The sequence below is a fragment of the Hypanus sabinus genome, chromosome 18, assembly GCF_030144855.1.
Source record: "Hypanus sabinus isolate sHypSab1 chromosome 18, sHypSab1.hap1, whole genome shotgun sequence".
NCBI classification, from domain to species: Eukaryota; Metazoa; Chordata; class Chondrichthyes; order Myliobatiformes; family Dasyatidae; genus Hypanus; species Hypanus sabinus.
Genome location: NC_082723.1, coordinates 353,520 through 497,698, shown reverse-complemented (window position 1 = coordinate 497,698; position 144,179 = coordinate 353,520). Strand labels below are relative to the sequence as shown.

The following is a 144,179-nucleotide window of genomic DNA, read 5'->3' as shown; positions in this document are numbered from 1 at the left end:
GCATCTCACTACAAACATTGAGTGATGCCAGCCTTCTGAGGAAGTACAGTCGACTCTGTGCTTTCCTGCACAGGGCATCTGGGTTGGCAGTCCAGTCTAGCTTCTCGTCTAACTGCACTCCCAGATGCTTGTAGGTCTTAACCTGCTCCACACATTCTCCATTAATGATCACTGGCTCCATATGAGGCCTAGGTCTCCTAAAGTCCACCACCATCTCATTGGTCTTCTATAACGTATAACCATATACCAATCACAGCACGGAAACAGGCCATCTCGGCCCTCCTAGTCCGTGCCGTACTCTTAATCTCACCTAGTCCCACCTACCCGCACTCAGCCCATAACCCTCCACTCCTTTCCTGTCCATATACCTATCCAATTTTACCTTAAATGACACAACTGAACTGGCCTCTACTACTTCTACAGGAAGCTCATTCCACACAGCTTTCACTCTCTGAGTAAAGAAATACCCCCTCGTGTTTCCCTTAAACTTCTGCCCCCTAACTCTCAAATTATGTCCTCTCGTTTGAATCGCCCCTACTCTCAATGGAAACAGCCTATTCACGTCAACTCTATCTATTCCTCTCAAAATTTTAAATACCTCGATCAAATCCCCCCTCAACCTTCTACGCTCCAATGAATAGAAACCTAACTTGTTCAACCTTTCTCTGTAACTTAAGTGCTGAAACCCAGGTAACATCCTTGCAAATCGTCTCTGCACTCTCTCTAATTTATTGATATCTTTCCTATAATTCGGTGACCAGAACTGTACACAATATTCCAAATTTGGCCTTACCAATGCCTTGTACAATTTTAACATTACATCCCAACTTCTGTACTCAATGCTTTGATTTATAAAGGCCAGCGTTCCAAAAGCCTTCTTCACCACCCTATCTACATGAGACTCCAACTCCAGGAAACTATGCACTGTTATTCCTAGATCTCTCTGTTCCTCTGCATTCCTCAATGCCCTACCATTTACCCTGTATGTTCTATTTGGATTATTCCTGCCAAAATGTAGAACCTCACACTTCTCAGCATTAAACTCCATCTGCCAACGTTCAGTCCATTCTTCTAACCGGCATAAGTCTCCCTGCAAGCTTTGAAAACCCACCTCATTATCCACAACACCTCCTAACTTAGTATCATTGGCATACTTGCTAATCCAATTTACCACCCCATCATCCAGATAATTTATGTATATTACAAACAACATTGTGCCCAAAACAGATCCCTGAGGCACCCCGCTAGTCACCGGCCTCCATCCCGATAAAAAATTATCCACCACAACTCTCTGGCATCTCCCATCTAGCCACTGTTGAATCCATTTTATTACTCCAGCATTAATACATAACGACTGAACCTTCTTAACTAACCTTCCATGTGGAACTTTGTCAAAGGCTTTGCTGAAGTCCATATAGACTACATCCACTGCCTTACCCTCGTCAGCATTCCTTGATGGCTGATTATTCGTGGATACTGATGCGGGAATCCTCAAACACTGAGGACTAACGAAAATCATCAACAAAATCTTTTAGCTCATTTGAACTTTTGCAAAGCGTCAGCACCATTGTGCAAGTATACACATAATATTCAATGAAAGTTAATTTCTTATTTCCCCAAATTCCTACGTGATACATGTACTCTGAAATCATGTTTGTGTTCAGCGTCCAGCGGTCAAACATAACCAAAGACAAAATTCTAAGGAAGCACTTCCAAAAACATTTGTTGTTATGTGTAATTAATCTATGTATATATGTTATGTCATAGCTTGTGCTTCTTTTTAGCCTTGTGTTCTTTATCTTATGGGTTTTTTTTCTGCATCCAGGTTAACAATAATTTCATTCTTCTTTGAACTTGTCTATTCGAAATTACATTGAATAATCTTGCATCTCCAATCTTGACGCTGCCAGAATATATAATGGAAACAAGTACTGTTACCACGATTTAAAGAATGGGAAATGATCTGAGAACTTTAGAGTTATGGTCAAAAGCACGCAAATGACCGCAGTCGAGGACGATGCCTGAAATGGTGTTGACATGCTGAGCCGTAAGGATGTTTTATCTCGTGTGCCACTCTTGAGGCAGTGGTGAAATCAATACAATGAGACTGATCCGAGTTCAAATAGCCCAACATGTAGTTAATTGTTCTTAACATGCTTTATTTCATTTTGACTGCTATGCTGAGGTATTTTTAATTTAATAGTTTTATTTTTCCTGTAAACATAGCATGCCCTGTTGTTAAGCTTCATAGACTTGTGATGTGGGGCCATTTGCCAAACTTAGGAATGATGTGTCAGCCAATCGAGTTCGTTTTGGAGTGTGTTGTAACATTGCGCTCAGTGGATGCTATGGAAATTTCGAGAGAGCTGGGCGTGATCAGATTTCCGAAAGACGGTAGTCCCGTTTGGGGTGTGGAGAAAGGAAGACGCTTGGTGGAGCACACCCACCAAGTGTGGCCCTATTGCCAGGAATGATTTGTGCTGTCGAATGGTTTCAAGGAGGATTGGCACAAATTATTAGGCAGCCAGTTTGTTCGAGAGAAGTTCGACCTGTGGCTGGTGACTGGAATTTAGTACCGTGAGTAAAGCAAAACAGCCAACTAGTACAGAAAGGAGATCCAATGTTTATAAGCACATTTCGACTGGATTATCTGCAATGGGCCCCTTTATTTTTATTTCATTTTTCTGCTATCTGCTAAAGTTGAAACATTGGTAAATATATTTCCTTTTTTAATTATAAGCCAGTGTACAATCTGTTATTTCCTGGCGTACGCCAAATGTGCATGGGGCAGCATTTACCCAACATTCACCGCAGTTAATGTTCACTCATTGGTCATTCAAACTTCCCTATTTGTTTGAACCAAAATCATACGGCCTTAGTCGTGTGTTACTCAAGGAAGGAGGCTTCGTCATCGCTGTGTCACGTGGCTGGTAGCAGAGTTAGCTAATGACCCAAGTTTGTTACGAGCCAGGTGAGTGGGCTACACTAGAATGAAATTCATTTTGCGACACTAGAGAACTGGTGAACAAGTGTAACAATCCATAAATTCAGGACCCTGTGTTTGAAAAGTGGAGACAAGTAAATGGGACCTTGGATGTCAGTGATCCTGTGGATTGTATTACGGCAAGAGAATATAGCCTCTACGAGAGAGTACTGAGCACTAGAAATGAAACTCTGCCGGGAATGCAGGAAGTTGACCATTGTTACTATTATCTGCCTTGAGGTATGACGTGGGCGATCACGGTCTATTCATGACCATGATTGACTCTGGCAGTGTTTTCTTTTCAATAGCTTGCCATTTCCTTTTTCTAGGCAGTGTCTTTACAAGAGTGGTGACCTCAGCCATTTTAAGTACTATTTCAGAGTATGTCTAGCGGTAATGGTAGCAGAAACAGGTGCACCACTTGTTTCGATGGCATCGTGTGACCCTGATAGAGTGTTTGGGAAGGTTACGCATCTGCTATTCATTGTCCAAGGGTGATCTACAGGCTAGCAGAGGGTAGAAACTTATGTACTTCATCTGTGCATTCTGTGCGGGTTTCGGGCTCAGAGGTTGAGGGTGTGGCTCTTTGTTCATTCAGCCACTCTGTCACCACTCACAGCCCTGGCAGTGAAGCTGGGGGACGCCTGTAGTTTGCTAACTCGGAGGGTACCGAGTGACAGTCTGTAAACCTTGAGCTCCCAAATAATCCGGAATTAAAAGAGCATTGCAAGACAGGAACAGTAGTGCGCAGTGACCTGTCGGCTTGCCGTACCTTCCGAGATGGGTTTGTTGTTGACGCCTCAACCGAAAGACAGTGACAATCTTGTTTGGCAAACCATTCACAAAGATCATATCATTACACAGTTCACTGGGGCAGAATGAGGTAAAATTACAGAATCCAGAATAGAATATAACAGTTGCAGATAAAGTTATTTTCCATGCCATATGGTGCATCAGAAGACAAACTTACCAATTATCTTGCAGTTTTTTTTACGAGAGTGGGTCAGAGGGAGAGATGGAGAATGAGCGTGTGTCAGGCAGATGTGCAGAATTATGAATTATGAATTGCAGATTTTGAACAACTTCTTTTCTTCAGTATTCACTAAGCAGAAGGATTTGCATTGTGTAAGGTAAGGGCAACAAGTAGGGAAGTTATAGAAACTATGACGATTAAAGAGGAGGAAGTACTGGCCCTTTTAAGGAATATAAAAGTGGATAAATCTCTAGATCCTGACAGGATTTTCCCTAGGACCTTGAGGGAAGATAGTTTAGAAATAGCAGGGGCTTTGACAGAAATATTTTAAATGTCATTAGAGACAGGTATGGTGCCGGAGGATTGGCGTATTGCCCATGTCTTTCTGTTGTTTAAAAAGGGTTCTAAGAGAAAAACTAGCAATTATAGGCCTGTCAATTTGACGTCAAATTAATGGAAAGTATTCTTAAAGATGGTATATATCATTATCTGGATAGACAGAGTCTCAATAGGAACAGTCAACATGGATTTGTGAGTGGAAGTTCATGTTTGATAAATCTTATTAAATTTTTGAAGAGGTTACGAGGAAAGTTGACGAGGGTAAAGCAGTGGATGTTGTCTATATGGACTTCGGTAAGGACTTTGACAAGGTTCCGCACGGAAGGTTGGTTAGGAAGGTTCAATCATTAGGTATTAGTATTGAAGTAGTAAAATGGATTCAACAGTGATTGGATGGGAGATGCCAGAGAGTAGTGGTGGATAACTGTTTGACAGGTTAGAGGCCGGTGACTAGTGGTATGCCTCAGAGATGTACTGGGACCAGTGTTGTTTGTCATATATGTTAATGATCTGGATGATTAGGTGGTAAATTGGTTTAGTAAGTATGCAGATAATACTAAGGTAGGTGGTGCTGTGGATAATGAATGTTTTCAAAGCTTACAGAGAGATTTAGGCCTGCTAGAAGAGTCAGCAGAACGACGGCAGATGGAGTTTAATGCTGATAACTGTGAGGTGCTTCATTTTGATAGGAATAATCCAAGTAGGACGTACATGGTAAATGATACGGCATTGAAGAATGCAGTAGAACAGAGTGATCTAGGAATAATGGTACACAGTTCCCTGAAGGTGGAATCTCATGTGGATAGGGTGGTGAAGAAAGCTTTTGGTATGTTGGCCTTTATAATAAGAGCATTGAGTATAGGATTTGGGATGGAATGTTAAAATTGTACAAGGCATTATTAAGGCCGAAGTTGGAGTATTGTGTACAGTTCTGGTCACCAAATTATAGGAAAGATGTCAACAAAATAGAAACAGTACAGAGAAGATTTACTAGAATATTACCTGGGTTTCAGCACCTAAGATACAGGGAAAGGTTGAACAAGCTAGGTCTTTATTCTTTGGAGCATAGTGCGTTGAGGGGGGACTTGATAGTGGTATTTAAAATTATGAGGGGGATAGATAGAGTTGATGTGGATAGGCTTTTTTCCATTGAGAGTAGGGGAGATTCAAACAAGAGGACACAAGTTGAGAATTAGGAGGCTAAAGCTTAAGGGTAACACGAGGGGGAATTTCTTTACTCAGAGAGTGGTAGCTGTGTGGAACGAGCTTCCAGTAGAAGTGGTAGAGGCAGGTTCAGTATTGTCATTTAAAGTAAAATTGGATAGGTATACGAACAGGATAGGAATGGAGGGTGATGTGATGAGTGCGGGTCAGTGGGACTAGGTGAGTGTAAGCGTTCGGCAAGTACTAGAAGGGCCGAGATGGCCTGTTTCCGTGCTCTAATTTTAATATGGTTATATAGTTAAGTGTCATGGTGATTGGGTGGATATGTGCAGGAGTGTCCTGTGGTGTGTGAGTGTGTATAGATGTCTGTGCAAGGGTGGGCAATACTTTCTTCAGGAGACCAGGAGACCTTCCCCACTACAATCACAGACCAAGACAACTTTATGTTTCTGTGCTTTATCAAAATGTTATTCATTATTTTACATATAATTTCAGTTCAGGTGTTAACAACAAATCATTGGTGATGAATTAAAGCCATGAAGCACAGTATCAGCTAATTTTCAAATTTTATAGTAAGCCCATATATGAGTCGCACACTGACCTAGTTCTGAAGTGAGGGATGTCGGGGTTTACGGGGACCGTACACAGTTGAAGGTGTGTGACGTTTCGCACTGACCCAGTTCTGTAGTGAGGGGTGTTGGTGTTTACGGGGACCGTACACAGTGGAAGGTGTGTGACGTTTCGTACTGACCCAGTTCTGTAGTGAGGGGTGTCGGGGTTTACGGGGACCATACACAGTGGAAGGTGTGTGACGTTTCACACTGACCCAGTTCTGTAGTGAGGGGTGTCGGGGTTTACGGGGACCGTACACAGTGGAAGGTGTGTGACGTCTCATGCTGACCCAGTTCTGTAGTGAGGGGTGTTGGTGTTTACGGGGACCGTACACAGTGGAAGGTGTGTGACGTCTCATACTGACCCAGTTCTGTAGTGAGGGGTGTCGGGGTTTACGGGGACCATACACAGTGTAAGGTGTGTGATTTCTCACACTGACCCAGTCCTGTAGTGAGGGGTGTCGGGGTTTACATAACCAGGATGCTCTGTGATCAATCACATCATTCGGGTGATGTACTCTTCCTGGAACAGGCCAGGTCAGTGTACTCAATCTCAGTTCTAGGTTTCTGCCATCACTACTCAATGGAGCAAACTTGACAATGTGAATAACTAAAAGCTCACACACAACAGAACACTGGGGTATCAGTAGTGTAGCAACGTCTCAGGATTCACCTAGGATTAACCCTCTGCAGGCAGTATCCTTGGTTTAAGGCACGTTAGAGTAAGGGAGAGGGTGTAAAACATTGGGGAGATGAAATTGCAGACTTCTTCACTTAGTGCTGGGTCGCTCCCTCATCCTGCGGAGGCTCCACCCTGAACCGCACAAGCTTGATCTGAAGAACTGGATCACCAAACATCTCCTGGAGCTGCAGCCCAGAGAGGAGGAAAGTTTAATGATTGCCAACATGGGGTGAGTCATAGGAGTAGGGATGTGAAGGGGCAAGGGATATGTATGGCAGAGAGCGAGAGAGCTAAGAAGAAAGAGAAAGATGAAGGGAGAGAAAATTGGGACAGGGAGAGATATATGAGAGAAGGAGAGTGAAAGGGAGGAGAGGAGAAGGCAGCAAATGGAATGAAAAGGGATGATATTGCTTCACCCCTCCACCCCATCCCATTCAGTTCACTCTCTCACCTTACGTCGAGTGGCATCCCTCAGTTCTTCCTCACTCGTGTCTCCACTCGATGTCAACTGCACTTTAATCCACACGCGTTCTCCTGAACAAAACAGCCCAGTGTCAACATGGTATCACGGTCAGGTCAGGTGCAACTGACAGTATGTGTTCACTCGTCTAGTTCTTTTGATTGTCTAATCTACACCTCCACCTTTCTCTAACACCTTGATTCCTCCCCCTCTCCAAGCCACATCAAATATCCATGTCTATCTTCCTTAAAATAGGGGCAGGGGAAGTGAGAGAAAAAGGAGGGGGTCAGGTAGAGAGAGAACAAGAGAGAGGCAGAATGTGAGTGGGGTACAGAGTGTTAGCATCACTCACGCACCACTCCCTGTTACTCTGACCCTGGCCAGCAGACTTTCCATCTCTCCGGATGCTTATGGGCTCCTCCTCTCACCATCTCTCCTAATACCAGTATTCATTTTGCACTGCGCTGTCGGTTGAGCAGAGGAATGGATCGACAAGAGATTCTATGAGAGCGAGAGAGGGTGATGGGGAGAGATGGACAGACAGACATTGAATGACCTCAACAATCACAAGACGTCAAACCTGAGGTACCCATTGGCGGAGAGAATGGTTCCTTTGCAGTCGATGATCCTTTGGGCTGCTCCCCTGTGGAAGTCTCCGGGTCTGTAATGAAGGAACAGAGACACAAGAGATTCTATGTGAAGAGAAAGTGGGACAGTAAGAGTGAGAGAGAGAGAGAGAACATGAGAGAGCAAGAGAGAACAGGACAGAGTAAGACAGATAGAGGGACAGAAACAGAGACAGGGAGGGAGACAGAGATGAAACCCAGCAGACACAAGACCTGTACCTAAGAAAGTCACTGCGATAGAGGAAATTTGCTGTGTTGACCCTCCAGTCGATGATCCTTTGAGCTGTTCCCTTGTGGAAGTCTCTGGGTCTGTAACGATGGAACAGCGACACGGGAAGAGTGGAAACACTGAAACAGTTATCAGAATGGGACAGCAGTTCAGGGAATGGAAGATTAGGTATGTGGTGAAACCAACACCATCCCTCTGCTTCGCAATCATCCTGCACTCTCCACATTCTGTCATTGGATGAATTTTAGGAACTGAAACATGGGGAAGAGCGTCCCATGCAGTGATCCCCATCTGAGACTGCTGACCTCTCTGAATAAGTTGGGTACAAAGAGAAGCCTGAAGCACTGAGGAAGTAGTTACGTGTTCATTGTACATTCAGAAATCTGATGGCAGAAGGGATGAATCTGTTCCTGAAACATTAAGTGTTTGTCTTACACTCCTATACTTCCTCCTTGATAATAGAAAAGAGAAGAACTCATGTCCTGGTAGATGAGTGTCCTTAATGATAGAATGATAGATCCTATTCAGTCTCCAATTCTTTCTTGAGTCTTTAATCCACAACTCCCCAATGCTCTAAACCTCTTCTTGGCCTCCATGCAGTCGTGCTCTCTGACCACCTATGGGCCCCTTCTCCCCAAAATCATGCCTGACACCATTGCTTACATTGAACTGCACTGCAGGATCAGCAGGCAAACGGGTCCGCAAGAGGTTCTTCCTGATAGAGAAAGTTAGAGAAAATGATGGAGTGAGTGAAAGTGAGAGAGATAATGAAAGAAAGATAGTGAGTTATTGAGAGAATGAGTGAGTGAGAAAGTGAGAGAAGGAAAGAGTGTGAGAGAGGGCGTGAGAGAATGAGAAGGAGTGAGAAGGAGTAAAAGGGAGTGATGGAGTGAGAGGCAGCTAGATGGAGAAAGAGCCGGACAGAGACAGAATGAGGCACAGAGTCAGAGGGAGGGACCGAATGCGAGAGGAAGAGGGAGTGAGAGACAGACAGAGAGCAAGTGAACCCAACAGACTTGTGACTTGTACCTAAGAAAGCCCCTGGAACAGAGGACATTTCTTGCATGGACCCTCCAGCCGATGATCCTTTGATCTGTTCCCTCGTGGAAGACTCCAGGTCTGTAATTAAGGAAGATTGGAAACAGTGAGACAGTTCATCAGAATAGTACACTAGTTTAGGGAATGGGAGACTATGTCTGTTGTGAAACAAACACCGTCCTTCCCATTCCCAGATCTCAGTCATTCTCCATAGTCTCACACAGGATGAATTTTAGGAACTGACCATGGGAAAGAGCGTCCCAATCAGTGATTCCTTATACAGATAGCTGAGACTGCTAACACTTCGGAATATGTAATTTAAAAAGAGAGGACAATAACACAGGAAGTGTTCTTGTTCATTGTACATTCAGAAATGTGATTGCGGAAAGGAGAATGTGTATGTCTTCGGGTTCCCGTACTTCCTCAATGATGATAGAAATAAGAACTCGTGCTGTGACATAGGAGTCCTTACTGATGGGTTTTATTCGGTCTTCCCATTGCTTTTCAGTCTATGTTCCCCAAATCCCCATTGCTCTGACCCTGTCCGGGCTTTCCCTCTCTCTGAACTCCTATGGGCCTTTCTGCTCACAATCACGCCTGACACCATCGTTTACGTTGAACTGCACTGCAGGACCAGCAGGTGAATGGGTCCACCAGCAGTTCCACGTGATAGAGAAAGTGAGTGAGAGTGACAGATTGTGAGCGAGAGTGCGAGAGAGACAACAATAAAGAGCAAATGAGTCAAGAGAGGGCGAGAGAAGGCGAGGGTGAGAGAGAGAGCACGTGAATGCGAGAAAGGACGAGAGAGCGGGTATGAGAGAGAGAGAATGGGAGAGAATGTGTGATTGAGAGTGAGAGTAAGAGAGTGAGAAAGAATGGAAATATTGTGAGATACTGTGTGATGTAGTGTGTGTGAGAGAGAGAGAGAGCGCAAATGAAATCATAGGAAGTGTATGCCCATGCACTTTGAAAAAATAAATGAAAAGGTTGACCATTTGCTAAGTGGTGAGAAAATACAAAAAAAAAATAGGTGTAGAGTCCCTGGGCAGGAATTTATTCAAGGTTAAGTTGCAGGTTGAGTCTGTATGAGGAAGGCAACTGCAATATTAGCATTCATTTGGTGTGGACAGGGATCTAAAAGCTGTGATAATGTAATGTTAATGATGTAATTTTGCTGATGTAACGTTGTGACTTTATAAAACACTGGTGAGGTCTCACTTTGTGAGCAGAATTGAGCGCTGTAGAGAAGATGTATTGAAACTGGAGAGGGTTCAAAGGAGGTTCATGAAAATGATTCCAGGACTGAATGGCTTGTTGTTTGAAGAGAGTTTGATGGCTCTGTCCACTATTCACTAGAATTTAGAAGAACGATGGGTGATCTTACTAAAACTAAGAGATTGGTGGGAGCCCTCGATGGATTGGATATGAAGAGGGTGTTTCTTAAGGTGGGAGAGTCTAAGACCAGAGGACACAGCCTCAAAATATAGGTGAATCATTTTAGAATGAAGATAAGGAGGACTTTCCTTAGCCAGAGAGTGGTGAAACTGTGGAATTCACAGACAGAGGCAGTTATGGGGGCTAAGCCTTTATGTAGATTTAAGGCAGGGCTTGATTGATTCTTGACTGGTCAGGGCATGAAGGTATATGGAGATGAGGCCGGGGATGGGGGCTGAAATGAAAATTGTAGCAGACATGATGAAATGGTGGTGCAGACTTGGCTACAACTTAGAAATAAGAAGGGGTGATCAGTTTGGTTAGTTAGTTAGTTATTTATCCACCTATTTGTCGATTGATTGATTGAGGTACAGCACAGAATAGACCCCTCTCATTCCCCAAGCAGTGCAGTTTATCCTAGGCGGTTGGTCATACCTGAAACAGATTCTCCCATTGCTGATCCCTGGACTTCTCGAGTTGTGTTTGTCTGGGAAGCGGTCTCTGTGCTCGCTGATTCTGCTGGGGTGGTGGACAAACCCAGAACAGGTTTCCCTGTCGCTGAGCCCTGGCCTTCCTGAGTTGTGTCTGACTGGGAACCTGTACCAGAGCTCACAGACCCTGCTGAGGTGGTGGTCAAACCCAGACGAGGTTCTCCAGTCACTGATAGCTGGGGTTCCTGAGTTGTATCTGACTGGAAATCTGTAATAGGAAGTAAAATAGTAAACACGTCTGAATTTCAGATCAGGGAGGCACTCTATAGCAGGGAACAGGAGGCTTAATTCCTGATCAGATCTGCTCTTTGAAATATACACATCCCCTTCTCCTTTCTGCTTTAATAGCTCAAATCCTTGCCTATCAAATCCGCCTTGTTATATGCCCCTCTCTCAGAATTAACTGTCTGGATCTTTCACTTCACAGTCGCTCTAGTTCTGACAGTTGGCATCCATTTGACTGATCACTCTGACCTCACACTGTCATCACTCCTTCTTCCACTTGTCCCATTCCTACCAATTACCATCTCTCTTCACACAGTCATCGCTCACTATTTCCCTTGCTCCATTCCTCCCACTGACCAAATTTCCTCACAATGTTATCACTCTCACTTGCCACATTCCTCCCACAGTTATCACTCTCTCACTTGCCCTGTTCCTCCCATTGACCATCTCTCCTCACACAGTCATCACTCTCTCACTTGCCCAATTCCTCCCACTCCAGCACCTCAGCTTCTCTCTCCTCAGGTCTCTGAATTTCATGTTTCCGTCTATCGACCTGTTAATTACATGGCTAGAATCAACTTCAGCCTAAGCAAGGACCTCTACCTGCTACAGCATGCTTATTGCCACAGGAGATCTGCAGCAAAGACAAACTTACTGGCTCTCCACTCAGCCTTTGATCACCTGAACAATAGCAATCTCTAACTCAGGCTACAGTTTATTGACTTTAGCTCAGCATTCAACACAATAATACCCTCAGTTCAAATAAACAAGCTCCAAGATCTGGGCCTCTGTACCTCCCTCTGCAATGGGATCCTTGATTTCCTCACCAGGAGAACACAGTCCGTACGGATTGGAAATTACATATCCTCGCTGACAACCAACATTAGCACATCACAATACTGCATGCTTAGCATACTGCTATTATCTCTGCCGTAATGGCTTTGTGGCTAGGTGGAGCTCAAATACCTTCTGTAGATTTACTGATGACAAAACTATTATTGGTAGCATTTCAGATGGTAATTAGGAGGGGTACTGGGGTAAGATATATCAGCTGGTTGAGTGGTGTTGCAGCAACAATCATGCACTCACATCGGAAATAAGTGTTTGTGGACTTCAAATGGGATACGTCAAGGGGACACACAACAGTCCTGATTGAAGGATCAGAAGTGGGAAAGATGTAGGAAAGGCAGCATCCGTCAGAAAGGACCCTCATCACCCAGAGCATGCTCTCTTCTCAATGCTGCCATCAGGGAGGAAGATCAGGAGATTGAAAGCACAAATCCAAAGTTTCAGGATCAGATTCCAGAATGTAAACTGACCCCGTGAACAGCGCCTCAATATTCTTCTCTCTCATTTTGCACAAACAATTTAATTTAATTTTATATATATTTGTTACTATAATTAATATTTTATTAACCTGCCACAAAACAACAAGTTCTATGACGTATACCGGTGATGTTAAAATTGATTCTGATTCTGAGTCCTCTACTCTCCTTAGCTTATGTCCCATCTCCTTTCCTTGTCACGCACTCCAGAGCCGTCTCCCATCCCCACCTTCAGTGAACCCCAGGTCCTCCGCACCACCAACCCAAGTCCCTCCTCTTCTCCTCATGCACTTACCCCTCCATTTCTGTACGCCACCACCATTCACACAGTCAATGAGATTTACAGGGAGAAGATATTTCCTGCTTGGCGTGGCTACCTGCCACAGCTCCATAATGCCCCTAGCTCAGCTGCAGAGAGTCATTAGCCGAAGGCCACTGCTGATTGATGTTTTGCTTCTTTAGCCCTGGGACATTTCCTGATAGTGGGACAGTGGTAGGATCTTCTCCCTGCCACGTCTTGCAGCTTCAAATGGGATTAGTCGGTCTTCCAGATTCCGTCCTTCCTCCTCAGTCACAGCCAAAAAAAACTGCCTGTTTTTGCCTCTTTACCCAACCCTCTAATACCCAAACAGGCCTCTAATACAGTCAGGAATGTAAAATAACTCCATCACAACGTTAATAAGCTGGTGAGGCACAGATCCACAGATGATCACAAGATTCAGCCACACGACGTGTAAATCACCTTTCTCAAGCTTGGCTCAATGGATCTGTTCCAATATCAAGACTACATGTTCCACACATCCCGGGAAGCCTGGATGTCAGCTGGTGTCAATATATCCATTGCTTAAGAGGTAGCTGGAAATCCTGTTTGCCTCAGCAGGGGAAAAGATTCTCCCCTCGTCCTTCAGCACAGCAATGCTCCTGAACTGGATGATGGAACTAGAGTTCTGCCCATTGGGGATGAAAACCACATGCCCCTTTGCCACTCTGATGGGACACACTGTATTTTCCAGGTTCTCATTAGGTTCCAGAAGATCTTCAGCATGAGGGTAGGTTTTGTAGAGCTTGTAAGACATTACTTTTGGCCCTGACACTGATCCCTCCCTCCCTCATTCCTTCTCTCCCCTCCCCTCTCTCTCCCCGCCCCCCCCCCCCCATTCTCTCTCTCTCATCACAGAGGACCACATCCAGCCTCTGTCACTTGGTCACTCTGTTCCCATTTGACCCAGTTGATTTCTGTGCCTCCTTTTTCCTCTTAGCCTTGCGGCATGACTCCACAACCTGGAAGGGAAGGTGTATTTGTGTGCTCACACATGGGGGCGGGGTTGCTGTTGATTTACACTCATTGTTGGGCCTTATTCCCCTACACAAAAATCCAATCCAACAACGTTGAGTCCTTCAGCTCTAAGGTTTGCGACCTGGCTTCCGGTCCCTTGTGTCTAATCTGCCGCAACGGTATGAGGTTGCTGTTGGCTTTTCTCTCTGAACCTCACTCTTCCTGATGGTTTCACAGCCACCCATGTGTCATCACATTCTCCCATCCTCACCTGCACTGCCGAAGGATCTTTATCTCAATGTCGATATTTGTTCCGGGTGTTGCAGTGTAAAATCCATTCTTTTGGCCCATCTGTTATCCTGCCTCACAGAGGGTCTTTGGGTAGTCTTCCTTATTCATCTTCGCAGAACACACCCAGAACATAGCCCTCCATACCCCTCCTATACATGCATTTATACACAATTCTCTTCTATGTTGAAAACAAACCGACGTCCACCACATCTGTTGGCAGCTTGTTCCACACTTGGTGCACTCTCAGAGTGAAAACATTCTCTCATATGTCCCACTTCAGTGAATCATTTTACTATTCTCTCTTAACATCTGACATCTAGTTCTAGCCATACAACCTATCTATAACCCTCATAATTTCATAAGCCTTCTCTCCTCATTCTCCTACACTTCAGAGCTATCTCATATTCTCTGAACTTTGCTCCACGAACCTCATCGGCTCCCCTGCTGACAGCCTTCGGTCAGTAAACACACCCCTGTAATTCATCATAGGATCTCCATCATAGGATGACAAACACTTTCCCGGTGAATTTCTCACCAATTAAATCTCCAGGTTTCTGTCCTTGTCTTCCCCCTCACAACCCATCTTACCTAGTCCCAAGTACAACCCCAGATAAAGAGGCCTATTCTGTACTGGGAAAGTATATAAAGGAAGGGTAAAGTGGCAAGAAGGTTTGCAATTACGTTACGAGTTAACTCAATGACAGGTAATAGGAGACTCAAGACCAGGTCAAATCTATCCTCTGAAGTACACACACACACACACACACACACACACACACACACCATACTGTCCTCTTTAATACCTCTATCCTTGCCTCTCAAATCCCTGTCCTCACATCTCTCTCTTCCTCAGCATCCAGTCTGTCTGCATCACTCTTGTCACTCTCTTCTTCCCTCCCTCCATTAGGAGCATCACTCTCACTGATCTCTCTGCCCAACTTCCCTCAGAGTCATAACTCTCTCTGCAGTGGCCTCACTCATCCCACGCCAGCATCGTACCTCTCTCTCCATCTCTCTCTCCTTTGTGTTTTCACCATTTCTTCCTTTACAAATAGTGAAATCCCACTCTGGATACCTCTATTTCTCATCAGTCACCAAGTAACTCTTCAGAGTCATTCCTCCCTTCCACTCTGTGACCATTCACTCACCTCACCTTCAGCAATCCTCCCCTCTCGCCAGTGACACTTCCAGTCACTCCACCATTCTCTGCTCATTCGTCCCACCCCACATTCTCCAACCACAAACATTATTCACACCCCTCTCCATACCCTTGTTCATTCTCCACTCTCCACATACTCTCCACATTATTCCACCCTTATCCAGTAGGTAAACTGGTCCATGCTTCATTGATTGATTTTTTTAATACAGCATGGAGTATTCTGACCCAGCTACTCCCAATACAATGTCAGCCTAATCACGGGATAATTTACAATGACCAATTAACCTATCAACTAGTATGTTTTTGAATAGTGGGAAGAAACTGAATCACCCGGAGGAAACCCACCTGGTCAAGGGTGGATCGCATGAACTCCTGTAACTGTAACAGGCAGTTACAGGAGTTGAACCCGGGTCAACTGAACTGTAATGCGATATGCTAAGGACTATGCCACAAGTTGGAATCTACCCTGACGGACTTTGTGGTGTTGCTCCTCCAACCCAAGGGATATTTCAAGCTGACAGTAGAGGAGGCCGTGGACAGTCAGGTTGGGATGGGAGGTAGAATTATAATGTGTAGTCACTGGAATAGCAATTTGGCAAAGAGTCGTTGTTTCAGAAAAGAAAACAAAACCATCCATTCTCTGTTTATGAACTCTCCCTCTCAAAACTTTTGGAACTAGGCACCTCTCTCAGACAAAGCACAGATGTGTATCTAAGATGAAAGGATGGAAATATTGTTCATCATTGTTCCCCATCACAAATACTTGAGCTCACCGACACCGCTTCGGCAGATGTCATACCTGAACCACGCTCTCCCGTTGCTGCTCCCTTCAGATCCGCAGTTGTGTCTGACTGGGAATATGTACCTGGGCTCGCAGACCATGATGGGGTGGTGGTCAAACCCGGAACAGGGTTTTCTGTCACTGAGCCACGGGCTTCCCGAGCAGTCTCCAACAAGGAATCTATACCTTGGCTCATGGATCCTGCTGGGGTGCTGGACAAACCCAGACCAGATTCTTCAGTTGCTGATCGTTGGGGTTCCCGAGTTGTGACCAATGAAGAATCTGTAATAGGAAGATATACATAGGAAGGGTAAAGTTGTAAGCAAATTTTCCATTAGATCAGGCAGTAAGTCAATGGCAGGGAACAGGAGGCTGAGATCCAGGACAACTCTATCCTCTTAAATGCACACACACACTCACTCTATTCTGCTATTTAATATCTCTACCCTTGCTTCTCTAATCCCTCTGCTCTCATCTCCCTCCCTCAGCATTCAGTCCGCCTGAAACACTCTCTCCTCAGTCATTTCTTCCTTCCCTCTGGAAGAACCATCACTCTCAGGGATCTCTCTGTCCAACTCTCCTTACACAGTCATCACTCTCTCTCCACACTCGTCTCACTCCCCCCAATCCAACATACCCCTACTCCAACATCCCACCACTCTCTCCATCACTCCCCTGTGTGCCTTCACCCATTTCTTCCTTTACAAATAGTGAATTACTCAAATCCCACTCAGTCATCTCTATTTCTGATCAGTCACCGTGCAACTCCTCCCAGTCATTCCTCCCTTCTTCTCTATGAACATTCAACCCCTCACCTCCATCACACTTCTCATCCGTCAGTGACATACTCTGTAACTCCACCCCTGTCTGTTCATTTCTTCCACCCCACTCTCTCCAATCCTTACCATCATTCACACCCCTACACACACTAAACCTCCAGTATGCGGACTGGTGCCCGGGAGGTTAGGCCTCACAGTGCGAAAGAGACTGAATGGGACCTTATACCTGAGGAGGCATCTCCTGCTGGGACAGAGGAGAGATTCCAGGTGTGTTCTCCAGAAGAATATCCTTCAGACTGTTCCAATGTGGACGTCTCCAGGCCTGGAACAATGTAACAGAGATTAAGGAGAGTGACAGACCTTAAGCAGTACGACAGGGAAAATTATGCATAAAGGCAGGGAATCAGAAGGTGCTGGACATCCAGCGCAACACACAAAATGCTGGAGGAACTCAACAAGTCAGGGAGCATTTGTGGCAGAGAAAAAAAAAGTTGACGATTGGACCCAAGACTCCTCACCAGGACTGGATATGAAGGGACAAGTACCTGAATGAGAAAACAGGAGTGTATAAGCTGGCAGGTGGTAGGTGAAGCTAGATGTCTGAGTAAGTGAATGCAATGAACAGTGAAGCTTGGAGGTAATATGTGGAAGAGATAAAAGTCTGAAGAAGGAGTAATCCAATGAGAATGCGCAGTGGACCATGGATTAAAGCGATGGATGAGTGGGAGGAGTTGGAAGAGATGGACTGTTGAGAAAGGGAGATGGGCTAAGAGCAGATCTGGAATGGGAAAGGGATAAGAGAGAATTGGAGTGAGCAGAAACTGCTGGAAGGTAGAAGTATTAATCTGCACAACATCAGGTTTATTGATGTTTTTTTAATTCTGCATGGAATAGGGCTTTCTTGCCCAGCAGCTCCCTACTAATGCTTGCCGAATCATGGGATAAATTACAATGACCAATTAAGCACTATTTATTTATGCTGTCACAAATAAGAGTTGGAGTCGACAATTATGGACGATCCACTGTTTTTCCACCAACCCAAGAGGGCTCTCATGCGGTCTATCAGGCGGTCGAGTCCGTCGCTGCGATCTACGTAGCTCCGGTGGTGATTGCACCAGTGACAGTGGTTGTGCTGGCTCCAGCCTGACTTGAGGTGCCAACACGTTAGGCATCGGTAATCCCTCGTACGTGTCCGTCGTGCCCGGTATGGGAGTGTCATGAGATGTCTGTGTAGGGCTTGGAGTGCGCGGTGTCTCATGGATGTATACATTGGTGGGGACGGGGTTAATAGTCACCATGGAGTGTTCAGGGTAGGCAGCAGGTGCTCCTGCGGGTGTCAGTCATGTCAGAATGGTGATTGGAAGCAGTATCATAATGGGTTGAAAAAGTTGATAAAGATATTTTTTCTTTAAAAATAAAAGCAAAACCATCCAGTCCCTGTTCATGAACTCTCCATCCAAAAGATTTTGGAACTAGACACTTCTCCCAAAGCCTGGATGAATATCATTCTCCCCTCCCATCACAAACACCTGAGCTCATAGATCCTGCTGTGCTGGTGGTCAATCCCGGTCCAGGCTTTCCTGTCACCGCTCCGAGGGAATGTCGATTTCTGTCTGTCTGCAAATCTGTAACTGGGCTCTCAGACCATCCTGTGGTGGTGAAACCAATCCCAGGCTGACACCTGGTGGTGACACCAGGCTCTCCTGTCACTGCACCCAGGGGTCGCTTGGTGGTGACTGTCCGGGAGTCTGTACCTGGGCTCACAGACAAGCCTGCAGTAGTGGTGAAGCCAGGACCGGGCTCTCCTGTCACTTCACCCATGGGTTCCTTGGTGGCGTCAGACTGGGAATCTGTACCTGGGCTCGCAGACAATGCTAAGGTGGTGGACAAACCCGGAACAGGCTCTCCAGCCGCTGATCCGTGGGCTTCCAGAGTTGTGTCCGAGTGGGAATCTGTACCTTCGCTCGTAGACCCTGCTGGACCTGGTCCCCTGGCTGATGATTTCTGGGGTTCCCGAGTTGCGTCCAATGAAGTATCTGTAGTGAGATGATATACAGAGGAAGGGTAAAGTAGTAAACACGTTTTCCATTGGATCAGGAAGTAATTCTATGGCAGGAATCAGTAGGCTAAAGTCCAATTCAAGTTCATCCTCAAAAGTACACACACACACACACACACACACACACACACACACACACACACCTCTACCCTTGCTTCTCGAATCCCACTCCACACATTTCTCTCTCTTGGATTTCAGTCTGTCCACCGTCTTGTCAGTCCCTTCTTCCATCACTCCAGTAGGAGCATCACTCTCACTGATCTCTCTGCCAAACGTCATCACTCTTTCTACACTGGCCTCACTCATCCCACGCCAGCATCACACCTCTCTCTCCTGTGTGTCCTAACCCATTTCTTCCTTTACAAATAGTGAATAACTCAAATCCCACCCTGTTTATCTCTATTTCTCATCAGTCACCATGTAACTCTTCAGAGTCATTCCTCCCTTCCACACTGTGACCATTCTCTCGCCTCACCTTCACCACTCCTGTCCTCTCACCTGTGACACTCTCAGTCACTCCACCATTCTCTGCTCATTCGTCCCACCTCACATTCTCCAACCACAAACATTATTCACACCACTCTCCATCCGGTAGGTAAACTGGTCCATGCTTCATTGATTTTTTTTAATACATCATGGAGGAGGCCCTTCTGACCCAGCTACTCCCAATCCAATGGCAGCCTAATCACGGGATAATTTACAGTGACCAATTAACCTACCAACTAGTATGTTTTTTAATAGTGGGAAGAAACTGAATCACCCAGAGGAAACCAACATGGTCAAGGGTGGATCACATGAATTCCCTACAGGCAGTTACAGGCGTTGAACCCGGGTCAACTGAACTGTAACGCATTATGCTAAGGACTATGCCAGAAGACGAGTCTACCCTGACAGACTTTATAATGTTGCTGCTCCAACCCAAGGGATACCTGAACCTGTGAGTAGAGAAGGCCTTGGACAGTCATGTCGGGATGGGATTGGGAGGTAGAATTATAATGTGTAGTCACTGGAACAGCAATTTGGCAAAGAGTCGTTCTATTTGAAAACTAAACAAAACCATCCAATCTCTGTTTATGAACTTTCCCTCTCAAAACTTTTGGAACTAGACACCTCTCAAAGACAAAGCACAGATGTCTATCTAAGATGAAAGGAGGGAAACATTTCTGAGATACGTCCGCCAGATTCTCTGGTTGATGATTCCTGGGGTTCCGGAATTGCGTCCAATGAAGAATCTGTAGTGAGATGATAGACAGAGGAAGGGTAAAGTAGTAAACACGTTTTTCATTGGATCAGGAAGTAATTCAATGGCAGGAAACAGGAGACTAAAATCCAATTCAAATCTATCCTCAAAAATACACACACACACACACACACCTCTACCCTTGCTTCTCAAATCCTTTTCCACACATCTCTCTCCCTTTGGCTTTCAGTCTGTCCTCACTCTTGTCAGACCCTTCTTCCATCACTCCAGTAGGAGCATCACTCTCACTGACCTCGCTGCCCAACGTCCCTTAGTCATCACTCTCTCTACACTTGGCTCACTCATCCCAGCATCCCACCTCTCTCTCCATCTCTCTCTCCTGTGTCATGACCCTTTTCTTCCTTTACAAATAGTGAATAACTCAAATCCCACTTTGTTTATCTCTATTTCTCATCAGTCACCATGTAACTCTTCAGAGTTACTCCTCCCTTCCACTCTGTGACCATTTTCTCACCTCACCTTCAGCACTCCTCCCCTCTCACCTGTGACACTCTCAGTCACTCCACACTTCTCTGCTCAATCGTCCCACCCCACATTCTCCAACCACAAACATTATTCGCACCCTTATCCATACTATACATCCGGTAGGTAAAATGGTCCATGCTTCATTGATTGATATCTTCAATACAGCATGGAGTAGGCACTTCTGACCCAACTACTCCCAATCTAATGCCAGCCTAATCACGGGATAACTTAGAATGACCAATGAACCTAGGAAATAGTATGTTTTCTAATAGTGGGAAGAAACTGAATCACCCGGAGGAAACCCACATGGTCAAGGGTGGATCGCATGAACTCCTTACAGGCAGTTACAGGAGTTGAACCCGGGTCACCTGAAATGCAATGCGATACACTAAGGACTATGCCACAAGTTGGAGTCTACCCTGACGGACTTTGCGTTGTTGCTCCTATAACACAAGGGATACTTCAACCTGTCAGTAGAGGAGGCCGTGGACAGTCATGTCAGGATGGGATTGGGAGGTAGAATTATAATGTGTATTCACTGGAACAGCAATTTGGCAAGGATTCGTTGTTTTTGAAAGAAAACAAAACCATCAAATCTCTGTTTATGTAATCTCCATCCAAAAACTTTTGGAACTAGACACTTCTCAAAGACAAAGCACAGATGTGTATCTAAGACGAAAGAGGGAAACATTGTTCATCATTGTTCTCCATCACACATACTTGATCTCACAGACCCTGCTTTGGTAAATGTCATCCCTGAACCATGCTCTCCCATTGCTGCTCCCTTTAGATCCTGAGTGGTGTCCCAGTGGGAATCTGTACCTGGGCTCGCAAACTCTGCTGGACCATATTCTCTGGTTGATGATTCCTGGGGTTCCCGAATTCCGTCCAATGAAGAATCTGTAGTGAGATGATATACAGAGGAAGGATAAAGTAGGAAACAATTCAAATCTATCCTCAAAAATACACACACACACACACACACACACACACACACACCTCTACCCTTGCTTCTTGAATCCCTCTCCACACATCGCTCTCTCTTGGCTTTCAGTCTGTCCACCGTCTTGTCAGTCCCTTCTTCCATCACTCCAGTAGGAGCATCACTCTCACTGATCTCTCTGCCAAACGTCATCACTCTTTCTACACTGGCCTCACTCATCCCACGCCAGCATCCCACCTCTCCCTCCTCTGTGTCTTAACCCATTTCTTCCTTTACAAATAGTGAATAACTCAAATCCCCCTTTGTTTATCTCTATTTCTCATCAGTCACCATGCAACTCTTCAAAGTTATTCTTCCCTTCCACTCTGTGACCATTTTCTCACCTCACCTTCAGCACTCCTCCCCTCTCACCTGTGACACTCTCAGTCACTTCACACTTCTCTGCTCAATCGTCCCACCCCACACTCTCCAACCACAAACATTATTCACACCCCTAACCATACTATTCATCCGGTAGGTAAAATGGTCCATGCTTCATTGATTGATATTTTTAATACAGCATGGAGGAGGCCCTTCTGACCCAGCTGCTCCCAATCCAATGACGGCCTAATCACGGGATAACGTACAATGACCAATGAACCTATCAAACAGTATGTTTTTTTAAAAGTGGGAAGAAACTGAATCACCCGGAGGAAACCCACATGGTCAAGGGTGGATCGCATGAACTACTTACAGGCAGTTATAGGAGTTGAACCCGGGTTAACTGAACTGTAACGCATTATGCTAAGGACTATGCCACAAGTGGAGTCTACCCTGACAGACTTTATGATGTTGCTCCTGCAACCCAAGAGATACATCAACCTGTGAGTAGAGGAGACCTTGGACAGTCATGTCAGGATGGGATTGGGAGGTAGAATTATAATGTGTAGTCACTGGAACAGAAATTTGGCAAAGAGTCGTTGTATTTGAAAAGAAAACAAAGCCATCCAATCTCGGTTTATGAACTCTCCCTCCCAAAACTTGTGAAACTAGCCACCTCTCTCAGACAAAGCACAGATGTGTATCTAAGACGAAAGAGGGAAACATTGTTCATCATTGTTCCACATCACACATACTTGATCTCACAGACCCTGCTTTGGTAAATGTCATACCTGAACCAGGGTCTCCCATTGCTGCTCCATTTAGATCCTGAGTTGTGACTGACTGGGAATCGTTAGCTGTGCTCACTGAAAGTACTGTGGTGGTGCTCAAACCTGCAGCAGGCTCTCCACCCGCTGATCCATGGGCTTCCCGAGTTGTGTCCGACTGGGAATATGCAGCTGGGTTCGCAGACCATGATGGGGTGGAGGTCAAACCCGGAACAGGGTCTTCTGTCGCTGAGCCACGGGCTTCCCGAGCAGTCTCCAACATGGAATCTGTACCCTGGCTCATGGATCCTGCTGGGGTGCTGGACAGACCTGGACCAAATTCTTCAGTTGCTGATTGATGGGGTTCCCGAGTTGTGACCAAGGAAGAATCTGTAATAGGAAGATATACATAGGAAGTGTAATGTTGTAAGCAAATTTTCCATTAGATCAGGCAGTATGTCAACGGCAGGGAACAGGAGGCTGAGATTCAGGACAAATCTATCCCCTGAAATGCACACACACACTCTATTCTGCTATTTAATATCTCTACCATTGCTTCTCAAAACCTCTGCTCTTATCTCCCTCCCTCAGCATTCAGTCTGTCTGCAACACTCTCTCCTCAGTCTTTTCTTCCTTCCTACGGTAGGATCATCGCTCTCAGGGATCTCTCTGCCCACCTCTCCTGACACAGTGATCACTCTCTTTCTACACTCGCCTCACTCCTCCCACTGCAGCATCCCACCTTTCCCGCCATCACTCTCCTGTGTGTCTTCACCCATTTCTTCCTTTACAAGTAGTGAATTACTCAAATCCCACTCTGGTCATCTGTATTTCTGATCAGTCACCATGCAACTCCTCCCAGACATTCCTCCCTTCCTCTCTTTTAACATTCATCCCGTCATGTCCATCGCTCTTCTCATCCCTCAGTGACATACTCCACAGTTCTCTGTTCATTTCTCCCACCCAACTCTCTCCAACCCTTAACATCTTTCACACCCCTACACACACTAAACACCCAGTCTGTGGTCTGGTCCCTGGGAGGTTAGGCCTCACAGAGCGAGAGAGACTGAATGAGACCTTATACCTGAGGAGGCATCTCCTGCTGGGACAGGGGACATTTTCCAGGTGTTTTCTCCAGAATAATATCCTTCAGACTGTTTCAATGTAGACGTCTCCAGGCCTGGAAGAATATAACAGAGATTAAGGAGAGTGACAGACCTTAAGCAGTACGACAGGGAAAATTATGCATAAAGGCGGGGAATCAGAAGGTGCTGGACATCCAGCGCAACACACGAAAGGAACTCAGCAAGTCAGGGAGCATTTGTGGCAGAGACAAAAAAGTTGACGATTTGACCCAAGACTCCTCACCAGGACTGGGAATGAAGGGACAAATACCTGAATGAGAATACAGGAGTGTATAAGCTGACAGGTAGTAGTTGAAGCCAGTTGTCTGAGTAAGTGAATGCAATGATCAGTGAAGCTAGGAGGTAATATGTAGAAGAGATAAAGGTCTGAAGAAGGAGTAATCTTATGAGAATGCACAGTGGACCATGGATTAAAGTGATGGAGGAGCGGGACGAGTTGGAGGGGATGGACAGTTCAGAAAAGGAGATGGGCTAAGAGCAGATCTGGAATGGGAAAGGAATAAGAGAGAAGTGGAGTGAGCAGAAACTACTGGAAGGTAGAAATATTAATCTGCATAACATCAGGTTTATTGATGTTTTTTAATACAGCATGGAATAGGGCCTTCTTGCCCAGCAACTCCCTACTAATGCTAGCCGAATCATGGGATAATTTACAATGACCAATTAAGCACTATTTATTTGTGCTGTCACAAATAAGTGTTGGAGTCAACCCTTTTGGACTATGCTTTGTTTCTCCACCAACCCAAGAGGACTCTCACGCTGTCGGTATAGGAGACCGTGGACAGTCATGTCAGAATGGTGATGGGAGGCAGTATCAGAATGGGATGCCTTCAGAAAAACAAGTTGATAAAGAGATCTTTTCTTTAAAAATAAAAGCAACACCATCCAACCCATGTTCATGAAATCTTCCTCCAAAAGCATTTGGAACTAGAGACTCCCAAAGCCTGGATGAATAACCAGGACTAACAGATTTGTTCATCATTCCACCCTCCCATCACAAATACCTGAGCTCATAGATCCTGCTGTCCCGGTGGTCAATCCCGGTCCAGGCTCTCCTGTCACTGATCCGCGGGAATGCCGATTTCTGTCTGTCTGCAAATCTGTTACTGGGCTCTCAGACCATCCTGCAGTAGTGGTGAAATGAGGACCGGGTTCTCTTGTCAGTGCACCCAGGGGTCCCTTGGTGGTGTCTGTCTGGGAATCTGTACCTGGGCTCACAGACCGTCCTGCAGTTGTGTTGGAACCAGGACCAGGCTCTCCTGTCACTGCACCCATGGGTTCCTTGGTGGCGTCTGACTGTGAATCCCTACCTGGGATTACAGACAATGCTGGGGTGGTGGACAAACCCATAACAGGCTCTCCAGCCACTGATCCATGGGTTTCCTGAGTTGTGTCCGAGTGGGAATCTGGACCTGGTCTCGCAGACCCTGCTGGACCAGGTTCTCTGGTTGATGATTCTTGGGGTTCCCGAATTGCGTCCAATGAAGAATCTGTAGTGAGATGATATACAGAGGAAGGGTAAAGTAGTAAACACGTTTTCCATTAGATCAGAAGTAACTCAATAGCAGGAAACAGGAGGCTAAAAACTAATTCAAATCTATCCTCAGAAACAGACACACACACACACACACACACACACACACACACACACACACACACACAAACCTCTACCCTTGCTTCTCAAATCCTTCTCCACACATCTCTTTCCCTTTGGCTTTCAGTCTGTCCGCACTCTTGTCAGACCCTTCTTCCATCACTCCAGAAGGAGCATCGCTCTCACTGATCTCTCTGCCCAACGTCCCTTAGAGTCATCACTCTCTCTACACTGGGTTCACTCATCCCACGCCGGCATTCCACCTCTCTCTCCATCTCTCTCTCTTGTGTCTTAACCCACTTCTTTCTTTACAAATAGTGAATAACTCAAATCCCACTTTGTTTATCTCTATTTCTCATCAGTCACCATGTAACTCTTCAGAGATATTCCTCCCTTCCACACTGAGACCATTCTCTCGCCTCAACTTTACGATTCCTACCGTCTCACCTGTGACACTCTCAGTCAGTACACCCTTCTCTGCTCAATCGTCCCACCCCACATTTTCCAACCACAAACATTATTCGCACCCTTATCCATACTATACATCCGGTAGGTAAAATGGTCCATGCTTCATTGATTGATATCTTCAATACAGCATGGAGTAGGCACTTCTGACCCAACTACTCCCAATCTAATGCCAGCCTAATCACGGGATAACTTAGAATGACCAATGAACCTAGGAAATAGTATGTTTTCTAATAGTGGGAAGAAACTGAATCACCCGGAGGAAACCCACATGGTCAAGGGTGGATCGCATGAACTCCTTACAGGCAGTTACAGGAGTTGAACCCGGGTCACCTGAAATGCAATGCGATACACTAAGGACTATGCCACAAGTTGGAGTCTACCCTGACGGACTTTGTGTTGTTGCTCCTATAACACAAGGGATACTTCAACCTGTCAGTAGAGGAGGCCGTGGACAGTCATGTCAGGATGGGATTGGGAGGTAGAATTATAATGTGTATTCACTGGAACAGCAAGTTGGCAATGAGTCGTTGTTTTTAGAAAGAAAACAAAACCATCAAAACTCTGGTTATGAACTCTCCCTCCAAAAACTTTTGGAACTAGCCACCTCTCTCAGACAAAGCACAGATTTGTATCTAAAACGAAAGGAGGGAAACATTATTCATCATTGTTCTCCATCACACATACTTGATCTCACAGACCGTGCTTTGGTAGATGTCATACCTGAACCAGCCTCTGCCGTTGCTGCTCCCTTTAGATCCGCAGTTGTGTCTGACTGGGAATCAGTAGCTGTGCTCACTGAAACTATTGTAGTGGTGCTCAAACCTGGAGCAGGCTCTCCGCCCGCTGATCCATGGGCTTCCCGAGTTGTGTCTGACTGGGAATGTGTAATTTGGCTCGTGGACCGTGGTGGCATGGCGGTCAAACCTAGAACAGGCTCTCCAGTCGACGATCCATGGGCTTTCTGAGATACGTCCGTCAGGGAATCTGTACCTGGGTTCGCAGACCATGATGTGGTGGTGGTCAAACCCGGAACAGGGTCTTCTGTCGCTGAGCCATGGGCTTCCCAAACAGTCTGCAACATGGAATCTGTACCCTGGCTCATGGATCCTGCTGGGGTGCTGGACAAACCTGGACCAAATTCTTCAGTTGCTGATTGATGTGGTTCCCGAGTTGTGACCAATGAAGAATCTGTAATAGGAAGATATACAGAGGAAGTGTAATGTTGTAAGCAAATTTTCCATTAGATCAGGCAGTATGTCAATGGCAGGGAACAGGAGGCTGAGATTCAGGACAAATCTATCCCCAGAAATGCACACACACACTCTATTCTGCTATTTAATTTCTCTACCATTGCTTCCCAAATCCCTTAACTCTTATCTCCCTCCCTCAGCATTCAGTCGGTCTGCAACACTCTCTCCTCAGTCTTTTCTTCTTTCCTCCGGTAGGACCATCACTCTCAGGTGATGCTCAACTCTCTGCTCAACTCTCCTTACACAGTCATCACTCTCTCTCCACACTCGCCTTACCCATCTCACTCCGGCATCCCACCTCTCCCGCCATCACTCTCCTGTGTGTCTTCACCCATTTCTTCCTTTACAAATCCCACTCCGGACATCTCAATTTCTGATCAGTCACCGTGCAACTCCTCCCAGTCATTCCGCCCTTCCTCTCTATGAACATTCAACCCCTCACATCCATCGTTCTTCTCCTCCCTCAGTGACACACTCCACTCCTCTCTTCTCATTTTTGCCACCCCACTCTATCAAAACCTTAACATCATTCACACCCCTACGCACACTATACTTCCAGTATGTGGACTGGTCACTGGGAGATTAGGCCTCGCAGAACGAGAGAGACTACATAGGACCTAATACCTGAGGAGGCATCTCCTGCTTGGACAGAGGACAGTTTCCAGGTGTGTTCTCCAGAAGAATATTCTTCAAACTGTTCCAATTTGGACGTCTCCAGGCCTGGAACAATGTAACAGAGATTAGGGAGAGTGAGTGACAGACCTTAAGCAACACAACAGGGATAAATATTCATAAAGGCAGGGGAATCAGAAGGTGCTGGATATCCAGCGCAACACACAAAACGCTGGAGGAACTCAGCAGGTCAAGCAGCATTTGTGGCGGAGAAAAACAGAGTTGATGTTATAGCACAAGACTCTTCAACAGGACTGAAAATGAAGGGCACAAGTACCTGACTGAGAATACAGGAGTGCATAAGCTGACAGGTGACAGATGAAGCCAGGCATCTGAATAAGTGAATGCAATGATCAGTGAAGCTAGGAGATAATATGTGGAAGAGATAACAGTAAGACGAAGGAGTAATCGTATGCGAACGGACAGTGGACCATGGATTAAAGCGAAGGAGGAGCGGGAGTAGTTGGAGGAGATGGACAATTGAGAAAAGGAGATGGGCTAGGAGCAGATCTGGAATGGGAAAGGAATAAGAGAGAAGTGGAGTGAGCAGAAACTACTGGAAGGTAGAAATATTAATCTGCATAACATCAGGTTTATTGATGTTTTTAATACAGCATGGAATAGGGCCTTCTTGCCCAGCAACTCCCTAGGAATGCTAGCCGAATCATGGGATAATTTACAATGACCAATGAACCTACGAACTAGTATGTTTTCGAATAGTTGGAACAAAATGAATCACCCAGAGGAAACCCATGTCGTCAAGGGTGGATCGCATGAACTACTTACAGGCAGTTATAGGAGTTGAACCCGGGTCAATTGAACTGTAACACACTATGCTAAGGACTATGCCACAAGTGGAGTCTACCCTGACAGACTTTATGATGTTGCTCCTGCAACCCAAGGGATACATCAACCTGTGAGTAGAGGAGACCTTGGACAGTCATGTCAGGATGGGATTGGGAGGTAGAATTATAATGTGTAGTCACTGGAACAGCAATTTGGCAAAGAGTCGTTGTATTTGAAAACTAAAGAAAACCATCCAATCTCGGTTTATGAACTCTCCCTCCCAAAACTTGCGGAAATAACCACCTCTCTCAGACAAAGCACAGATGTGTATCTAAGACGAAAGGAGGGAAACATTATTCATCACTGTTCTCCATCACACATACTTGATCTCACAGACCGTGCTTTGGTAGATGTCATACCTGAACCAGGCTCTCCCATTGCTGCTCCCTTTAGATTCTGAGTTGTGTCTGACTGGGAATCAGTAGCTGTGCTCACTGAAACTATTCTAGTTGTGCTCAAACCTGGAGCAGGCTCTCCACTCGTTGATCCATGGGCTTCCCGAGTTGTGTCCGACTGGAAATGTGTAACTGGGCTCGTGGACCCTGCTGGCATGGTGGTCAAACCTAGAACAGGCTCTCCAGTCGACGATCCATGGGCTTTCTGAGATACGTCTGTCAGGGAATCTGTACTCGGGATCGCAGACCATGATGGGGTGCTGGACAAACCTGGACCAAATTGTTCAGTTGCTGATTGATGGGGTTCCCGAGTTGTGACCAATGAAGAATCTGTAATAGGAAGATATACATAGGAAATGTAATGTTGTAAGCAAATTTTCCATTAGATCAGGCAGTATGTCAATGGCAGGGAACAGGAGGCTGAGATTCAGGACAAATCTATCCCCTGAAATGCACACACACACTCTATTGTGCTATTTAATATCTCTACCATTGCTTCTCAAAACCTCTGCTCTTATCTCCCTCCCTCAGCATTCAGTCTGTCTGCAACACTCTCTCCTCAGTCTTTTCTTCCTTCCTACGGTAGGATCATCACTCTCAGGGATCTCTCTGCCCACCTCTCCTTACACAGTGATAGCTCTCTCTCTACACTCGCCTCACTCCTCCCACTGCAGCATCCCACCTTTCCCGCCATCACTCTCCTGTGTGTCTTCACCCATTTCTTCCTTTACAAATAGTGAATTACTCAAATCCCACTCTGGTCATCTGTATTTCTGATCAGTCACCATGCAACTCTTCCCAGACATTCCTCCCTTCCTCTCTATGAACATTCATCCCGTCATGTCCATCGCTCTTCTCATCCCTCAGTGACATACTCCACAGTTCTCTGTTCATTCTCCCACCCAACTCTCTCAAACCCTTACCATCTTTCACACCCCTACACACACTACGGTTAGGCCTCACAGAGCGAGAGAGACTGAATGGGACCTTATAGCTGAGGAGGCGTCTCCTGCTGGGACAGAGGACTGTTTCCAGGTGTGTTCTCCAGAATAATATCCTTCAGACTGTTCCAATGTGGACGTCTCCAGGCCTTGAACAATGTAACAGAGATTGGGGAGAGTGAGTGACAGACCTTAAGCAACACAACAGGGATGAATGTTCATAAAGGTGGGGAATCAGAAGGTGCTGGACATCCAGCGCAACACACAAAACTCTGGAGGAACTCAGCAAGTCAGGCCGCATTTATGGTGGAGAAAAAAAGAGTTTATGCTTTGGCCCTAGACGCTTCACCAGGACTGGAAACGAAGGTCATAAGTACCTGAATGAGAATACGGAAGTGTATAAGCTGGCAGGTGATAGGTGAAGCCAGGCATCTGAGTGAGGGAATACAATGATCAGTGAAGCTAGGACATAATATGAGGAAGAGATTAAGGTCTGAAGAAGTAGTAATCCAGTGAGTACAGACAGTGGACCATGGATTAAAACGGTTGAGGAGTGGGACAAGATGGATGAGATGGACAGTTGAGAAACGGAGATGGGCTAAGAGCAGATCCAGAATTGGAAAGGAATAAGAGAGAAGTGGGAGCGAGCAGTAACTCCTGGAAGGTAGAAATATTAATCTGCATAATTTCAGGTGTATTGATTTTCTAATACAGCATGGAGGAGGGCCTTCTTGCCGAGCACTCCTAAACTAACGCTAGCCTAATCATGGGATAATTTACAATGACCAATTAAACACTATTTATTTGTGCTGTCACAAGTTGGAGTCTGCACTTATGGACTATGCTCTGTTACTCCACCAACCCAAGAGGGCTCTCATTCTGTCGGTAGAGGAGGCCGTGGACAGTCATGTCAGAACGTGAATGGGAAGCAGTATCATAATGGTTGACATCGGAAAACAAGTAAATAAAGAGACTTTTTCTTTAAAAATAAAAGCAAATCCTTCCATCCAGTCCGTGTTCATGAACTCTGCCTCCAAAAGCTTTTGGAACTAGACACTTCTCCCAAAGCCTGGATGAATATTCATGACTAAAGGAGGGAAATATTTTTCATCATTCCCTCCTCCCATCACAAATAACTGAGCTCATAGATCCTGCTGTGGGTGCTCAAAACCGGGCCAGGCTCTCCTGTCACTGCTCCGAGGGAATCCCCAGTGGTGTGTGTCTGGAAATCTGTATCTGGCCTAGTAGACCAACCTGCAGTAGTGGCGAAACCAGGACCAGGCTCTTCTGTCACTACACCCAGGGGTTCCTTGGTGGCATCTGACTGGGAATCTTTACCTGGGCTTGCAGACCATGCTGGGGTGGTGGGCGAACCCGGAACAGGCTCTTCCGCCGCTGGTCTTTGTGCTTCCTGAGTTGTGTCCAAGTGGGTGTCTGTACCTGGGTTCGCAGACCCTGCTGGGGTGTTGGAGAACACTGGACTAGGTTCTCTAGTTGATGATTCCTGGGGTTCCCGAGTTGCGTCCAATGAAGAATCTGTAGTGAGATGATATACAGAGAAAGGGTAAAGTAGTAATGTTACGTACTTGTCACGTGACAGTAGTGTTGAAGCTATACTGGACTTAAGGTAGTGGTCTTGTGATGGTGGAATGACATCATTTTCCCACCAGCAGAGTTCATGTGACACTTTTTTTTACAGGGTATAAAAGGAGGACCCCACCCTGTGAGGATGGGCAGTTCGTGGCTGCATTTGCCATTTTGACTTTATGCCACTGCATGGTTCAATATTATGATGCAGTTTGGTTGAAAGATGGAGTTTTATTTAATGCCTAAAGTTTAAAAGGTCATTGCCGGCAGTTTCTTTATAATTCTGCCAGTTAAAAATCAGTGGAGAGTGAAGATCGGAGTTTGGGAGCTAAACGATCGGGGAAAGTCGATTTCGACGGTGAAACAGGTTCAACCTTGTTTGATCCTCATTCGGAAGGATTTCGTTGGCTGTCCCCATGTTAATCCCTGCAAATTGTAGCAGGAAGGATTGGGAACGGTTTTGTTAAGGAAAGGTCAGTGCCTTTAAGCCATTTCCTTTCCATCTTCGTAAATTCTCCTGGAAAAGTAGTTCAACTGGGAACCGCAGCGACACGACGTGAAAGAGAATTTAAATCGTCTAAAAAGTCTCCCCTTTAATAGACTGTAAGCATTTTGAACTTTTGCAGTACTACTTTGAAGAACTGTTCAAGCTTCATCGCTTTAAGAACTGTTTAAGCTGCCACACAGCAGTTGACTTCTGGTTACATTAGTTATTTGTTTACTTTTGGGGCTTTGTTTTTCAGTGTTAAATAAATGTTATATTTGTTATAAAAACCCCTGCCTCACTTATATGTTTATTGTTGCTGAATCCGCAACAGTAAACACATTTTCTATTAGATCAGGAAGTAATTCAATGGCAGGAAACAGGAGGCTGAAGTCCAAGGTAAATCTATCCTCGGAAATACACGCACACACAATCTTTAATACCTCTACTCTTGCTAATTGAATCTTTCTCCACACATCTCTCTCTCTCGACTTTCAATCTGTCTCCTCTTCCTTCACTCCAGTAGGAGCATCACTCTTACTGATCGCTCTGCCCAACTTTCCTTAGAGGCATCACCCTCTCTACATTCGCCTCACTCCACCACTCCAGCACTCACCCTCTCTCTCCATCTTTCTCCTGCTTTCTCCTATGTGCTTTCACCCATTTCTTCCTGTTCATATAGTGAATTACTCAAATGCCACTCCAGTCATTTTAATTTCTCATCAACCGCCATTCATCTCCTCTGAGTAATCCCTCCTTTGCTCTCTGAGACCACTCTCTGCCCTCAACTCCACCACTCCTCCCCTCCCACCTGTGACATACTCAGTCACTCGATCCCTCTCTGTTCATTCCTCCCACTGCGCTTTCTCTAACCCACAATGCCATTCACAGCCCTACACACACTATAGATCCACCCCTATCCACACTATACATCCAGTAGGTGAACTGGTCCATGGGAGATTAAGCCTCAGAGTGGGGGAGACTGAATGAACACAGATGGACATGAGACTTGGTACCTGTAGAATATCCCTCAGACTGCTCCAGGCAGTTACAAAGTAACCACCTGGACAAAGTAAAGGCCTGGAGTGACCTTAAACAACACAACAGGGGCAATTATTCATAAAGGCGGAGAATCAGTAAATGCTGGAAATCCAGAGCATTTGTGGAGGGGAATAAAGAGTTGACGCTTAAGGCCAAGACTCTTCACCAGCTCTGGGAAGGGAGTGTGGGCACAAGAGCTGGAATAAGATTGTGCAGAGTGTACAAGCTGGGAAAACGATAGGTGAAGCCAGGCAAGTGAATAGATGTCTGAGTGAGTGTTTGAGTTCATCCGTGAAGCTGGGAGTTGATAGGTGGAAGAGCTAACGGACTGAAGAACGGGTAAACCAATGAGACAGGATAGTAAACCATTGATTAAAGAGATGAAGGAGGGGGACGAGATAGAGGTCATGGGCAGCTGAGAAGTCGGGAAAGGGTAAGAGGGGATCCAGAATGGGAATGGAAAATGAGAGGTGGGAGGGAGCAGAATCTACATTTAATTAGAAATATTAATGTATATGACATCAGGTTTATTGATTCTTTTTAGATGCGGTATGGATAGGCACTTCTGGCTCAGCAACTCCCAATCTGTTGCTAGCCTAATCACGAAATAATTGACAATGACATATTAACATACCAACCAGTATGTCTTTGGATTGTGGCAGGAAACTGGATCACTCAGAGGAAACCCACACATTCACGGGGAGAACGTATGAACTCTTTACCAGCAGTGACAGGAGTTGAACGTGTTTCACCTGAATGTGTTGCGCTAACTATTATGTTGGAGTCTACCCTGAGGGTACTCTTCCAACCTCAGGTAGGTCTCATCCTGTCAGCAGACTGTCCGTGGACAGTCACATGATAATGGGAATGGGAAGTAGAATGATAATGGGCTGCCCCCAGACAACCAGTTTTACAAAGAGATCTTTTATTTGAAAAGAAAGCAAAACCATCCAATCCCTGTTCATGAACTTCCCCTCCCAAAAATTTTGGAACTCGTCACTTATCTCAGACAAAGCCCAGAAGAATATCCAGGACTAAAGGGTGGAAACATCTTTCATCATTGCTCCCCAACACAAATACCTGAGCTCACAGATTCTGCTGTTGTTGTGGTCAAAGATGGACCAGGCTCTGCTGTTGCTCCTCCCTGGAGTTCCTGAGTTATGTTTGATTGGGAATCTGCAGTTGAGCTCACAGACCCTCCCGTGGTGGTGGACAAACCTGGACCAGGCTCTCCTGTCTCTGCTCCCAGGGGCTCCCAAGTGGCATCTGACTGGGAATCTGTAGCTGAGTTTGCAGACCTTCCTGGGGTGGTGAACAAAACTGTAACAGGTCCTCCGGTTGCTGATTCTTGGGGTTGCTGAGCGGTGTCCGACTGGGAATCAGTAGCTCTGTTTACTTGCACTGCTGGGGTGTTGCTCAAAAACAGATTTGGCTCCCCAGTCGCTGATCCATGGGATTCCTGACTTGTGTCCAATTGGGAATCTGTAACTGGGCTCGCAGTTCCTGCTGAGGTTGTGGACAAACCAGGACCAGGTTCTCTGGTCGATGAATCTTGGGCTGTTCGATTTGTGTCCAACCAGAAATCTGCAACAAAAAGGTATATAAAGGAAGCCTTCCATTGTAAAACTTTGAGGAAGTATCCCAATGGTGGGGAACAGGAGGCTCAAATCCAGGTCAAATCTATCCTCTGGAACACATACACTCCCCTCTACTGCTCCTGGGAGGTAAATTATGAAAGGTAGCCAAGGGAACAACTATTTTACAAAGATATCTTGTATGTGAAAAGAAACCGTTCAATCCTTCTTCATGAGCTCTCCCTCCCAAAATGTTTGTGACCAGACACTTCTCTCAGATAAAGCCCAGAGGATTAAAAGAGGGAATGATCTTTCAGGTATTACTCCCTCATCACAAATACCTGAGCTGACAGATCCTGCTGGGGTGGTGGTCAAACCAGGAGCAGGCTCTCTCATCACTGTTTCATGGGTTTCCCAAGAAGTTTCCATCTGGGAATCTGTACTTGAGCTCATTAACCCTCCCTGTGTGGTGAACAGTTCCAGACCTGGTTCTCCGGTTGCTGATCCCTGGGATTCCCAAGTTGTGTCCAGCTCAGAAACTGTGTCCGTTCTCGCAGACCCTGCAGGGGTGCTGGACAGAACAGGCCCTCCGGTTACTGATCCATGGGCTTCCCGAGGTATGTCCGACTGGGGATCTGTGCCCGGGCTCACAGACCCTGCAGGGGTGCTGGACAAACCCAGACCAGGTTCTCCGGTTGATAACTTCTGGAGTTCCAGAGTTGTGTCCAACCAGGAATCTGTAATAGGAAGACATATAAACAAGTTTTCCATTGTATCAGAAAGTAACTCAATAGCAGGGAACAGGAGTCTCAAGACCAGGTCAAATCTCTCTTCTGAAATACACACACACACCCTCTGCTCTTTAATAACTCTACCCCTGCCCATCAAATCCTTCTCCCCACGTCTCCTTGTCGTGGCATTCACTCTGTCTGCATCACTCTCTTGTCAGTCTCTTCTTCATGCCCTCTTGTGGGATTGTCATTCTAACTGATCTCTCTGCCCAACTCTCCTTACACATTCATCACTCCCTCTTCACTCGCCACATTCCTTCCACTCCAGAAACCCATCACTCTCTCTCCATCATGCTCCTGTGAGTTTTTGCCTATTTCCTCTGACCACATACTAGATTACTGAAATATCACTCCAGTCATTTCTATATCATCAGTCACTGTGCAAATCCTCCTCCTTTCCACTCTGTGAGCACCCTCTCTCTCACCCCTATTCTTCCATTCCCCCATGTGGTTCGCCACAGCAAAGATCAGACGAAGGGCCTGTTTCTGTGCTGTAATGTTCTATGGTTCTATCTCCCCTATGCCACAAGATGTATCTTTGTAGGGGGTTACCTCATTCAAACAGGGACAAGTGTGTCAAGCATCCCTCACTGATTCCAGTCTACACTTGGCCCCAGCGATGGCTTTCTGGAGATCATAGCTGCACCTCTTGAAGCATTCTTGGTCTGCACACTTCAATGCCTCTGATCTGGCTCTCAGCAGTTCTGGATTTCATTCTCCAGGGCTTCTGACTGACAAAAACACTGAACTAAATCATGCACACCTGTTTTAATGAAGCCTAAAGACCGAGATGCAGGCAAGAGCCCAGCAGCAGATGTACTTCCTGCGGCTCTTGAGGAAATATGGTCTGCCTCAGGATTTGCTGCTGCAGTTCTATATGCAGTCATTGAGTCTGTCCTGTGCACCTCCTTCACTGTGTGGTTTGGAGCTGCCACCAAGCAGGATAGAACCAGACTACAGCGCACAGTGAGGACTGCCGAGCGCATCATTGGAGCCTCCCTGCCCTCTGTTGTGGACCTGTACTCTTCCAGGTTGAAGAAGAGGGCGGGGAACATCATAAAGGACTCCTTCCATCCTGCGCACGGACTGTTTGAACTGCTTCCGTCTGGTAGGCGCTTCAGATCCCTCCAGACTAAGAATAATAGGCACTGGAGAAGTTTTTTTCCCTACTGCGGTCACTTTGCTGAACAGTTAACTGCCGCTTAACTGTCGGCTAACTATTACTTGGATTGCACTACTTGTATGTATAATCTATACTTTCATTTATATTTATCATGATTATTGTTATGAGCAGAGAGACAACATCTGCCGGAATTAAATTCCTTGTATGTGTACAGGTAATTGGCGATTAAAGTCTGATTCTGATTCTGATTCAGGTCCTCAGATGAGTTCTCGAACATGGCCCAGTCCCCGGACTCTCAGCAATCCTGAAATCGTTCCTCAGCTGATGCAATGTCCTCTTGGTTGTTTTGGTCTCAGTAGCCTTGCTCTTTAGGGGTCTGTCTGTATGCAGGTAGCAGGTGTACAGACAAATGATCTGACTTGCCAAAATACAAACTCAGGAAGGAACGATAGGCGTTCCTTATCATCGTGCAGCGAATGTCTAGTTTGTTCAGAACTGTAGTCCTAACTGCAGGCTACGTACTGGTGATAATTATGCAGGGCTTTATTCAAACAGGCTTTATTAAAGTCACCAACTACAATTTGAATCACATCGGGACAAGCTGTTTCTTCCCTACAGACAACATTGTGCAGATTCATGAGTGATTCTTTGTAATCAGCCACTGAGGATATGTAAACTGCGGTCCTGATTACGGACGAGGACCACAGAGGCAAATTGGATAATCTACATTGTTCCAGGTCAGTGGAACAAGAATCTGACATAACCCCAATTCGGTGCACCAACGAGAATTGACTGAAAACATTCATGGACTCCTCTCAGCTTTCCAGTATTTATGGTTGGATCCACTCTGAAAATCTGAAAGCTGTATCATTGCATCCGGTGAATTCACAATTAAACAACTTTCATTGCAACCAACAACTGTGATCTGTCCCACCGGCCTCTCATACAGCAGTCTTGCCCTGAGGTAGTCAATCTTATTTTCCAGTGACTGTACGCTTGTGACCAAGAAACTAGGTAGAGGAGGGCTGTGAGCTTCAGCCTCCCTTGCTGCATGTTAGGCTGTGGCATTGACCCTCGAATCCACTGTTAAGCGTGCGATCTGAAGGTCATTGATGTAGTTTTGTAGCCCATTGTCATGAAGAAATTCACATGCTATAGACTGCAGTGAAAGCAACTCAAGAGGAGTATATTTAAGATGGAAACTGGTAAAATTTCTTGCAGCCTTCAGAGAGCATTACTCATGAGGATAGGTTGCGTGAGATAGGGCATTTTTCTTTGGAGTGAAGGAGGATGAGGGGTGCTTTGGAAGAGGAAGTGTACAAGATGGTAAGAGGCATAGATCGTGTGAAAAGTCAGAGGCGTTTTCCATGGGAGGAAGTGACTAATGTAAGCGGTCGTAATGTTAGGGTTTATGGGGGTGGGTGTCAGATGTTAATTTATTTACATACAATATGCTGGTTTCGTGGAACACCTGCAAGGGATGGTGGTAGAGACAGATTGAAGAAATTCATAGGGACGTGTATGATAGAAAATTAGAGGATTATGTAGTAGGGAAGGGTTAGATTGATTTTAACAGTAAGTCTTCACAACTTTGTAAGGCACTGGTCCTGTGCTGTGCTGTACTGTTCTGCGGCATGAGAAAGGAGATCACTGACCACGGGATGGGCAGCTGACTGGAAAACTCTGCCTCTGTGTTTGTGTGTGTTGGTACTTTCATTACACCTTTAAACTCAGCACGCATCTTTAAAACCTGGGGGGGCGAAATATTCTACAAAGCGAATGACTGTATTTTGAAAAGCAAAAGTACCTCTGCGACGTGCCTCCATAATCAGATGGTGTTTTACCTGGTATTGATGAAAGCATAAAATTACTGGTGTGTATGTGTGTTGGTAACTCGGGGATTCCCAGAACTTCCCCACAACTACCGCACTGCTGTGCCACGGAGGAAAAGGGACCTACCTGTGCAGTACCCAGCGTTATCCGAGAGTGTCCGGTTCAGCCAATACACAAAGTAATCAGAGCAGTTTGTCACCTTGATCTCCAAGCTCCAGTAACAGGTGGCCTCAGCCCAAGTAAAACAGACGGTCCTGGTCACCTGGCCCTCTCCCACGTTGGGATGGGAACCTGGAATGAGGTTTATAAACATTGTAAAATGTACTCAGTCCCAACGTGCACCAGAGAATGTCATATTGGACCTCTGTGCGCAGTAGTGCAGAACTCACAGTCCAGTTCGGCCTCTGTCAGTGGTGAGCTGCTGCCATCACCCTCAACAATCCCACACTCCCCGCAACAGCATCTTCATCCTGGGGCATTTCAATGAAACCTATACATTATTGTAAGGCCTAGATAGAGTAGGCAGGGAGAGGATGCTGCCTATCGTGGGGACACAGCCTCCGAACACAAGAACCTCACTATATCTGCGATGAGGAGGAAATTATTTAGCCAGAGGGTGTGAATCTGTTGAATTCATTACCACAGGAAGCGGTGAAGGCCATACCATTACGTATATTTAAAGCTGAGGTTGATAGGTTTTTGATTCATGAGGGCATCGAAGGTTACAGGGAGAAGGAATTCGAATGGGAAGGAGGAGGAATAATAATAAATCAGCCATGATGGAATGAGGAAGCAGACTCAGAGGGCCAAATGGCCTCATACTGCTCTCCGTCTGATGAACTTTTCGTGTAAAATCCATGAAGATAACTTCCACAGCTCTCCCTCCATCAATCCTATCAACTCCATGAAAAACTCAAGCAAGTCAGAAAGTCATGACTTGCCCCGCACAAAGCGAAGTTAATTGTCCCTTTTTCACCCGTGTCTTCCAGATGGTCATGTCCTATTTTAAGAATACCCACCACTAGCTTCTCGCCCACCGACCTCAGACTTACTGGTTTATAGTTTGCAGGACTACTCCGATGTCCCAACCTTTTCTCCATATTGGAACTGAATCTTCAGTCTATTTAATTAATTTCTCTGTTTATTTAGTGATAGATGACCAGTATGTGAAGGGATCTCGGTCATCAGTCTGACCTTCTCCAAAAATAACCCAGCCCATTGATGCAAACTCTAAACTTACCGTTTAAAAAACCTGAGGTCTCCCCAGAACAGCAACCGTGTGGAACCACCGTCTCGGGAATCTTCCATTCTCCTGAACTGAAACAACAATCAGAGTCAGTCCCTGATCTGAGGGAGTTTATTCACTCAGAGAGAGATGGGAAATTGGAGACACTCTGCCTCTGTTCATTATCCCCTCAATCTTGAGAACTCCCTCTCTTGTTGTACCGCCCCCTTGTCTCTACCTAAGAATGTGGGATCTCTCCTCTCCCGGTATTTACTCCTCATCTCAGTGAAGTCATTGATGATCCCAGCTCCAATACATTTACCATTCACGCACCCCTTGTTCCTGGTTTATATTCCCCTTCTGTCTCCAGAGAACACAACGGTGGGGTGGGTGTTTAGGGCGGGGCAGGAGACTGGGGCTGAGAGGGAGATGGATCTGTGATGATGAAATAGGAGATCAGACTCAATGGGCCAAATGGCCAAACTCTGCTCCTATATATTATTGTCCAGTTTCTCAGTGATTACCTGCTTGCTTTACCTGTTAAATCTGTACCAGCCATCAAGATTTCCATCATCCAAGCATTGTTCATCGGTGCAGTTGGTCTGAAAACAAGTCGAGCTTCTCCAGGGTTGATCAAGGTCAGTGTTGGTTACATACAGATCACCGAGTGTGGTGTTTGTGGCTGAGAGACAGAACAATGTTCAGTGTCAATGGACAACTTGTGTTTGCATCGTCTTTTTCTGCCAGCCACAATCCCCATCTGCAATTCCACCCCCAGCAAACAGCAAATCATTTATATTTATTCACCAAACAGACGTGAGTTTCAGAAGCTGAACCGGTGTTTAACTGCCACATCAAAGTTGACCTTGAAGAGATGGTGAGCTGGCTTTTTGAACTGCTACAGTTAATACTACAGTTACTGCTACTGCTACATCACTGCTACCTGTGATGACACCCAAACTGAAGTTCGCGAGTTCCAGGATTTTGATCCAGTGACTCTGAAGGGACAACACTGTATTTCCTAGACACGGCAGTGTGTGGCTTAGAAGAAAGCTTCCAGAAAATGCTACCCGATACTATGGCTTCCTCTTAGCATCCGTCCTCCCCTCCATTCCACTCCCATCATCCTACACCACAGACCTTTCTCCCAACCACACCTCTGTTATTTCTCCCTTCCCTCATCACTGCTCCGCTGCCCTTCCTCTCCCTCAATAACAGTTTTACCAGCCCCCCCAACTCCGTTCTCCTTCACGCTTCCTCAATCCCCCCTCCCCTTTACAATATTCACATGCCCCCATGTGTGACAGGGCAGACCGTCGGAGTAGTTTCGGTCAACTCTTTAGGGGAAGGATGTGGAAGCTTTAGAGAGTGTGTGGAGGAGATCTGTCAGAATGCAGTCTGGGTTAATGTCATATGACATTTGACTGAGTGAATTAGGGTTTTATCTTTGGAGTGAACAGCGTGAGAGGTGACTTGACAGAGGTGTCTAAGATAGTTTGAGGTGCAGATCACTTTTTTTTTCACAGGAGGAAGTGGCTATCCCTAGGGGTCATAATTTTAACACGACCAGAGGAAAGTATTGGTCGGATCTCAGAGATCAGTGTTTTTGTTTTGTTTTTTTACACAGAGTGCAGCGTCTGTGTATTGCCCTTCAGGGGTTTTGTTATAGTCTGATACGTTACGGCCATTTAAGAAATGCTTCGATAGGAAGTGTAGTTAAACACATTGGTTCTGGAGCCTAATACTTTTGAGCAGGACCTGAAAGGTAGTAATCTTGGGGTTGCTGCCTGTGCCAAGTGATATTGAGTTTAGAAATAGAATGAGGTGAAGATAAATGTATTGCTGAGGGATTGGAGCAGGGGGCAGGGATTCAGATTTCGGAAGCATTGAGACCTCTTTTGGGGCAGGTTTGCCCTGTACAAAAATAATGTGAATCACTTGAATCCAAGGGTGACCAATATCCTGGTGGGGAAGATCAGTGAATGGCCAGGGTGTGGTCTTTGAATATGCTGGTTGCTTTACTGAGGCAGCAAGAAATGTAAACAGAGTCTGTCAAAAATTTTCCTTATTAGAATAATCTGTGTTATAATAATAAGTTTATAGTAATAAATTGCAACTGAAGACACAGCAGCAATTTTCTATAGATCTACTGTGGAGAGCATTGTAACTAGTTGCATCATTGTCTGATATAGATGTGACAAAGCACAACATTGAAAAGAGGTGTTGAGGGTTGTCATCTGAACTAACTCTGCATTGGTCACTGGCCTCCCCACCAGTGAAGGCCCACCTGGGCCTTCAAAAGGCCTCATCTCTCAATGTCCTTCATCACTCGTCACGTCACTGGCTTTCGAACGCGGAGCAAAAGTCTGACCTCTAAATCCTCTAGATCACTGTTGTTAAACCCTAAGCTGACCCCTAAGTTCCCACTCAGTCCTCAAAACCATCCCTACAAATTTATAAAAACACAACTAAATCTGAAGCAGTCTTGATGGAGAGTGCAGCTGTGCACTATCTTAACCATCTGTTGTACAACACTCCCTGGGTCCTATCTCAATCATCTTTTCAAAAACTCTCTCCGTCTATTGTACAACACTCCCTCAGCACCATCTTGGAAAAGGATGGACATGGGTATCTTTGTCAACTTGCACTTGGGGCTGGCTAAAACTGTCCTGGAAGCTGGTGGTGGAAGGATCTGCCTGGGCAAATCAGAAATTCCCTACAAGCTGTCCATCTGTTGCACAACACTCAGCAGTACCATCTCGACCACCTCTGGTACAAACTTCCTCAACACTACCTTGGCTACCAGTTGTATAAATCTACCCAGGTGCCATCTTGACAAGCTATTGTACAACACTCACCAGACACAACCAATCACTGTCATAGGGCTGCTGGTCTGATTTACGCATTCCTTTACAGTTTCTTCTGAAATATTCTCTTTTGCTGTTGTAACAATTACAATTATAACAGAAACATCACACAGGTGAAAACCTTGTGAGAGCACAAGGGACATCTCATTATCATAGACACAAAGTTACATTTTGCAACTGCAGATTGGTTGGCGGATGTAAATAACAGGGAATGTGTTTGGAGGAGGCGTGTGGAGAGAAGCGTCAGCATCTCTGACAATCTGATCTGCGCCCCAGACATTGAAGCAATCAGATGAAGGCTTCATCATGGGCACTATCCTCCCCATCCTTGAGGATATTTTCAACAGGACATGCATCAAAGTTTAAAGTTCAATTTAAATGTATTAACAAAGTACTTATATATGACTAAAACACAGGAAAATCTGCAGATGCAAGTATCCAAAGGAACACACACAAAAACTCAGCAGCTCAAGCAGCATCTGCGGAAAAGGGCAGTCTACAATTTGTTCCAAGACCCTTCTTCATCATTGAGAGAGAAGTGGAGCAGATTCCTGTATTAAATGATGGAGGTATGGGAGAAGCTAGCTGGAATGTGATGGGTGAAGCCAGGTGAATGGTAAAGGTCAAAGGCTGCAGAAGAAATAATCTGATAGGGGAGGAGTTCGGAAAATACAAGGAAGTGGAGGAGCAGAGGACCTGGGGAAAGAAATAGACGGGTAAGAAGTAAAAGGTCAGAGTGGCGCGGGGTAATTATGTTCACCAGAGTGAGATATTGATATTCCTACCATCAGGTCGGAGGGTACCCAGAAAGAATATAAGATGTTGCTCTTCCACATTGAATGTGCATCGTCTTGGCACACAAGTAAGCCCTGGATCAAAATGTCAGAACAGGAACTGAAATGAACACTGGGAAATCCCATTTGTTGAGCATGATGCCGTAGTGGTAGAGAAGCAATTCCGACTATTACCGACAGGTCTCACCAATGTAGAGGAGACCACATTGGGAGCACGGACATAAATGATGGCCCCAGCAGATTTACAGGTGAAATATTGCCTCACCCGAATGCGGCCCTCAATGGAGGTGAGGAGGGGATTGTATGGGCAGGTTTAGCACTTAGGATGCTTTCAGGGTTAGGTGTGTGGAGCGGGTTTAATCAGGAGGGATGAATGGATACAGGAATCATGAATGCTGCCATCGCTATGGAAAGACAGGGGGTGGTGGTGGTTGAGATGTTATGCGGGAAGGTCCCTTTGGACATGGCAAAAGTTGCAGAGGATAAAGAGTTGGATCCAGAGGTTCTACATGAAGAGAAGCGGGACTCTATTATTTTTAGAGCAGGAAGACAAGATGATTGCAGATGTGTGGGAAATAGAGGAGATGTGGGACAGGCAGTGACAATGGTAGAAGGAGGGAAAACTCATTCATTAAAGGAGGAGGACAACTCTGATTTCTTAGAATGGAAAGTCGCATCCTGAGAACAGATGTCTCAGAGGCATATCTTATGCCAAGATGAGACCACCCTCCAGGTGGAGCAGCACCTTATATTCCATTTGGAACCCTCCACCCTGATGGTATGAATATCGATTTATCCATCCAATGAACAATGTTCACTTCCCACCCTTTGCTGTATTCCTAACTCTGACCTATTACTTCTTCTCACCTGCTTATTACTTCACTCTAGTTTCCTTCCTCTTTCCGCTTCTCCTTTTGCCACTCTCCTCTCAATCAGGTTCTTTGTTCTCCAGCGCTTGACCTTTTCCTGCCATCTAGCTTACCGTATCAACTTCCAGCTAACCTCACTACCCTCCCACCGCCTTTTCATTCAAGCATCACATCCCCCCATCCTGAAGAAAGGTCTTAGTTCAAATCGTCAACTAATTACTCTTTTCCATAGACACTGCCTGCTATGCTGAGCTCCTCCAGCATTGTGTGTGTGTACTATATACTACCCTGAAATTATTTTTCTTCCAAGCATTCACAGCAATATAAAGAAATGTAATAGAAGGAATTAGAAACTGTACACAAACACGGACAAGAAACCACAGTGCAATAGAAATCAAGAAGGTCGCATCCATCAGTAAAGACCCCAGCCACGCAGGACATGTCCTTTTCTCATTTCCACCATCAGACAGGAGGTACCGGAGCCTGAAGAGACACACTGTACAGTTTAGGAACAGCATCATCCCATCTGCCATCAGATTTCCACAATGACAGTGAACCCAAGAACATTACCTGACTATTTCTGCTCTCTTTTTTGACTTTGTTTTTATTTTCTATAATTTGTTAATGTAATTTGAGTTTTGCTCTGTACTGCTACCTTAAAACAAAAAAAAGTCATGATATTTATTAGTGATAATAACCCTGATTCTGAGTTCTAGAACATAGAACAGTACAGTACATGAGCTGGCCTTTCAGCCCACGATAGTGTGCTGAACAAGTTAAAAAACAAATCAAAAACACTCTAATACTAATCCCTTGTGATGTTCCACAATTAATTATCTCACCTTAGGGACTCTATCCTGTTATTTCATGTTGTCATTATTTATTGTTATTTATTTATATTTGTTTGTTACCTTCAGGTTGATCTTTCATTGATCATGTTATAGTTACTGTTCAATAGATTAGCTGAGTTTGCCCGCAGGAAAATGAATCCCAGGGTTGTATGTAGTGACATATACATTCACTGTTAACGGAGTTTTACTTTTACTTTACTTTGAACTTTTTTTACCTTGTACTTATATAATGCCCATACCCTTCCATCTTCCTAACATTCCTGTACTTATCTAAACTCCTCTTAAAAGTCTCTAATGTTTATGACAAACACCACACCAGGTAGCACATTTCAGTCATCGACCACTCTGAGTAAAAAAAAGCTTTTACCTCACATCCTCTTTGAACCTACTGCTTCTCACATTCAATGCATGCCCTCTGGTATTAAACAATTCAACCCTGGAAACAACTATAAATTCCACTCATAATCTTATAAAACTCTATCAGATCTCCTCTCAGCCTCCAGCACACACAGAGAAAACAACCCAAGTTCACCTTGCCTTTCATGATAGCATAGAAAATCCTGGTAAACCTGTTCTGCACCTTCTATAAAGCCTTAACATCCTTCCTATGATGGGGCGACCAGAACAATATGCAATATTCCAGAAGTGGCCTAACTCGAGTTTTATAAAGTTGCAAAATAACCTCTTTTGTACTCAATGTGTCGACTATTATAAACAAGAATTCCATAACCCTCCTTACCCATCTTATTGACCTGTGTAGCCACGTTCAAGTGGCTATGAGCTTCAATAGCAAATCTCCCTGCTCAGCAACACTGTTAAGGATCTTTTCCTTTTCAAACCTGGGGCTCAGGTTTGCAGCCCTCTAAATACTAGTTGAAACTGTCCCAAGTAGCATCAGCAAACCTCCTGGGCAGGTTACTGGTTCCTCTACGGTTCAGTTGCAACCCGTCCTTCTTGTTCCAGTAGCCTCTTCCACAGAAAAGGTTCCAGTGATCCAAGTGTTTGAAACCCTCACTCCTTCACAGCCACTCTTTCATCCATGCTGTCACAGGGAGGTCCCTTGGAGGTCCTTCTCTTCAGCCTTTGTCCTAACTCGATATACACACTGCATAGGACCTCTTCCCTTTTCCATGCCTATGTCATTCATGCCAATATGCACGACAACTCCCAGCAGTATCCAAAGAGGTATAATTGTTGCTGAGCGGTATAGCCAGAGGGGATCCCTACACTGACTTCCTAATCCCCTTACTTCTCTAGGTACTGGCACATTCTGACAAATGCCACTCCGCTTGACCCTACCTTCCCTTCATTTGAAGTTGAGTTTAGGCTCTGATACCGAATCTCACACCCACCACACTTTAGCTGCTGAATAAAAGACTGGATTTAACGAATCTGTTCTTTTTGTATTGTCACTCCAACATTGGTAGACCTCTGCGACCGACATTTACCACATCTGAACTGCTGCAAATAGCCAGCCTCACCCATACCTGCTCATTTTAAACTCACTCTGTCCTGAACGGGCTCTAACACATGTAACATCAAACTCTCCAGCACAGTATAGGTCTTTCATCCCAAGCTGTTCTGCCAACTTTTAACCTATGCCGCTCTGCCAGGGCTTGCAGATCATCACCGCATACCTCATCACCGCATCACCGTAAATCTAATACAGCACATCAGCCGGGTAACATCATCCCTGCTGTAAAGTATTGTGGAGGTAGCATCATGCTGGGGGATGCTTTTCAACAGCAGGGACTGGAAATCCGATGTGGACTGATGGGAAGATCAATGTAGCTAAACACAGAATGGATAAATAGCCTACTAGCCTCTGCCACAAGGCTTAAATTGGGAAAGAAATTAATCTTTTAGCAGATCAACAACACAAACAGAGCAATCAAATGAAGAAAATTGATATTCTGCTGTGGCCCAGTTAGAGTCCTGACCTTAAACCGAATCAAAATCTCCAGGTCCCTGACCAGCACTGCTCCCCAAGTAACCTGGCCCAGCTTGAGCAGATTTGCAAGGAGGAATGGGCAAACCTCAGTCCATCACGTTGTGCAGATGACAGAGACGGATGCAAAAAGATAGTGGCTGTACAGGTGTGGTTCAGCTAAGTACTCAGTAGCGGGGTGAATTATTTTGAAATTCTGACATTTCAGTTTTAGAATGTTTTGTATTTTTCATGTTTACAACTTTCCTTGTTGATTCAGTTATACTGTGTAAAACGGAGCATGTGATTCACAAGTAAAAAAAAAATCTAAATTAAATTGATCAAAATCCTTGATTGTAATACTCACTTATAGGAATAAAATGTTGGAGCTGCTTAATTTTACGAGGAACTGTATGTACCGTGATAATAAACTTGCTTTAAAACTTTGAACAATTACCATCCAGATGCACTCTCATCTACTGCAATGAAATATGTTGAGAGGTGATGCACCATCAATAACTCAATCTGAGACGTAAGGCGAGATATCGGCTTTTATTGACTGGAAGAAGGAACCAGCAGTGAGTGACCACCATACTACATCTTGGAGACTGAGAGGCCGGGTTCAGGCCTTGATCGCCTTTATACAGGGGTCTGTGGGAGGAGCCACAGGAGCAGTCAGCAGGGGGCGTGTATGTAGTTCACCACAAGAGGTTAATTATAGCCAGAATCATCTCCAACCTAAGCAGGGATCCGGATCCGTTGCAGTTTGCTTATCACCACAATAGGTTCACATTTCTGATGAAATCTTGACCCAAAATGTCAGCTCTTTATTCCTCTCCACAGACTTTGCCTCACCTGCTGAGTATTTTCAGCATTCTGTGTGTGATACTCTGAAGCAAACCAGAGCAACTCTGGCATGAGAGAGAAACCAGAGAAACTGAGGGAGCCCACATGGACACAGGAAGAACATACAAACTCCATAGTGGTCAGGTTTGTACTCGGTCACTGGAATTGCCTCTGGTCCTTCCGCAAACCACGCCCAGGAGCACTGAAACCTCACTTCCCTCAGCCCGACCACGCGCTCGGCAGGTCTGGGTCAGGCACTGATGTGGTTCCAGCCCCAATGTGATGCTCTCCTGTGTGACATCACCCAGTCCTACCTCTACCTCAGTCTATGCCTCATTCACACCTTCAGACACCTCCCACTTCTCTCCACAAACTCTGCTGGCTGCACCTGAAATTGTCCCGAGGCTCTTTCAACCACCATTGCTGTGTTCAATAATCTAGCAAGGTAACAATACAACTGAACTTTGCTTTCAAATCCCAACATAACCTCAGTAGTTTCTCCCTATGTAATCTCCTCCAGCCTCTTAACACACCACCAGTCCCAGCCTCCCAAAGTGTATTTGATGCATTTCCAGCTGTGCCTTCCACTCAGTCTTCAAGCCTAAAATTCTCTGCTGGAAGGTCTCTGCCTCCCCATCTCCCTCCACTCCCTACTGTTGTTTTAGGGATCTGGAAGTTTCTGCTCCCCAGCTCTATTGCCATGTGTTCCAGTGTTTAATTGGAATCATAATATTCCCCAGGTCCCGTCAATACTCTTCCCCTTAATTAAAGGCTATTTCTGCTCATATGCAGAAATAATAAATAACAGCCATTTCCTCTTACTGTACACAGCACGCAGTCTGTCCCTACAACACATTACTCACCCAGAGAACCCAGGATCAGCAGCAAAGTGATCAGCTCAGCCGGTAACATTCTGGAAATGAAAGACTGGGAATTAACTCAGTAGAAAAGTCACACTGGGGCTAACGACAAGGTGTAAATGGAGATGGAAAGCTAGCACCAAAGGAATATTGATCTATATCGGGATAAATACATCCCACCCTCATTGAATTCCCACTGATAGAGGTGGGATCTTGTTTTATCTTTCACTGAGACCCAGAGACAGAGGTGAGAGCTCCTTCACTGAGACACCTCAGAAAATGGTGAGATCCCCTCACTTGGTCCCATGGACAGAGGTTAGAGCTCCATCACTGAGACCACATGGACAGAGGGGAAATCTCTTTCACTGAGAATCTGCCAAGAGATGTGAGATCTCCCTCTATGAGACTCCACACAGGTGACATTCCCCTTCTCCTTCATTAAGGCGCCACAGACAGAGGCGAGATTGCCATCACCAACACTGTACAGACAGAAGTGAGATCTCTCTCACTCCCTCACAGAGATGTCACAGAGGTGTGATCTGCTTTTACAAACAAGACAAAATCTGCAGATGCTTCAATTCCAGGCAACATACACAAAATAAAGGAGGAGCACTGCAGGCCAGGCAGCTTCTATGGAGAAGAGTATTGTTGGTGGCTCGGACCTAACCCTAACACAAAACGTCGACAATACTTTTTTTCATAGTTGTTGTGTGTTGCTGTCATCTCCCTCGTTGAGGCTCCTCAGAGTTCAGATCTCCTGCTCTCCCTTACTGAGACCTAACAGACATAGATGAGATCAGTGAGACCCCACAGAGGTACAAAATCACTCTCTGCATTACAGAGACCCCAAAGAGTTGAAATCACCCTCAATGACATCCCGGAGTATGATCTCCCTCACTAGATCCCACAGATGGATTGAGATCTCCCACACAGAAACCCCAAGGACATAGGTGAGATCACCCTCTCTCCCTCAGTGTGACCCTATATACACTGAGATCTCTGTGAATGAGATTCTATACAGAGGTGAGAAATCCCTTCTTGAAACCTTACAGATGGATGAGACAGGGGAGTTCCATCAACCTTCAATTATTTATAATGTCCCTCTCTCTCCTCATCTTCCAAACCCTCTCTGCAACACCTACCCCCACTTTGACAGACAGACACAGACACACACACACACACGCGCACACACACACACACACATTCACACACACACACACACACACACACACGTGCGCACACACACAAGTGCACACACACGCACATACACACACACACACACACACATTCACACACACACACGCGCACACACACACACATTCACACACACACACACACACACATTCACACACACACACACACACACACACACATTCACACACACACACACACACACACACGTGCGCACACACACAAGTGCACACACACGCACATACACACACACACACACACATTCACACACACACACGCGCACACACACACACATTCACACACACACACACACACATTCACACACACACACACACACACACACACACACACACGTGCGCACACACACACGCACATACACACACACACACACACACACACACACACACACACACACACACGCGCGCACAGGTCACAAGTCAGAGTTACAAGTTTGATCAGGTTCAGGGATGTCTACTCACGTGTGACTCGTGACTCCCGATGAGGTGTAGATGTGTGACTGGAGGGAGATGGGACCACCTACAACCTCCTCACTCTCTGCTACGAGTGGTATCAGGCTTATCGACAGGTCGACTACTTTCCACATCGGCTTCTCGAAACAATGAAGTCTGAGCGGGGCGGTGCAACAGTTGATGTATGTTTGGGAAAAGTATGCAAAACAAATGAACAACATCTATCCTGAGCCTTTGCAATGAAGAGCATATTGTTCCCAGTCAGTGAGTTTCCTCTAACAAACATGGGGTCAGTGATGGGTCAGCATTGAGCAGAGGAACAGGAATGGACACAGGTGCTGGAGAGGAAATAGTCACAGGATAACAGTTGTCAGGTTTATAATCGGTATTGTGGAGTGGAGGGTGTGATGGCCAGCATGAATTAGGGGGAGTAGAATCAGGATAAATCCCAGGTCAGTAAAATGGGGTGGACCGTGTACAGGGCCTGTAAGGGAGAAGAAATTTAGAGAGAATTTTATGAAAGATGCAAAAACGTTTACACACAAATGTAAGTGTATAGGCACACTGGTCCGCCACAGGATGTTTAGCTCAATGTGCAGGAAGGGGCAGCAGTAGTTAGGAAGGGAAATGGCACATTGATATTTATTGCATCGAGGGGAGGTATTGGTCAGAGTCATGGAGCACTACAGCACAGAAACAGGAACTTCAGCCCATCAAGTCCATGCCAGACTAGTCTCATCTACATGCACAAGGCCATAACCCACCATACCTCACTCGTAAATGATCTCTCATCTCATCCATCTGTCCCCAAATATTACAATTGAATCTGTATCTACCACTTCTGTTGGAAGTTTGTTCCACTACTTCACTCAGATTCCTCTTAAATATTTCATCATTCCCACTAAACACACCAGTGAATAAATTCTTAATGTATTCAAACTTCCCCTATAACTCATGTCCTCAAGACCCAGCAACATCCTTGTAAATTTTCTCTGCATTCTTTAAAGTTAATTGATATCTTTCCAGTTGGTAGGTGACCAGAATTGCATCAATTAGTTTGAGATCAGCTTCACTAACACCATTTACAACTTCAACATCACAATTCCTGTACTCACTGCCCTATTAAGGTCTCTGTACTGAAGCTCTCTTTACAATTGTATCTACCTATGATGCCTTTCAGGGAAATATGGATCTCATTTCCAGGGTCCTTTGTTCTACCATACACCTCAGAGACCTGACATTCATTATGTAAGTCTTATCCTTGTTTGTCCTCCCAAATTGTAACAACTCACCCTTATCTGCAGTAAATTCGATCTGCCCCATTTTAGCCCATTTTCTCACATGTCCCAGATCTTGTTGCAAGCATCGATAGCCTTTCTTGTTGTCCATTATACCCAGAATCTTGACATCAGCAGCGACATTGCTGATCAGTTTACCACATTATCATGCAGATTGCTGTTATAGATGACAAACAGTAGACGCAGCACTGATCCCTGTCAACACCACTAGACACAGTTAGAGAGACAACAACCTACTACCACTCTCTGGCCTCTCCCACTAAGTCGCTGTCAAATCTAATGTACTACTTCAACCTCAATGCCAAGCAAATTAAAGTTCTGACCAGCTGCTTATGTGGGAATCAATCAAAAGACTTGTAAATATCCAACACCTTAGTTTATCAACCTCTTGGAAACCTACTTGAAAAACTTGACCTGCCCTGCACAAAGTCTTATTGACTTTCTCTAATTAACCCCCCATATCCAAATATCTACACATCGTGTCCTCTGCTATACCTTCTAATAATTCACCCACTACTGATGTCATGTTCATGGGCCAATAATTTCCAGGCTTATTCTTAGAGTCTTTCTTGAACAGCAAAACAACTTTAGTTATCCTCCAACCCTTTGGCACTATGTGTTTGACTAAGGATATTTGAAATCTCTCCAACAGGATGCCTGCAATTTCTACACTAACCTCCCACAAGGACTGAGAGGACATCATGTCAAGCCCTGGGGATTTATCCATCTGAATTTGCCTCAGAACAGCAAACACTTCCTCCTCTGTAATCTGGATATGGTCCATGACCTCACTGCTCTTAGTCCTCAATTCTGTAGAGTCTGCGTCTGTGTCCGGCTCCATTCAAAGACGACTGCAGTGATCTTCAAGAAGACCCATTTTATCCTTGGCTCTCCTTTTGCTCTTAATATATCTGCAGAAACCTTTGGGATTCTCTTTCACAATGTTTGACAGAGAAACCTCATGTCCTCCTGATTTCCCTGTTTCAACATTTGTTCTATGATATGAAAACTCCTTTGTTTGTAGTCTGTTCATATCCAGTGACAAACAGGAGAACCCAACAGAATTAACCCGAGGGATGTTCCTATTAGATCTGTAATGGACAGAGAAGCAAGCACGAATAATTTGGAATGTTTTGCAGAGAAACAAAATATTCAGCCCCACAAACGACATGGCATCTCTCTGACTCTCTCCTTCATATCCAATCCCTCCCACCTGTCTCTTTATATTTTTCTCGCCTTGTACCAGCTCCCCACCCTATCTCAGAAACTCCACTCACTTCTCCCTGTGGGTGAATTTGCATTTGTGGCTTTCAACACATGAAACCTACGTGCATGAAATGAACAGTCAATTGTTCATAATCTGTGTTTTTGATGTTGCCTATAACTTCCTGCCTTTTGCCTCCTTCTCTTTTTAAAGAGTGTAGTGGCATTTGTAATTTTCCATTCCTCTGAAACCATTCCAGAACCTAGTGATTGCTGAAAATTATCTACTAATTCTTCTACAACTACTTCAGCAACCCAAGCAGCAACTTCTTCGTAATAGCAACTGCACTCACTTCTGCCCCAATGCTCAAAATTCTGGCATACGGATGGTGCCTTTCACAGTGAACATCAACACAAAGTACTACGAAGTCTGTCCGCCTTTCTTTATTTCCCATTATGACTTCTCCAGCATCCTTTTCCACTCCTGCCTCTATTTACCCTTTGTATATCTGAAAAAATTTTTGGTATATTTTATATTATAGGCTAATTAACTTCCTGGTTTCATCTTTTCTGATTTTTTTATTACTTCCACTTGGTTTTTAAAGCCCTCTCGTTTGCATTAATTATTGCTTTTTTGAATGTACTCCTTTGATGCCGTCTTTGACTTCCCCTTTTCAGCCATTCCTGCCTCATATTCCCTTCACAATATTTCTTTTATCTTGTGCCTTCTGAACTGCTCCCCGATATTACAGCCATTGCTTCTCTGACCTCATCACTGCTATTTTCCACTTCCAATCAACTTTGACCAGGTTCACTCTCATGCCTCTGTAATTACCTGTACTCCACTGTCATACTGATGCACCTGATTTTAGCTTCTTCTTCGCAAACTATAGGGTGAATTCGATCATATTATGATTGGTCTGACTACACAGCATCAAATCCAGGCTTGTCCTTTCCCTGGTCAGCTCAACCACAAGCTATTTTTAAAAGTCATCTTGCAGGCATCCTACAAATTCCTCCTTTTGAGTTCAAACACCAACCTGATTTTCCCAGTCTTCCTGCAAATTGAAACCCCTATGGCTATCATTACATTGCCTTTTTACATTACCTTGTTGTAATTTGTAGCCCACATCCGAGTTACTATTCAGAGGTCTGTATGTAACACCCAGCAGCCTCTTTTTAGTTTTGCAGTTTCTTAACTTCACCCACAAGGATTCTACATCTTCCCAATCTCATAAGACCATAAGACATAGGAGCACAATTTGGCCATTCAGTCATCAAGGCTGCTCCACAATTCCATCATAACAGATCCCCGATCCCACTCAATCTCATACATGTGCCTTCTTGCAATATATCTTATGTCCAGACTGATCATGAAACAATTAACTTCCACCTAAAATATACACATGGACTTGGCCTCCACCACTGCATGCGGCAAAGTATTCCACAGATTCATCAGTCTCTAGCTTAAAAATCCCTCCTTACCTCTAGGTCTTCATACACCCTCATAAGAAACATCCTCTCCACAACCACTACCTCAAAGAAATCTGACAGATTTGTCAGGCAAGATTTCCCTTCACAGAAACCATGCTAACTTTGACCTATTTTATCATTCTTCTCCAAGTGCCACGACCTCGCCCTTAATGATGGACTCCAACACTTTCCCAAACACGGTGGTTAGGCTAGCTGGCCTATAATTTCCTTTTTTATGCTATCCTCCCTTCTTAAAGAGTGAAAAGATATTTGTAATCTTCCAGTCCTCTGGGACCATGCCAGAATCAAGTGATTCTTGAAAGATCATGATCAATACATCCATTATCTGTTCAGCAACCTCTGTCATGACTCTGTGATGTAATCCATATTGTCCAGGTGACTTAACCACCTGAAGACCTTTAATTTTGCCTAGCACTTTTTTCCTTTGTAATCACAATGCCACACACTCCTGCTCTCTGACACTCACAGAACTCTGGCACATGGCCAGTTTCTTCCACAGTGAAGAATGATGCAAAGTACCCATTAAGTTCATCTGCCATTTCTTTATTCCCGATTAGTCCCTCATCAGCATCCTTTTGCAGTGGTTCACTGTGAAGTCCTATGCTAACTCTCTCTCAGTATTCTATGAGAGAGCTCCAACACCATATGCAAGTTTGCTGATGGCACCACTGTTGTGAACTATATCAAAGTTGGTCAAGAATCAGCATTCAAGAGGGAGACTGAATATCGGCTGTGTGGTGTAATGACAACAACCCTTCACTTTGTGTCAATAAACCAAGGAACAGATAGTAGACCAGTGGAGGGAAAGCAGAGGTCCATGAGCCAGTAATCATCAGAAGATCAGAGGTGGAGATATGAATATAATTGTGAAGAAAACACAACAACGCCGCTATTTCCTCAGGTGTCTGCTGAGATTCAGCATGTCATCAAGAACCTTGGCAAACCTCCATAACACAAGGAAATCTCAGATGCTGGAAATTCAAGCAACACACACAAAATGCTGTTGGAATGCAGCAGGTCAGGCAGCATCTTTACGGAGAAGCACTGTCGATGTTTCGGGCTGACACCCTTCGTCAGGACTAACTGAAAGAAAATATAGTAAGAGATTTGAAAGTAGGAGGGGGAGGGGGAAATCCAAAATGATAAAAGACAGGAGAGGGTGAGGTGAAGCTAAGAGCTGGAAAGGTGATTGGCAAAAGGAATGCACAGCTGGAGAAAGGAGAGGATCATGGGACAGGAGGCTTAGGGAGAAAGCAAGGGGGAGGGGAGCACCTGAGGGAGATGGAGAACAGGCAAAGAATGATTGTGAGAGGGGCAGAGAGAGAAATAAAGGGGGGAAATAAATAAATAAATAAGGGATGGGTTGAGAACAGGAGAAGGGGAATTAATGGAAGTTAGAGAAATCAAGGTTCATGCCATCAGGTTGGAGATGTCCCAGACGGAATATAAAGTGTTTTCCCTCTAATCTGAGATTGGCTTCATCTTGATAGTAGAGGAGGCCATGGATAGACATATCAGAATGGGAATGGGACATGGAAATAAAATGTGTGGCCACTGGGAGATCCTGCTTTCTCTGGCGGACCCAGCGTAGTTGTTCAGCGAAACGATCACCCAGTCTGCGCAAACATGAGGAAATCAGTGGATGCTGGAAATTCAAGAAACACACACAAAAAGCTGGTGGAATGCAGCAGGCCAGGCAGCATCTATAGGAAGAAGTACAGTCGACGTTTCCAGCCTAGACCCTTCGTCAGGACTAACAGAAAGAAAAGATAGTAAAAGATATGAAAGTAGGAGGGGGAGGGGTCAATCCAAAATGATTGGAGAAGACAGGAGGGGGTGGGGTGAAGCTAAGAGCTAGAAAGGTGATTAGCAAAAGGGATACACAGCAGGAGAAGGAAAAGGATCATGGGACGTGAGTCCTAGGGAGGAAAAAAACGGGGCGGGGAGCGCCAGAGGGATATGGAGAACAGGCAAGGAGTGATTGTGAGAGGGGCAGAGAGAGAGAAAAAAGAGGGGGGTGAAAAAAGGGCGGAGAAATAAGTAAGTAAGTAAGTAAATAACTAAATAAATAAATAGATAGATAAATAGATAAATAAATAAGGGACGGGGTGAGAAGGGGAGGAGGGGCATTAACAGAAGTTAGAGAAATCAATGTTCATACCATCAGGCTGGAGGCTACCCAGCCGGTATATAAGGTGTTGTTCCTCCTACATGAGTGTGGCTTCATCTTGAGAGCAGAGGAGGCCATGGATAGACATATCAGAATGGGAATGGGACATGGAATTAAAATGTGTGGCCACTGGGGATCCTGCTCTATAGATGTGTTATACAAAGTGTGCTGACTGGCTGCATTACGGCCTGGTATGGGAACGCCAATGCCTTTGAGCGAAAAATCCTACAAAAGGTAGTGTATTCGGCCCAGTACGTCATGTAAAAAAACCCTCCCAGTCATTGAGGACATCTACATGAAACGTTGCTGGAGAGAAGCAGCATGCATCATCAAAGATCCTCACTATCCAGACCATGCTCTTTTCTTGCCGCTGCAATCAGGTAGATACAGGAGCACCAGGACTCCCTCCACCAGGTTCAAGAGCAGTTACCACCCCACAATCATCAAGCTCTTGAAAAAAAGAGGATAGCTATACTTTAAGGACTCTGTTATATTATTATTTCATGCTCGTTATTTATTGCTATTTATTTATTATCGTATGCATTTGCACAGTTTCGTTGTTCACAGTTTACAGTTCCTGATGCTTACACTTTATAGTTACTGTTCCATAGATTTTATAAGTATGCCTGCAGAGAAAGAATCTCAGGGTTTTATGTGCTGACACATACGTACTCTGATAATAATTTATTTTACTTTAAACTTACCTTGACTTCCACTCCAAATAAGAGAGAAACTGTAGATGCTGGAAATTTAAGCAACAGTCCTGATGAAGGGTCTCGGCATGAAATGTCAGCTGTACTCTTTTGAATTGATGATTCTGGTGGAGGAACACAGCAGGCAAGGCAGGATCTATGGGAAAAAATATGTCCAATAAACATTTTGAGCTGAGACCCTTTGGCAGCGTAAAATATCACCTGCACTTTTTTCCACAGATGTTGCCTGGCCTGCTTATCTCCTCCAGCAGTTTGTGTGTTTTCCATGATGTCAAACCTGTCAATGTCTAACTCTGCTAATGTCTAACTTTGTAACTCTGCTACAAGATTGTTGACATTATTCATTTAGTGTGAGCATTCAAAGATAAACACATTCAGTTCTGTATTCATTCCCCTTTTCAGTTTTAATCCCACATTACCATCCATCCCGCCGACGACCACAGCTGCAGCATGCTACGACCCCGGACCCCCCTACAATAGCCACAGCTCTGCACATCGGCATTAGACAGCTGAAGAAGAGGGATGCTTATGTGAGAATTCTGTTCTTGGACTACAGGTCAGCAATCAACACCATAATTCTCTCAGGGTCGACAAGAAGCTCAGAGACCTCAGCTTTCACCTTGTTTTGTGTAGCTGGATCCTGGATTTCCTGTCAGATTGCCAGCTCTCTCTTCTGCCCCTCTGACCCTCAACACAGATGCCCCTCCTTTACACACTGAGTACCCACGACTGTGGCACCACCCACAGCTCCAATCGGCTAAATAAATTTGTCAATGTCACTACAATGATTGGCCAAATCTGAAATAATGAGGCAGCCTACAGAGAAGTTATCACCCTGATGCAGTGGTGTCAAGAAAGCAATCTCTTCCTCAATGTCGTAAAAACAAAGGAGCTGGTTGTGGATTACATGAGGAATGGAGACAGGCTACCCCTATTGACACCAATGGATCTGGGGTTGAGTGGGTGAATAGCTTTAAGTTCCTTAGCATAAACATCGCTGAGGATCTCATGTACAGACTGGCTGACTGTGTGGTGAAAAAGACACAACAACATCTCTTTCACCTCAGACAGTTGAAGAAGGTTGGTATGGACCCCCAAAATTCTAAGAATTTTCTATAGGGACACACTTGAGAGCATCCTTACTGGCTGCATCACTGCCTGGCATGGGAACTGTACTTTCCTCAAGCGCAGGACTCTGCAGAGAGTGGTGCGGACAGTCCAGTGCATCTGTAGATGTGAACTTACAACCATTCAGGACATTTACAAACAGATGTGTAAAAAACATCTGAAGGATCATTGGGGACCCAAGGCAACCCAGGCACAACCTGTTCCAGCTGCTAACATCTGGGTATCTGTACTGCAGCATAAAAGTTATGACCAACAGGTTCCAGGACAGCTTCTTCCAGCAGGCCAACAAACTGCTTAATTCATGCTGACTCATCTGTATTTCTATGTTATATTGACTATACTGCTGTACATAATATTTAATTTAAATTACTATAAATAGCACATTGCACATTTAGATATAGATATAACGTAAAGATTTCTTCTCCTTAGGTACATGAAGGATGTAAGTAATAAAGTCAATTCAATTCCGTTAATGTTCAGAATCAGAATTGGAATCAGATTTATTATCATTGGCCTATGATGTCATATTTGTTAACTTAGCAGCAGGAGTTCAATACAGCAGAAAAATGAAATAATAATAATAAAAAATCAATTACAGTATACATATATTGAATAGATTAAAAATAGGGCAAAAACAGAAATACACTATACAAAAAGAAGTGAGGTAGTCTCCAAGGGTTCAATGTCCATTTAGGAATCATATGGCAGATGGGAAGAAGCTGTTCCTGAATTGCTGAGTGTGTGCCAGCAGGCTTCTATACCTCCCACCTGATGATTCAGTGAGAAAAGGACATGCAGTGGGTGCTGAAGATTCTTAATAATGGACGCTGCCTTTCTGAGAAACCACTCCCTGACGATGTGCTGGGTACTTTGTAGGCTAGTGCCCAAGATAGAGCTGACTATGTTTACAACCCTCTGCTGCTTCTTTCGGTCCTGTGCAGTAGCCCCCATCCCCCCCCCCAATCAGACAGTGATGCAGCCCAACAGAATGCTCTCCATGGTACATGTATAGAAAATTTTGTGTGTTTTTGTTGATACACCAAATCTCTTCAAACTCTTAATGAAGTATAGCCACTGTCTTGCCAACTTTATAACTGCATCCGTATGTTGGAACCAGGTTAGATTCTCAGAGATCTTGACACCTTGGATCTTGCAACTGTTCACTCTCTCCACTTCCGATCCCCCTATGAGGATTGGTATGTGTTCCTTCAGCTTACCCTTCCTGAAGACTTACTGACGTTGAGTGCCAGGTTGTTGCTGCCACACAACTCCTCTAGTTGGCATATCTCACTCCTGCATGCCTTCTCATCACCACCTCAGATTCTACCAATAATGGTGGTATCATCAGCAAATTTATAGATGATATTTGAGTTATGCCTAGCTATACAATCATGTGTATACGGAGAGTAGAACAGTGGGCTAAACACACACCCAGTTTGTGCCAGTGATGATCATCAGCAAGGAGGATACATTATCACCAATTGGCACAGATTGTGGTCTTCTGGTTAATAAGTCAAGGCTCCAATTGCAGAGGGAGGTACAGAGGCCCAGGTTCTGCAATTTCTCAGTCAAGATTGTGGGAAAGATGATGTTAAATGCTAAGCTATAGTCAATGAACAGCATCCTGATGTACTGCATGTGCTTGGGTTGGAAAAAAATGAATTATATCCCTTTCTAAGCTTTTTGTCTTGTATTCATTCTGGAAAGTTTTGTAACCTCTCATGCACTCTCCTTCCCTTTTACTTTAGCCTCACTCTTCTAAGCTGTTGAAATGTTGAACTTAATATTTAGTTTAAAGACAAACTTCATCCTATCCCAGTGACTGCAATTTTAACCTACCAGTTGCCTAAATTCCAGCACTCTGTTGGTTTTGCTACTAGTGGTGAAAATACACTAAACATGGTTTATACTAACATACCAGGAGCATATAAAGCAGTTCCCTGGCCCCACCTTGGGCTCACAGATCACTTTTCTGTTATGTTAATGAAGCATGCCAAACACTAATCAAACTGGCCAAAACAGTTCTGAGGGAGCAAACTCGGCCTTGCACACTGGTTTTGAAAACAAAAACAGGAGAATGTTCAGAAAGGCTGCTACCTATGGCAACCACATTTACGTCCAGGAATATGTGCACTCTGTGACTAGCGACACAGAAAATTGTACTGAGGATATCACCATCAAAAGACACATCTGTATGAAAGCAAATCAGAAGCCATGGCTTACCGCAGAGATCTGTACATGGCTGAGGGGTTGTTGTGTTGTCTTTATGACAGTTATTTAGTTTATAATATTTTCGCTTAGTAATTCATTTGTTAGTAGTAATTCATTTGTTAGTATTTTCTAGTTAGAATTAGAAGTGTTTAAAGTATATTCATTGCCTGTAAAATATATCGGCATGTGATGACGTCACACCCGGTTTCGCCGCGTCTTGTGGGAAAATACCGGTTTGAGATCAACGCGAGGGTGGGGGGCTCACCACGAGGCACACCTGAGCAGAAGTTGTTTTGCAAGCATCAGAAATCACAGTGAGAGCAACGCTGTAAGTTAATAGATAATCGATATATTGAACTAAGATGTTAACGCCGATCCTGTTAAAAGTAACGACGGTCGATAATGTTTATGTTTTCGTTAGTTAAAAAGTTGCGGATAGTTTGCATTGAAGTGTATTTAAAGTAGTCAATGGCGTAGGTAAACTCTGCCTGTATACTGCACCTTAATGTAATGTAGTTATAGTCACTTTTACAAGTATTTACAATGGAAATGTGATATTAAGAAAGGAACAAATACTGTATCAATCTTGTATTGTTTTATCAACAGTTTTCACCATATGTTAATGTGAAGAGTGAACAGTAAATGGTTAATCTTACTGCAAACTGGTCTTCATTGACTGTGGTTTATCTCGACGTTTAATTCGGCGTTATCAGTTACACCCGAACGAGAACGTTACAGTTGTGATGATACCTTCAGATCAGGGGACATGACAACTCTTAAGGAAACGAGAACTTGCGTTTTTCACTCCATCAGCAAGGTGAAACAGAAGAATATAGAACCAATTCTGTGATACCAGTGAACCGAGGTGTATATGGCAGGGAATTCAGAGGATTCTGTGGATGATCTCCCTCACCATTCACACTGCCCAGCAGCTGCCCTCAAGATATCACCAGTGTCCATTCTCAGACCAGATTGTTACCAGAGGGTGCAGTTTTACAGTCAGTAGTCAGAGGTTCACAGCAGATTTCAAGACTTTATTTTCACCCAGATGTTCCTCAGTGTTTGGAATGCAGTTCCTGAGAGCATAATATCCAGATGAGCACTTGAATCAACAAGGCGTAGAGGCGATGAATGAAGTGTGTTCAATTGGGATTAGTATAGACAGGTAGTTGATGGTCAGCGTGGTCTGGAAGGGCCAAAAGGCCTGTACGTGCTGCCAGTTTTATGACTAGAGTGGTTAAAAAGTTGAACGTAATTTAATTATCAATGTGCATACAGTATACTGTATGTCATCATACTAACCTGAGATTCATTTCCATGTAGACACTTGTAGTGTTACAAAGAATTACAACAGAAGCAATGAAAAACTACAGACCGACACACAACCACTGTGCAAAACACAGACTGGTGGAGGTTGCATCATGCTGTGGGATGCTTTTCACGAGCAGGGACTGGAAATATGGTCAGTATTGTTGGGAAGTTGAATGCTGCTAAACACGGAGAGACTCTGGATAAAAACCTGCTAGCTCTGCCAGGAAGCTTAAGCTGTTGAGGAAGATCATCTTTTATTCAGACAACAACCTAAAGCACACTGCCAGAGCAACCACAAAGTGGCTTCAAATGAAGAAAATTAAAACCTTTGAATTGCCCAATCAGACTTTTGCCCTCAACGGGTCGAACATCTTTGGCAAAACCTCACAAATGCTGTCCTCCACTGCTCCCCACTAACATGGCACAGCATGAGCAGTTTTGCAAGGAGGAATGGGCAATGTTGCTCCATCAAATCTAATAGAGACATCCAAAAAGACTGCTCTGAGAGATGGTTCACCTAAATAATGAGCAAAGGTGAATGAATATTTCTGAACTTTAGAATTTTTGTTTTTTCATGTTTTCCAATTCTCTCTAGTTTTGAGCTCTATTGTGGGAAAAAAAGGAGCATTGATTCCCAAACAAAAATTCTGAGTTAAATTGATCACAATCCCTGTTTGTAATATTCACTTATGTGGAAAATGGTTTGGACCTTGAATACTTTTAGAAGGCACAGTACTTAGATCAATATATAATACTAAGAACATGAGCTGTAGAGTCATTGAAAGTGAGTCCATAGGTTGTGGAATCAGTTTAGTATTGAAGTGAGTGAATTTATCAATGCTGGTCCAGCAGCCTGATGGTAGAAGGATAATAACTGTCTTTGATCTGGTGGTGTAAGCCCTCAGGCTCTTATACCTCCTGCATAATGTTCTTTCATGTTCTCAGGGATGTCCCCAAGCTGTTGAACTTCTTTTGAAGTGCAGACACAGAGTTGGGAATAATTTACAGAGAGAAGGGCATATTTAAAGGGCAGAATGTACAGGCTGGCAGGCTTCCTATTGTATTGGGTTTCCTAGTGGGATCAACAATAATCTCTCTGCTGTTCAGAATTTAGATGTTATGCAAAGATTTGTATCCTGTGAGTTCAAAAGGATGACGAGTAACCTTAGAGAGACATGGATTCCCTGGAGGGCAACACGGGATAGATGCCAAGCAGTTACCATTAATGGGGGCACAGTTACAGGAATGGTCACCTTGAGCCAGAAATTCAGGCCATTCCTCCTTTTCTCAAGCACTGTGACCTTTTTGTTGACGAAAGCTGCGTGCCATGTTTCTTTCTTTCTCTAACTTTTTATTATTACGTTTCGAATTGATAAACGTAACAATGATAATAATACAAAAAGATTAGGATTGCATTAATAATCCAAGTAACATATGTACTCTAAGCCCCCAGATCTCTTCATAACTCAACATGAAAAAGATTCAAAACATTTTATACAACAAAAGTCCTCCTAAACTTTAAAAAAAAAACTAAACAAAGAAAAACAAACACAACAAAAGCTGGGCTGCCATGTTTCATTGGTTAAAATCACGATTTGTCATTAACTCCGCTCCCCTATACACAAACAAAAATTATTGAGAAGAATTCAGAAAAAGTCAGCTTACATCATATGAAAATTTGAATAAATGTATTTGGAGTATTGTGTACAGTTCTGATCACCGAATTATAGAAAAGATGTCAACAAAATAGAGAGAATACAGAGGAGAATTACTAGAATGTTACCTGGGTTTCAGCACCTAAGTTACAGAGAAAGGTTGAACAAGTTAGGTATTTATTCTTTGGAGCGTAGAAGGTTGAGGGGGGACTTGATTGAGGTATTTAAAATTATGAGGGGAATAAATAGAGTTGACGTGGATAGGCTTTTTACATTGAGAGTAGGGGAGATTCAAACAAGGACATGAGTTGAGAGTTAGGGTGCAAAAGTTTAGGGGTAACTTCTTTACTCAGAGTGGTAGCTGTGTGAAACGAGCTTCCAGTAGAAGTGGTAGGGGCAGAATTGGTATTGTCATTTAAAGTAAAATTGGACAGGTATATGGACAGGAAAGGAATGGAGGGTTATGGAGTGCAGGTTGGTGGAATTAGGTGAGACACGACTAGAAGGGCTAAGATGGCCTTTTTCCATGCTGTAATTGTTATATGGTTATAATGGTAGCAGTGTGAAGACAGCATGGTCTGGATGGTGGGGGTCCTTGATGATGGATGCTGCTTTCCTGTGTCTGCACTCCTTGTAAATATGCGCATTGCTGGGGAGAGTGGCTCTTGAGATCGAGTGTGCGATATTCACTGCTTTTTATAGACTTGCCAATGGTGTTTGATGGTCGGCATGTTCTGAGTGTGTCAAAGAGCCTATTTCTGTGTTGTATGACTCTACAACACTCTTTCCCTCCTCTCTCTTTCACTTTCCCACTCTCCCCATCACCCCCTCACACTATACTAATGCCTCATGTCTCACCCTGTGATATTTCATCACATGTTACCTGTGTCTGTGATGTGAAACCCACCTGTTCTCACTCTGTTTGCATCTGTTGGCAAAACAGGAGAACAGAGCAGGACAGAATTAACCAGAGGGACTTCCCCATTCCAGTAATACTGGCCAGAGAAGAAAGGGTGAGACTTATAACGCTTTGCAGGAAAATAGAATTTTCATCCCCAGAAACTGTATGGCATCTCACCCTCCCTCACTCTCTACCACATCACCACCCTATTCCAGGAACTTCTGTCGCTTCTCTCGGTGGGTGAATTTGCATCTGTCACTTTCAACACATGATATCTGCATGAGTGAAATTAACAGCCCTTTGTTCTCAGTCTGTGTGTTTCCTGTTGTGAATGTGGTTTCAGAAAGAGACAGGATTAAAACATGCAGTATTATTATTTGAAATTCAGCAGCTGCAGCGTCACATTAAATTATTCAGGAGGAATCGGTAAAAACAGGTCACCTGGGGAAAAAAAAACTCCTCTTTAAATATACCCAATGACTTTGCTTCTACAACAACCTGTGGGAATGAATTTCAATGACTGTTCTCTGCCTAAAGAAATTCCTCTTCATCTCTATTCTAAATGGATGTCCATGAGGCTATGACCATCAGTCCTAGACTTCACCACTACAGAAAATATTCTGTCAGCGTCCACTGTATCCAAGGTTTTCAGTATCTAATAGGTTTCAATTATATCATCCTTATTATTGTAAACTCCATCAAAGTGTCTACACAGAACCATCAAATGTTCTACATACATTAACCCTTTCATTTACAGGATCATTACAGTGAACGTCCTCTGGACATTCTCCAATTCCAACACACCCTTTCTTCGAAAAGGGACCCAAAAGTACTCAATACTCCAAAGGCAGTCTAACACCTGCCTTACAAAGCCGCAACATTCCGTCCTTGCTGTTATATTCTAGTCCTCACAAAATGAATTCTAACATCGCATTTGCCTTCCTGACCACCAACTCAGCCTGCAGGTTAATCCTTGGGAATCCTGCAGGAGGACTCCTAAATTCCTTTGAACCTCTGATTTCTGAATTTTCTCCCCATTTAGAAAATATTGTACACCTTTATTACTTCTACCAAAGTACATGATCATACACTTCCCTACACTGGATTCTATCTGCTACACTTTGCACTGTCTCCTGACCTATATAAGTCCTTCCGCAGGCATGCTGCTTCCTCAACACTACCTCTCCTCTACCTATCTTTGTATCATCCACAAAACCATCAATTCTGTCATCCATCAATATTGTCATACAATATTATGTCAACATTATGTGAAGTGATCCCAACACCAGCCACTGTGAAACACAACTAGTCACTGGCAGTCATTCAGAAAAGGGCCCCTTTATTCGTACTCTCAGCTTTCTGTCGGTCATGCATTCTTCTATTCATGCTGGTATCTTTCCTGTAATACCCTGGGCTGTTAACTTGCTAAGCAGCCTCTTGTGCAGCACCTTGTCAAGTGCCTTCTGAAAATCCAAGTAAACATCATCTGCTGACTATCCTTTGTCTACCCTGCCTGCCATTTCCTCAGAGATTTTCAACACTTGTCAGGCAAGAAAGACCTTGTTGACTATGGCCTAATTTATCAAGTGCCTCCTAGTACACCAAACTTTATTTTTAATACTGGATTATTTTTAATAATATCTTAGCCACTGCTGAAGTCAGACTAACTAGCTTTTAATTTAGTCTTTTGCCTCCCTCCCTTCTTAAAGAGTGGAGTGACATTTGCAATTTTCCTTTCCTATGAAACCATTCCAGATTCTAGTGATTGTTGAAAGATCACTACCAATGCCTCTACAAACTTTTCAGCTACCTCTTTCAGAAACCTAGGGTGAAGCCCACTGGTCCATGTCAAATTAACTTTTATATTTCATCTTTTCTGCTTATTGACAGCATGGGAGGATTTCAATTCAGCATTGAGCGGGTGGGGGAGTTGGAATGAGACAACAAAAATATCTCTGTAAGATCAGAAGAAATTAATCCTTCTCCCATTCCCAAGACCACTACCTCATTATTTGTCTCTGGTATTATTTATTTATTTTGTTAATTATAGTAATGTTAATGCCTTGCACTTTACTGCCAGGTCAAAACAATTTTCACAACATAGGTCAGCGATAATAAACCTGATTCTGTTTCCCAGCTCCATCTCTCAGCTCGGTCTTGTTTCCAACTGTTCTCGGTGTCGTCCTTTTGTTTTTCACAGATGTTGTCTTTGCGTGTGACATGGAGAGTCCATTGTTCACTCTCTGCTCGTTTCCTTTCACAAACACATTGTATGTGGCACCAGAGATGGCTGGAATCTGGAGCAGCATACAGGTGTTCAGCAGGTCAGGCAGCTTTTGGGTCGAGACCTTTAAATAATCTATGCTCAATTACATCCTCAGAATAAATCCAGCCCTGCAATGTATCTGTGTCCATGTTGTCACACTGTACATAGGATTGTAATGGACAGAGAGTGAGAGGCAGAGTGCAGGATTGATCCTTCCACACCAGCACACTGTCAGATATGCACTTTGTGCAGGAACGTGGAATTAGATCAGACTGGCAATGTGGTAATTACAGATATCGTGGGCCAAACGGATTGTTCCTGTGCTGTACTGTTTTGTGCTTGAGTGGCATATGCTTTGTACATAGAATGCATTATACTGACACCACAAACAAGAGAAAACCTGCCGAGGCTTGAAATTTGAGCAACACACATAGAATGCTGGAGGAACTCAGCAGGCCAGTCGGCATCAAGGGAAAAAAGAATCAACATTTCGGCCCATAACTGGGCTGGCAGGACTGGAGAAAAAAAGCTGAGAAGTAGATTTGAAAGGTTGGGGAAGGGGGAGAGAAACACAAAGCAATAGGTAAAACGGAGGGGGAGGAGAGCTGGAAACTTGATTAGTGAAAGAGACAGAAGGCCACGGAAGAAAAAAAAAGAAGATTGTGGAGAGGAGCATCAGAGGAAGGTGATGAGATAACATGAGAGAATGAAAAGGGGATGGGAAATGGAGATTTACTGGAAGTTTGAGAAATTGATGTTCATGTCGTCAGTTTAGAGGCTACCGAAACAGAATATAAGCCATTGTTCCTCCAACTGAAGTGTGGCCTTATCACAACAGTGGAAAATGCCATGGATGGACTTAACAGAATGGGAATAGGAAGTGAAATTAAATTGGGTGGCTACTCGGAGATCCATCTTGTTCTGGTGTACTGAGAGGAGATGTTCGGTGAAGTGGTCTCCCAAACTACGTCCTGTCTCATCGATATACAGGAGGCAACACCAGGAGCCCTGAACACAGCATATGACCCCAACAGACTCACAGTTGAAGTGTCGCTTCACCTGCAAGGACTGTTTGGGTCCCCGAATGGCAGTGAGGGAGGAAATGTAGGGGCAGGTGTAATATTTGTTTTGCTTGCAAGGATAAGTGCTCAGAGGGAAATCAGTGAGGAGGGATGAATGGATAAAGGAGTTGAGATCCCTGTGGAAAGCAGAAAGTAAGGGTAGAAAGTAAGATGTGCTTGGTGGTGGGATCCATTTGGAGGTGGCAAAGGTTTTGGAGAATTTTGTGCTGGACATCGAAGCTGGTGGGGTGGAAATGTGAAGACATGTGGAAACCTATCCCTCGTAGCGTAGCAGGAGAATGAGGTAAGTTCAGACAAACGTGAAATGGAAGAGACAGTTGAAAGCAGAGTTGATAGTGGACGAAGGGAATCCTCTTTCTTTGAGAAAGCGAATCTCCTTCATTACAGAATGAAAAGCCTCATCCTGAGAGCTAACTGGTAGAGACAAAGCAATTGAGAGTGAAGGAGACCCAAGATTCAAATGAATCAAGCAACGGGTTGAATTGGAAAGGTCGGGTACAGGTCAATTTGAAGGTGTTTTCTTCCAGACCTCAGAGCAGATTAAGGTGATAGGGCACAACATTTAGACGACAATTTAGGTCCTGTGCTAGTTAAAAATGTCATGTCCAGGCCCCATAATGGGCTGAGGTGATTGAACCTGATGACTGGGTGGCAATTTAAGTGCCGTGCTGAATTGGAAAGGTTGGGTACAGGCTGTATAGAGGTGGCAGAGGTTTGGATGATGATTTCAGTGTCAGGTGAGATGGAAAAGGTCAAGGGCCTGAGGCAAGGAACAGAACTGCTCAGCTTGCTGCTCCATGACACTGACTCAGCTCTGTGCTGAACTGAAGGTCTGGCAATGGACTCTTCGTGGACGTCAGGTCAGAATGATATTTGCTTGTGTTTATTGTTTATATGATTTGTGAGTTTCTTTGAACATTGGTTGTTCAATGATTTTTTCTTAGGATTTATTAGTGCTCTTAGTTTCAGGGCTGTCTCTTTGGAGACAAATCTCAAGGATGTACAACACATTTTGAAATTAAATGTTCTATGAAATTTATTTTCAGACCATTCTCTCTAAACTCATATGACTGTTGTACACGAAAATACCAGCACCTGAGCGGTTTCCGATATACTCAAACAACCCCATCTGGCACCATCAATCATTGCATGTTCAAAGTCACTTCAATCACTTTTTTCCCCATTCTGATCTTTAGTCTGAACAAGCGAACCTATGAACCGTGTTTGCACGTACTTATGCAGCGAGCTGCCGCCGAATTATTTGCTGATTAGATATTTGCTTTAATGAACAGATGCAAAGGTGTACCTAATAAAGTGGCCACTAAGTATGTGGAAAACAAGACACTACAAGCGTATTGCTTGGACATTATAAATGTGAAGAATGCAGTGTACTGTAGTATATTTCCTGGATATGTTTTGCAAATAAGGTTTACATGTCAGATTTTAGAGAAATCTACTGAGGTTGAATTTGAGATGAATAGAGGGACTGAGGAGTTCTTTCGAATGAAACTCTATAACGTGAGTGTGAAGCTGCAGCAAGCAATCAGGAAGGCAAAGGGAATTTTGTCATTATTGTGAAGGGTAAAAGTTTAGAGGACTAATGTCACACAAAGGAGGGTGTGTGAACACAACTGGAATACTATGTCCACCTTTGGTGCCCTTATTTAAACAAAAGCAAAGACCAGCATTGAAGGTAGATGAGAAGAGATTATACTGATGAGTACTAGTATGAGAAAGCTGTCCTTCGCTGAGGAGCTAAAAGCTTCAGACCTATACAGTTTGGAATTTGGAGTAATGAGGCATGAACTCATTGAGATTTGAAAGGTCCAGTTGGATAGCGTAGATGTTGAGAAGTTCCTAGCAGTGGGTATGACTCAAATAAGGGGGATGTGATAACAAGTTCTGTGGTCATTTAAAAGTGATGTACATTGTTATTCTGAGTGTTAAAGCCAGAAACTTAAACACTGAAGTCATTGAATTAAATGGATCAATTGTGAAGGAATGGAGATTTGAGAGCTTTGTGGACCTGGCTCAGGAGGGCAGTTGAGGCCAGTCACCCAGATCGATTTCAGAAATGGGTCAGGGTTGAGGAGCCATTGACTCAGTTAAGTTCCTGATCTGTTGTGTGTTCATGTGGAGGTGCAGGTATCCTGTGATGTAATTCCAGAGCAGAGGGACACGATGTTGTCGAATTGAAGTCACAAAAAATAGTACAGGGATGGGACTGCAGTGATATCTCAATGGAGAGTAAGGCCAGAGGAACTGTTCAGCCTCCCAGTCCCAGTTCCATCTCTCACTTCAGCGTGGTTGTTGTTCAGTGTTCCCCTGTTGGCTCTTCACCAGACGTTGCCTCTGTGTCTGACAAGAGTCCATCGCTCTCGGTCTGATACCTTCCTGTAACAGACACATTATCAGTGGATTCTGACCATTGGAGCTCTGCCCAACTCAGATCCAGAAATGCACCCTTCAGCCTTAGAATGCTCACTCAGTCTGTCCCTCATCATAAGAGGATCCCTCAAAAACCTTCCCTTAATCTCAGGACCTCCCTCATTATCAGACCATCCCTCTACCTGAGGGCCTCCTTCGATTACCATGGGCTCCCTCATTAATCTAGAATTAGACTCTCACCCTCAAACCCTCGCTCAGCCAATGTCCTTCACTGCATCACAGGAGCTCTGATATCCTAGACGATGAGCTTGGTGTAGGTGTGGATATGAGGGAGAGCATGAGGTTAGTGAGCTTTGGCCACAATGAAAATCCAGGTGTTCCTGCAAATTCTCAGCTCCTATAGGAGTTGTGGTGTTTGGCTCCGTCAGTCTATCACATCTTAAGGAATTCCCTCACTGGGCAGGTTAGCTAACCAATTACTAAGGGACTCCTTCTCCCTCCAATCATCATTTTCCCCTCGCTTGCAATATTTTATCCCAATGACTAACTCCTCCCTGTGTCCTTCCTTTTCATTTTCCTCCTGCGTCTCTCTCTCCAGACAATCCCTCTCTCCTTTCGTCTCTCTCCCCACACACTCACCCTCCCAACATCTCTCCCTACGCTATCACTCCAGCTTTCCCTCCTCCTCGTTCCTTTCTCTTTCTTTCCTACTTTGTTCACATGCTTCCTCTCTCCTAACTTCTCCCCTCCTCCGTTCCCAGCTACCACCCTCCCTCCCACTTCATTTCCTCCCTTTTCACTATCTCCTACTCCATTTATCTCACCACGATGTCTCCCAGCTCTATTTGATGTCTCACTCTCACTGAGTTCCGCTCACTCTCTTCCCATAGACACGCATTTCAGACCATCCCTTTACCTCAGGGCTGGCCCTCAGTCAGTGTCCACTCTCGGGAGCCACCTGACCTTGATGTTTCATCACCACAGACCTTCACTAAACACCGGACGTTCCCTCGCTTAAGTCTCTCTCACTCCTTCCACCCTCCAACCCCCTCTCACTCCCTCCCCCGAGACCCTTACGCAGCTCCGGAAGCTCCCTCACCTCAGATGCTCCTCGGACACGGTCAAACTGAGAAACGTGGAGCGGAGCTCGGGCAACCGACGGGAATTCCTGACCAATGGTGGAGAGATATTTGAGTTCGCGCCGTGGGTGGGGCCTCTGGCCAACACTGGAGAGCCATTGGAGCTCACGCTGTGGGCGGGGCTCAGTCGGCGGGAATCCCTAACTCGTGGCAGAGGGCGGAGCGCGATGATCGCGCGGTAGGCGGAGCTTCCCGATCAATGCTGGAGAGATCTCGGAGATCACCAAAGGTGAGATGTTTCTAGAAGATAGATTAAATTTGATGCCCAGCCTCCGTGTCTCCGTGTCCCTTTTTTGGGTGAGTCGGTGTCCGGGTCTTCGCACTCACTGCTGGGATCCACATTCGTGACAATAAAGTTGCCTCTAATCACATTCCTACACTCGGACTCCCTTTAGCAGGGAATCCCAGTTTTTCTCCCATAAACTGAGGGGTTCCTGGACCCAGGTTTGGAGCTCCTGCTTCGACACTTTCCCGTCACACACGCCCGAAGTCAGATACACAGTGAAGATCTCTCCGCAATGTCCAATCACACACTCTCAGGGGTTCGACATGGACTAAGGACCCCTGCACAATATGCAATCACACACTCCTGGGATCAGACAGAATAAAGCTATTTCTACAGGTCCCATCACACAATGCCGGTGTCAGGCACAGTGAAGCTGCTCTACTCAATACCATCACACACTCCCACAATTAGATACATAGTGAAGTTCCCTCCACACTCTCCCATCTCACATCCCCGTGGTCAGGCAGAGGAAAGCTCCCTCTACCTTGACTCATCACGTACTCCCGGGGTTCAGCCACATCCACCCCTTGTCAATCAGCTTGCTGATGTCACTAGAGTGAAGGGTTCAATGTTCAGCTACTTTCCCATTACCATGATAGGAGGATTGGGGTCAGTGGTTATCGATATAAGATAGGAGTCACAGGGCAGAGGTTTCAAATGGCAGCTGGAGGTCGTGGCAGTTCGTGTAAAGGGCGATCTCCTCATTGTGGAGATCATTGGTCCCCTTTAGGGGATCAAAGTTCACTGTATATTAGGCTCCAGGGGCACCACAGAAGTCAAGGTGCACATGCTGACAACAGAATCAGAATCAGGTTTATTATCACCGGCCTGTGACATGAATTTTGTTAACTTAGCAGCAGCAGTTCAATGCAATGCACAATATAGAAGAGAAAAATAAATTAAGTAATAATAAAAATAAATAAGTACATCATTACAGTATACGTATATTGATTATATTAAAAAGCGTGCAAAAACAGAAATACTGTATATTTAGGAATATGTCCATTTAGGAATCGGATGGCAGAGGGGAAGGAACTGTTCCTGAATCTCTGAGTGTGTGCCTTCAGTCTTCTGTACCTCCTCCCTGATGGTAACAATTAGAAAAGAACATGCCCTGTGTCCTGTGAGTCCTCCATAATGGACGCTACCTTTCTGAGACTCCGCTCTCTGAAGATGTCTGGGTACATTGTAGGTTAGTTTCCAAGATGAAGCTGTCTAGCTTTACAAACCACTGCAGAATCTTTCGGTCCTGTGCAGTAGCCTCCATAGCTGAGAGTGATGCAGCCTGTCAGAATGCTCTCCACGGTACGTCTGGAGAAGACTTTGAGTGTATTTGTTGACAACACGAAGATCTTTGTCTTCACCAATTTGACCTCTGACCTGTTGTGAATGAGAGTTGTCACCGGGTGAGCAACGCCATTCTGGAAACACTCCAGGAAGGAGCGGGGAGAAGGGTGAGGGGAACATTGCAGAATGGAAGGACTCAGTGGTCAGTAGAACAGAGAGCTGGGGCAGTAGGTGTATTTGGTATGGGAAGTGGCCATTGGGTGTGAGGATGTCCGTTCTGAATAAGAGGACCATAACTGGGAATGAAACCGTCATTCGTGAATAGGAAAGGGTCGGTTTTCATCGGAAATTCCCATTGAAAATAGGAGTATCTTCTTTGGGAATTGGAGGATCATTGGAGATGTGACAACCACCGTCAAGAATCAATCTTTGGTTTGGGACTGAGGGTACGGGAAATGTGACAGAGTTGATTGGGAATGGGAAGTGACCTTTGGGAATGTCAAAAGTCCTTAGTGAATGGGCATGGAAAATCAGCAACGGGGTCAGAGGTCATTTGGTAACTGGATGAGGCTTTTGAGATATGGCAGACAAGAAATGATTGGTCCAGATAACATTGGGAATGGGAAGTGGTCATCAGCAATGGAGCTGTTTTTGGGAAGGGTAATGGAGGCAACTCGATATGGGGCAGAGCTCATACGAAAAGGGAATAATCTATCAGGAATGGGGCAGTTGCCAATGGATTTGCGACGGAGGCAATGGGAATGTTATAGAGGTCATCGTATATCTGGCACAGTCCACTGGGAAAGGGCAAACCCCAACCAATTCTAATTTCAAATACCGAATGCCAACACCCCCACCCCATATTTCCCCGTCCAGATGCTGACGATTGAAGACGATTAGTTCACCGTCCTCCCCCCTCGGCTCCAGTTGTTTTCTGGATTCGTTTGGTTAACTTTGGTTATGTTTGGTTAACATAATCCAATATGGTTAACTTCTGCAATTTCGTCTCCGGTTATCCATACTTCATCACAATTGGGATTTTTACTTGAATATTATGAGGTTTATTTTTACCGGAGTTACTGGGGGATACGTCAGCCTTGTGTAGTATTGAATATTCAGTGCGCTGGAGCGAGTATAAATGAATGATCGCCGAGTTTCATCAGCATTGGGCGCTGCGTTTCCCGAAATTGCTGGAAGTGTGAAGGCGAAACCTCCGTGACATTCAGGGGAGATTTGTAAACGTCATTTACGTGTTGAACTCCGACATTCGCAATTTAAAACAAGGGTCCGTGCGCTTTGTCAGAGTTTTGTTTCCACGCCCGACTATCCGCGAAGTGTCGAGGGAAATAAGAGCCAACCCTACGGTGTCCGATAGAGATCAGTCGGGATAAAGCTTATGCGATATCCAGCGCTGCAACAATGAGTATCGAAGCACTTAGAATAATGCTGCAGCATATTGGAGAAACCACAAAAGAGGTAGATGCTTTGAGGAGTTACAAACTGTAACGTTTTAGAAACAAACCAGCAGCAAGAGATTTCACAACGAGTCCCGTTTAAATGTTCAAAACCTCTATCTTTATTAGAATCTACTTATAATATAGCAACTTAACGAGATAAACGAAAGTTAACAGGGTTATGTGTCTATATGTGTAACTGTCAAGCTTACGAATAGTAATTAAAGTTTTAAGATGGCAAATTAGTAAGGTTCAGTTATCCACGGAATGAATGTTAGGGAAGAGATATATAATCCGGAGTGGAATGTGGAGTGAGGGCGATTCACGTCAAAATCCACACGTTCAACGATGGTAAAACGAAATGTAGTGAACTACGTGTGCATGTCTGGACATGCCATTGCTGACTGCTCCTGTGGCTCCTCCCACAGACCCCTGTATAAAGGCGATCTGAAGCCGATGCTCTCTCTCTCTCTCTGTCTCCAGGACGTAGTATGATGGTCACTCACTCCTGGTTCCTTCTTCCAGTCAATAAAAGCCGATATCTCGCCTTTCGTCTCAGTGTGAGTTATTGATGGTGCATCAATTTTATTGACTGGAAGTTTTAAAACATGGAAACCATTTTACGTCCGGAAAGGTTGGATTTGGACCCTCAAGACCCTGAGGCAGCTCTCGCTTTTGAACACTGGCTTGCATGCTTCCAATCGTACTTGGAGGAGGTTCGTGCAACAGAACCCGCCGTTATGCACAGAATTCTACTCTCGAGGGTCACCCCAAAACTTTATTCCATTATCCGGGACCTGCCGACCTACGATAGGGCACTGGACGCCCTCAAAAGACAGTACCTGCGGCCGGTGAACACCATCTACGCAAGACATCGCTTAGCTACCCGGCGACAGCGGCCTGGAGAATCGAGCGCCGAGTTTCTCCGAGCACTAGAGACACTCGTCCGACCTTGTGACTGCAAGACGCTCACGGCAGAACAACATGCGGAGCTGCTGGTGCGAGACGCTTTTGTGACGGGACTGAGGTCAGTGTACATGCGCCAGCGACTGCTGGAAAATGCCGACCTTACCTTACACTCGGCGATCGAGACGGCCAACGCTTTGGAAGCTGCTTTGCACTACGCTGACGCTGTCCAGTCGCGCGATTCCCCGCAGGTTCCGTGAACGCCTCAGACCCCGCCACCGGCTCCCGGGAGCGAATTCGCCAACGCCGCTGCCAGTCGCGATTCCACGAGCTCCCCGAACCTGACCACGGCTGCGGCCCGTCAGAAGCCCGTGCTTTGTTATTTTTGTGGCCACAAAAAGCACTCTCGACAACGTTGTCCAGCGCGAGAAGCGACCTGCTCCAGCTGCGAAAAGCGGGGCCATTTCGCCAAGGTCTGTAAGTCTCAACTACGAGCGGAGTGCAGCGCTGCGGGTGAAACGTGGGGGCCGCCATCTTGCATGCCCGGATGTGGGCGGCCATCTTTGTCGGCGTCAGCACGCCCCGCCCCCGACCCTCCGATGCTTACCGGGTACCTCGGATATGGGCGGCCATCTTTGTCGACGTCAGCATGCCCCGCCCCCGACCCGCCGATGCTTACCGGGGACCCCGACGGCGATTCAACTCTGGCCACTGTAACTCTCGACCAAAGCGCCCCACACTCGCTCGCAAGGTCCATGATGGACATCCTGGTGGAGGGGCACAGGACTGGATGCCTGTTTGACACGGGCAGCACTGAGAGTTTTATTCACCCGGACACAGTGCAACGCTGCGGACTCGCAACGCGGCCGGTAAGTCGGAGGATCCATTTGGCTTCTGGGTAGCATTCCGCAGACATCCGGGTGGGTTGTGTAGCGACTTTGGTGGTGCAAGGCAGAGAATATCGGAACTTTGCGCTACTGGTCATGCCTAATCTGTGCGCACCTGTGCTATTGGGGCGGGACTTCCATAGCCATCTCGAAAGTGTGACTATGGTATATGATGGGCCCCTCCCACCACTCACTGTCCGGAATCTTCAGTTTTGTGGGACTTCTTCACATATCCCGCTACTGACCACACGCACACCCGAGCCCACACATCCCATCCAGAACCAGGCCGACAGCTGTGCTACTGACACCACTTGCTGCCTCTCCACCCTCAAGGTCCCTCCCCCACCGCTGTTCGCCAACCTGACCCCTGACTGTAACGCAACTAAAAGCAGGAGGTACAGCGCGGGGGACAGGGCCTTCATTCAGTCAGAAGTGCTGCGGCTGCTCAGGGAAGGGATCATTGAGCCAAGCTCAAGCCCTTGGAGGGCCCAGGTGGTTATTGTTCGGACTGGGCAGAAAAATAGGATGGTGGTGGACTATAGTCAAACCATCAGTAGGTTCACGCAGCTTGATGCGTACCCCCTACCCCGCATCGCGGATATGGTCAACCAGATTGCTCAGTACAAGGTGTACTCGACATTAGATCTGAAATGCGCTTAACACCAGCTCCCCATCCGCCCAGAGGACCGCCCCTACACCGCCTTCGAGGCAGGCGGCAGGCTCTATCACTTCCTGCGCGTCCCTTTCGGTGTCACGAATGGTGTCTCTGTCTTCCAGAGGGAAATGGACCGGATAGTGGACCAGTACCAACTGCAGGCCACATTTCCCTATCTGGATAACATCACCATCTGTGGTCACGACTGGCCAGATCACGACGCCAACCTCCAACGATTTCTCCAAGTGGCCGCAGCTCTGAACCTTACTTATGACAGGGACAAGTGTGTGTTTGGAACCACCCGCCTTGCTATCCTTGGGTATGTCGTGGAAAACGGGGTTATTGGCCCTGATCCCGACCGTATGCGCCCCCTGTTAGAACTCCCTCCCCACCACTCTCAAAGCCCTCAGACGGTGCCTGGGTTTTTTTTTCCTATTACGCCCAATGGGTCCCCCATTACGCAGACAAGGCTCGCCCCTGGTCAAGTCTACCACGTTTCCCCTCTCTGCTGAGGCCCGCGCGGCGTTCAGCTGCATTAAAGAGGACATTGCCAAAGCTACGATGCATGCCGTGGACGAGACCGCTCCCTTCCAAGTGGAGTGTGACGCCTCCGATTTTGCTCTGGCTGCTACCCTCAATCAGGAAGGCAGACCAGTAGCATTCTTCTCTCGCACCCTCCAAGGCTCTGAAATTTGGCTCTCCGAGGTGGAGAAAGAAGCTCAGGCCATAGTGGAGGCTGTTAGGCACTGGAGGCACTATCTTGCTGGCAAAAGGTTCACCTCGCTAACCGACCAGCGCTCGGTTGGGTTCCTGTTCAGCAACCAACAGCGGGGCAAAAGCAAAAATGATAAGATTTTGCGGTGGAGAATAGAACTCTCCACCTACAACTATGATATCCTGTACCGGCCTGGCAGACTCAATGAGCCCCCTGATGCCCTATCCCGGGGAACATGTGCTAGCACACAGCTCGACCAGCTGTACACCCTTCATGCACAACTTTGCCATCCGGGGGTCACCCGATTTTACCATTTTGTGAAAGCTCGGAACCTGCCGTACTCCCTGGAGGACATCAGGACGATGACCAGGGACTGCCAAATTTGCGCTGAGTGCAAACCGCACTTCTACCGTCCTGACACGGCACAACTTGTCAAGGCCACCCGCCCTTTTGAACAACTGAGTGTTGACTTTAAGGGCCTCCTTCCCTCCACTGACCGCAATGTCTATTTTCTCAGTGTTATCGACGAGTACTCACGGTTCCCCTTTGCCATCCCCTGCCCCGACACCACTGCCACGTCCGTCATAAAAGCCCTGCGCCAGCTCTTCACTCTGTTCGGGTATCCCTACTATATCCACAGCGATAGAGGGTCCTCCTTTATGAGTGAGGAGCTGCGCCAGTACTTGCTAGCTAGGGGCATTGCTACCAGTCGGACCACGAGTTATAATCCCCGGGGTAATGGCGAGGTGGAGCGGGAGAATGCCACAGTGTGGAAGGCCACACTTTTAGCCCTTAAGTCAAAAGGGTTGCCGGTCTCTCGATGGCAGGAGGTCCTCCCTGAGGCACTGCACTCTATCAGCTCTCTGTTATGTACGTCCACCAATGCCACCCCTCACGAACGCCTATTCTCTTTTCCCAGGAAGTCTGTCACTGGGACCACCCTACCAGTTTGGCTGACGTCCCCGGGGCCAGTGCTGCTCCGGAAACATGTGAGGAGCAATAAATACTCCCCGCTGGTAGAGAGGGTTCACCTTCTACATGCGAACCCCCAGTATGCTTACGTGGTCTTACCTGATGGGCGGGAGGACACGGTCTCCATCCGCGACCTGGCACCCGCAGGTGCAGCAGACCACTACCCTGAAGGCTCTCCGGTAACTATGAACCCTGCACCAGAGGTGACACCGTACTCACCAGGCCCTACACAGACTCCTCACGACACTTGTATACCGGGCGTTTCGTACGCATTAATACCAGGCGCCTCGCACATGCGTGAGGGATCACCGGCGCCTAGTGGGCAGGAACAAGCGCAACCTTCGTCCCCTGTGCAATCACCAATGTCGCCGGCATCCATGCGAACACAACCGGTGCTACGTAGATCGCAGCGACAGATTCGACCACCTGATAGACTTGACTTGTAAGAAACTTCGCCACATGGGGACTCTTTCAAACAAAGGGGGGGTGAATGTGGTGAACTATGTGCCTGTCTGGACACGCCCCCTGCTGACTGCTCCTGTGGCTCCTCCCACTGGCCCCTGTATAAAGGCGAGCTGAGGCCTGACGCTCGGCCTCAGTCTCCAGGACATAGTATGATGGACACTCACTCCTGGTTTCTTCTTCCAGTCAATAAAAGCCGATATCTCGCCTTACGTCTCAGTGTGAGTTATTGATGGTGCATCACTGACATCATAGTCCCGCCTCTCACAGTGAACGAACCTCAAACAACACACACAAAATGTTGGTGGAACACAGCAGGCCAAGCAGCATCTATAGGGAGAAGCACTGTCGACGTTTCGGGCCGAGACCTTTCGTTAGGACTCTGATCAGCCTCTGTCTTCAAACGAGCCTGCGGTCTTGTAACTCAATGCACCTCTAAAGTCTGACAGGAGACCAGCTTCGATGGAGCAGAGTCAGAAACCAAAGAGTTGCCAGACTGAGTCAGGGCTTTGGGGCTGCAGAGAGAGATGGGGTCTAGAGTTTACGAGCAGGAGGAGGAATCACACCAGCAGGATGTGGCTAAAAATGAAAGATTAGAAACATTTGGAAACCGGTTGACCGAAAAACCGTGGTTAATTTCTGCAAAATACTGGTGGAAATCAATAGATCAGGCAGCAAATGTGGAGAGGAATAAATAGACAACGTTTCGGCCGACTCACTTCAGCTGTGACTGTGTACTCCTCTGCTTAGTTGCTGCCTGAACTGCAGAGTTCCTCCAGCATTGTGTGTGTGTGTTTGCGTCTCTGTATTTCCGGCAACTGCAGAATCTCTTGTCCGCATTTCTGCATTTGTAAGAGTATTGTACTTTGCCATTAGATACACGTTGATATTGATTATATTCTTAATGGCAGCCGCTTTCTGCTTTAAAACAACTGCTGAATTTTCTGTACACAGAGAAAAAAAAACTGAGGTATGGACATTGAACCAGTACATGCAGAAACTTTTAACTGCAGCGTGATTACCCGTGAAGCACCGATCAAATGCGCAGGCGTCAGGGCTATTGCGGTCCCCGAATATCACGCATGCGCGCAGTACACAAAAAGCCTCGGAAAATGTCGGAAGCAAGTAAGAGCATTTCTCCGTGATAATATCTTAAGATATTATCTTAAGCATGGCCAAGAATCTGAAGGTCACTAGTTCGAGCCTCAGCTGAGGCAACGCGTTGTGTCCCTGAGCAACGCACTTAACAACACATTGCTCTGCGACGACACCAGTGCCAAGCCGTATGGGTCCTAATGCCCGTCTCTTGGACAACATCGGGGGCGTGGAGAGGGGAGACTTGCAGCTTTGGGCAACTGCCGGTCTCCCATACAACCCTGCCCAGCCCTGCGCCCTGGAAGGCCCAATCCATGATCTCACGAGACTAGCGGATGTCTATATAATAACAAACAAGAGAAAATCTGCAGATGCTGGAAATCCAAGCAACGTACACAAAATGGGGGCGGAACTCAGAATTAGTACTCTTTTCCATAGATGCTGCCTGGACTGCTGAGTTCCTCCAGCATTTTGTGTGTGTTGCTTGTTTGCTTGTTCTACCTCCTCTTGCTCTGGACCTTTCTACCCGTGAGTACATGTTTTGTCCCATTTTCTTTTGGTACAGAATGATATCAAACACCTTTGCCCTGGGCACCAAGTAGCTTTCACATCACAAATGTGCCAGACTCCAGTGAGACAGACTACTGCCCTTCCCTTCATATTCATTGGCATTGCCATCAATGAATTCAGCACCGTCTGTCACCTGGGGGAGGGTTCAGAGGGAATACTTATGTACAGTGCAAAAACTGGTGTTACCTGCGTGTATTGTAGTGATGTATAAGTTGCTGGAGAATTTGCATGTGGGAAGAAGTGGAGTGATATTTGGAAATTTGACTTTTTAAAGTGTTGATTAGCAAGCAAATCACATATGGATGGTGTCCAACTGCTCTGACGAGAAAATCCTTAATTATCCACTACAGGCCTGCTACATAGGTTGTGTGAGAGTGCAGATGAACTCGATCAAACCCAGAGGAGATAGAAGTTCTTATTGACATTGATTTGCTTGCTGTTAAAATGAATATCTCTCTATATAAAATTCAGTGTACATATGTTGCTGTCACTGGGTCAAAATTGCACAGCATAAGATTTTTGCACACACTGGTCATCACAAATGAGAAGGGACTGGTGGGAAGGTGAAGAGACCTCCAGTGTCCCTGACACCCTCACCTACAAGATGTGCATCCAGCTGCAGCTTGTAACCCTGCACTTTAAGGAGTTGGAACTGGAAATGGATGAATTCCAGATCATCCGGGAGTCAGAGGGGGTGATAGATATGACATGAAGAGAGGTGTTACACCCAAGGTGCAGGACACTGGAAACTGTGTGAAAGTCAGGAAGGGGAACCATGTTAAATAGCCATCGTAGAGTACTTTTCTGGCCATCCCCCACAACAATAGTTGGTCCACTTTAGAAAATGTTGCAGGGAATTAGCTGGCGGTGGAATGTCAAAGTGATTTGTTAGTTAGGGGAATAGAACTAGAAGGGGACTAATATTGTAGGGGTGAGGCTTGCTACTGCTAGTGGAGGGGGGGGGGGGCGGTTTGAAGGTTAAACTAAAGTTTCAAGGTGTATGGGCCAGAACGCCAGAACAGATACTGGAGAGGGTGAATTGAATTGATTTTATTACTTATATCCTTCATATACATGAGGAGTAAAAATCTTTATGTTACATTTCCATTAAAATGTGCAATGCGCAATTTATAGTAATTTATTGTAAATTGTATGTACAACAGCACAGTCAATATTACACAGAAATACAATTATTTCAGCATTGAATTAATCAGTCTGATGGAGTGGTGGAAGAAGGTGTCCCAGAGAGTTTGTTTTGACACCGGACAGATGTTCAGACCTCAGACAAAGTCATCATTCAAAAGGTTGAGCATGGTGTGAAGGCTGTCCTGAGCTGTGTACATCACAATGCAACAATTATCATAGGAAAGCCTGATGAGCTCAGGACAGGGAATTATGATACTGTAGCTATTACTGGGACTTGGTTGCACCCTACAGTCTGAGGGATTGAGAGGAACAAATTTGTAGAGAGATCACGGACTATGCCAAGAAACAAAGGTTGACATAGTAGGTGATTTTAACTTTCCAAATATTGACTGGGACTCCCATAATACAAAATGACTGGATGGGGTAGAGTCTATCAAATATGCCCTTAATCAGCACATAGAATTCCAGACATAGAACTATGCAAAAAGATATTAGGAAATGATCCAGGGCTAGAGACAGAAATTAATGTATGAGAACTCTTTGTATCTAGTGATCATAATGCCATGAGGTTCCAAGTAAAGATGGAAAAAGAGAGGTCTGGACCACGGGTTGAGATTCTATGTTGGAGGAAGGTCAATATTGATGGTATCAGAAAGGATCTGACAAGTGTGGCTTGGGACAGGCTGTTTTCTGGCAAAGGAGTAATTGGTAAGTGGCAGTTGTTCAGGTGAAGTTTTGAGAATGTAGAATGTGTATGTGCTTGTCGAAATAAATGTTGAAGTGTAACTGTTGCAGGCAACATTGGTTTTCATGAGATATTGTGTTCCTCTAAATACCACAGACTGTTGGGTGCTACCAAGACTCATTGATGACTACAATATCATAATTTCATGCCCTGAGCTCATTTGGCTTATTTTTTAGTCGTCTTCTGTTGGTTTCTAAATACTTTGCAATAGCTTCTGCTCTTTTGTTTGCCTTCTCGTTGGCTTTTATATTGGCTTTGGCTTCTCATTTTAGTCACGGTTGTGTCCTCATGCATTTCCAATGCTTCCACTTCCTTGGGATGTATCGATCACTCAGTTCCTGCATTGCTCCCAGAAACTCCAGCCATTGCTGCTCCATTGTCAGTCCTAACTTTTCACTTCCAAAAAAGTTTGACCAGCTTCTCTGTCATAGAATCATGGAGAAGTTCAGTTTGAAAACAGGCTATTTGGCCCATCGTGCCAATGCTGAAAAAAGATTTAAGCTGCCTTATGCAACTACCTGCACCGGGACCATCACCCTCCATACCCTTATCATCCAGGCTTCCATCCAAACTTCTGTTAAATTGTGAAATTAAGCTCATTTTCACCACTTGTGCTGGCATCTCATTCCACTCTCTCATGACCATTTCAGTAAAGAGCTTTTCCAAATGTTTCCATTAAACTTTCACCTTCCCTCTTACCCATGATCCTTTGGTTCTCATACCACCCATCTTCAGTGGAAAACCTGCTTGCATTTACCCTCATACCATGATTTGTATACTTCCAACAAATCCTCAAAACAATGTATAATTTCCTTGTTTATGTTTAGAGCTTTTTTAGGTGTATAACGTGATGAGGGGCATTGATCGTGTGGATAGCCAGAGTATTATTCCCAGAGTGTTTCAGTTACTGTGGGGCCAGGCACCCATGCAGCTCAGTGGGAACAGGGAATACCAATGGACAGAGACAGACTGAGCCAGGTCACATATTGGAGATGGCAGAAATGCCCCATTCTTACAGAGACAGAAAGAGCATCAGAGAATTTGATGATCATTCCAGATACCAGCACTGTGCCAACTTAGAAGTTGACTTCTCGCTCCAACTTGGGTTCAAACACTCTGTAACAGTGTGATGCCAGATCACACCTTAGCAAATCAAGTCATCTTATATGAAATGTTCTACACCCATTGATAGATTTTATAAATCGTTTTACAGGTTAAAAATGATAAGGAATTTGTCTGCAGGAAACTTGAACACAACACACCAGTTTTGCTGTCTCTGTCCAGATATTGAAGAAGTGGAGCAAGGGATTTACTCGATCATCCTTCCTACTCAGACTATGTGAAGCAATTTACTCCATCATCTGACCAACTGACATACCAGTCATTTTACACAGGTGGAACCCATTCATCTGCTCAGACAGTGTGGAGGGATTCACTCGATCATCTCAACTGTAGGTACATCAGCGAGTTCACACTGGGCAAGGCCATTCATCTATTCTCTGTGTGAGAAGGGATTCAGTCGGTCATCCCACTTGTGGACACACAGTCATTTCCAATTGCGCAGAGGCTGGTCATCTGCTGAATTTGTGGGGAAGGATTCACTCGGTCATCGGACTAATGGCTCACCAGCAAGCTCACACTGGGGAGTGGCCTTACACCTGCTCAGACTGTGGGAAGGGATTCAATGAATCATTTCAACTGAAGGTACATCAGAGAGTTCACACAAGGGAGAGGCCATTCACCTGCTCCGTTTGTGGGAAAGGATTCACTCAATCATCCGACCTACTGGTACACCAGCGAGTACACATCGGGGAGCAGCCGGTCAACTGCTCAGCCTGTGTGAAAGGATTCTCTTGTTCATTTAAACTGATGGTACACCAGCGAGTTCACACTGGGGAGAGGCCGTTCACCTGCTCAGTGTGTGGGAAGGGATTCACTTGCTCATCCCAACTGAAGGTACATCAGAGAGTTCACACTGGCGAGAGGCCGTTCACCTGCTCAGACTGTGGGAAGAGATTCACTCAGTCATCTGAACTGAAGGTACATCAGCGAGTTCATACTGGGGAGAGGCCATTCACCTGCTCAGACTGTGGGAAGGGATTCACTTGTTCATCTAAGCTGAAAGCGAGTTCACACTGGGAAGAGGCCATTCACATGCTGAGACTGTGGGAAGGGATTCACTCAGTCATCTTAAGTACGGAGACACCAGCAATTTCACACTGGGTAGAGGCCGATCACCTGCTCAGACTTTCAGAAGAGATTCTTTCAGTCAAATCAACCAAATGTGCATCATTGGGTTCACATTGGGAGAGGCATTTCACCTGCTGTGCATGTGAGAAGCAATTTACTCATTAAACCTCATGTAACTCTCGCTTTGGCTAGCAAAATATAGGGGGTGATAGCCCCCTGGCCCAGCCAATTGTAAGGAATCTCGTTTCGGTGGTTGCTACATGATGACCCCTGTTACAAATCAGTACAATAGACAATAGACAATAGGTTCAGAAGTAGACCATTCGGCCCCTCGAGTCTGCACCGCCATTCTGAGATCATGGCTGATCATTCACTATCAATACCCAGTCCCTGCCTTGTCCCCATATCCCTTGATTCCCCTATCCATCAGATATCTATCTAGCTCCTTCTTGAAAGCATCCAGAGAATTGGCCTCCACCATCTTCTGAGGCAGTGCATTCCACACCTCCACAACTCTCTGGGAGAAGAAGCTCTTCCTCAACTCTGTTTTAAATAACTGACCTCTTATTCTCAATCCATGCCCTCTGGTACTGGATTCTCCCAACATCTGGAACATATTTCCTGCCTGAATCCTATCAAATCCTTTAATTATCTTGAACGTTTCAATCAGATCCCCTCTCAATCTCCTCAATTCCAGCGTGTACAAGCCCAATCTCTCCAATCTTACGTTAGCAGTGAAACCTTACAGCATGTTACACTTGTGACACACTACCGGGATTTCAATAAGCTGCAAGCTGGATATTTGTCCACACTGTTGCTGAATGCAATTTCGAGAGTGACTGTCGGTGCTGAACTCTGCAATTATTGCTGCTGCTCACCACACCCAGTTCTGCACCCTGGTCACTGGGCATGGGAGGAGTTTCTTCTGCTGCACATTCACCTTAAATGGGACTGGATTTTAATGTTCTGGATCTGAGACAAATAAATCAGTTTATTTTAAACTCTGTCTCCAGTACTTAGTGAATTTATAATACACCTAGTGTGAGTCAACTCAGGTCAGCCTGACACTGCCAGGAATTCTGTTCCACAACAGTCCTTTTAAATCCTCCCCTGTTGTTCCTCTCTCGCTCTCCCTGTGGTGATGGGTTCCAAACAGTCACCACTCCATGGGTGAAGAGATTTCCCTTGAATTTTCTGCAGACTGAAGAACTCGAGCTGACTGCAGTTCTGTCTGAGATGTCCTTCGGCCCTCTAATTTCTGGGCTGAGGAAGAATGCCATTCGTAGTGAATCTCCTTATTCAGGGCTCATTTCCACATTATGGGTAATTTTCCCTGCTTCTTAGATAACACCACTGTCCTCTAAAGACTGAAAGCGAAATGGGAAATGAAGCAGGGTCAGAAGCCAGAGGCGGGTCTGCACAGGGCAGAGTTTGGGGCTCTGGACGATGGTTGGTGTAAGAACGTATGATCAGGAGAAGGGAATCAGCAGGGCGTAGCAATGAATGAGAGAATAGCAACATTTGGAAGCTGATTGACAGAGAAAATCTTTTGATTGTCTGATAATACAAACAATAGCTGCGGTGTTGTGCTTCGCTGGTCAAGGGACATTTCTGTGTTGGGAATGGTTTTATCTATTGAGGGAGTTGTTCCTGCTTATTTATCCTGTAATATTATATCCAGATAATTATTATAGATTGTCCAATATGGCATAATGTATTGATTATCATATAATTTGTTAGATTTTAACTCTAAAACTGGATCAGGCTTGAATTTATGGTGCCTTGATGAAGTGATGGAGGTCATTCATGTGTTTGTATTTTAAAGCAAGAACTTAGTGAATGATATTTAACAGTTGATTGTACCTGCACAAGTGATCAGATTGAGTTCAACTACTGCAGAATCCTGGAATGTGTTGGATTGTGTCTGGTTTCTCTTGGTCATTTTCTGCACTTACTGCTTTGTTTTTTTTTTGTATTTCATGTATTTTTGTTTTTTTTCATGTTGTTAACCACCTTGTCCTGTATTTCTGCAAGGAACCACTCTGTTTCTGGGAAGAGGTCTCCAACTCTCAGTGGAGTGCTCGATGCTTCCTTGTCAACATCTCATCTGCTCAGATTGTTCGGATGCCTCCCATGGAGGGTCATACTCATTCCACTGGTTAATGCTTTCTTCCATAGTGGTGATTCATTTTTCTGAGTTGGCCTTTCATTTAAGTTTTCTGGTCTGTATTTCTTATCACGATTGCATATACACACATGGAGTGCAGAATATTGTTCATTTTTGATGGAAATATATTCTTAATTTTATCTGACTGTTGTGTGATTTCTTTTCATGTGTGTTATTTCTCTTCCTCCTTCTGTCCAAGCTAGTGTTAATCTAAGTTGGTATGGGTGTAGTCTTTTCTAAAGTTTTCTAAAATTCTTATTTATCTTTGTAAATTCTACATTGAAATGGGACCAAGATATTTTTATAACAAATAATTCAATGTCAGTGTTTATTGCCTTTGTTGTGTTTGTTAACTATTGAGCTCTGTTTGACAGGTTTTTTAAAGCCTTGAACTAAATTCTGTGAAAGGTTTTCCCTATTTTGCACTACTTCCTATTTTCTTTGCTTCTTGATATTCCAGATACGTGGGTATGAAGAGTCCTGATGAAGGGTCTTGGCCCAAAATGTTGATTCCCATCCATAGATGCTGCCTGACATGCTGAGCCCCTCCAGCACTTTGCGTGTATTTATCTAGATTTCTAGCATCTTCAGGTCCTTTTGTTTCCCAGATGCTTACATGTTTCTTGAAAGAACAAGCCAATAACAATCTGGTCATGGGGTTGTGTGGCCCTGTTGTTAAAATATTCAATAAGATCATTAGAAACAGATGGCATAGTGTTGGGAGTTGTAGAAACTGTGGGTAGAATTAAGAAACAACAAATGTAAAAAAAAAATCCCTAATGGGAATTGTATAGAGACCTCCAAACAGTAGTACGTATGTGGTCCACAAATTAGAATGGGAGATAGAAAATGCGTGTCAAAAGGGCAGTGTTATGGGGGATTGTCATGTAAGTGATTAGGATGGTGTTGGTCTCCAGAGGAGGAACTCCTAGAATGCCTATGAGATGTTTTTTTGGAGGAGCTCATGGTTGAGCCCACTTGGGGATCAGCTATTCTGGATTGGGTGTTGTAATGAACTGGAATTAATTAGGTCACTTAGGTTCAAAGAACCCTCAGGGGCAAGGGATCTTAATGTGATCAAATTCACCTTGGGATTAGAGAAGGAGAAGCTAAAGTCAGATGTGCAATACAGAGAATTAGAGAGACATGAGAGAAAAATTGGTCAAAATTGATTTAAAAAGTACACAGGCAGGGTTGAAATCAAAGCAGCAATGGCTGGAATTTCTGGAAGTAATTCGGAAGGCACAGGATATACACATCACAAAGAGGAAGTAGTATTGTAATGGTAAGGTGACAAAACTGTGGCTGATAAGAGAAACCAAAGACAACATAAAAACCAAAGAGATGGCTTAGAGCAAACATTACTAGGAAGCTAGATGATTGGGAAGCTGTTAGAAACAAACAGACTGCAATTAAAATAATTAAGAAGGAAACGATGTAAAACATAGATGAGCTGGCCAGCATTATTAAAGAGGATACCATTTTTTTCTTCAAGTACATATAGTGTAAATGAGAGGCTGAAGTGGATATCAGACCTCTGAAAAATGATGCTGGAGAAGTAGTAGTGGGGTCGGAGTGGAAGGAGATGACAGATGAACTGAATAAGTTTTGTACATCAGTCTTATATGTCGAAGACACTTGCAGGAATATGGAAGTCCCAAATGTTGGTGGTCAGAATGTTTAAAGTTACGTTACCCAGGAGAAGTTTCTTGGGAAACAGATGGTCTGAAGGTAAATAGGTCACCTGGACCAGGTGGTACACCAACCGGAGATCTGAAAGAGATGGCTGAAGAGATATGGAGGCATTAGCAATGATCTTTCAAGAATCGTTAAGGAAATTTTCAGAAGTTTTCTGATGACTCTGCCATAATTGGATGCATCAGCAAGGGAGATGAGGCTGAGTGCAGGGCTACGGTGGGAAACTTTGTCACGTGGTGTGAGCAGAATCATCTGCAGCTTAATGTGAAAAAGACTAAGGAGCTGGTGGTGGACCTGAGGAGGGCTAAGGCACTGGTGACCCCTGTTTCCATCAAAGGGGTCAGTGTGGACATGGTGGAGGATTACAAATACCTGGGGATATGAATTGACAATAAACTGGACTGGTCAAAGAACACTGAGGCTGTCTGCAAGAAGGGTCAGAGCCGTCTCTATTTCCTGAGGAGACTGAGGTCTTTTAACATCTTCCGGACGATGCTGAGGACGTTCTGAGTGTCTGTGGTGGCCAGTGCTATCATGTTTGCTGTTGTGTGCTGGGATAGCAGACACTAACAGAATCAACAAACTCATTTGTAAGGCCAGTGATGCTGTGGGGGTGGAACAAGACTCTCTGACGGTAGTGTCTGAAAAGAGGATGCTGTCCAAGTTGCATGCCAACTTGGACAATGTTTCCCATCCACTCCATAATGTACTATTTAGACACAGGAGTACATTCAGCCAGAAACTCATTCCACCGAGATGCAAAACTGAGCATCATAGGAAGTCATTCCTGCCTGTGGCCATCAAACTTTACAACTCCTCCCTTGGAGTGTCAGACACCCTGAGCCAATAGGCTGGTCCTGGACTAATTTCCACTTGGCATTATTTACTTATTATTATTTAATTATTTATGTTTTTTTATATTGCTATATTTCTACACTATTCCTGGTTGGTGTGACTGTAACAAAACCCAATTTCCCTTGGGATCAATAAAGTATGTCTGTCTGTCATTGTATACCAAGGATTTTCTTCCTTCACTACTCCCCCCTCTCAGTTTCACCTAACACCTATCACTTCTTCCATCCCTTTCACCCCCACACTTCTTCTTCTGACGTCTCATCTTTTTCTCCCCCAGTCCTGACGAAGGGTCTCGCCCGAAAGGTGGACTGTTTACTATTTCCCATATCTGCTGCCTGGCCTCCTAGGTTCCCCCAGCATTTTGTGTATGCGTTGTTTGGATTTCCAGCATCCACAGATTTTGTCCTGTTTTTGATAAAAACAAAAGCGGGGTCATATAATACAGCAAGAAAATAGTGGGAAGTTAGAGGATTTGAAAGCTTTTACATGACCACCAGGAGACAACTAAAAGAAAAACACACAGGAGAGACAAGATGAAAAATTAGGGTAAGTGAGCCATAATATCAAGTATCAAAAGTTGTTCAGCTGTATAAGGAGTAAAAGAGAGGAACGAGTTGACACTGTACCGCTGGAAGATGATTTTGGTGAAACAGAGTAAAGAAATAGAGGCCAAACATAACAAGTATTTTGGGTTAGTCTTCACTGTGTAAGACACTAGCAGTATAAGATCATAAGACATTGGAGCAGAATTAGGTCATTCAGCCCATCAAGTCTGCTCTATCATTCTATCATGGCTGATCCCAGTTCTCACTCAACCCCATGCACCAGCCTCCTCGGCATATCCTGTAATTCCCTGACTGATCAGCAAACTATTAGCTCCTGCGTTAAAAGTAACCACCGACTTGGCTCCTGCCACCGTCTGTGTCAGAGAATTCCACAGATTCACTGCTCTCCGGCTAAATAAAATGCTCCTGAACTACTCTAAAAGATCGCTGCTCAGTTTTGAGGCTGTGCCCTCTGTTATGGCTACCCCCACCATATGAAAAGTCCTCTCCTTTTCCAGCTCATCTCGACCTTTCCACATTCGGTGGTTTTCAGTGAGATTTAACACCCTCCCCCACCCCGCATATATTAAGCAAAGGTCAGTGCAAGAGTACAGGCCCAAGGCTAGCAAACACGCCTCATAACTTAACCCCTTCATTCCCGGAAACATCCTCTGGATTGCATTTGCCTTCTTTACCACAGACTCAACCTGTAAATTAACCTTCTGGAAGTCTTGCCCGAGGACTCATATTTCCTTCTGTTCTTCAGTTGTTTGAACCTTCTTCCCAGTCAGATAATAGTTCACTATTGTTCCTTTTGCCCAAATGCATTATCATACATTTCCCAATATTGTATTCCATCTGGAAATTTTTTGCCAATTCTTCAAATTTGTCTGTGTCCTGCTGCAAACATATTGCTTCCCCAGCACTAATAACGCCTCCATCTTTGAATCATCTGCAGACCTTGCCACAAAGCCAGCAATTCCATTATCCAAATCATTGACAAATAATTTGAAAAGCAGCGGACCGATTACTGCCCCATGAAGACCACTAGTCACTTCTAGCCAACCAGAAAAGGCTCCTTTAATTCCCACTCGCTCCCTCTTGGCTGTCAGCCATTCTGCCTATCCATGCTAGTATTTCTTCTGATTTTTATCCTGTTAAACAGTCTCATGTGTGACACCTTGTCAGATGCCTTCTTAAAATCCAAATAAATTATATCCACTGTCTCTCGATTGTCTGTCCTGCTAATGACTTCCACGAAGAACTCTAACAGATTTGTCAGGCAAGATTTCCCTGCACAGAAGCTATGCTGGCTTTGACTTATTTTATCATTAGTCTCTGAGTACCCTGAAACCTCATCTGTTATAATAGACTCAAACACTTCCCCAGCATGAGGTTAGGCTAACTGGACTATAACTTGCTTTCCTTTGCCTTCCTCCCTTCTCAAAGAATCGATTGACATTTGCAATCTTCCTGTCCTCTGGGACCATGCCTGAAGCAAGTGATTCTTGGCAGGTCATGACCAGTGCTGGGTAAATCTCCTCTGCACCCTTTCAATCATATCCACATCCTTCCTGTAGTGAGGCAACCAGAATTTAGCAAATTACTCCAAGTGGGGTCAGACCAGGGTCCGGTATACCTGCAACATTACCAATCAGCTCTTAAACTAAATCCCACAGAAGGCCAATGCACCGTATGCCTTCTTATCCACAGAATCAACCTGCATAGCAGCTTTGAGTGTCCAATAGACTCGGACCCCAAGATTCCTCTGATCCTCCACACTACCAAGAGTCTTACCATTATTGCTAGATTCTGCCATCATATTTGACCTACCAAAATGAACCACCTCACACTTTTCTGCGCTGATCTCCATTTGCCGTTTCTCAGCCTAGTTTTACTTCCTATCAATATCCTGCTGTAACCTCTGATAGTCATCCACACTATCCAGAACATCCCCAACTTTTGTATTACCAGCAAATTTGCTAACCCATCCCTCATCCGTTATTTATAAACATCACGTAGAGTTGGGGTCCCAGAGCAGATCCCTGAGGCGCTCCACTGGTGACCGACCTCCATGCAGAATATGAACCAACTACAACCACTCTTTGCCTTCTGTGGGCAAGCCACTTCTGGATCTGCAAAGCAATGTTCTCTTGGATTCCATGCCTCCTTACATTCTCAATAAGCCTTGCATGGGGTACCTTGTGAAAGATCATCTGAAAATCCAAGCGAAAAACATCCGTTGCTTCTGCTTTATCTATCTTGCCTGTTATTTCCTCAAAGTATTCCAAGTGATTTGTCAGACACTATTTTCTCTAAAGGTATCCTGTTGACTTTGGCCTATTTCATCATGCATCCCCAATTACAGTACCCAAAAACACTCACCCTTAATACACTCTAACATCTTCCTGACCACTGAGGTTAGACTAACTGTCCTATATTTTTTTTTCTTCTGCCCTCCCTCACTTCTTAAAGAGTGGAGTGATAGTTGCAACTTTCCAGTCTGCTAGAACTGTTCCAAAATCTAGTGATTTGTGATAGATCATTACTCATTACTTTAAGAGAATACTTAGGGGGAGCTTCTTCATTCAGAATCGGAGCGTGTGCAATGAGCTGCCAGAGCAAGTTGCAGGGATGATTTCAACCATTAAGAGACATTTGCTTGTGTCCATGGATGGGAAGTATATGGAGGGCTATGGTCCAGGTGGAAGTTGTTGGAACTCGGCAGATTAATGCTTTAGGACAGACAAGATTTTTCTGTGCTGTAGTATTCTATGACTTCACAATCTCTTCAGCTACCTCTTTCCGCACACTGGTGTGTTCACTTTCAGGCGTTTCAGCTTCCAAAACGCGTTTTCTCCTTTGTAAAAGCAGTCAATCTGCAGGAGAATTTGGAAAGTCAGATTGGTGTGAGATCACAAGAGAGGGAATGTACTGAATGCTTACGAAATGGATTTGTAGAGAAGCTGATGGTTGAGCCTACTCGGGGAACTGCTATCTTAGATTGGGTGTTGTGTAATAACCCAGATCTTATTAGGGAAGTTAATGTAAAGGAACCATCAGAAGGCAGTGATCATAATGATTGAATTCCAACTGCAGTTTGTGAGGGAGAAACATAGGTCACATGCATAGTATTGCAATGGAATAAAAGCAATTACAGAGGCATGAGAGAGGTGATTCCCCAGGTGGATTTGAGAAGGATGCTGGTGGGGATGACGTCAAAGCAGAAATGGCTGACGTTTCTGGGAATAGTTCATAATGTACAGAATAGGTCATAATGTCCGGCAGTAGTAGTTCGCAAACAGCGGTGCTAGGCTACCATGGCTGACAAAGGAAGTTATGGACAACAGGCAACTGAAAAAAAGCTATATGAAGGGGAAAGGTGAAATATCAGAGCAAACTAGACAATAATATACACTATTTTAAAAATGCGAAAGGGAGGTAATAGTTTATTTTGGACCTCTGTAAAATGATGCTAATGGGGTAGAAATGGGGAAAAGATGGTAGATGAACTTGATGGCTACTTTGCATCCGTCTTCTCTGTGGAAGACACAGCAGTGTGCCAGAGATCCCTGAGCATCAGGGAGCAGGAGTGAATGTCATTGTTATTACAAAGAAAAACGTGCGAGGCAAACTCAGGTTCTTACAGTGGATAAGACACCTGGACCAGATGGAGTATATCCCAAAGTCCTGTGTAACGTTTAAGAAACAAACCAGCAGCAATACAGTTCACACCAGAGTCTGGTTTTGATGTTAAAACCATTATCTTTATTAGTAACTACTTATAAAATTGTAAGTTAAACAAATTAAACAAAAGTTAACAGTGTTATAAGTATAATTATGTGTAAATATATCTCCTAAACTATTGAGCCTGGGGTATTAAGGCTTAGAGTCTTGAGATGGTGACATAGGAAATTTCAGTAATCCAAGGAATAAATGATCAGAGAGTGATGTTTGTAGTCCAGGGTAAATGTAGAGAGAAGGCAATTATGTCGAATTCCACAGGTAAACACAAACCATCATCGAAGATCTTGTCCGTTGAATCGATCAAAAATCCACTTCGAAATATCACCAGTGACCTGTCAGACGAATGTCGTCTTCAAGTGACTACCACATAACATATCCAGGTAAGGGTTAACTTCAAGTGGTCCCAAATTACATTCCTAAATCTACTCCTTTGGATTATACGAAGTGACAGACACACATTCTGGAGCAAACCTTGCCCTGGCAGTTCTTAAATAAATGTCTAACTCAGACTACGAGAGTGGCTGTTCTGTCTCCCTCGTTCTGAGTGTGAGTGTGTGTGTGTGTGTGTGTGTGTGTGTGTGTGTGTGTGTGTGTGTGTGTGTGTGTGTGTGTGTGTGTGTGGTGAACTACATGTACCTCTCTGGACACGCCCCCTGCTGACCGCTCCTGTGGCCCCTCCCACTGACCCCGGTATAAAGGCGATTGAGGCCTGAGCCCGGCCCGCAGTCTCCAGGATGTAGTATGGTGGTCAATTATTGCTTGTTCTTTCTTCCAGTCAATAAAAGCCAATATCTCGCCTTCACGTTTCGAAGACAGTTATTGATGGTGCATCAGTGTGTGTGTGTGTGTGTGTGTGTGTGTGTGTGTGTGTGTGTGTGTGTGTGTGTGTGTTTGTGTCTCATATCTATCTGTATATATCGCTCTCTCTAAATCTCTATCTCGCTCTCTCTTTCTCTCTCAGCTGAGAAAGCTGCCGGCTGACGTCACTGTTAGTCCCGCCTCACTCAGGAACTTTCTTAAAGTGACAGTCCACAGCAAACGAAACCTAGGGATTCATAACACCTAAGAGAGGTTGCTGAAGAGATAACAGATGCAATGGTCATGACCTGTCAAAAATCACTTGACAAGGGGTTCCTTGCAGAAATACACATCAATGTGGTTAACATAAGGAAAGAAAAACCGAAAGTACATGAAATACAAACAATAAGGCAGTAATTTCTACACTATTCTTGGTAGGTGTTGCTGTAACGAAACCCAATTTCCCTCGCGATCAATAAAGTATGTCTGTCTGTCTCTCTGTGCAGAAAATGCCAAGAGAAATCAAACACAATCCAACACATTTCAGGACCCTGCAGCAGTTTAACTCAATCTGATTACTTACAAAGGTACAATCAGTGGCAAATATGATTCACCAAAATCTTGCTTTAAAATACAAACACATGAGTGCCCTCCATCACTTCATCGAGGCACCGTAAGTTCAAGCCTGATCCGCTTTAAGAGTCAAAATCTTAAAAATTATATGATAATCAATACATTATATCAGATAGAACAATCTATAATAACCATACAGATATAATATTACAGGATAAGCAAGCAGGAACAACTCCCTCAATAGACAAAAGCATTCCCAACTCACACACGTTCCTCGGCCATTGCAGCACCTTTCAACAGGCATTGTCTGTGTCATCAGTCAGATAACCAAATTATTTTCTGCCAGTTAGCTTCCAAATGTTGCTACTCTGTCATTCATTGCCATGCCTCACTACTGATTCCCTTCTCCTCATCATACGTTCTTACCCCAACCACCGTCCAGAGCCTCAAACTCTGCACTGTGCAGACCTGCCTCTGGTTTCTGACCCTGCTCCATTGAACATCCAGCTGATGGTTTCCCATTCTGCTTTCAGTCTCCAGAGGACAGTGGTGTTTTCTGACAACCCTTTAGAAGCAGGAAAAATGACCCATAATATGGAAATGAGCCCTGTATAGGGAGGTTAACAACCAATGTCATTCTTCCTCAGCCCAGAGATTTGAGGGGTGAAGAACATCTCAGACAGAACTGCAGTCAGCTCGAATTCTTCAGTCTGCAGAAAATTCAAGGGAAACCTCTTCACTCACAGAGTGGTGACTGGAACCCCTCCCACAGGGAGAGTGAGAGATGAACAACAGGGAAGGATTTAAAAGGACTGTTGTAATCAGTATCACTGGCAGGGTCCAGCCGGCATGAGTTAACTCTCTACTGTACACTAGGTGTGTTATAAATTCACTAAGTACCGGAGACAGTTTAAAATAGAACTGATTTATTTGTCACAGATCCAGTCCCATTAAAGGTGAATTTGCAGCAGAAGGAACTCTGCCCAGAACTGGGTGTGGTGAATAGCAGCAATAATTGCTGAGTTCAGCACTGACAGTCACTCTCGAAATTGCATTCAGCAACACTGACGGACAAATATCCAGCATGCAGCTTATTGAAACTTTCTCCCCAGTGTGAACCCGGTAGTCTGTCACAAGTGTAACATGCTGTAATGTTTCACTGCTGAGGTAATGGTTTCTCTGTAGCAGAGATAACAGGGTTTTGGGGTGCAGTGCTATCCAATGAGAGAAATGTTCTTTATTTGAGTCTGGAAGAGAGATTTTCACGGTCGCTTGCCGGGACAGATGAGAAGACACAAATGGAGAAAATGGGCACTATTTTTTCTTTACTAACCCTATAGTCAAAGTAAGAATTATAGAGCTCAGTCCTTTAATGACATAATGTGTACTGTTTGTTATTTCAGGGTACTGATCTGTAACAGGGGACACATTGCACGGCATCCACCCAAACAAGATTTCTTAAGTTTGGCCAGGCTGGGGGATGGGTGGGGCGAACACCCCCTATATTAAGCTGCTAGGCGATTTGAGAGTTACATAAAGTTAGATGACTGAGTGAATCACTTTCCACAGTCACAGCAGGAGAAAGACCTCTACTCAGTGTGAACTCACTGGTGTCTCTGTAGTTGAGATGATGAAGCGAATCCCCTCCCACAGTCTAAGCAGATGTATGGTCTCTCCCCAGTGTGAACTGACAGGTGCGCTTCTAGTTGGGATGACTGAGAGAACCCTTGCCCACACTCTGTGCAGGAGAATGAATTCTCCCCGGTGTGAACTCGCTGATGTACTTTCAGTTTATATGACCGAGTGAATCCCTTCCCACATGCCGAGCAGGTGAATGGCCTCTCCCCTGTGTGAACTCGCTGGTGAGCAATTAGGATGGATAACTGAGTGAATCCCTTCCCACAGTCTGAGCAAGTGAATGGCCTATCTCCAGTGTGAACTCTTTGATGTACCTTCACTTGAGATGGCCGAGCGAATCCCTTCCCACAGTCTGAGCGGAAGAATGGCCTCTCTCCACTGTGAACTCTCTGATGTACCTTCAGTTTAGATGAGCAAGTGACTCCCTTCCCACATTCTGAGCAGGTGAACGGCCGCTCCCTGGTGAGAAGTCGCTGGTGAGCCATTAGGTCAGATGACCAAGTGAATCCTTCCCCACAAATTCAGCACGCGACCAGCCTCTTCCCAATGTGAACTAACTGGTGTGTCCACAGGTGTGAAGACCGTCTGAATCCCTTCTCACACACAGAACAGGTGAATGGACTTGTCCGAGTGTGAACTTGCTGATGTACCTTCAGTAGTGATGATCAAGTGAATCCATTCCCACTGTCTGAGCTGATGAATGAGTTCCCCTCTGTGTAAGATGATGGGCATGCCAGTCAATCAGATGATTGAGCAAATCCCTCCCCACAGTCTGAGCAGGAAGGATGATCGAGTGAATCCCTTGCTCCACTTCTTAAATATCTGGACAGAGACAACAAAACTGGTGTGTTGTGTTCAAGATTCCCATAGCCAAGTCCCCTGTCATTTTTAACCTGTAAAAAAATTTACAAAATCCATCAATGGGTGTAGGGCATCATTTCAGATGAGAACACTTGGGTTATCAAGGAGTCATCTGGCATTACACTGTTACGATGAAGTTCAACCCAAGCTGGAGAGAGAAATCATCTTCTAACTGGGCACAGAGCTGGTATCTGGAATGACCTTCAAATTTTCTGATGCTCTTCCTAGCTCTATAAGAATGGGGCATTTCTGCCATGTACAATCAGTTACCTGGCTTAATTTGACTGTCTCCATTACCTGTTCCCACTTAGTTGCATGGATTCCTGGAAGTGGAAGCATTGGACAGGCAGGAGGACAAAACGGTAGCTAAACTGAGAAGCCAAAGCCAACATAAAAGCCAAAGAGAGGGCAAAAAGTAGAGCAAAAATGATATGGAAACTTTTAGTAACCAACAGAATATAACTAAAAAAAAAGCCAGATGAGCTCAGGGCATGGGATTATGATATGGTAGTCATTAATGAGTCTTGATAGCACCCAAAAGTCTGTGGCATTTAGAGGACAAAAATATCCGGGGCCTCTATATATCTTGAAAACCAAGGCTCCCTGCGCCAGGTACCTTTCAACTTTTATTTTGGCAGGCACATACAAACTGTACACACTCAAAATTTCACTTCTGAAGGCCTTTAACTTATCAAGTACTCCTTTGCCAGAAAACAGCCTGTCCCAAACCACCCTTGTCAGATCCCTTCTATACCATAAAAATTGACCTTTCTCCAATTCAGAATCTCAACCCGTGATCCAGATCTCTCTTTTTCCACCTTTACTTTGAATTTCATGAATTATGATCACTAATTTCTGTCACCAGCCCTGGATCACTTCCTAACGGCTTATTGCACACTTCTACGTCGGGAATCCTACGTACTGATTAAGGGCACATTTGACAAACTCTGCCGCATCTAGTCCTTTTACAGTATGGGAGTCCCAGTCAATATGTGGAAAGTTAAAATCATTTACTAAATCAACCTTTGTTTCTTGGCATGGTCTGCAATCACTCTACAAATTTGTTTCTCTAAATCCCTCAGACTGTTGGGTGTAAGCAAGTCCCAGTAATGGCTACAATATCTTAATTCCCTGTCCTGAGATCATCTGGCTTTCCTACGATGCTTCTTGCATTGTGATGTACACAGCTCAGCACATTCATCGCACCATGCTCAGCCATTTGATTGCTGACTCTGTCAGAGGTCTGAACAACATCTGACTGGTGTCAAGAAAACAACATCTCCCTCATTGTCACAAAAACAAAGGAACTGATTGTGGATGACAGGAGGATTGGAGACAGGCTAACCCATATTGACATCAAGATATCAATGGATCTGGGGTTGAGAGGGTGAACAGCTTTAAGTTCCTTGGCAGAAACATCACCAAAGATATCACATGGTCTGTACATACCACTGTGTTGTGAAAAAAAGCACAACAGCAACTCTTTCACCTGAGACAGTGGAAGAATTTTGGGATGCAGCCCCAAATCCTCAGAACTTGCTACGGGGACACAATTGAGGGCATCCTGACTGGCTGCATCACTGCCTGGAGTGGGAACTGTACTTCCCTTAATCACAGGAAACTACAGAGAGTGGTGCGGATAGCCCAGCGCATCTGTAGATGTGAACTTCCCACTATTCAGGATATTTACAGAGACTGGTGTGTAAAAGGGGCCTAAAGGATATTGGGGAGCCAACTAACCACAACCTCAAACTGTTCCTGCTGCTACCATCCAGGAAATGGTACCACAGCAAAATGACCCACAGGCTCTGTGACTTCATTTTCTACCAGGCCATCAGACTGATCAGTTGATTTCTATGTTGCATTGACAGTCCTAAGTACAAGCTATTTATTATAAATTACTATAAATTACACATTGCACATTTAGACAGAGATGTAACATAAAGATTTCTACTCCTCATCTATATGAAAGATGTATGTAATAACGCAAATTCAATTCAAATCACCCTCTCCACTATCTGTTATGTCATTCTGGCTCCCATTCCCCCTACAACTTATTTTAACCACATCACCACCCCCCCCCCCACACTAGCTCTAGAAAGCCTTACCACTAGGATATTAGTCCCCTCTTGTACTGTTCCCCTAACTAACAAATCCCCTATCAGCCCTTTGACTTTCCTCTGCCAGGTAGTACCCTTCCCCCCCAAACCGTTTCTAAAGTGGTCCACCCGCCGTTGTGTTTGATGGCCACAAGAGTACTCTGCAATGACTATTTCACCTCTGTCCCCTTCCTGACACTCACCTAGTTTCCTGTGTCCTGCACCTTGGGTGTAACTCACCTCTCTTCATGTCATATCTATCACCCCCTCCAACTCCTGGATGATCTGTAATTCATCCATTTCAAGTTCCAACTCTTTGAAGTGCAGGGTTACAAGCTGCAATTGGATGCACATCTTGTAGGTGAGGGCATCAGGGACACTGGAGGTCTCCCCACCTTCCCACCAATGTCCCCTCTAATTTGTAATGACCAGTGTGCACGTAAATCATGTACTGTGCATTTTTTACCCAGTGACAACATGTGCACTGAATTTTATATAGAGAGGAATTCATTTTAACAGCTGGCAAATCACTGTCAATAGGAACTTTGATCTCCTCTGGGTTCAGTCGAGTTCATCTGCGCTGTCACACAACCTATCTAACAGGCCTGTAACGGGTAATGAAGGATTTTCTCACCAGAGCTTTTGCACTTTGTCCATATGTGGTTTGCTTGCTAAATTACACATTAAAAAGTTAGATTTCCAAATATCACTCCGTTTATTCCTACCTGAAAATTCTCCAGCAAATTTTATACACACAGGTAACACCACTATGAACGTGGTATATAAATATTTCCCCTGAACTCTCCCCCAAATGACTGACGGTGGTTAACTCAGTGATGGTAATGCCAATGAATATGAAGAGAAGGGCTGTCTCACTAGAGTCTGGCACATTTGTGATGTGAAAGCTACTTGTTGCCCAGGACCAAGGTGTTTGATATCATTATGTACCCAGAGAGAACGGATCAAAGTGATTCTCGGACTGGCTGGAGGTGACTAGTGGGGTACCACAGGGCTCTGTATTGGGACCACAGCTCTTTACGATTTATATCAACGATTTAGATGAGGGCATTGAAAACTATATCAGCAAGTTTGCTGACGATACTAAACTGGGTGGCAGTGTGACATGCGAAGAGGACGTTAGGAGAATACAGGGAGACTTGGATAGGCTGGGTGAGTGGGCAGATACTTGGCAGATGTCATTCAATGTGAATAAATGTGAAGTTATCCACTTTGGAAGCAGGAACAAGAGGGCAGAGTATTGTCTGAACGATGTAGAGTTAGGTAATGGAGAAATGCAAAGAGACCTAGGAGTCCTAGTTCAGCAGTCAATGAAGGTGAATGAGCAAGTGCAACAGGCAGTGAAGAGGGCAAATGGAATGTTGGCCTTTGTTACAAGGGGAATTGAATACAAGAGCAAGGATGTCCTTTTGCATTTGTACAGGGCCCTGGTGAGACCACACCTGGAATATTGTGTACAGTTTTGGTCTCCAGGTTTAAGGAAGGACATTCTGGCAATTGAGGAAGTGCAGCGTAGATTCACTAGGTTGATTCCTGGGATGGCAGGGCTGTCTTACGCAGAGAGATTGGAGAGATTGGGCTTGTACACGCTGGAATTGAGGAGATTGAGAGGGGATCTGATTGAAACGTTTAAGATAATTAAAGGATTTGATAGGATTGAGGCAGGAAATATGTTCCAGATGTTGGGAGAGTCCAGTACCAGAGGGCATGGATTGAGAATAAGAGGTCAGTTATTTAAAACAGAGTTGAGGAAGAGCTTCTTCTCCCAGAGAGTTGTGGAGGTGTGGAATGCACTGCCTCGGAAGACGGTGGAGGCCAATTCACTGGATGCTTTCAAGAAGGAGCTAGAGAGATATCTGATGGATAGGGGAATCAAGGGATATGGGGACAAGGCAGGGACTGGGTATTGATAGTGAATGATCAGCCATGATCTCAGAATGGCGGTGCAGACTCGAGGGGCCGAATGGTCTACTTCTGCACCTATTGTCTATTGTCTCTATTGTCTAAAGCATGTCCTCACCTGTAGAAAATTTCAGACCAAGAGGAGGTAGAACAAGCAACACGCACAAAATCCTGGAGGAACTCAGCAGACCAGGTAGCATCTATGGAAGGGTACTAATGCTGAGTTCCTCCGGCATTTTGTGTGTGTTGCTTGGATTTCCAACATCTGCAGATTTTCTCTTGTTTGTGATTGGAGGGAGAACAAAGGTGATTCTCTCAACAGCTGATGGAAACGATTTTGTTCCCTTTCTCCGAGTTCCCAACCCTCGCATTTAGATAGCTGGAGCTCAGTTCTGCCTGAGAGATCCATTCTCTCATCAGCCGGAAGCCCCCCCGGGGCTCGTGTACGGAACGCGGAGCTGTGAGAGGGAAGAGACCAGGACTGTCCCGTGATTACGGATCACGATGTGCTGAGTTCACAGCAATAGCCCCTCAGTCGGCGGTGAAAAAGATCACCCAGCGAAACACTTACCTTTTTATCGATCCTCCAAGGCCTTTTGTGTACTGCGCGCATGCGCGATATTCGGGACATCCGCAACCGTGACGCCTGAATTGTAAGGCAGAGCTTTCACGGTAATCACAGTGCCACTAAAAGTCTCTGCAAGCATCAGTTGCATATCCAGATCTCAGTTTTGTTTTTGTGTAGAAAACTCAGCAGCTCTTTTAACGCAGAAAGCAGCTTCTCAGAAACAATGCACTTAATATCAGTGATGCACCCTCAATAACTCACTCTGAGACGTAAGGAGAGATATCGGTGAGTGACCACCATACTACATCCTGGAGACTGAGAGGCCGGGCTCAGACCTTGATCGCCTTTATACAGGGGTCTGTGGGAGGAGCCACAGAAGCAGTCAGCAGGGGGCGTGTCCAGACAGGTATATGTAGTTCACCACAATCAGCAAACGTTCCGCGTTTCTAATGCCAAAGTAGAACCTTCTTACAAATGCAGATATAAAACACAGGAGATTATGCTGTTGCTAGAAATGTAGACACATACACACAAAACTGCAGTTTAGGTGGCAAATAAGCAGGGAAGTGCACAGTCTAGGCACGCTGAACGGGCTCGGACTAAACGTTGCCTATTTGTTCATCTCCACATTTGTTGCCTGATCTGTTGATTTCTACCGGTATTTTGCAGAAATTAACCACTTTTTTTTCGATCAAACAGTTTCCAAATGTCGCTGATCTTTCATTTGTAGCCACATTCTACTGGTCTGATTCCTCTTTCTCCTCCTTGTAAACTCTAGACCCCATCCCTTTCTGGAGCCCCAAAGCCCTGACTCAGGCTGGCAACTCTTTGGTTTCTGACGCTGCTCCATCGAAGATTCACTCGCTAGTCTGCTGTCAGACTTTAGAGATGCATTGTAACAACCCAACTGTCTGAGGCACAGTCCTTTGAAATTAGTAAAAATGGCTCAAAAAGTTGAAAAGAGCAGGGAAGAAGGAGTTTAACCAACTCAGTTCGGAGCCCTGGAGCATTTCGAAACCATAGTGTGTTTATTGTCTTATTCATCCGGAAGAAAATCATTCGGGAAATTCATGCCGGTGTATAAGATGATGAGAAGCAATGGCTGTGTGGATACCCAGAGTCTATTCTAAATGACTGAAACGGATAACACGAAGGGGCAAAGGTTTAAACTGCTTGGAAATAGGTCCAGAGGAGATGCCAGAGCTACGTTTTTTGAACAATGAGTGGTGTGTGTATGTGTGGAATGGACTGCCAGCGACGGTGGTAAAGGCAGATACTATAGGGTCTTTTAATAGGTACATGGAACTTAGGAAAATAGAGGGCAATACGGTAGGGTAATTCTAGGCAGTTTCTACAGTAAGTTATATAGTCGGCACAACGTTGTGGGCCAAAGAGTCTTTGACATTCTGTAGATTTCTATGATTCTAAGAACGGGAGAGCCAGTGGATATAGTGTACCTGGACTTTCAGAAAGCTTTTGATAAAGTCCCACATAGGACATTAGTGGGCAAAATTATGGCACATGGTATTGGGGGCAGAATACTGACACGGATTGAAAATTGACTGGCTGACAGTAAACAAAGAGTAGCGATTAATGGGTCCCTTTCGGATTGGCAGGCTGTGACCAGTGGGATACCGCAAGGTTCGGTGCTGGGACCGCAGCTGTTTACAATATACATTAATGATTTAGATGAAGGGATTAAAAGTAACATCAGCAAATTTGCCGATGACACAAAGCTGGGTTGCAGTATGAAATGTCAGGAGGATGTTATGAGAATGCAGTGTGACTTGGACAGGCTAGGTGAGTGGGAAAATGTATGGCAGATGAAGTTTAATGTGGATAAATGTGAGGTTATCCACTTTGGTGGCAAGAACAGGAAGACGGATTACTTAGAGTATTGTGTGATGATTACTATCTAAATGGAGTCAAGTTAGGAAAAGGGGAAGTAGAACGAGATCTAGGTGTTTTTGTACATCAGTCAATGAAAGCAAGCATGCAGGTACAGCAGGCAGTGAAGAAAGCTAATATCATGCTGGCCTTTATAAAAAGAGGACTTGAGTATAGGAGTAAAGAGGTCCTTCTGCAGCTGTACAGGGACCTACTGAGACCCCACCTGGAGTATCGTGTGCAGTTTGGATCTCCAAATTTGAGGAAGGACATTCTTGCTATAGAGGGAGTGCAGTGTAGGTTTCCGGAATGGCGGGACTGTCATATGTTGAAAGATAGGAGCGACTGGGCTTGTATACACTGCAATTTAGAAGGATGAAAGGGGATCTGACTGAAACATATAAGATTATTAAGGGATTGGACACTCTGGAGGCAGGAAGCATCTTTCCGCTGATGGGTGAGTCCAGAACTAGAGTAAAGGGGTAGGCCATTTAGAACAGAGATGCGGAAAAACTTTTTCACCCAAAGAATGGTACATATGTGGAAAGTTGTGTCCCAGAAGGCAGTGGAGGCCAAGTCTCTGAATGCTTTCGAGAGAGAGTTAGATAGCGGGGTCAAAGTATATGGGGAGAGGGCAGGAACGGGGTATGATCAGCCATGATCACAGTGAATGGCGGTGCAGGCTGGAAGGGCCGAATGCCCTACTCCTGCACCTACTGTCTATTGCCTTTTGAAATTCAAGGGAAATCTCCTATCCCACGGAGTGGTGACTAGTTGCAACCTGTCATCACAGGGAGAGTGAGAGGGGAACGGCAGGAACGGATTTTGATATATTGATATGGAACAGAAACATGGGCAAGGACCAGATGTACCGAGTAGTCTCTCTACTGTACATCGGGAGTGTGGTAGAGACAGTAAGTACCTGAGACACGGGAGTGACTTATCTTTCACAGATCTACAATATTGAACATCAGTCTAATTTAAGGCTAACATCAGCAGAACAGACTCCTCCAATGCTCAGTGACCAGGGCTCAGTCCTGGGTGCGATGAGCAGCCGCAAGGACTGCAGAATTCGACAGTAACAGTCCCTCCTGAACCTGAACCTCATGAGCCTTCAGTCACCGTGATGGTTAAAAATTTAACACAGAGCTGATTAGAACTTCCTCCCTGATGTGAAGTTGCTGGTGTTACAGCAGCTGGGATGATTGAATAAATCTCTTTGCTCACTCCGGACAGAAATGTGGCCTCTACTTACTGTGAACTCACCGAAGCATCAAGATGGGTTAACTGAACGAATATCTTCGCACACACGGAGCAAGTGAACGGCCGCTTCCCAGTGCGACGCCGGTGGTGTATCTGCGATGTCCCCCTGAATCCCTTTCAAAATGAGAGCCAGTGAATGACGTCTCACTGCTATCAACGCCATGACAATGTAGCCAATCAGATCATGGAAATGGACACGTGATCGGGCTCTCCTTGGAGCGAGTGGGGCGCTGTCTGCTCCAGCGTCTCTGCCTCCATATTCAAGGATCGGAGGCATTCAAGTGCTGGTGAACGGAGTGATTGGGCTGAGGAAGCGGAAAGTAGAAATAAATCAAAATTCTGTGCAACAGAAATTATAGGAATAACAGTCAGGAGATAAAGCTTAATCAAAGCCAGTAGCATGAGTTACAGGGCTATAGAGTCGTGGTGCAATTAAAACAGCAAGCAGCACATACTGGACTGAGAGTGCCGTATTTGAATGCACGCAGCATAAGGAATAAAATGGACAATCTTGAAATTCAGCTACAGATTGGCAAATATTTCGTTGTGGCCACCTGTGAAATTTGGCTAAAGAATGGCTGCCATTGGGAGCTGAACGTCCAACGATATAAGCTGTATCAGAAGGATAGGTTTGTAGGCAAAGGAAGTGGTGTGGCCCTGTGTAGAAGAAATAATATTAAATCATTGGAAAGAGATGACAGAGGATTGGAAGGTGTAGTCTTCATGGACTGAACTGAGAAATGGCAAGGGTGAAAGGACACTAATGACAGTTGTATAACGGCCTACAACCAGCAGCCGGGATGTGGATTGCAAATTTAGCAAGAGATAGAAAAGGCGTGTCAGAAAGGCAATGTCATGATAATCGTTGGGGATTTTAACAAGAAGGTGGATTGGGAAAACCAGGTCAGTTCTGGTCCTCGAGAGAGATAATTTGTCGAATGTCTAAAGGATGGTGTAAAGGGTTCCCTTTTTCATGTTACTTGCTAAGGCTAATAAAATAAATAATAAGGCTTCGCTATAGTGTTGTAACAAAATGACGTCTCTGTAATGTTAACTGATGTGACAATGTTCTCTGCAGCAGCATTTGTGGGTTATAATTAGTGATAATGGGGCTTGTATTCATTTGCTAACCAATTGGAATAGACGTTCTTTCTTGTGTATCTGAAAGCTGTTGTTTGCGTGGGATTTGAGGGAGAAGGCGCGAGGAGGATGAAGAGAGAAGACATGGCTTGTGAAGACGGTTGCCAGACCCGCTGGGCCTGGGCACAGGGCAGGAGCCCAGTGGTCGACCAGCAAAGGAGGATCAGGGAAAGGGAATCTGTGAGCTCCAACGTTTGTGCACTGAACAGGTTTATGAGATTATTGGCGCCTTTAATTTGTTTTCTTTTTCTTTTGTTTCTCAACTGACCCCATACTTAAATATAAAATCTCAATCGTTTCACCGCACATTGTGGACTGAATGTTATTTCGGGGTACTGATGTTACACAGGGGACACAACACGCAGCATCCACCCAAACTAAAGTTTGGCCGGCGAGCGGGCACCGCCCCCGATATCATGCAACTACAGGCAACGGCTTTTTAGAACAGCTCATTGCTGAGCCACTAGGAGATCGGCTGAGCTGATTTGGGTGTTGTACAATGATCCGGAAGTGATAAGGAAGCTTATGGTTAAGGAATTCGTAGGGAATAGTGATTACAACATAATCGAGTTCACTATGAAAGTTGAGAGGGAAAAATAAAATCCAATGTGTCGTCTTTCAGTGGACTAAAGGAAATTACAATGGCATGAGAGGGGAACTGTCCGAATTTTGCTGGAAAGGGACATTTTCAGGAAGGACAACAGTGCAGCAATAGTTGGAGTTTCTGCGAAAATAAGTGATGTGCAAGATAGATTTCCTTCTAAATAAGAAAAAATATTCCAAAGGGAAGAAGGACACTACCGTGGCTGACAACTAAAGTCAGAGCCAAAGTGAAAGCAAACGAGAGGGTGTACAAGGAAACCAGAGCTAGAGGGAAGATAAAGGATTGGAGAGATTTTAAAAACTTGCAGAAGTAATCTAGGAAGATCATTTGGAAGGAAAAGATGAATTATGAGAGGAAGCAGGCGACGAATATCAAAGAAGATACTACAAGCTTTTTTAAGTATATAAAGGGTAAAAGAGAAAGAGAATCAAGGGTAGATATAGGACCAATACAAAATGACACTGGAGATATTGTAATGAGAGATGCAGAGATGGTAGTGAAACTGAATGTATAGTTTCCATCGGTCTTCACAGTGGAAAACTTCTGCAATATACCGAGCATTCAGGAGTGTCAGGGAAGTGAAGTCTGTGCAGTGACAATTACGGCTAGGAATGTTCTTAGGAAGCTTAACGGTCTGAGTGTGGACATCTTGGACATCTCTTGGGCATGATGGAATTCACCCTCGTGTTCTGAAGGAAGTAACTGGAGAGTTTGCGGAGGCGTTAACGACGATCTTTCTTTTTACGATGTATGTCAATGATTTGGACTACGGCATTAATCGACCTGTGGCTAACTTTACCGATGAAATAAAGATAGGTAGAGGAGCGGGTAGTGTTGAGGAAACAGAGAGCCTGTAGAGAGACTTAGATAGTTCAAGGGAATGGGGAAAAAAGTGGCAAATGAAACACAATATTGGAAAGTATATGGTCATGCACCTTGCTGCAAGAAATAAACGGGCAGACTATTATTTAGATGGAGAGATAATTCAAAATGCAGAGATGCAAATGGGCTTGGGAGTCCTTGTGCAGGATACCCGAAAGGTTAACTTCCAGGTTGACAAAGTGGTGAAGAAGGCAAATACAATGTTGGTATAGAATATAAGAGCAGGGATGCGATGGTGAGCCTCTATAGATTGTGAAGGGCAATGGTATCTGGTTATCAGAATTCCGTAAATACAACATAAACATACAAGCGATAGGCTTGCTCCACGGCTTGAGATTCTAAATTGGAGAATGGCACTTTGTTCGCAAAATCCTCATAGCCCACAGTGACTGTACACTAATCCCAGCAATGGAATCCGCCACAGCAGCCCCACAGTGCACTATGTACTGATTGCAAAACTAGGAGATTGCATCTGAATAGCCTCCCCTCCCCCAACACTCTTACTGCGTCACCGGCAGTCTGGGACATCTCACATCTCGCTGCCTCCGCCAGGCCATTAAACTGTGAACAACTGTGGTCAGGGACTGATCTCCGGGGTACTCCAAACGCTCCCTCCTTCCAGTCTGAAAACGACCTGCTCATCCGGCCACACACTACCGGCAGTTTGTCGATCTCCAATGAAAAGGCCTAATCACCTACTCCTGAAGGTCAATACCATTACTGACTCTGAGTTTACCAGCGTCAAATGCCAGGAGGGACATAATAATAAGAAAGTCTCTAGTCGCAGCCGTGTAAATAAAATGTGGTCTCAGTGGGTGTGTGGCGCATGCTCAGAATGCGAAGGAGACAGACAAACTGAGCCAAGTCACAGACTGATGAAGGGGAGGAATGATCCATTTTGATACAGAGAGGGAAGCAGAGAGTTTGATATTGTGCCTGATGCCGGAACTGCCGCCGTTTAGAAGATGAAGTCTTGTTCCTCCAAATTGTTTTGGGCGGTGACAGTGTTTTTATCAGAAGGCACCATGGGGACTAAAATTTTCTGACTTCAAATGGCTTTCGCCCACTTACGTGTTTTGTAACTTTTAACAGTGTGGAAAAGTCAAAGGATTTGTGTATGGGAATCACAAACACAACAACACGTTAGTTCCGCTGTATCTGTCAGTTCACCAGCGCTTGAACGCCACCGATCGGTGAATGTGGAGGCGGAGATACTGGAGAAGACAACGTCCCACTCGCTGCAAGGAGAGCCCGAACACGTGGCCATGTCCGTGATCTGATTGGATGCATTGCCATGGCGTTGATAGCAGTGTGACGTCATTCACTGGCTCTCATTTTGGAAGGGATTCAGTCGGCCATCGCAGACACACCAACATCTTCGCACTGGGAAGCGGCCGTTCACCTGTTCCGTGTGAGCGAAGAGACTCATTCAGTTAACCTACCTTGTGATGCTCCAGTGAGTTCACAATAAATAGAGGCCACATTTCTGTCCGGAGTGAGCAAAGAGATTTACTCAGTCATCCCAGCTGCAGCAACACCAGCAACTTAACATCAGAGAGGAAGTTCTAATCAGCTCTGTGTTAAATGTTTAACCATCACGGTGACTGAAGGCAGCTGCGTTCAGGAGGGACTCTTACTGTCAGATTCTGCGGTTCTTGCGGCTGCTCATCGCACCCAGGAGTGAACCCTGGTCACTGAGCATTGGAGGAGAGCATTCTGCTGATGTTAACAAACTAGACGGTGATTAATATCGTGGATCTGTGAAAGATAAATCAGTTCTGTATCAAGTCCCATGTCGGAAATACTTACTGTCTGTATCAAACTCACGGTGTATGCTAGAAAGGCCACTCGGCCCATCTGTTCCCTGCCCATGTTTCTATTCCATATCAGTATATCAAAATCTATCCCTGCCGTTCCCCTCTCACGCTCCCTGTGATTACAGTTTGCAACGTCACCACTCCATGGGATAAGAGATTTCCTTTGAATTTCATAGAATCATAGAAATATATAACACATTACAGACCCTTTGGCCCACAATGTTGTGCCCATCATGTAACTTACTGTAGAAACTGCTTAGAATCACCCTACTGCATAGCTCTGTATTTTCCTAAGCTCCATGTACCTATCTAAGAATCTCTTAAAAGACCCCATTGTATCCACCTCTGCCACCATCGCTAGCAGTGCATTCCACAAACACACCACTCTTTGCTTAAATAAACTTGGCTCTGACATCTCCTCCGTACCTACTTCCAAGCAGAATAACCCTTGGCTCCCTCGCGTTAGCCGTTTCAGCCCTGGGAGAAAGCCTCTGGCTATCCACACGACCAATGCCTCTCATCATCTTATACACCTGCATGATTTTCTCCGGGCTGAGTAAGACGATAAGCTGACTGTGGTTGTGACGTTCGTCAGGGCTCTGGACGAAGTTGGTTAAACTCCTTCTTCCCCGCTCTTTTCAACGTTTTGGGTCATTATCACCAATTTCAAAGGACCGTGCCTCAGACAGCTGGGTTGACACAATTGTTACGTACCAGCAGCAATCGATCTCTAACGGAGTCTGGTTTCGATGTTAAAACCACTATCTTTATTAGTATCAAATCCAAATGTAAAAGATTAAACGAAATAAGCAGAAGTTAACAGTGCTATGCGTATACATGTGTATATATAGCTCCCAAACTACCAGGCTTGGGAAGCAATGCTTAAAGTCTTAAGATGGTAAAGTAGAAATGTTCAGTAATCCACGGAATAAGTGAGTGAGAAGAGAGATTTGAAAATCCACACGAGAATGTAGAGAGAATGCAATTGCGAAGAATTCCACACACACTCCACGCTGGGTAAACGAACTAACAGTAGCCGAAAATCTTATCCGTCAATTAGTTCCGAACTCCACTCAGAAATATCACCAGGTGACAGTCACAGGAATATAATCTGCAGTGGTTACCGCAGAATACCCCGATTCGAGGTAAGGCCCAACAAAAGTGATACCACAGGATACTCCAACAAATTCACACGTATGGATTATACGAAGTGACAGTCACACATCCGTTGTACACTGTGTGCCGATGATCAACCCAAAATTTGGGGCATGGAAGAGCTCCTACCATGACAGTGACAAGTTGAAGTTCCAACAGCTTCTCTCTCTCTCGCTCTCAGTCTGAAGCAGGCTGGCGCAGTTTGTCACTGACGTCACAGTCCCGCCTGACTCAGGCACTTAAAGCGACACTCAGAGTAAACGAACCTGCGGTCTCGTAACACAATGCACATCTAAAGTCTGACAGCAGACTAGAGTGTAAATCTTCGATGGAGCAGAGTCAGAAACCAGAGTTGCCAGCCTGAGTCAGGGCTTTGGGGCTCCAGTTTACGAGATTACGAGGAGGAGGAAGAGAAGGAGGAATCAGGCCAGCAGGATGTGGCTACAAAGAAAGATGAGAAACATTTGTAAACTGGTTGTGCGAAAAAAGGTGGTAAATTTCTGCAAAATACTGGTGGAAATCAACATATCAAGCAACAAATGTGGAGCGTAGTAAATAGATAACGTTTAAGCCGAGCCCCTTCAGCATGCCTAGACTGTGTACTCCTCTACTTAGTTGCCGCCTGAACTGCAGAGTTCCTCCATCATTTTGTGTGTGTTCGTCTCTGTATTTCCTGCAACTCCAGAATCTCCTGTGTGTTCTAAGAGGAGTTTACTTTGGCATTAGATACAGGTTGATATTGAGTACATTGATTATGGGAGCCGCTTTCTGCGTTAAAACAGCTGCTGAATTTTCTATACACACAAAAATAACTGAGCTATGGACATGGAACCAATGCTTGAAGTAACTTTCAATGGTACCGTGATTACCCATAAAGCCCTGTGTTTATAGTTTCGCCGTCGCTGAAGCAACGATCAAATGCGCATGCGTTAGGATTGATGACGTCTAGGACTACTACGCATGCGCACAGTACACAAAAGGCCGCCAGTTGCGGAAGCAGGTAAGAGAGATTATCTGGGCGAAAAAAAAAATTAACAGCGACTTCGAGACAATTGTTGTAAGTACCGGATACCGTGGTCCGCAATCCCGGGACAGTCCTGCTCTCTTCCCTCTCTCTCAGCCCCACGATCCGTACACGGGCCCGTGGGAGCTTCTGGCTGATGAGGGAATGGGAACCGATGGATCTCTCAGACAGAGCTCAGTTCCAGCTCCCTTAGTGCAAGTATTAGGATCTTGGATAAAGGGAGCAAAATCTTTTAGATCACCAGTAGAGAAAATTACCTTTGTTTTCCCTCCGTTGACAAACAAGAGAAAATCTGCAGATGTTGAGAATCCAAGCAACACACATAAAATGCTGGAGGAACTCAGCATTAGTACTTTTCCATACATTCTGCCTGGCCTGCTGAGTTCCTCCATATTTTGTGTGTGTTGCTTTTTCTACATCCTCCTGTTCAGGACTTTTCTACCAGTGAGAACATGTTTTGACCCATTCTCTCTGGGTACATAATCCGTTGTCCTGGGCAACAAGTAGCTTTCACATCACAAATGTGCCAGACTCCAATGAGACAGACTACTGCCCTTCCCTTTATAGTCATTGGCATTGCCATCAATGAGTTCACCACCGTCAGTCATCTTTGGGAGGGTTCGGGGGAAATACAATACAGAAACTGATGTTACCTGTGTGTACTGTGGCGATGCAAAAGTTGTGGGAGAATTTGGAAATGGGGAGTGATATTTGAAAATCTGACTGTTTATAGCATCATTTAGGAAGCAAATCACGTATGGACAGTGTGCAAAAGCTCTGTCGAGAAAATCTTTCATTACCCATTACAGGCCTGCTACATAGGTTGTGTGACAGTTCAGATGAACTCAATCAAACCCAGAGCAGATCAAAATTATTATTGACAATTATTTGCTCGCTGTTAAAATGAGTACATCTATATATAAATTCGCTGCACACATGTTGTGTCACCACTTTAAGGAGTTGAAACATGAAATGGATGAATTCTGGATCATCCAAGAGTTGGAGGGGGTGATAGATATGCCATGAAGAGAGGTGAGTTACACCCAAGGTGCAGGACACAGGAAACTAGGTGAGAGTCAGAAAGGGGAATGAGTTTAAATAGCCATCACAGAGTACTTTTGTGGCCATGCCCTGCAACAACAGGTTGACCATAGAAAGGGTGCAGAGGAGATTTACAAGGACTTTGCCTCGATTGCCTTTTGAGAATAGGTTGAGTGAACTTGGCCTTTTTTCCTTGGAGTGACGGAGGATGAGAGGTGGCCTGATAGAGGTGTACAAGATAATGAGAGGCATTGATCATGTGGATAGTCAGAGGCTTTTTCCCAGGGCTGAAATGGCTAGCAAGAGAGGGCATAGTTTTAAGGTGCTTGGAAGTAAATACAGAGGAGATGTCAGGGGTAAGTTTTTTATGCAGAGAGTGCTGAGTGCATGGAATGGGCTGCCAGCGGCCGTGGTGGAGGCAGAAACAATAACATATCTTAAGATATCCCTACAAACGGAAGAAGTGCTACACCTGCCCCCACACTTCTTCCCCCACCACCATCCTAGGCCCCAGACAGTCCTTTCGGCACCACTTCACCTGTGAGTCAACTGGGGTGATATACTGTATCTGGTGCTCCCGATGTGGCCATTTATACATTGGGGAGACCCGCCGCAGACTGGGAGACCATTTCGCCGAACACTGGCCTATCTCCCGCCTAGGTAGCCTCCTACCTGCCGGCATGAACATTCAACTCACAGACCTCCGTTGATACCCCTGCCCTCCCCTTACCCCATCCCTATCTATAATTTTATTCTGGTTCTCTTTCTTTCTCTTTCCCTCCCTCACTATAATCTCCCCCTAGCCCATTTCCCTCCAGCCGATCACTTCCCAGCTCTCTATTTCATCCCTCCCCCCACCACTTATCCCCCCTCAACCATCCCATGTTACTTACTCCTGATGAAGGGTTTCGGCCCGAAACCTCGTCACTACCTCCTCCCATAGATGCTGTCTGGTCTGCTGGGTTCTGCCAGCATTTTGTGTTTTTTCAGCATATTTTAAGAGTCTCCTGGATGGGTACGTGAAGCTTAGGAAAATAGAGGGCCAGGGGTAAAACCTAAATAGTTCTTAGGTAGGGACATGTTCAGCACAGCTTTCTGGGCTGAATGGCCTGTATTATGCTGTATGTTTTCTATGTTCTATGTATTCTACCATTTTAGAAACTGTTGGTGGGGGGGGGGGGGGGGAATTACCTGGCAGAGGAAAGTCAAATTGGTGATAGGGGATTCGCTAGTTAGGGGAACAGAACGAGAAGGGGACTAATAACCTAGTGGTTAGGCTTGCTGTTGTGGGGAAACTAAAGTTGAAGAGGGGATGGGAGCCAGAATGCCAGAACAGATAATAGAGAAGGTGAATTGAATTGACTTTATTACTTACAACTTATAGTAATTTGTCAGTTTGTCAACATTTGACAAACATTTAAGGAGTAAAAATCTTTGCTACATCTCTGTCTAAATGTGCAATTTAGAGTAATTTATAGTAGAACAGGACAGTGAATATAACATATAAATACATTTGTATCAGTATGAATTAATCAGCCTGATGGCCTGGTGGAAGAAGCTGTCCTGGAGACTGTTGGTCCTGGCTTTTATGCTGCGGTACTGTTTCCTGAATGGTAGCAGCTGGAACTGTTTATGGTTGGGGTGACTCTGGTCCCCAATGATCTTTCGGGCCCTTTTTACACAACTGTCTTTGTAAATGTCCTGAATCATGGAACATTCACAACTACAGATGTGCTGGGCTGTCTGCACCATTCTCTGCAAAGTCTGTGATTGAGGGAAGCACAGTTCCCTCAATTTTGCTCTCAATTTTGCCCCTGTAGAAAGTTCTTAGGATTTGGGGCCCCATTTCAAACTTCTTCAACAGTCTGAAGTGAAAGAGGCACTGTTGTTCTTTTTTCACAACACAGCCGGTTGTACAGACCACATGAGATCCTCGGTGATGTGTATGCCGAGGAACTTAAAACTGTTCACTCTCTCAAACCCAGATCCATTGGTGTAAATAGGGGCTAGCCTGCCTCCACTCCTCTTGTAGTCCATAATCAGCTCCTTTGTTTTTGTGGCAATGAGGGAAAGGTTGTTTTCTTGACACCAGACAGATGTTGTTCAGACATTAGAGCATGGAATTGTGATATTACAACCATTACTGGGACTTGTTTGCACCCAACAATCTGAGAAATTTGGAGGAACAAATTAGTAGAGAGATCGCAGACTACGCCAATTCATGATATAGTAAGTAATTTTAAATTTTGATAGATTGACTTTGACTCACATATGTAAAAGGATAGATGCAGTAGAGTTTGTCAAATGTGCCCTTATCAGCACATAGAATCCCCAGCATAGAAGTGTGCAATAAGCATCTAGTGATCATAATACCATGAAATTTACATGGAAAAAGAGAGGAATGAACCATGGGTTGAGATTCTAAATTGGAGAAGAACGTTAATTTTGATGGTATCAGAAAAGATCTGACAAGTGTGGTTTGCAACAGGCTGTTTTCTGGCAAAGGAGTACTTGATAAGTGGGAGGCCTCCAGAAGTGAAATTTTGAGGGTGTCTAGTTTGTATGTGCCTGCCAAAATAAAGGTTGAAATGTAACTGGTGCAGGAAACCTTGTTTTACAAGAGATATTGTGGCCAGGATATTTTGTTGCTCTAAATGCCTCAGACTGTTGGGTGCTACCAAGACTCATTAATGACTACAATATCATGATTCCACGCTCTGAGCTCATCTTACTTTTTTTTTAATCATCTTCTGTTTGTTTCTGAAAGCTTCCCAAAAGTTTTTGCTCTTATTTGCCCTCTCTTTGGCTTTTATGTTGGCTTTGTCTCTCATTTCAGCCACGGTTGTGTCCTCCTGCCTTTCCAATACTTCTGCTTCTTTGGGATGTATCAAGCACTCACCTCCTGAATTGTTCCCAGAAACTCCAACCATTGCTTCTCCGTTGTCACTCCTCCCAGATTCCCCTTCCAGTCAAGTTTGGCCAGCTTCTCTGTCATAGAAACGAGAAGGTCAGTAGAGAAACATGCCCACTCTGGACGATCAGAATGGTAATCTATATGGGAGACAAAGTAGACGGGGGAGGTATTGCATCTGTATTTACTCAGGAGATGGACACAGATTCTACAGAAGTGAGGCAAAGCAGCATCAACTTCATTGACCCTGTACAGATTACAGAGGTGGAGGTGTTTGCTGTCCGAAGGCAAATTAACGTGGATGAATCCCCAGGGCCTGAAAAGTTGTTCCCTGGGATTCTGCGGAAGACAAGTGCAGAAATTGTTGGGGCCCAAGCACAGATATTTAAATCATTCTTAGTGACAGGTGAGGGTTGGAGGATTGGAGGACAGCCAAAGTTGTTCTGCTGTTCAAGAAAGGCTCTAAAAATAAACTAGGAAATTAAACATTGGTGAGCCTGACATCAGTGGGAAAGTTATTGGAATGTGTATGCAGGAATTGGGTATACAAGTATTTGGATAGATTTGGACTGATTAAGGATAGGCAGCATAGCTTTGTGCATGGTAGGTCATGTCTAACCAGTCTTGTAGAGTTTCTCGAGGAAGTTATCAAGAAAGTGGCTGAAGGCAAGGCAGTGGATGTTGTCTACAATAGCCTGTACAAGGCACTTGACAAATTGTCATATGGGAGGTTAGTCAAGAAGGTTCAGTCACTCAGCATTCAAGATGAGATAGTAAATTGGATGAGACACAGTCTTTGGGAGAAGCCAGAGTGTGGTAGCAGACGGTTGCCTCTCTGACTGGAAGCCTGTGACTAGTGGTGTCCTGAGGGGATCGGTGCTGGAACTGTTGTTGTTTGTCATCTATATCAGTAATCTGGATGATATCATGGTTAGCTGGATCAGCAAATTTGTGGATGACACCAAGACTGGAGGTGTAGTCGACAGTGAGGAAGAATATAATATCTTGCAGTGCGATCCAGATCAGCTGGAGAAATGGAAAATGGAACTTAATGTGGACAAGTGTGAGGTATTACACTTTGGTAGGACCCAGGTCTTACACAGTGACTGGTAGTACACTGAGGAGTGCTGTAGAAGAAAGGTCCATAATTCACTTAAAATGGTGTCACAGTTCGATAGGGACAGAAAGAAAGATTTTGGCACATTGGCCTTCATGAACCAAAGTACTGAGACAGGACATGGATGTTATGTTGACTTTGAACAAGACATTGGTGAGGCCTAACTTGGAGTGTTACAGTTTTGGTCACCATCCTACAGGAAATGTAAGAGAGGTTGAAAGAGTTCCAAGAAAAATTGCAAGTATGTTGCCAGGTCTGGAGGACTTGGGTTATAAGGAAAGATTGAACAGGTCAGGACTTTATTCCTTGGAATGTAAAAGATTGAGGCGAGATTTGATGGAGGTGTAACAAAATTATGAGGGTTATAGATGGGGTAAATGCCAGCTGACTTTTACCACTGAGATGGGGTGGGACAAAAACCAGAGGCCATGGGTTAAGGGTGAAAGGTGAAACAGTAAGGGGAACATGAGGGGAAACTTCTTCACACGGACATTCATCTGAGTGTGGAATGAGCAGCCAGCACAAGTGGTACATGCAAGCTCAATTTCAACATTTATGAGGTTTGTGTAGATACCTGGATGGTGGGGGTAAGGGAGTAGACAGTTTAAATAGCTCGGCACCAACTAGATGGGCCAAGGAGCCTGTTTCTGTGTTGTACTTTTCTATGACTCCGTGACAAGAAAATGAAATAATACTAATATTCATTTAATTCTGTTTAACAGCCGTGCAGACCAAACATTCATCTGGGTAGGAAATGTTTACATGGCTTTAGAACTGTGGCACTTTAAATTAACAATACAAAAAAGAAAATCCCAGCTGTATATCAACAAAGGCTATCTGCGTGAGAGTGTTTCAGTTACTGTGGGGCCAGGCTCCCATGCAGCTCAGTGGGAACAGGGAATAACACCAATGGAGAGAGTCAAACTGGGCCAGGTCACAGATTGGAGACGGCAGAAATGCCCCATTCTTATAGAGACAGGAAGGGCAGCAGAGAGTTGAACCTCACTGTAACAGTGTGATGCCAGATCACACCTTGGCTACTCAAGTGATCTCATCTGAAATGTTGTCCTACACCCATTGATGGATTTTGTTAATCTTTCTACAGGTTAAATATGTCAAGGAATTTGTCTACGGGAATCTCAAACACAACACGCCAGTTTTGCTGTCTCTGTCCACGTATATAAGAAGTGGAGCAAGGGATTCACTCCATCATCTGACTGACTGGCACGCCTGTCAGTTTACACGGGAGGGGCCATTCACCTTTACAGACTGTGGGGATTCAAGGTCATCTCATGAACTTCAAGGCCATTCAGCTGTTCTGTGGGTGAGGGGGGATTCAGTCGGTCTTCCCACCTGTGGACACACCAGTCAGTTCACACTGGGCAGAGGCTGGTCATCTGTTGGGGAAGGATTCGCTCAGTCATCTGCCCTAATGACTCACCAGCGAGTTCACACCGTGGAGCGGCCGTTCACCTGCTCAGATTGTGGGAAGGGATTCACACTGTCATCCCACCTACTGAGACACCAGCAAGTTCACACTGGGGAGAAGCCATTCACCTGCTCCATCTGTGGGAAGAGATTCACTGAGTCATCTGACCTACTGGTACATCAGCGAGTTCACACCGGGGAGAAGCCATTCACCTGCTCAGTCTGTGGGAAGGGATTCACTCAGTGTTCCCACCTACAGAGTCATCAGCGGGTTCACACTGGGGAGAGGCCGTTCACTTGCTCAGAATGTGGGGATGGATTCACTGAGTTATCCACCCTACAGAATCATCAACGAGTTCACACTGGGGAGCAGCCGTTCATCTGCTCAGAATGTGGGAAGGGATTCACTCAGTTATCCACACTACAGAGTCATCAGCGAGTTCACACTGGGGAGAAGCCATTCACCTGCTCAGTCTGCGGGAAGGGATTTATTCAGTCATCCAACCTACAGAGTCACCAGCGAGTTCATACTGGGGAGAAGCCGTTCACCTGCTCAGACTGTGGGAAGGGATTCAGTCGGTCATCCACCCTAGTGCGTCACCAGCGAGTTCACACTGCTGAGAGGCCATTCACCTGCTCAGTCTGTGGGAGGAGATTCACGGAGTCATCCAACCTATTGGTACATCAGCGAGTTCACACTGGGGAGAAGCCATTCACCTGCTCAGTCTGTGGGAAGGAATTCACTCAGTCATCCACACTACAGAGTCATCAGCGAGTTCACACTGGGGAGAGGCCGTTCACCTGCTCAGTTTGTGGGAAGGGATTCACTCAGTCATCCAACCTACTGGTACATCAGCGAGTTCACACTGGGGAGAAGCCATTCACCTGCTCAGAATGTGGGAAGAGATTCACACTGTCATCCCACCTACAGAGACATCAGCAAGTTCACACTGGGGAGTAGCCATTCACCTGCTCACAATGTGGGATAGGATTCACTCAGTCATCCAACCTGCTGGTCCACCAGCGAGTTCACACTGGACAGAGGCCATTCAGCTGCTCAGACTGGGAAGAGATTCACTCAGTCATCCAACCTACAGAGTCACCAGTGAGTTCACACTGGGGTGAAGCTGTTCACCTGCTCAGATTGTGAGAAGGGATTCACTCACTCATTCACCCTACAGAGTCATCAGCGAGTTCATACTAGAGAGAGGCCATACACCTGCTCAGAATGTGGGAAGGGATTCACTCAGTCATCCCATCTACAGAAACACCAGTGAATTCACACTGGGGAGAAGCTGTTCACCTGCTCAGAATGTGGGAAAGGATTCACTCAGTCATTCCAACTACTGGCACACCACTTAGTTCACAATGGGGAGTGGCTGTTGTTATGAATCCCTGGGTTTCATTTGCTGTGGACTGTCATTTTAAGAGAGAGAGATTAAGAAGGCGAATCAGTCTGACTTGCAGCTTATTTACATCACTCACAGCTTGTTTAGTTTTAACCGAGGACACAGACACTCAGAGTCAGACAGAGACAAAGGAGGAAAGATGGAAGGATCGAAACCAGGGAACTAGTGGCCAAGGGTCACTGTTTAGAACTTTACTATGCCCACAAGTGTGGGTTAATTGTCGATTCACCATATATCGAATGTAGGTTCTCACCTCGTTTGATACGTAGGAGTGGATTGGATTTGGCATATCCTGTGAAGACCATTTATGTGTTAACCCTTGCCTGGGTGTGATGTGGTAATTCACTTGAAGACGATACCCATTGTGACAAGTCGCTTTCGATGATAATTCGTATGTGGATTTGGAATGACGAAGGATAAAATCTACAGCAACTGTTCTCTCATTTTACCATGGTGGAACCTGTGGAATTTGACATGATTGCCTTCTCTCGACATTTACCCTGGATTACAAATATCTCTCTCTCATCACCTATTCTGTGGTTGAACTGAACTCCATACTTTACCATCTCAAGACTCTAAGCCTTGTTTCCCTCGAGCTCAATAGTTTGGGAGTTATATCTACACACATATTTACATATAACACTGTTAACTATTGTTTATCTTGCTGAATTTACTATAATTAGATACTAATAAAGATAATGGTTTTAAAATTTTAAAAAAAAATAGACTCCAGCTGCAGCCTATTGCTGCTGGTTTGTTTCTAAAGCGTTATGATTCATAACAAAATTGGGGCCTGCATCCAGGATATGAACAGATTTGGGGACGTATTGATTAATTATTGATTTCATTGGGGAAATCCTTTTTGATTTATTTGTGTGTGGGAAAATCAGCAGCAATGATAGATGTCTGGAAGCACCAACCTCTGAGGCATTACAGGACGCCAGAAGGGTTGAGTTGTTGAGTATTGCTAAAAGGTTAAAACTTGCTAAGGTGAAATCAACAATGAGGAGGGCACAGATACAGAGGATAAAAGCTGAAGATTATGTATCTGAGGTATGTTTAAAGTGGAGGAGTTGGAAGTGTTTCCTGAAAGTAAACCTAGTGAGCTTGAGCTCCCGTACAAGTTCGAAAAATTAAAAATGGATGCTGCGGGAAGGCAGAGGCAGTTTGAGGCTAGAGAGGCAGAAAAAAAACAGATAGAAGAGGCAGAAAAACAGAGGGAGGAAGTAGAAAGACAGAGGCTGCTCGAGCTGGAAAAGATGGAGAGATTGTGGCAAAGGGGTCGAAGTGTTAGACTCTGGTGATAAGTTTGAGGCCAGTGGTTGCTCAGAGTTTAAAGTGGGCGAAAGAGTAGGCTCAGCAAGCCTATTCTGCTTTAACAGTTGATGAAGCAGCTGATTATGACATCGTGAAACAGACTGTGCTCAAAGCTTGTGAGTTGGTCTTAGAAGCATACAGGCAAAAGTTTTGAAATTTGAGGAAATCTGTGAACTAGACTTACATGGAATTTACTTATGAGAAGTTTGTGTGTTTTGACCGCTGGTGCCCATGTGACAATGTGAATGATAATTTTAACAGCTTGAAAGAGTTGGTTTTAATTGAAGAATTCTACAGGTGCATGCCTGCTGACAGAAAGATGTATTTAGATGAAAACGATGCTGCCACTTTGCAGGAGTCTGCTAGATCAGCAGATGAGTTTGCTTTAACTCATAAGGTTCACTTTGCCCTGAATAAGAGTTTTCAAAAAAGTAGCAGGGATAGCCAGTGTAAAGCAGAAATTAAAGGTGGGACCAGTGTTACGTACCCGTGGGTATCTTGTACTTGTCACGTGACAGTGGTGTTGAAGATATGCTGGACCTAAGGTAGCGGTCTTGTGATGGTGGAGTGACGTCATTTTCCTGCCAGTAGAAGTCATGTGACAGGTTTTTTTTTACAGGGTATAAAAGGAGGACCCCTCCCTGTGAAGAGGGGCAGTTCATGGCTGGATTTGCCATTTTGACTCCATGCCACTGCGTGGTCCAATATTATGACGCAGTTTGGTTGAAAGGTGGAGTTTTATTTAATGCCTGAAGTTTAAAGGGTCATTGCCAGCAGTTTCTTTATAATACTGCCAGTTAAAAATCAGTGGAGAGTGAAGATCTGAGTTCGGGAGCTAAAAGATCGAGGAAAGTCGATTTCGATGAGCCCCCATATTTATGTTATGGATTCAACAACAATAAATAGAAAAGTAAGGCAGGGTTTTTTATAACAAATAAAACGTTTATTAAACACTGAAAAACAAACCCCCAAAAGTAAACAAACGACTAACGCAATCGGAAATCAGCTGTTGTGCAGCAGCTTAAACAGTTCTTAAAGGAATAAAGCGAAAACAGTTCTTAAATCGATGTTGCAAAAACAGTTCGTCAAAGTAGCACCGCAAAAGTTCAAAATGCTTTCAGATATTTAAAGGAGAGAATTTTTTTAGATGATTTAAATTCTCTTTCACGTCGTGTTGTTGTGGTTCCCAGTCGAACTATACTTTTCCCGGAGAATTTATGAAGATGAAAATGAAACGGCTTAAAGGCACTGAGCGTTCCTTGACAAAACTGTACCTTTCTGCTATTATTTGCAGGGGTTAACACGGGGACAGCCAATGAATTCCTTCAGAATGAGGATCAATGTCGAACCTGTTTCACCGTCGAAATCGACTTTCCTCGATCTTTTAGCTCCCGAACTCTGATCTTCACTCTCTACTGATTTTTAACTGGCAGTATTATAAAGAAACTGCCGGCAATGACCCTTTAAACTTTAGGCATTAAATAAAACACCTTTCAACCAAACTGCGTCATAATATTGGACCACGCAGTGGCATGGAGTCACAATGGCAAATCCAGCCATGAACTACACCTCCTCACAGTGAGGGGGTCCTCCTTTTATACCCTGTAAAAAAATCCTGTCACATGACCTCTACTGGCGGGAAACTGACGTCACTCCACCATCACAAGACCACTAACTTAGGTCCAGCATATTTTCAATACCACTGTCACGAGACAAGTACAAGATACTCACGTGTACGTAACACTAGTGACAAGAGTAAGGATGACGGGAAGCAGTTGAAGGAGAAATATTCTGCTCTTACTTGTTACTATTGTAAAAAGCTGCTCATATGATGGCTAATTGATCCATTCTGAAGAAGAAGAAGGAAAAAGAGGCAGTGCCAAATGCCTGTGATCAGTATGTTAAAGCACCTATAACCCCATAGGGTACTGAACATTCTGTTGAGGCTCAGTTAAGGACTGAGAGGTCTGTCAGAGTTAAGAAGGGATTCGATCATTTTATGTCAGATGGGTTTGTATTAGTAAATGAAGGGTCTACCCCGGTAGCATTGAAAATTCTTTGAGATACTGGGGCTGCTCAGTCACTTATATGAGACAGCGTTCTAAAGTTTGCTGTTGAGACTGACACTGGTGAGGTAAATCTTATTGAGCGCATTGGAGGTGGCATGGTTTCTGTGCCATTGCACAAGGTAACTTTACAGTCAAGGTTGATTTCGGGACCCGTTAAGATCGGATTATGCTCCAGTTTAACGGTGGAAGATGTTACTTTGCTGTGAAGGTATAACCAGGCAGATGGCAAAGTTGATCCAGCAGTGCAGTTGACAACTAAGAAACCACTGATTACGCACAGATGGATTTTAACATTTATCCTTCCTGCGCAGTAACTCAAAATACAATCGGCCCTCCTTATCTGCAAGGGATTGGTTCTGGGACCCCTCGCAGATACCAAAATTCGTGGATGTACAAGCCCCTTATTCAATGTGTCTCAATAAGGTGGATCTTAGGACCCAGTGGAACCCCAGACCTTATTTAACCTGTCTAAGTGCGGAACATTAGGACGAAGCGGCAAAGTTCTGAATCTGCAGTGTTTCTGGTCATGAAAATAATCACAATCACGATTGAAAATAAAGTGGAAATAATAAAGCAATCGGAAAGAGGTGTAACGCCATTGGTTATTGGAAAAGCGTTAGGCTACAGTCGGTCAACTACCGGAACAATTTTAAAAGATAAAGTGAGAAAAGCTCTGCCCCGATGAAAGCTACAATTATTACTAAACAACGCAGTGGTTTACTTATTGGGTTTTGGATAACACAGTGCATAACACACTCGGGAGTGATCTGTCACTAGATCGAACTCGGGAACTTCTACCCCGAGCCCAACACTGAAACATACGTTCTGAATTGTTTTATATGCATCGAAAGGTAAAATACATACTATATACAAAGACAAACGTTTGACTAACTGACGCTAAATAATACTAGATGTACCGGTTCCAACTTACTTAGTAAGAATTTGCAATTTTTTCCGATCCTGATCCACCATAACCCATGCACATACTCCCGTATACTTTAAATCGTCTCTAGATTACTTACAATACCTAATACAACGTAAATGTTATGTAAAATAGTTGTTATGCTGCATTGTTTAGGGAATAATGACAAGAAAAAAAGTCTTTACATATTCACACAAGTGCTGGAAGAGCACCTCCGGTTTTTCGCGAGTCGCCGTTGGTTGAATTCGCGGATAAGGGGGGCCGACTGTATGGCTAAGAAGCCTGCCAACGCAGACAATTCAGTGCAGCATGATTCTGATACCCATGATAGCCAAAATCGGGATTCAGGTTATAATGACTTGTCAGTGAAATTTCTTTCTTCATTGTTTCAACAGGATTCAGGTAGTGAGTCTGACGAGAAAGATGTATCCCTGTCTAGGAAGAAGTTTATAGCACAACAGAACCATGACCCTGAGATTGAAGCTTTAAAAGAAACAGCTCTCTCAGGTGATGAGATTAAGAAAGTGCCAGTCGGGTATTATCTCAAGGATGGTGTATTAATGAGGAAGTGGAGGCCACCTACTATACCAGTGAGAGAGGAATGGGCAATTGTTCACCAGGTTGTAGTTCCTAAAGTTTATAGGACTGAAATTCTAACTTTGGCCCTTAGTATGCCCTTAGGTGTGCCCTTAGGTGGCCATTTTGGAGTGAATAAAACTGTAAATAGGATTATGAATGAATGTTACTGGCCTAATTTAAGGAAAGATGTTGTGATCTTTTGCAGAACCTGTCACACTTGTCACGTTATGGGTAAACTTAATCACGTCACCCCAGTGGGCCCACTCTGCCCGAAACCGGCATTCGGTGCACCCTTTTCCAAAGTCATAGTGGATTGTGTTGGCCCATTGCCAAAGACTAGATATGGCAGTCAGTATCTGATAATTTTTATGTGAACCTCATCCAGATTCCCTGAGGCAATACCTTTCAGAAATATTAAAGATAAAACTGTGGTGATGGCTCTTACCAAGTTTTTTATTTACTTTATTTGGTTTTCCTAAAGAAATCCAGTCTGATCTAGGAAGCAATTTTACATCTGGATTATTCCAGCAGGTAGTTTATGAACGGGGAGCTAAAGAAATTACCTTGTCTCCGTACCATCCAGAATCACAAGGTTCTTAAGAAAGATTTCATTCTACCCTCAAAACAATGACTACGACATAATGTGTTGAAAATGGAAAAGACTGGGATGAAGGAATACATTTGCTTTTGTTCGCAGTAAGAGAGTCAGTACAGGAATCACTGGGCTTTAGTCCATTTGAACTTGGATTTGGTCATAGCGTAAGGGGACCTTTGACCTTGTTAAAGGAACAGAGGATTGATGGCGATGTACATGTTAACTTAGACTATGTTCTGAAGTTCAAAAATAAACTAAACCAAGCCTGAGGTCTAGCGAAACAAAACTTAAAGATCTTTCAAAACAAAATTAAGTGTTGATTTGATAAGCGGGCTTGCGAAAGAAAATACCAGGAGGGAGATAAGGTGTTTGCCTTATTTCCAATGATGACAAATCCACTTCAGGCGAAATTCAACGGACTATATTAAATAGTTTGTCAAATTAATGATGTGAATTATGTTATTAAAACACACGACCGACATGAACTAACACAGGTGGTACACATAAATATTATAAAGCCTTATTTTGACAAGCAGGCACCATCTGTGAGTGTTGTTGTCAAAACAGATGAATCTGGCAACCCTGAGAATGAAACAATTGACTCGTCTGAGACTTTTCACAAGCCAAACATGGTCCCAGTTAGGCTAATGAACTAAGTTGTTCTAGAAAACATTGATAACAAATTGGCTCATCTGCAGCCAAAGCAACAACAGCTGAAGGAATTAATTCTGAAGTTTAAAGATTTATTTCCCGATGTTCCCAAGAAAACCACGGTCGCAGTACATGACGTAGATATTGGTCAAGCCAAACCGATTAAACAACACCCATATCCATGAAAGTAGAAAAGCGTAAATTGGCTGAGCAAGAAATTGAATATATACTGAAAATGGTATTATTAGGCCTTCAACATCGGATTGCAACTCACTCTGCATTATTGTGCCCAAACCTGATGGTAGTGTTAGATTTTGCGCTGATTACAGGAAGGTAAATGCAGTAACAAAAACAGATGCCTATCCTATCCCTAGGTTGGATGATTGCATCGATAAGGCTGGAAAGGCTAAATTTCTTACAAAGATTGATCTGTTCGAAAGGGTGTTGGTATGTTCTATTGACGGACAGAGGTAGAGACATTTCTGTGTTTGTGACACCATTTGGGTTGTATGAATACAATGTCTTGCCATTTGGAATGAAAAATGCCCCAGGAGCATCCCAGGGAATAATTGATTCTGTAATTCGAGGGTTGGAACACACAGATGCCTATACTGATCACTTAGTCACAGGGGGTGACCCTTCGGAAGAGCATATCTCTGCAGTAGAAAAGCTGTTAGACAGGCTTACCCAGGCCAACCTTACAGTTAATGTAGCTAAGAGTGAACTTGTCCATGCCACTGTGACCTATATTGGCTATGTTGTTGGTCAAAGCAAGTTGGCTCCTGTTCAGGCAAATGTCCAGGTGACTTCTGAAGTTCTTATTCCGGCTGGTTAAAAAAGGCTCTCAAAGGTTTCTGGAAATGGTTGGATATTATCATAAGTTCTGTAAGAACTTTGTTGGAATCGCTCTTCCTCTGACTAATCTCCTGAAGAAGGGTGAAAAGTTTGTTTGACCGAGCCTTGTCAGGAGGCATTTGATCGATTGAAAGTTATTATTTGAGACTAGGCCAATCAATGTAGTGTCGTCAGCAAATTTAATTAGCAGATCGGAGCTGTGGGTGGCGACACAAGTCATGGGTGCACTGAGAGTAAAGGAGGGGGCCAAGCAGACAACCCTGAGGGGTATGTTTGCTGAGGGTCAGAGAGACAGAGATGAGGGAGCCCACTCTTACCAACTGCTGGCGATCTGACAGGAAGTCCAGGATCCAGCTACACAAGACAGGGTGAAGGGCGAGGTCTCTGAGCTTCTTGTCGATACTTCACGCCTTTGTATGGCTACTGCTCTGCCCATGACTGCAAGGAACTGCAGAGAACTTTGGAGAACAGAGAACATCAGAAAAACAAGCATCCCCTCCATGGACTCTTCCTACTCTTCCCCTGCCTCGGAAAAGCAGGACATGCAGTCAGAGATCCTCACAATCTGGTCATTCTTGCTGCAAACCCACTCCCCAATCGGGGAAGAGATACAAGAGCCTTAAAGCGTGGACAACCCGGCTCAAGGACGGCTTCCTGTCTGCGGTTATAAGCCAACTAAATGATAAAATGGACGCAACCTCACAACGTAACCCAACATGACCCTGCACCAAATGTCTATCTGCACTGCACTTTCTCTGCAGCCATAATGTTTATTTACATTAGACAGACTGAGCTTCTGCTTTGGTAACACAGAAGGTAACTTAACTGTTGTCATTTCTGAGGAATACAAATAAATGGAAAAGGATTCAATCTCGCATTACGATCTGCGGTAACTGGGATCAGGTGACCGGTGGTGGGTCTCCCATATCTATATCAGAATCAGGTTTAATAGCACCGGCATATGTCATGAAATTTGTTGTCTGTGTGACAGCAGTAGAACCAAATTCATAACAATAGATTTTAGCAATCGTGATTTAAAATAAGAATATACTTATTAAATAGTTAAATTATATAAGCAGTACAAAATTTTTTAAAAAATTGATAAAATGTAGTAAACTATTTTAATTGTGTGGAACTATTTGACTGGGTTGTTGCTTTGGAATTTCTGGAGTGAAGCTTAACTAAACTGTACACATTTATGAGAAGCCCAGAAAAATACAAAAGGCTAAATTCTCACATTAATGGATCATACATCCAGAAACATCGGCTGCACTTCGGCCAGCAAAAAAAAAGTGGAATGAAACATGCTGAAAATATTGCAGAGAAAAATGTTGTCCACCCACAACGAGAGGACGTGACAAATCAGGATCTCACTGCCTTGTCTAAACGGGCGAAAGATGAAGTTACACGTACACGTAGAGCAGTGACCCGTAGATGCTGCAGATCTGGAGAAAAACGTGACCAGGAAACGGGATCAGGTAACGGTGGAGGGTCTCCCACCTCAACCGATGACTCTGCTCCTCACCCTCACACACTGCCCGACCCATCCTCCGCATTTCCCACATTATTCCATATTTACACCAGATACATGTTTAGTTTTCCCCTCCATATCGTCCCTGTCCCTTTCCCTCCATCCTCAGGTCACAAAGTCACGGGATCGATTCCCATCCCTGTCTGACACACAATTCAGACCCAAACCAGAAACAGGCTGGTTTCATTTAAATCAGTCTATGTTTATAAATACTATTTTCTATACACATTCCTCTGGCCCCATTGGACAGGATTACTGAAACATCAAGTGAGAAACAGCAGCAGTAGGCCATTCAGCCCTAAACATCAACAAGTTGGCAGCTGCTCTCCCATCTCAGCCACAAGTGTCTGCCCGATCCTCATTTCCTCGATCCATCTGCCGGCCTCTGTTTTATGTGAGGACGATCACTGGGTCTTCACCGCACTCTGTGGTGGGGATTTACAGACATTCGCCACCCTCAGAGTGGAGACATTTCCCCTCATCTCAGTCCTGGACAGTCCATCCACTTCTTCAGAAACTGGGATCCCTAGATCAACCTGTAATGATGTTCTGCATTTCAATGTGTTCATCCTCGATTCTCTAAATAAAAAGGTTTATCAAATTTGATCATTCTCCATATGATGACCCTACCACTCCAGGGATCAGTCTGTTGAATCTTCATTGCACTCTCTATAACAAATACTCTCTTACCTCTTTGTTAATCCTCTGTGGAATTAATTTCCATCTTCTGCAGCCCCATGTTGTCCCAACCACTCACCTCCCACCCCTGTCACTATTTCCACCTTCCCACATCCCCCCTCAGCTGAATCCACCTCTCACTCCCCAGCTCTTGCCCCATCCCCACCCCTCACCTCTTTTCTCTGACTATTTCCCGTCCACTCTCAGTCCAGAGGGAGGGTCTCAGCCCGAAATATTGACGGTCCATTTCCCTCCACAGATGCTGCCCGACCCGATGAGTTCCTCCAGCAGTTTGTTCTTTGGTCTGTAAATCCGTGTTAGTATGGGGAGCGGGATTTTACACCGTATTCCAGGTACAGTCTCAACAAAGCCCAAATAATTGTCACTTTGCCTGAACCATTCGCCCCGCTTGCAGGGCAACAGTCTGCCGGTGTTTGCCCCCAAGGTGGTGAATCCCTCTGCTCGTTAACACCATGGGCTCAGACATTTCCACAGAAGAGACCCTCCTGTCCCTACCGGGACAAACATCCTGTCCGCCCCCTCTCACATCATCTTCGTCCTTTCAATAAAATCCCCCTCTCAATCTCTCCCGGAATCGCCGATGGGCCGAGCGGTCTCCTCCTACCTTTCAGCGGTACATCGGACTCCGGCCGCAGGAGACGCTTCACAAACGCCCCCAACTTTCCTCGGAGGGAAAAGGAAATAAGTCAGAGAGCGGACATTTACTTTGGGATTTGTTTCGCTCTGACGGAAGATGGACGCTCAAGCGGGAAACAGTTTCCCGCGGGGTAACGCCCACTCAGCTTGTCCGTCTCCGTTAATGTTTGTAACCACTGATTGACATCGTTTCACACCAATGGGAGTAGCGCAGGTCCTGAAGCTTTAGTTTTCAGCGGTGGGGGAGGGGCGTGTGGTGAACTACATATTCCTGTCTGGACACGCCCCCCGTTGACTGCTGCTGTTGCTCCTCCCACAGACCGTGGCTCCTCCCACGGACCCCGGTATAAAGGCGACTGGAGACACCGCTCCGGCCTCAGTCTCCAGGATGTAGTATGGTGGTCAATTGTTGCTTGTTCTTTCTTCCAGCCAATAAAAGCCTTTTTCTCGCCTCACGTCTCTCAGAGTTATTGATGGTGCATCAGGGCGGTCACGCGATAGGTAGCTCAGCTGTTAAACCGACCAAGCTTGAGCTCTCCAGCGCTTCGGTGACGTAAGACACCGCGCACGTGAGGGCAGGTCCCGGTGTGGGGGATCCCATGTGTGACGTCCAGCGCGTGGATTCGCCTGTGTGACGTCACTGGGGAGCGCATGTAATTAAAAACACCTTACTGGACTTTTCTGATGATTTCAGTGGGACAACAACATTAATCACGGGTTTCATCACTGGATCTTGTGTTGTGAGATGTAAAGTCCCCTGTTATGTGTCCAGATGTTGGTGGAGTGGCTAGCGTGGTGTTTGTCTCGATTCGGGTCACACCAGAATTGCCAGCGGGGTCTACACACAGTGTATTATCAACTGAAAAACCCTCGGTCCTGCAGTCTTTGTCTCCTGGTAAACTCAACACCCTGACAATGTGGACCATAGACACCCGTTCCTCTTTAAAGTCAGTAATTCATTCAGACAGCTGATCGCTGAGAGGAATTATATTTATTGGTCATTAAAGTTCGCCCAGATTCGTTTCGACAGATTTGATGTGGATTTCGGGGTGTCATGGTGAAAGGACCGGACGGCCGAACTCTCTCCGTTGTCCAAACATCCTTCCAGGTGAGGCGACACTTCAACTGTGAATCTTCCGGGGTCGCCTATTGTGTCCGCTGCTCCCGATGCGGCCGCCTCTTCACTGGTGACACTAGCTCCTCCGCAGTTGTGCGGGGTAGGGTTGAATTTTTACGGGAGCGGATCGATATTATTGTTCCCTTTTGTGCGGGAGGGGTGGGTTTTGGCGGTTGATGATCGGGATGCCGTTCTTTTTGATGCGGGGTGTCGGGTGGGAGTTTGATTTTTCTCTCTGAACGACTTTCTTTGTTTTGTGGTTCTCGGGAAAAGAAATAAAACGCAAGAGTTGTTTAAGGATACCTGCTTTGATAATAAACTGACCTTTGAACCTTCCGCTCCCAGTAGGACTTCCCGGTATCCAATCATTTCCATTCCTATTCCCATTCCCGTTCCGACGCGTCAAACCATCGCCTCCACTTGGGCCAAGTAAAGGCCACCCTCAGGGTCCAGGATCTGCACCTTATATTCCGTCTGGGTCGACCCCCCCCCCCCGACCTGATGGCATGAATATCAATTTCTCCTTCCGCTGAACAAATGTCCCTCCTTCCCATTCCCTCTCTTCCTCTGACTTTTCACGTCCTCTCACGTGCTTATCACGTCTCTCTGGGTCCACAGCTCCTATTCTCCACTCTCCTCTCCTATTGGATTCTATTTTCTTCTGCTCTTGAGCTTTCCCATCTACCTGGCTTCACCTGTCACCATCCAGCCATCCATTTCCTCGCCCGCCCCGATTTTATTCAGAAATTTCCCCCATTCCATCTCAGTCCTGAAGGAGGGTTCAATTAGAAAAGTCGACTATTGACTCTTTTCGATAGATGCTGCCTGAGTTCCGCCAGCATTTTGTGTGATTTCCAGCATCTGCAGATTTTGCCGTGTTTGTGAATGACCTCTCAGTAGGAGGGGTTGGGTGGAAGAGTGGATATGGCCTGTGCAGAGAGATCAACCGTACAGAGCCTCGACGTTGATTTCTTTCTCTTCATTCCTGAATCGGAACTTCCCATCTTTGAACTGGAGAGATGTCTATGAGATTCCGATCTGCACCACAGTCGATGGGTGAAAAGGAAGCTGAGAGCATTACACAACTAGAGGAAGCTGACTGCTGAGAGAACCAATCCGTCAGGATTCCCCTCCCTGCTGACGGGTATTCTCTTTTACAGAACGCTTGGGACATGCGCCCGGAAATAGATAATGGACAATAGGTGCAGAAGTAGACCATTCGGCCCCTCGAGTCTGCACCGCCATTCTGAGATCATGGCTGATCATTCACTATCAATAACCAGTCCCTGCCTTGTCCCCATATCCCTTGATTCCCCTATCCATCAGATATCTATCTAGCTCCTTCTTGAAAGCATCCAGAGAATTGGCCTCCACCGTCTTCCGAGGCAGTGCATTCCACACCTCCACAACTCTCTGGGAGAAGAGGCTCTTCCTCAACTCTGTTTTAAATAACTGACCTCTTATTCTCAATCCATGCCCTCTGCTACTGGACTCTCCCAACATCTGGAACATATTTCCTGCCTCAATCCTATCAAATCTTTTAATTATCTTAAACGTTTCAATCAGATCCCCTCCCAATCTCCTCAATTCCAGTGTGTACAAGCCCAATCTCTCCAATCTCTCTGCGTAAGACAGCCCTGCCATCCCAGGAATCAACCTAGTGAATCTACGCTGCACTTCCTCAATTGCCAGAATGTCCTTCCTTAAACCTGGAGACCAAAACTGTACACAATATTCCAGGTGTGGTCTCACCAGGGCCCTGTACAAATGCAAAAGGACATCCTTGCTCTTGTATTCAATTCCCCTTGTAATAAAGGCCAACATTCCATTTGTCCTCTTCACTGCCTGTTGCACTTGCTCATTCACCTTCATTGACTGATGAACTAGGACTCCTAGGTCTCTTTGCATTTCTCCCTTACCTAACTCTACACCGTTCAGACAATACTCTGCCCTCTTGTTCCTGCTTCCAAAGTGGATAACTTCACATTTATTCACATTGAATGACATCTGCCAGGTATCTGCCCACTCTCCCAGCCTATCCAAGTCTCCCTGTATTCTCCTAACGTCCTCTTCGCATGTCACACTGCCACCCAGTTTAGTATCGTCAGCAAACTTGCTGATATAGTTTTCAATGCCCTTATCTAAGTCGTTGACATAAATCGAAAAGAGCTGTGGTCCCAATACAGTGCCCTGTGGTACCCCACTAGTCACCTCCAGCCAGTCCGAGAAACACCCATTCACTGCTACCATTTGCTTTCTATCTGCCAACCAGTTTTCTATCCATATTGAAACCCTGCCCTCAACGCCATGAGCTCTGATTTTACTCACCAGTCTCCTATGTGGCACCTTATCGAATGCCTTCTGAAAATCTAGGTACACTACATCCACTGGCTTACCCTCGTCTAACATCCTTGTTACACCCTCAAAACACTCCAACAGTTTAGTCAAGCATGATTTGCCCTTGGTAAATCCATGCTGGCTCGGCCTAATCCTATTTCTGCCATCTAGATGTGCCACTATTTCGTCCTTAATAATGGACTCAAGCATCTTCCCCACGACTGACGTTAGGCTAACAGGGCGATAGTTCTCCGTTTTCTCCTTCCCTCCCTTCTTGAAAAGTGGGATAACATTAGCCACTCTCCAATCTTCAGGAACTGATCCTGAATCTAAGGAACATTGGAAAATGATTACCAATGCATCCGCAATTTCCTGAGCCACCTTTTTTAGAACCCTCGGATGCAGACCATCTGGACACGGGGATTTATTAGCCTTCAGTCCTGTCAGTCTACTCATCACAGTTTCTTTCCTAATGTCAATCTGTTTCAATTCCTCTGATATCTTATGATCCTGGCCCATCCATACATCTGGGAGATTGCTTGTGTCCTCCCAGGTGAAGACAGATCTAAAGTACGCATTAAATTCTGTTGCCATTTCCCTGTTTCCCATAACAATTTCTCCCAATTCATTCTTCAAGGGGCCAACATTGTTCTTAACTATCTTCTTTCTCTTCACATAGCTAAAAAAGCTTTTGCTATCCCTTTTTATATTCCTGACTAGACTGAGCTCATACCTGATTTTTTTCTCTCCGTATTGCTTTTTTAGTTAAGATCTGCTGTTCCTTAAAACTTTCCCAATCATCTGTATTCCCACTCATCTTAGCCCTGTCATACTTCTTTTTCTTTAATGCTATACAATCTCTGACTTCCTTTGTCAACCACTGTGGCCCCTTCCCCCTCTTTGAATCCTTCCTTCTCATTGGAATGAACTGCTTTTGCATCTTTTGTATTATCCCCAAGAATATCTGCCACTGCTGACCCACTGTCTTTCCTGCCAGGGCATCCGCCCATTTAACTTTGGCCAGCTCTTCCCTCATTTCTCCGTAGTCTCTTTTATTTAATTGCAACACTGACACCTCTGATCTGCCCTTATCCCTCTCAAATTGTAGATAAAAACTTATCATGTTATGATCACTACTTCCTAATGGCTCCTTTACTTCAAGATCACTTATCAATTCCTGTTCATTACACATCACCAAGTCCAAAATAGCCTCGTTCCTGGTTGGCTCAAGCACAAGCTGTTCCAAAAATACACCCCTTAGACACTCCACAAACTCCCTATCCTGCGGTCCAGCAACTACCTGATTCTCGCAGTTCACCTGCATGTTGAATTCTCCGATAACGACTGCATTACCTTTAGCACATGTCAATGTTAACTCCCTAATCAATTTGTACCCAATATCCAGGCTACTGTTTGGGGGCCTGTACACAACACTCATTAGGGTCTTTTTACCCTTACTGTTCCTCAGCTCAATCCACACAGACTCTACTTCCCCTGTTCCTAAGTCACCCCTTGCTAAGGACTGAATCTCATTCCTCACCAACAGGGCCACCCCATCCCCTCTTCCCATATTTCTGTCTCTACGATAGCACGTATACCCTGGTTCACTGAATTATCAGGCCTGATCCCCTTGCAGCCGTGTCTCCGTTATCCCAACAATATCGTAGTTCCCCATTTTCATCTGAGCTTCAAACTCATCTGTCTTATTTCTGACACTATGCGCATTCAAGGATAGAATTCTTAGCCCATTCCTCCTCTCTTTGCTTAAAACACTGTCTATTGTACCTAACCCAGCTCCTTGAACTTCCATCGGGCTAATTGCACCTTGAATTTTGATGACCTTCTCAAGATCACCCAAACTTCTACACATTTAACCCCATGCTCCTTCGGACCAACCCTCTGTACGTGTAACTTTTCCAACACATGTTCTGTCTCACCTTTCTCCTTTACACAATTAATATTCGGGAATCGTGTATTCCCCACCTGTCCCTTATCCCTCATCATATCATCTTCTCTCGTATTCTGGATCCCTGCCCCCTGCACATCTAGTTTAAACCCCCCCGAGCAGCACTGGCAAACATTCCTGCAAGAATGTTAGTACCCCTCCAGTTCAGATGTAGACCGTCCCTTCGAAACAGATCCCAACGTCCCTGGAACAAAGACCAATTATCCAAAAACCTGAACCCTTCCTTCCTGCACCATGCTCTCAGCCTCGGATTAATGTGCATAATCATTCTATTCTTCGCCTCCCTCGCACGTCGCACAGGTAGCAATCCCGAGATTGTCACCCTGGAGGTCCTGACTTTCAGCTTCGCTCCTAACTCCCTGAACTCTCTAAGCAGGACCCCCTCACTCACCTTACCTACATCGTTGGTCCCTACATGGACCACTACATCTGGGTTCATGCCCTCGTTCTCAAGAATAGCCTGCACCCGATCTGAGATGTCCCGGACCCTGGCACCAGGGAGGCAACATACCATCCGAGACTCCCGATCTGCCCCACAAAATCTCCTATCTGCCCCCCGACTATAGAATCCCCTAAAACTATCGCTCTCTTCTCTTCCCTCCTCCCCTTCCTAGTTGAGGGTTCAACCTCTGTGCCAGAGGCAGGACCACTACAACTCATTCCTGGTAGGTCATCCCCATCAACAGTATCCAGTACGGTATACTTATTGTTAATGGGAATGGCCGCAGGGGTGCTCTGCTCTCTCTGCCTGCTCCCCTTACCACTCTGGACCGTCACCCATCTGCCTACTTCTTGGATTATTGGTGTGACTACCTCCTGATAACTCCTATCTATCTCTGCCTCTGCCTCCCGAATGATCCGTAGTTCATCCAGCTCCCGATCCAACTCCCTAACTCGGGCTGACCCTGTGTTGACCCTGACTTCCCACATACTGCATACGGAGCACACCACTGCTCTGACTGTCTCCCCCATACCTGAACTGGATTGATAGAATAAGTCTAAAAAGCACCTAGCGACCTTACCTTCTTCCCCTCGGCGAGCAATCACACAGGCTTATCGAAGTCCCTTACGCCGAAGCCCACTTAGCCAAAGCCCAGGACTCTGCTTCCACGGACTCCGCTGCTCGCTCTGACAAGAAGTCCTGCCTTTTGAAGTGCGCGCTCGACGCTGACGTCACTCGCGCCTGCGCAGTTCCCCCTCCTCCACAGGTATTGACCAGGTAGGCTTAAATCCTACCTATACGGTCGAATTCTCTGAGATCCCAGCGGAATCACAAGCTGTAACGTCCTCCCGATTCAAATTGTCCTGGATCACCACAATAGAGTCAGGAAACTTTTCTCCTGCATCACTCTGATTCCTCTTGAGACAGGCGCACACGCTCTACTTGCATAAGCTCCTCCATGGACTAGATGCTGTGTGGCGATGGAGGAGCCAGTCGGTTACCCAGTCGTCAAGTGGAACAGACAGATTAATCATTTCATCCAGACTACCCTGATCGTCCCGGACTGCGATCTCACGTAGGACCCCTGCATTCAGTCCACACTGGAAGGCAGTGATGAGCAATCTCTCATGCAAACCCGTCTCTCCTGCAGGCGTGCGGAATTTAATTGCCCCCGTAAAATGTCGAACAGGCTGAGTGGAGGTCCATCTGGAAGATAGACCATGTACGCCAGTTTTTGCCCACCGTCACCAAAACAACCAGGCTGGGCATGGAATGTCAGCTCGCATTTGGGAATAAACATCCTGCAACAATCAGGATCAGCATAATATCCGCCTGGTTGTGCAATATATATATAGGTTCGGATATGGCCCGAGTGCGGAGCAACAGACACTGAAGCAGGTCGATAGTTCACACACTTTAATGCGAACAGAGTTAGAGAAAAGAATAAACGCTACGCCAAACAGGGCCATTAACTAAAATTCTCAAAAGGAAAATGAAGACTACAGTGCGGTTGAAAGGAATAACTTAATATAAAATGAACAACAACACACACAAAATGCTGGTGGAACACAGCAGGCCAGGCAGCATCTATAGGGAGAAGCACTGTCGACGTTTCGGCCCGAGACCCTTCGTCAGGACAGGACCCTTTATCCTGACGAAGGGTCTCAGCCCGAAACGTCGACAGTGCTTCTCCTTATAGATGCTGCCTGGCCTGCTGTGTTCCACCAGCATTTTGTGTGTGTTGTTTGTATTTCCAGCATCTGCAGATTTCCTTGTGTTTTCTAATATAAAATGAATATCGGGAGTCAGTTTCCTCAAACACTCCAATTTCTCAGGCAAGGCCGAAAGTAAGCAGGCAGCGATGTGTTGTTGTGCTTGCTTCAAGTTTCGACAAGCACTATGACAGAAATAATTGATTTTAATACTATCACACTGAAATAATAATTAGGCAGGGGCCCTGTCACGACCACGGATTCGGCAGCACAGCAGCTACGGCAGTTGCGCTCGTGAGGATGCACGTGTCAGAAAATTATTATTTCATTGTGATAGTATTTAACTCAATTCTTTCTGTCATAGTGCTAGGCGCTGTCCCGGAGGCGGAACAGAACTGTATCTGTTGGAAGACCCGGATGAACGGCTTGTCCAAGGTATCCTCAGCCGCAATACACTGTATTAAATTGCAGGGAGATGGGAACCAGAATGCCAGATGTTGGGAAGACTGCAGACAGAGCAAGGAATCAAAGGTTGAGCATGGTGCGACTACTGACCCGAGCTGCATGTATTTCAATACAGGAAGTAACGGAGGAAAGTTGTGTAACGAGCTGGAGATGAGGGAGCTGGTTGGGCAGACAGAGGCAACGTGTAGTGAGGAAAGGCTGTCGATAGGGCAAAATTGCAGTCAACAAGATGCAACATAAATGGTGGACAATATCGAAAAGCGTGCATACAGAAATGAAGATGTTATATTTGAATGAGGCGGTATACAGACTAAGGCAGATAAATTTGCAGCACAGTTGCCAATCGGAATGATGTTAGTGGCGTCTCTGAACAATCTAAAAGGGTGGATACAGGGCTGAACTGAATAGTGGCTGAAAAAAATAGCCTGGTGCTTAATATCCAAGGATCCACATTGTATCAAAACAAAGCAGGAAGTTAGAGTGGGTGGCGTGGCTCTGTTGGTGAAAGATAAATCAAATTATTCGAAAGAGGAGACATGCGGTTGGAAGACGCTGATTCTTTGCGAATAGAGGGGAGCATCTGCAAGGGTAAAACAACAGTGATGGGAGTTGTATACAGACTCAAAAACGGTGGTAAGAATTTGGCTTCCAACCTTCAAAGGCGGATACAAAATGCTTGCCCAAGGAGTGTCATGGTCCCTTCTGGCACCCGGCTATCTTCTTAAGGAATTGGGCCTTAATCACCTCATTTTGTTCCCAATCATTCCCAGGTTCCACTAACTACAAACACCTGTTTTCTATCAGGAACTGCAGTGTAAAAATCCTGTGACCACAAGGAGCTGCCAGTTTATTGGTCGACTCGTGTACGAGTAACCTCGTTCCATGGTTCTTCGGACGATCAGTTCTAAGTCAAGCATCGTTCCTGAATTCTCTACTAAAACCAAGACTCCGGGTAAAGACTCCCCTGGCACCAACTCCGCGTTCGCTACGACCATAACGCCTCCCGACATGGCCTCCGCGCCCGTGTTCAGCATTTGGGTTTGTTCCAGCACCAAGTCCTTGCAACAGAACGAACTGGCCACGATGAACCCAGCGGACACGGATCCCGTACAACAGGCCCTGGCCAGCCAGGGCTACCTATTGGAAAACTACGACCAACTACTTCGGGAGATCGGGGAAAACCTTTGGACACTGACCACGAATGTACAGGAGGTCAGTGAACAAGCGGACCGGGTCTCCGCTTCTTTTTCTCCGTCCCCTCCAAGAACCCCGGTTACCCAAACCGCACCACTCGGGATGGCTTCGCCCCCCGGAATCAGCAGCACCATCCCCTCGACAGCCGTATGTACCCGAGCCTGAACCCTACACAGGGGACCTGGGTAGTGGCCGGGCCTTCCTGCTACAATGCTCCCTGGTTGTCGAGCCGCAACCACATACCTACACCTCCGATATTTCAAAGATTGCATACATCATGGGGCTGCTATGGCCTGGGCAACCGCGATATGGGACAACCGACTAGAGCCTTGTTTCTCCTACTCCTCCTTTGTCGCTGAAATGAGGAAAGTCTTCGAACTATCTATTCGCAGGAAGGACGCCGTGAAACGGCTGCTTACTCTTCATCAGGCTTCGCGAAGAGTGGCTGGGTATTCCACTGAGTTCCGGACCTTAGCCGCAGACTCTGGGTGGAATGACAAGGCCCTACGCGAGGTGTCCCGAAAGGCCCTCTCGGACCAGATAAAGTATGCGTTTGCCGCGAGGGACGACACGGACTGTCTGGACTCTCTGATCTTGCTAGTCATTTGGTTAGATCATTGACTTCGAGAACGTCTGAGAGAGAAGACCCGTTACTACGTTCCACGGGCCATCCCACGGTCCACCTTACCTTCAATCAGCCCTAACCTCTCTCCAACTTCCGTTCCTCGCAGAGCTCCCGCGCCTACTGCTCTGGTGGGTCCGACACTCCCTGCAGCCCCATTAGACTCGGATGCAGATCCCAGCTACTGTGAACTACCAACGAGTCTCTCTCCCTATCCGCTCTGGTGGATTCCGGTGCCGAGGGCAACCAGATCGATGAGGACATAGCCTCCCAGGCTGGAATACCTCGCGAGCTGCTCACTACACCCCTGAAGGCCCGGGCCCTGGATGGAAGACTGCTGGCTCGGGTGACCCACCGTATACCTCCCCTGACCCTGATCCTATCCGGTATCCATCGGGAGGAGGTACTATTCAGTCTCATTCGTTCACCTCAGGCTCCAGTAGTTCTAGAGTATCCATGGCTGACACAAATCTCACATCGACTGATCTACCGGGAGGATAGCCAAATGGAGCCAGACTTCTCACGCCAACTGTCTGTGGTTAGCCCCATCTCTCAGGGGAGCTACCACGACCCAGCCTGTTCCGGAAACCCTCGAATTGTCCCAGGTCCCCACAGAGTACCATGACCTGGGACCAGTATTCAGTAAACAACGAGCTCTTTCCCTGCCCATATGATTGTGCCATCGACCTAATCCCCGGGGCCTCGCTACTCACCAGTCACCTTTTTAACCCATAACGACCGGAGAGAGAGGCCATGGAGAAGTATATCAGCGAGTCCCTCGCGGCGGACATTAGATCTTCATTTTCCCCGGTAGGCGCCGGTTTCTTCTTTGTAGATAAGAAGGGCGGGTCGATTCTTGCTTGTATTGATTACGGAGGCCTAAACAGTATAACAGTTAAGAATACCCTTTACCCCTCATTATTTCGGCTTTTGAACCACTGCGTGGAGCCACCATTTTCTCAAAGCTGGACCTTCGGAACGCATACCATCTAGTCAGGGTGAGGGAGGGGTACGAGTGGAAGACGGCATTTAACACCCCTCTGGGCCACTTCGAATATTTGGTCATGCCATTTGGCCTCACCAATGCTCCCACCAGTTTTCAAGCCCTCATTAATGACGTACTGAGAGACTTAATTAATCGGTTTGTATTCTTTTACGTCAATGATATCCTGATGTTTTCTGGCACCCCTCCAAGAACACGTTCACCGTGTCCGTCAAGTCCTCCAGAGACTGTGGGAAAACCAACTATTTGTGAAGGCGAAGTGCGTTCCATCTTCCTTTTGTCAGCTTCCTGGGTTATATCATCGGCGCGGGCAGGTGAGAGCAAACCCCGAGAAGATCCGGACAGTGGAAGAGTGGTCGAGGCCCACGACCCGCAAAAAACTTCAACAATTCCTGGGCTTTGCAAATTTCAACCGCCGATTTATCAGAGACTACAGTCGAGTGGTGGCACCTCCTTACCCGGCTTACCACGCCTACTACCCCTTTCTGTTGGGATTCTGAAGCTGACTCAGCGTTAACCAACCTGAAGAGGCGTTTCACCACCGCTCCCATCCTGGTCCGTCCGGACACAGCCCGTCAATTCATTGTCGAGGTGGATGGTTCTGACTCCGGGATAGGCGCAGTCCTGTCCCAACGATCAAGTTCGGATGAAAAGCTTCTCCCTGCGCCTTCGATTCTCGCCAACTGTCCCCCACTGAGCGGAATTTACGATGTGGGGAATCGGGAACTCCTGGCAGTCAAACTAGTACTGGAAGAATGGAGGCACTGGCTAGAGGGGGCAGAACAAACGTTTGTGGTATGGAGTGATCATAAAAACCTGGGGTATATTCAGACCGCCAAACGTTTGAACTCCCGCCAGGCCTGTTGGGCATTATTTTTCCGATGGTTAAAGTTTTCCTTCACATACCATCCAGGGTCCAAGAACGGGAAACCGGACGCGCTCTCCCGCCAATACAACTCCAAGGAGGACACTTCCATCCCAGGGACTGTCCTCCCACCATCCTGCATGGTTGCGGCCCTCACTTGGGAGATCGAGTCGAAAGTAAAAGAAGCCCAATGGGATGACCCCGACCCCGGCAATCACCTATTTGTGTCCGTCAGGCCTCAGGTTCTTCAAAGGGGGCACACGTCTGCTACCCTGGGGAGATAGGACCCCAGCGCTCCTGGAAAAACACTTTCGGTGGCCGTCCATGGAGGCGGATACCCCTTCCTATGTCTCGGCATGTTCCACCTCTGCCCGGAGAAAAGCCTCTCATCGGCCACCTGCGGGTTTACTTCGTCCTCTACCTGTTCATGGTCATCCCTGGTCACACATTGCCCTAGACTTGGTCACCGGTCTACCATCTTCACATGAGAACACCACCATACTCACCATGGTAGACCGATTCTCCATGGCACTTGCTAGCCCTCCCTAAACTCCCTTCCTCTTAAGAAACCGCAGATCTTCTCATCCGCCACGTCTTCCGCCTGCACGGAATCCCCGCAGACATCGTCTCCGATCGAGGTCCTCAGTTCATCTCACTGGTATGGAAGGCCTTCTGTCAAGCCTTGGGTACAATGGTCAGCCTGTCATCCAGCTTCCACTCCCAGACGATCAGGCAGATGGAACGGGTCAACCAAGACCTGGAGGAGACACTACGTTGTGTAATGGCAAACAACCCGTCGACTTGAAGCGACCACCTCCCGTGGGTTGAGTACGCCCACAACTCTGTAGTAAGCTCAGCCATCGGACACTACATTGTAATAGCAAACAACCCGTCGACTTGATGCGACCACCTCCCGTGGGTTGAGTAAGCCCACAAGCTCAGCCATTGGAAGGTCCCCATTTGAGTGTTCCCTGGGGTAACAACCCCCGCTGTTCCCCGCGCAGGTAGAGGATATTGCAGTACTCATCGGTTCAGGACCAGATCGATCGGTGCGTTAAGATGTGGGAGGAGACACGCACGGCCCTACTCAGATCAGCAATAAATAATTTGAAGACAGCCGACCGTAACTGTATTTCAGTGCCCGAGTACCAACGAGGGCAGATGGTGTGGCTTTCATCCAGGAACATCCTGCTGAAGAACGAGCATAGGAAACTTGCCCCTTGCTTCCCGAGACCATTCAAGGTCGAAAGTGTTATCAATCCCGCAGCGGTTCGCCCAAAATTACCAAGATCCATGCGCATCCACCCAACTTTTCATGTTTCCCAGTTAACGGAGTTTCCGTCAGCCCCTTGTGTCCGCCGGCTGAGACTCCCTCACCTGCCCGTATCGTCGAGAACCATCCGGCATACACTGTCCGAAGACAACTGGATGTGCGCCGTAGGGGCAGGGGTCTCCAATACCTGGTAGACTGGGAAGGGTATGGTCCAGAAGAGCGTTCCCCCGCTCCTTCATCCTAGACCCATCCCTCATCCAAGATTTTCATCGGGAACATCCAGACAGGCCTGGAGGATCGCCTGGCAGCTCCCGTTGAGGGAGGAGTAATGTCATGGTCCCTTCTGGCAATCGCCCACCTGGCTATTTTCCTCAGGAATTGGGCCTCAATCACCTCGTTTAGTTCCCAATCATTCCCAGGTTCCACTAACTACGAACACCTGCTTTCCATCAGCAAATGCAGTCTAAAAACCCTGTGAGCACAACAAGGAGCTGCCAGTAGGTTGGTCGACTCCGGTGTCAGTAACCTCGTTTCATTGTTCTTAGGACTAACAGTTCTAGGTGGAGCATCGCTCCTGGATACCGACTCCATTAATAACGTCTCCCGACTCTGCCTCCGCATCCGTGTTCTGCACTTGGGTTCATCCACCACCACGCCCGAGTAACACTCTTGCCTCGCTTTCACTCTTTCTATATCTGAACAACTTTTGATACTTGATATTTTTGTCTAACTTGAGTTAATTTTTCATCTTGTCTCTCCTGTGTATTTTTTTTTTAGTTGTCTCCTGTTGTTTATGTAAAAGCTTTCCAATCCTCTGACTTCCCACTATTTTCTTGCTATATTATATGACCCCACTTTTGCTTTGATCAAAAACAGGAGAAAATCTGTGGATGTTGGAAATCCAAACAACACATACACAAAATACTGGAGAAAACTAGGAGGCCAGGCAGCATTTCAGGGAAATAGTAAATAGGTGACATTTCGGGCCAAGACCCTTCATCAGGACTGGGGGGAAATGAAGAATAGACGTCAGAGGAAGAAGTGTGGGGGTAAAAGGGGTAGAAGTGGTAAGTGATAGGTGAAACTGGGAGGGGGGAGTAGTGAAGGATAAAACTTCTTAGGATAGAATTTCCTTCACGATTCTCGAAAGATCATTGCTAATGCCTCCAAATCTCTTCAGCTGCCTCTTTCAGATCTCTGGGGTGTACATCATCTGGTCCAGGTGACATATTTACCTTCAGATCATCTGTTTCCCAAGAACCTTCTCCAGAGTAACCTAATTTTACACATTCTGACCAATGACATCTGGGACTTCCATATTGCTGTCAGCATCTTCGACAGATAAGAGTGACGTACAAGATTTATTCCGTTCAACTGCCATAATCCTTGCACTCCCTCCTCATTACTACCTCTCCAGCATCATTTTCCAATTGTTTGATATCCACTTCCACCTCTCTTTTACGCGAAATGTACCAGAGGAAAAAATGG

At 45.2% G+C, this 144,179-nt stretch overlaps 3 protein-coding genes and 1 long non-coding RNA gene across 10 annotated transcripts; 2 read left to right on the top strand and 2 right to left on the bottom strand.

The window, feature by feature from the left end:
- Nucleotides 1-22,987: 22,987 nt before the first annotated feature.
- Nucleotides 22,988-24,961, bottom strand: LOC132377463 (uncharacterized). Its single transcript, XR_009506645.1, has 3 exons — nucleotides 24,871-24,961; nucleotides 23,806-23,901; nucleotides 22,988-23,111 (listed from the first exon to the last, which is right to left on the bottom strand). It is a non-coding gene; the product is annotated as an uncharacterized LOC132377463 (long non-coding RNA).
- A 55,070-nt stretch (nucleotides 24,962-80,031) lies between these two features.
- Nucleotides 80,032-94,312, top strand: LOC132407273 (zinc finger protein 239-like). Of its 5 annotated transcripts, XM_059993543.1 has the most exons (3): nucleotides 80,032-80,571; nucleotides 83,718-84,544; nucleotides 86,729-94,312. In XM_059993543.1, the coding sequence occupies exons 2-3, from the start codon at nucleotides 84,122-84,124 to the stop codon at nucleotides 86,855-86,857; spliced, it is 552 nt and encodes a 183-aa protein (XP_059849526.1). In that variant the 5' UTR covers nucleotides 80,032-80,571; nucleotides 83,718-84,121; the 3' UTR covers nucleotides 86,858-94,312. The 5 variants fall into 5 exon arrangements, with proteins under 5 accessions (XP_059849526.1, XP_059849525.1, XP_059849524.1 ...); XM_059993542.1 differs by having other exon boundaries at nucleotides 83,789-86,864; XM_059993541.1 differs by having other exon boundaries at nucleotides 83,747-86,864.
- Nucleotides 94,313-94,539: 227 nt separating this feature from the next.
- LOC132407274 (oocyte zinc finger protein XlCOF20-like) lies at nucleotides 94,540-108,635 on the bottom strand. Of its 3 annotated transcripts, XM_059993544.1 has the most exons (4): nucleotides 108,473-108,635; nucleotides 105,317-105,618; nucleotides 102,167-102,609; nucleotides 94,540-97,608 (listed from the first exon to the last, which is right to left on the bottom strand). In XM_059993544.1, exon 4 carries the CDS (start codon nucleotides 97,198-97,200, stop codon nucleotides 96,682-96,684), a length of 519 nt encoding a protein of 172 aa, XP_059849527.1. In that variant the 5' UTR covers nucleotides 97,201-97,608; nucleotides 102,167-102,609; nucleotides 105,317-105,618; nucleotides 108,473-108,635; the 3' UTR covers nucleotides 94,540-96,681. The 3 variants fall into 3 exon arrangements, with proteins under 3 accessions (XP_059849527.1, XP_059849528.1, XP_059849529.1); XM_059993545.1 differs by lacking the exon at nucleotides 102,167-102,609 and having other exon boundaries at nucleotides 105,306-105,618; XM_059993546.1 differs by lacking the exon at nucleotides 102,167-102,609.
- A 3,158-nt stretch (nucleotides 108,636-111,793) lies between these two features.
- On the top strand, nucleotides 111,794-121,736 carry LOC132407271 (zinc finger protein 235-like). Its single transcript, XM_059993529.1, has 2 exons — nucleotides 111,794-111,911; nucleotides 118,110-121,736. Exon 2 carries the CDS (start codon nucleotides 118,437-118,439, stop codon nucleotides 119,391-119,393), a length of 957 nt encoding a protein of 318 aa, XP_059849512.1. The 5' UTR covers nucleotides 111,794-111,911; nucleotides 118,110-118,436; the 3' UTR covers nucleotides 119,394-121,736.
- Nucleotides 121,737-144,179: the final 22,443 nt, after the last annotated feature.

Bases quoted from the DNA above. Each gene is read 5' to 3' on its own strand.
- LOC132407274 (XM_059993545.1), bottom strand. From the start codon at position 97,200: ATGGCTCACCAGCGACTTCTCACCAGGGAGCGGCCGTTCACCTGCTCA.
- LOC132407273 (XM_059993542.1), top strand. From the start codon at position 84,122: ATGGCTCACCAGCAAGCTCACACTGGGGAGTGGCCTTACACCTGCTCA.
- LOC132407271 (XM_059993529.1), top strand. From the start codon at position 118,437: ATGACTCACCAGCGAGTTCACACCGTGGAGCGGCCGTTCACCTGCTCA.